This window comes from Salmo salar, chromosome 16 (genome assembly GCF_965601325.2).
Source record: "Salmo salar chromosome 16, fSalSal1, whole genome shotgun sequence".
Classification (NCBI taxonomy): Eukaryota; Metazoa; Chordata; class Actinopteri; order Salmoniformes; family Salmonidae; genus Salmo; species Salmo salar.
In genome coordinates, this window is record NC_138306.1 from 45,561,373 (window position 1) to 45,705,551 (window position 144,179).

Sequence of the window (144,179 nt, forward strand, 5' to 3'; positions counted from 1 at the left end):
GGAAGTGTCACGTTAGAGCAGAGATCCTTTGTAAAAGATAGAGATGGCAAAGAAGTTCAAGAAATGGTCAGACAGGCCACTTCCTGTAAAGGAATCTCTCAGGTTTTGACCTGCCATTTGAGTTCTGTTATACTCACAGACACCATTCAAACAGTTTTAGAAACTTTGGAGTGTTTCCTATCCAAAGCCAATAAGTATATGCATATTCTAGTTACTGGGCAGGAGTAGTAACCAGATTAAATCGGGTACGTTTTTTATCCAGCCGTGAAAATACTGCCCCCTAGCCATAACAGGTTAATCAGATGACACTCCTAGGACATTATGTTATACAATACATGCATGTTTTGTTCAATCAAGTTCATATTTATATTAAAAAAACAGCTTTTTACATTAGCATGTGATGTTCAGAACTTGTATACCCACCGAAAACTTCCGGTGAATTTATTAAATTACTCACGATAAACGTTTACAAAAAACATAACAATTATTTTAAGAATTATAGATACAGAACTCCTTTATGCAATCGCGGTGTCAGACTTTAAAATAGCTTTTTGGCGAAAGCACATTTTGCAATATTCTGAGTAGATAGCTCGGCCATCACAGGCTAGCTAATTTGACACCCACCAAGTTTGGTGCTCACCAAACTCAGATTTGCTATAAGAAAAATTGGATTACCTTTGCTGTTCTGCGTCAGAATGCACTCCCAGGACTTCTACTTCAACAACAAATGTTGTTTTGGTTCGAAATAATCCATAGTTATACCCAAATAGCTCCGTTTTGTTCGTGCCTTCATGTCAGTATCCAAAGGGTGACGCGCGGGCGCATTTCGTGACAAAAAAATTCAAAATATTCCATTACCGTACTTCGAAGCATGTCAAACGCTGTTTAAAATCAATTTTTATGCTATTTTTCTCATAAAATAGCGATAATATTCCAACCGGGTGACGTTATATTCATTCATAGACTGAAAGAAAAACATGGAGTCGTCTCGTGCATGCGCACTCTACTGTCATTGTTCCCTGCCTGACCACTCACAAAAACTCCTGCTTTTTTTCGCCCAGAGACTGCAGAGACGTCATTCCGCTTTCTGGCGCCTTCTGAGAGCCAATGGAAGCCTTAGAAAATGTCACGTTACAGTAGAGATGCTGTATTGTTGATAGAGATGCCCTAGAAGGACAACAAATTGTCAGACAGGGCACTTCCTGTATGGAATCTTCTCAGGTTTTGGCCTGCCATATGAGTTCTGTTATACTCACAGACACCATTCAAACAGTTTTAGAAACTTTAGAGTGTTTTTTCTCCAAATCCACTAAGTATATGCATATTATAGTTTCTGGGCAAGAGTAGTAACCAGATTAAATCGGGTACGTTTTTTATCCGGCCATGAAAATACTGCCCCCTATCCCTAACAGGTGTTAACCCATTGTTCCTAGGCCGTCATTGAAAATAAGAATTTGTTCTTAACTGACTTGCCTAGTTATATAAAGGTTAAAAATATATATATAATGCACTATAAAATCAAACTTTATTTTTAAGTACATTTCACACTATGAGACAAAGTAAAAAAATGAATAGCTCTCTCAATGATGGTACAATTCCTTACTTTGATGATAGGGCCTAGACAACTTTAAATGCTGTAGTGTAGACTAACAGGTGAGTAGTCTAGGATACAGTGCATTCAGAAGGTACTCAGACCCCTTCCCCTTTTCCACATTTAGTTAATTTTAAGTTACAGCTTTATTCTAAAATGGATTAAATAAAACATATTCCTCATCAATCTACACAACAATAACCCATAATGACAAAGCGAAAACAGGTTTAGAATTTTTAGCAAATGTATAAAAAATAAATAAATAAATATATATATATATATACCTTATTTACATAAGTATTCAGACCCTTTGCTATGATACTCGAAATTGAGCTCAGGTGCATCCTGTTTACATTGATCATCCTTGAGATGTTTCTACAACTTCATTGGTGTCCACCTGTGGTAAATTCAATTGATTGGACATGATTTGGAAAGACACACACCTGTCTATATAAGTTCCCACAGTTGACAGTGCATGTCAGAGCAAAAACCAAGCCATGAAGTTGAAGGAATTGTCCGTAGAGATCCAAGACAGGATTGTGTCGAGGCACAGATTTAGGGAAGGGTACCAAAAATATTCTGCAGCATTGAAGGTCCCCAAGAACACAGTGGCCTCCAACATTCTTAAATGGAAGAGGTTTGGAACCACCAAGTCTCTTCTTAGAGCTGGCCTTCCGGCCAAACTGAGCAATAGGGCGAGAAGGGCCTTGGTCAGGAAGGTGACCAAGAACCAGATGGTCACTCTGAAAGAGCTCCAGAGTTCCTCTGTAGAGTTGGGAGAACCTTCCAGTAGGACAACCATATCTGCAGCACTCCACCAATCAGGCCTTTATGGTAGAGTGGCAGACGGTAGCCACTCCTCAGTAAACGGAACATGACAGCCCGCTTTGAATTTGTCTTAAGGCACCTAAAGGAATCTCAGACCATGAGAAACAAGATTCTCTGGTCTGTTGAAACCAAGATTGAACTCTTTGGCCTGAATGCTAAGCATCACGTCTGGAGGAAACCTGGCACCATCCCTATGGTGAAGCATGGTGGTGGCATCATCATGCTGTGGGGATGTTTTTCAGTGGCAGGGACTGGGAGACTAGTCAAGATCGAGGAAAAGATGAACGGAGCAAAGTACAGAGAGATCCTTGATGAAAACCTGCTGCAGAGCGCTCAGGACCTCCGACTGGGGTGAAGGTTCGCCTTCCAACATCACAACAACCCTAAGCACACAGCCAAGACAACGCCCCCGGACTTGAACCCAATCGAACATCTCTGGAGAGACCTGAAAATACCTGTGCAGCGAAGCTCCCCATACAACCTGACAGAGCTTGAGAGGATCTACAGAGAAGAATGGGAGAAATTCCCCAAATACAGGTGTGTCAAGCTTGTAGCATCATACCCAAGAAGACTCTAGGCTGTAATCGCTGCCAAGAGTGCTTCAACAAAGTACTGAGTAAAGGGTCTAAATACTTATGTAGATGTGACATTTCTAAAAACCTGTTTTTGATTTGTCATTATGGGGTGTTGTAGATTGATGAGGGAAAAAACTATTTAATCAATTTTAGAATAAGGCCATACCGTAACAAAATGAGGAAAAAGTCAAGGGGTCTAAACATTTCCGAATGCGCTGTACATCATAGGTAGCCTATGTTTAACATTTTTCATGTTTAACAGTTTTCATCTCCTAAATAATAAATGAATTGATGTGCGAGAATTATAGTCGAGCTATATCGATTCTATGCCTACACAGTATTTTCTTATTTTCTATCCATGTGGGGGCGTATCTCCTCACCTCAGTCGAGTGCGCTGCGAACAAACGATTCAACATTGCGGCGTATGAGCTCAAATGCGGAACAAAAGACATCCTCATTAAACAGGGAATGGTGCGAGAAGCGTTGTGAATGTATAGAAGTTATTTTGAACGCATTAGCAAAGGCGAATAAATATTTGGGCCATTGGTTTAAAGGGTTGTGTCTTGTGTGTTGCCAAATCTGCGGGACGCGCGTTGCTCCCCATCAAAGCCAACTACAGGGGAGGGACATAGCCGATTTCTCGACTTCAACGCTCTGACTGAAGGGGAGGGGGTCCGTAGACCGAAATTGATGGTAGTGGGCTACTGAGAAAGACTAGCTACTCCTGTTGATAATAAAGGCAAAATACACCTTTCAGTCGAATACAGCTGAGTTGGTGAAACGGGCCGGTGGTGAAACATGGAGTAAGTAGCCTTTTGACTTTAACTGCATGCATTGCATAGGCTATTTTACGCACTCACGCACAGATAATTTCGGGCGTGCTCAATTTGAACGCTTTTCACCCTTTTTGCCGCACCTGCAAAAGGAGGACAACTATGTACTGTAGCTAATTGCACTGTCGTCCTTTTTGCGGAGTCCATTGTGGGATTTATTTTTTGGAAACAGTGAAGAAAGGATGGTATTGGTCTGTGTGAATAGTTTGATTATAAATTCGAACATCAATAGGTAGACAAAATATAATAGAATGGTATTCACAATGACTGTTTTTATTTGTCGGCTTTTTAAAATAGCCTCCCTGTGTGCCTGTGCTTTGAAAGACATTGGACCTGTATCTCGGCTAGGGCGAAGCCGCATGGTCAATCGGGTCTATGTAAGGTATATCATCTAGCAACAGCTGGGGAGTCAAGGGAAATACAACATTTGCCCTAAATAAACACTCTCGGTAATATGTCCCAATGTGTAACTACCGTGGATTTGAATGGGCAACCAACAATACTGTGGGTAATTGTCTATCGATTTAGGCTCTTAGTGATGTTTGTATTTTTCGGGGATCAATATCGGGAATGTGTAATGCATGTTCCTGAATAATAACGCGCTGTATATGGGGTTCCTGAATGTCATAGTGCTACGGTGTGCATGTCGCGCTTTATGGAAATAGCAGGGAGCGCTAGACTACGGTACCAGAGGGCCGTGCCTGCTCTAATTGTGTGAGCGGTGGGCGTGCATGTGTAGGAGCTAGGGCAAGCGTTCATTTTCTCCCGGGTGGGCGTGCATGTGTAGGAGCTAGGGCAAGCGTTAATTTTCTCCGGTGTTGACAGGAATGGGCTGTTCCAATATGGCTGAGTGACCTGATGCGTTTGCTTTAGTGTAGGCTACTTAGACAGATGTTCTAGGAAACATGACTGGTGTTTTATCCCTGTCATTATGGCTGACTACTTATCAGTGACATACAAAAGATAAAGGGATACATGAAAGTACAATAGGATCCCATGGCCATGAGAATGTTACATTGTTGCAGGCCTAGGAAGCCACAAATATTACAATGTTACAATTACTTTGTTTGAATGGTGCACATTTGCCATAGACTACATTGCTTCAATCTGACTCCAGCTAGGAAAAACCCTTCGTTTAACCTGACATACCGCAACATTCTCAAGAACACTAGTTTATATGCTACCAATTTTGAACATCAAATATGTGATGATTAAACACAATAGGTACATAGTCATATTGATAGATATTGTGTCTTCCTCCCAAGAGGTTTAGGTTCAGTGTTCAGAATAGTGACGGTGCCAGCAGTACACAGTAGGGTACAGGTGTGTTATTTGAAGTTGAAATAATGCAGTAGGCTCCGATGAGAGAGGTTTTGAGTAAAGCTGTGTTATAAGAGAATATAGTTCAACACACACATACCAGACAGAGGGCATGTTTGATATCCATAAGACTTTGATGGAGCCATTGACTTGACGAACAGCTGTGGAAAACACGTAGCAAGAAAATGTTGAATGCATTTGAGTATACTTTTTTTGTCTTTTAATTACTTATTTCCAATTATTCGACATCTGGTCAATATTTTGTTTACCAGACCATTGATAGACTCTCAAATCTGAACACCACAAATCCTTCTTAATTTCCCTCCCAAGTTGGCTGCTGACATAGACAGAGACATAGAGATACAGAGTGGTATTCTGGCCATTTCTCAGACAGTCTTCCCACTGCTAATGGCCATTCGACATGGGCTGGACCTATCACCATCGGGATTCCATGGAGCAACTGTTTGGAGAGCAGAGGCCGAGATAGTCCTCTCATTTCATCCAGCTTCTGCCTCAGCCTTCAGCCTCTCCCTCTCTCACATAACAGTCATTAAGTCTGATCTGCTCCCTGCCATCTCTCTTACTACTCCTTCTTCATCCTCCCCTTCCTCTATTCTCTGCATGGGTCCTCCTTCACATTTTCTCAACAACCATTGGGTTTATTTCAATCTTAATTACATATGATTAGATACAGTATTATACAAGAAATATTCCAGCAGTCTTGAAAGAAGGACAATAGAAGTTATCTCATCCCAGTCAGCCCACGAGGGTGATTCTCAAGCCAGCCAGTGGTGTCCCAGTCCCCCTCTGTCATCCGTCGTCACAGTGACACACATTCAACGTAGCCTTTGGGGCAGACCAGACCTCATGCAGTGGAGGGGAGTGTGGCACTTGTGGTGTGGGTCTTGTTGTTGAGGGTTAGCACACAGACACGTGCCACTGGTGGTGACCATGACACTTCAGGGCCATTTGAACTGACTTCAAAGAGTGGTATTTAGCCTTAATGTCTTCATAGATACAGTGGCAAGAAAAAGTATGTGAACCCTTTGGAATTACCTGGATTTCTGGATAAATTGATCATCGAATTTGATCTGATCTTCATCTAAGTCACAACAATAGACAAACACAGTGTGCTTAAACTAATAACACACAAATTATTATATTTGTCTTGTCTATATTGAATACATAATTTAAACATTCACAGTGTAGGTTGGGAACGGTATGTGAACCCCTAAGCTAATGACTTCTCCAAAAGCTAATTGGAGTCAGGAGTCAGCTAACCTGGAGTCCAATCAATGAGACGAGATTGGAGATGTTGGTTAGAGCTGCCCTGCCCTATAAAAAAACACTCACAAAATTTGAGTTTCCTATTCACAAGAAGCATTGCCTGATGTGAATCCTGCCTCAAACAAAAGAGATTTACATTTTAGTCATTTAGCAGACGCTCTTATCCAGAGCGACTTACAGTAGTGAATGCATACATTTCATACATTTTTTCCGTACTGGTCCCCCGTGGGAATCAAACCCACAACCCTGGTGTTGCAAACACCATGCTCTACCAACTGAGCCACACGGGACCTAAGATTAAGAATTTTTGACTTGCACAAAGCTGGTAAAGGGTTACAAAAGTATCTCTAAAAGCCTTGATGTTCATCAGTCCACGGTAAGAACGCAGAATGCTCAATGAGGTTAAGAAGAATCCTAGAGTGTCAGCTAAAGACTTACAGAAATCTCTGGAACATGCTAACATCTCTGTTGACGAGTCTACGTTACGTAAAACACTAATCAAGAATGGTGTTAATGGGAGGACACCACGGAAGAAGCCACCGCTGTCCAAAAAAACATTGCTGCACGTCTGAAGTTTGCAAAAGTGCACCTGGATGTTCCACAGCGCTACTGGCAAAATATTCTGTGGACAGATGAAACTACAGTTGAGTTGTTTGGAAGGAACACACAACACTATGTGTGGAGAAAAAAAGGCACAGCATACCATCATCAAAACCTCATCCCAACTGTAAAGTATGGTGGAGGGAGCATCATGGTTTGGGGCTGCTTTGCTGCCTCAGGGCATGGACAGCTTGCTATCATCGACGGAAAAATGAATTCCCAAGTTTAGCCTAACATTCTCCTACAAAATGTCTTTATCTGTCCGCCAATTGAAGCTCAACAGAAGTTGGGTGATGCAACAGGACAATGACCCAAAACACAGAAGGTAACAACAGAATGGCTTCAGAAGAAAATACGCCTTCTGGAGTGGCCCAGTCAGAGTCCTGACCTCAACCCGATTGAGATGCTTTGGCATGACCTCAAGAGAGCAGTTCACACCAGATATCCCAAGAATATTGCTGAACTGAAACAGTTTTGTAAAGAGGAATGGTCCAATATTCCTCCTGACCGTTGTGCAGGTCTGATCCGCAACTACAGAAAACGTTTGGTTGATGTTATTGCTGCCAAAGGAGGGTCAACCAGTTATTAAATCCAATGGTTCACATACTTTTTCCACCCTGCACTGTGAATGTTTACACGGTGTGTTCAATAAAGACATGAAAACATATAATTGTTTGTGTGTTATTAGTTTATGCAGACTGTGTTTGTCTATTGTTGTGACCTAGATGAAGGTCAGATGAAATTTTATGACCAATTTATGCAGAAATCGGGGTATTTCTAAAGGGTTCACATACTTTTTCTTGCCACTACATAGCTGATAGCATAGCTAATACATATATAGATGATAGATATATAGCTGTAATATATGCGTAGTAGCCTATACTAAAAAGCCTTTATTCTTTTCGTGTTGTGTTTTAACACATAGTGGTAAATATTTTTCAATGTACTGTGTAACTTGCCTGGCTACCCAAATTCCTTGCTCAAACCAAACGCTACGCCACGCCCACGGACGTCAGTTTCTTTTCCACAATGAGTCTGGATCTGAGTACCTTCCCAACGATTTCTAAAATGGTAACACATTCAAACAGTTCTGATTGGTCCTAGAAACTGATGGTTTGGGCCAGAGCCAGAACACACGTGGGCAAAGCAGTGTTTTAAATATTCATCATTGGCTTTGATACTCTGATTGGTTAGAGATGGTCCAATTGCTTATGAAAGTTTTGTACAACACCCCTTATTTTGATGTCACCACAAACGACTTCAACGATGGCAGTTTCAGACTGAAGTATGTAGTGAACAAAGAGCAGCGGAATAATTCAGTTTGAGTCATCAGGCAACTGTGCAACTGCCACTCTGTACTTCTGCTTTCACTGGTTTTACACGAGTAACAACTCCAAGGGTTCGGGAATCGGACAAGATCGAGGAGTATAGATTGATTTGGTGTTGCTGTTCCCAGCACAGCAACTAGTCATTTACATTTTTACATTTTAGCCATTTAGCAGACGCTCTTATCCAGAGCGACTTACAAATTGGTGCATTCACCTATAATATCCAGTGGAACAACCACTTTACAATAGTGCATCTAAATCTTTTAAGGGGGGGGGTTAGAAGGATTACCTTATCCTAACCCAGGTATTCCTTGAAGAGGTGGGGTTTCAGGTGTCTCCGGAAGGTGGTGATTGACTCCGCTGTCCTGGCGTCGTGAGGGAGCTTGTTCCACCATTGGGGTGCCAGAGCAGCGAACAGTTTTGACTGGGCTGAGCGGGAACTGTGCTTCCTCAGAGGTAGGGAGGCGAGCAGGCCAGAGGTGGATGAACGGAGTGCCCTTGTTTGGGTGTAGGGCCTGATCAGAGCCTGAAGGTACGGAGGTGCCGTTCCCCTAACAGCTCCGTAGGCAAGCACCATGGTCTTGTAGCGGATGCGAGCTTCGACTGGAAGCCAGTGGAGAGAGCGGAGGAGCGGGGTGGCGTGAGAGAACTTGGGAAGGTTGAACACCAGACGGGCTGCGGCGTTCTGGATGAGTTGTAGGGGTTTAATGGCACAGGCAGGGAGCCCAGCCAACAGCGAGTTGCAGTAATCCAGACGGGAGATGACAAGTGCCTGGATTAGGACCTGCGCCGCTTTCTGTGTGAGGCAGGGTCGTACTCTGCGAATGTTGTAGAGCATGAACCTACAGGATCGGGTCACCGCCTTGATGTTGGTGGAGAACGACAGGGTGTTGTCCAGGGTCACACCAAGGTTCTTAGCACTCTGGGAGGAGGACACAAGGGAGTTGTCAACCGTGATGGCGAGATCATGGAACGGGCAGTCCTTCCCCGGGAGGAAGAGCAGCTCCGTCTTGCCGAGGTTCAGCTTGAGGTGGTGATCCGTCATCCACACTGATATGTCTGCCAGACATGCAGAGATGCGATTCGCCACCTGGTTGTCAGAAGGGGGAAAGGAGAAGATTAATTGTGTGTCATCTGCATAGCAATGATATGAGAGACCATGTGAGGATATGACAGAGCCAAGTGACTTGGTGTATAGCGAGAATAGGAGTGGGCCAAGAACAGAGCCCTGGGGGACACCAGTGGTGAGAGCACGTGGTGCGGAGACAGATTCTCGCCACGCCACCTGGTAGGAGCGACCTGTCAGGTAGGACGCAATCCAAGCGTGCGCGGTGCCAGAGATGCCCAGCTCGGAGAGGGTGGAGAGGAGGATCTGATGGTTCACGGTATCAAAGGCAGCAGATAGGTCTAGAAGGATGAGAGCAGAGGAGAGAGAGTTAGCTTTAGCAGTGCGGAGAGCCTCCGTGACACAGAGAAGAGCAGTCTCAGTTGAATGCCCAGTCTTGAAACCTGACTGATTAGGATCAAGAAGGTCATTCTGAGAGTCCACCCGGATTCTTTTTTTCGCAGGGACGGTCTCCATAGAAACCATGGGCGGCATTCCTCTCTGAGCCGGACAGTTTTGTTAGAGTCCTTTTAATTAATAACAGCTTTACACAATTGCACAACAAAAATATATTAATCTCAGCGTGGTTCTTTATGTGGCTGACAGCTCTGGAGAAAGGTTTGGCCTCTAAAAACAGAGATGGGCTATGACTACAAACAAGGCTTTGATATATTTATATAATTTATATCTACACTCAATTATTCAACGAAAGTCCAGTTATTGGTCGTTTCTTGTTTGTCTCCACCATAAAGGCCATCATCCAGCTTTTAAAGGGGTGGCTCTGTTTTTCTCATGACTTAAAAAAGTTGAACCATCCCTTTAAGAGCTTTGATTTACTCTAGTTTACACGAACATTATACTCAATAACAGTATGACAATAACGGGATTTACTTTTACGTTTGGTGCATAAGCAAAAATATCTCCTAAGTTCAAGCCTTAGTCTGAAATATTTAATTGATCAATTTGACTTTGAGATCTTTGAGACCACACTTCATTCATGACTTCCAGCCCTGAGACAAGTGCTATGATCTTGAATTGTTTGAACAGTATTATATGAATAGTATCTTTCTCATTGTACTCTTGCACAGAGAACTGTGTTATCTGAGTGTTAAAGGACAAAAGAGGTGAATTAAGTGTCTTTTGCCTGGACACTAAAAACAGTTAGCCTAGTAGGACAGTCTGCCATGATCATTGACCTGTTATGAAGAAGCCCTTTTGTCACTCATACTTTCTGCTAATTCATGTCACAAGGTCATGCCATGTCCTACTTTGACCTTTGTTAGGATCAATCCTGAGTGTCCTCTGAGCGGTGCTTTGTGATTGGCTCATGATAGCCTTAGGGCCTCAATGGTTTTCCAATCAGCTGTTCGTTGATAACCAAACACAATTTATCCTCTCAAATCTGCTATTCTCCCACTCTCTCTCCCAGTCACAGCTACTTTGCCCCAGGGTATAGTGGACTTTCAGTGCACCACCACTGTGTGTCATAACTTAATTGGATAATATTTACAGCGCAGGACTTCTATTGGTACTTGTGCAGGCAAGGTCACATTGCTTCTTAGCGGCTCATACCCCCCTGAATGATGACTAGATAGTGGGCCATGCCCCCTGTAAGGCCTCAGCACTGGACTTAAGTGGTAGATATATAGTTTCTATTTGTTTTCTCATTGCACGGTCAACTGAGCAGACTGAAAATGGCCATGTAATGACCTTTGTGTAATGACCTTTGTGTAATGGTTTCTATTGAGAAGTAGAGGAGTCAGGCGCAGGACACAGGAATAAGTGTAAACAAAACGTGTTTACTCAAAATTATCAATAAACTTCTCACAGAAAATAACATGGTTTAAAAAAAACCCCACCAACAACCACAAAACAGGAAACAGTCACAGACAAGACAAACAAGAAAAGCAGAGGGTTAAAGAATGAACATAATTAGGGAAATCAAAAACAGGTGTACACAAAGACAAAACCAAATGAACAGTGAAACATCGATCGGTGGTAACTAGTAAGCCGGTGACGTCGACCGCCGAACGCCGCCCGAACAAGGAGAGGGGCCGACTTCGGCGGGAGTCGTGACACTTTGTCATCTCGTTTTAACCACCATTTAATTAAATCCTTACGAAATGTTGGGACAGACTCCTGAGTGGGTTTAGCATAAGATGAAGACAATGATACAGATACAATGGTAGAAGTGATTTAAAGGACAATTCACGTGTAGCCCTGGTTGTTTAGTAAAATATGGGAACTGAAGTCAGCTTGCATTCCTCCTAAATAAGACATTCTCTGAGGGGCAAGAAGCAGCAAAGCTGTCATATTACTGTTCCTCTGGGTTACTAAGGATGAGCAATATTAATGAAAAGAGATGTTTGTCTTAAGAAGTTGGCCGTTACTACCGTGGCCATGGGAATGGTTCCCACGGGGGACCAGTACGAAAAGGTATGCACTCACTACTGTATGTCGCTCTGGATAAGAGCGTCTGCTAAATGACAAAAATGTAATGTAATGTAATGGAATGTACAAAGCACAATGATGCACAATAGCCTTAGTTAGTTTAATCCATGTTTTAAGGAATGAAAAGGAAATACATGATTGTGTTATTTGTGCAAAATGTCCATGTAGATTCAGTCAATTTTGTATATCTACAGTATTACAGTATCTTACTGTGAAGTCATTGTTTGTTAAGAGTTTATTGCCTAATTAATATGTTTACTCAAAGACACTTTGTGTCAATTCCCAAATCATATGAATGTCATATAGTTATCTTTTCATTGTTTTGCCAAATTATTATAGACTACAATATACCTAGTTAATTTGCAAAATATATAATGTTTCTTCTAGATTTGTGCTCTTATTGTTGCTATATCTGTCAATTTAGTATCTACTGTATCATACATGTTAGAATATTACATTTTTGTTATATTTATACTGAAAAAATATAAACGCAGCATGCAACAATTTTAAAGATTTTACTGAGTTACAGTTCAGATGAGAAAATCGGTCAATTTTTGCATATGGAACATTTCTGGGATCTTTTATTTCAGACCATGAAACATGGGATGATGCGTTTATATTTTTGGTCAGTATAAATTTACATTTTAGTAATTTAGCAGACGCTCCTTTACAGAGCGACTTACAGGAGCAATATTCATTCACATGACATTCATATGCATTGTCATACTCAGAGGGCTCTTTCCGACAATACAGTGGTGGTTTTCTTTGTGTTTTTCACTCATGTATGTGACTTGTATTTTAGACTGTAATGGCTCACAGTGTGTCACCCCATCCTGTTGTCCAAACAGGATGAGACCAAGTAAACCAGCATGTTAACACAGATTCATCCATCGCCAAAGTTTGAGATTAGACAACAATCCAACACACACTGTTCCTGAACAATAAACAGTTGTAACTATTTCTAGACAAAAGTATTCGAGAGCATTTTTGAAATGGCTACAATTTCATTTTGAAGTACACAATAGTAAAAGGTCAAATATCGTGACAACCAGAACTGATTTGGGAGTGTAGCGCTTTCAACGCCTTCCTTTCATTTTACAAAATGAACCCTTTAATCTGCTCACAGCCAGGATGCAAATTCATCCATCAGCAAAAGCTTTGGGATATTTTCCTCTGTCTTCTTCCCACCTTGGTCTTCATGGCTAAATTGATAATCCCTGAGCCCTGAACTTGTCAGTGGTGACATTTCCTCATGGTTTTATTGGGCGGGGATTATTTATCTGTGTGGACTTTATCAGGGTACACCACATTAGCCTATTGAGGGTTTGAGTTGGAGCCTCTATTGTCCAGTGGAGATGGTGGTCGGGGCTAGGGAAAGAAGGCAGGCCACCCTGGGGTAGGATTGCAAAATTCAGGAAACTTTCCCCTAATTCCCTGTTTTTTTCAGAAAACCTTTCCCCATATTCCCAGTTTTTTTTTCTCCAGAAATCACAGCTGAATGATTCCTAGTTTAAGGATTCCTTCCCTGTTTATTCACTTCTGATTTTGGGAATCCTCCAATTGGGATTCATGAAAACCCTTGGAACTTTTTAAGGAATTTTGCAACCCTAGCCTAGGGTACAGAGTGTACTGACAGTAGCAGCCACAACACCGAGACACACCTTCCCCATGAGGCTTATTAGTTAATGGCGTTACATCACCGTCTGTCTCCATTTCTCTTCTTTCATTGTTGTTGTTCGTAGATGTTGATGTTGGCACCGTAACGGCTTACCTGAGGTGGGACCAAATCATTGTTATTCGAGTCACAAGCAAGTCTCAAGTCACAAGGTCTGAGTCTCAAGTCGAGACCCAAGTAGAAAAGGTCAAGTCCAAGTCGCACATTCTAAGAGCAAGTCATGTCGAGTCATGTTTTTTCAAGTCATGTCAAATAAAAAAATTATCTATACATGCAGAAACATGTTAAACTACAACAAATGTTGTCTATTTATTGAGGCTACCAGACAGCCATTTTCATGATTTTGTCAACAACACATTTTGAATATGTAATATTCTAACAACAAAATCCAAATTGGCATGGTCAAGGTAATGGTTAACCATATTACCAATAGATTAACTGTGATTTTGTAGAACCAGATAAGTTGCCGTAAAGTCAAAAGGACACTAAAAGTAGATATTTTACCAACCTAAATAAAGACTAGATTTATGAGTATTCAGTGCAAGTACCCGACCATATTCTCAGCAGGGCAATACCATTTGTTGAGATTAGTAGTGGTGTTTAACTCCGTGATCCTCCCTTCTGTTGCTGCTTGTAGAGGGTGTTGGAGGAAGTGCCACAGTGTTGTGTTTGGGGATAGAAAAAACCCTAAGTTCTTATTTTTTACTGGCTCAGTGTCGTTCTGCATGATGTGACCCCACCCAGCCTGTCACTGTGTCTATGTCCCGCATGTCTCCCTTCATGTGACGAGGGACAGGATATGCCCGTTGGCCTCGATCACATTACACTGCAGACTAGAGCGAATCAGGGCGAATCAGGCTATCTAGAGCTTCCCTTTGCCGACTCTGCAGAATATTTCCTGTCATTGCGAGGGACAGTGGTGTTGGTCATGAAGCCTTAAAGCTTCTCTTTGTCGCCCGCCCGCATGTTTTGTTTTGTTTTTTTGGGCGTGACAGCAAGACATACTCAGCCCTGCTTTCAAAACAGAATGCCTGACCAGTGAAGTGTATGGCCTTGAATTGAAGACCTTACAGTGGAAACAGAAGGAGAGTGAAATAGGCTGGTCCAGCTAGACATACTCTCTGCCTGGGAGGAAAAACATCTGTTTCAGCTCATTTGTGTGTTTGATTTCTTTGGAAATACAGAATAGATGCCATAGATTCCTTATTCTCAATGAGCTGTTTTTTATCAGGAAGGATACAGAGAAATGGCAAAGAAATCAGCGTAAAATGTGTATTATTACATTGCTAGTGATCGTAGGTGCCTCTGCACTAACACTGCATTTATTTAAAAAGTAAGCTCATCATCCTGTCATATTTGACCAAGTATCTTGCTGAAGAAACTGTTCGGTTTATGCTTTGGTTTCCGAATTGTTATTATGAACCACTCAGAATAGCACCAAGCCCTCTAGAAATCCCCAGAAATCCCCAGACATCAACAAAGCGGAACACATCTCTTAGTATTTGAAGTGACGCTGCACCTGTGCTCACTAATTTCCCCATTTCCCTTGAACTTTTTACCTGCCTAATCTAATCAAGCTGAGTGGACATATTTCACATTCTTTTTTTTGTTTCCCACACACAGAACTGTGTCATTGTCCTTGCTCTCACTGACACCAGAATACAGAGTACATATCCTTCTTAGTACGAAATCACTGATTCCGAGGGGAAACTTGAATTCTTGAAAAGCCTGCAGTGTTCCCAAGGAGTAGGATTCCGGTATGTGGAATGGATCCAGGGATGCCAAACTGGTCTAAGCATGAACAATAATGATACAACAATAATATACAGGCAGCACTACTGTTAGCACCTCCAACTGAAATATGACTAAGATCCAATACCACATAGAATTTCACAATTTACTGTAAGTGGAAACACAGTAGTTTAAAAACATCCATGGAATATACAGAGATATACGTATCTGAACAATATACTGCACTCTGAGAAAAACATTTTCTATGTAGAACCATACAGGGCTCTTTGGTTTGTCCTCATAGGGGAACCCTTTTTGGTGCTGTGTAAAACCCTTTGCGGAGGGTTCTATCTAGGACCATCTATGTAGGGTTTTTCAAATAATCCCCTGTATATGGTTCTGCCTAAAACCCTCTATGAAGGGTTCTACTGAGAACCCTTTTATCTTTAGAGGGTTCTTCCTGGTTCCACCAGCCTTTATTTATGACAATACATGACATATATCATAAGGCCTTTCTTTGAGGCTCTAGTTATACCCTAACACAGTGGTCAAATCAAGCTTAGTTTATACAGCACATTTCAGACATGGTTTATATGAAAAAATGAATAAAAAACAATGAAAATAAAAGCGGAAATATTTACTACACAACAAACATAAGATAAACAACTAAAGAAGGACACAAACTGAATGACTAAAAAGCACCCTAAGGAAAAGCAAAGCTAAAAGATGTGTTTTAAGATCTCTTACATATGTCCTACGTTTCAGGCCTCCTCAGGTTCTCTGGCAGGCTGTTCCAGAGGCTGGGGGCATAATAACTAAAGGCTGCCTCTCCATGCCTCTTGGTCCTAGACTTTGGGATAGTTAAAAGGCCAGTGCCAGAGGACCTGAATTACCTACTGGGTACATAACTTAAAAACACGTCTGACATGTATTGGGGTGCACAATCATGGACTGATTTAAAAACCAATAGAAGAATCTCAAAATGAATTCTAAAACTCACAGGCTGCCAGTGCAGAGACCTTAAAACAGGTGTAATGTGTGCTCTCAGTCTTGTCTTTAGTAAGTACCCGTGCTGCAACATTCTGTATGTTTTGCAGTTGACCAATGGCTTCCTTGAGTAGACCAGACAGGAGCGCTTTACAGTTGTCAAGCCTGCTTATAATAAAAGCATAGAGAAGTCTCTCTGCATAAGCAGAGAGAGAAACAGGCACACTTCAGTAATTTTTTTTTTTTTTACCTTTATTTAACTAGGCAAGTTAGTTAAGAACAAATTCTTATTTTCAATGGCAGCCTAAGAACAGTGGGTTAACTGCCTTGTTCAGGGGCAGAATTACAGGTTTTTACCTTGTCAGCTCAGGGATTTGATCTTGCAACCTTTTGGTTACTAATCCAACACTCTAACCACCTGCCACCCAATGCCAGCAATGTTCCTCAGGTGGTAAAAAGCTATTTTGGTCACATTCAACATTTTGTTCAGAATCTAAAATAACACTTAGGTTTTTTACCTGGTGTGTTATCTTTATTGCCTGTGAATTAAATTGTGCAGCTAGATTCTCTCTCTGTGCTTTGGCTCTAACAATAAGTACCTCAGTCTTTAGCTGGAGGAAGTTGTGACCCATCCACGATTTAAATCACTAATACAGTCGAATAATTTATCCATGGAGCTAAAAACCTCAGTGACACAGAAATATAAAGCTGTGTATCGGCTGCGTAGCAGTACAACTCAGTGCTGTGTTTTCTGATAATGCTGCAAGGGGTAACATACTGTATATAAACTGATCAGTACCGGACCCAAAATCGAACCTTGTGGAACGCCACGTGATATGTATTTTCTCTGAATTATGTTCACCAAGGGTGACAAAAAACCTGTGACTGCTTAAATAGGTCCTTAACCAATTTAGAACTGGACCAGAGAGGCCAACCCACCTCTCCAGTCTGTCCAGAAGGACATCATGGTCAAAGGTATCGAATGCAGCACTTCAATCTAAGAGTACAAGGACAGAGAGCTGTTTGGCATCTGTGTTGTCTCTAAGATCATTTACTACGTTAACTAAGGCTGTCTCTGTGCTGAGGTGGGCACGAACACGAGATTGGAATTGGCACTATTTAGATGTTTGAAAACCAATTTCTACACAATTTTGCTTAAGAATGGAAGGTTTGAGATTGGCTGAAAATTGCTAAGAGCTGAAGCATCTAGATTACTTTTCACCATAGCAGTTTAAATGCAGTAGGGGAAGTGCCTGTGAACAGGGAGTGATTAACAATAGCTTGCACTTCTTCATATATGCAATTAAAAACTGTTTTGAAGAAGGTGATGGGGATAGGATTGAGTAGGCAAGTAGAAGGCTTAAGTTGTGATATCACTTTCCTGAGCATGTCTGTGTCAACCAGTGAAAATAAATCCAAATTGCCTTTGCGTGGAAGGCTAGAGCACATATCATCAAACTTCCCTTCATATCATGCGCCGAATACAACCTTACAGTGAAATGCTTACTTTTGAGCCCCTAACCAACAATGCAGTTTTAAAAAATACAGATAAAAGTAACAAGTAATTAAAGAGCAGCAGTAAAATAACAATAGTGAGATTATATACAGGGGGGTACCGATACAGAGTCAATGTGCGGGGGCAACGGTTAGTTGAGGTAATATGTACATGTAGGTACAGTTATTAAAGTGACTATGCATAGATGATAACAACAGAGAATAGCAGTGGTGTAAAAGTGTGGGGGGGGGGAGCCGTGCGATAGCAGAGAGAACACTCTATGACTAGGGTGGCTGGAGTCTTGACAATTTTTAGGGTCCTCCTCTGACACTACTTGGAATAGAGGTCCTGGATGGCAGGAAGCTTGGCCCCTTGCGGTCGGAGGCCGAGCAGTTGCCATACCAGGCAGTGATGCAACCAGTCAAGATGCTCTCTGGTGCAGCTGTAGAACCTTTTGAGGATCTGAGGAACCTCCTGAGGGGGAATAGGTTTTGTCGTGCCCTCAACACGAATGTCTTGGTGTGTTTGAACCATGTTAGTTTCTTGGTGATGTGAACACCAAGGAACTTGAAGCTCTCAACCTGCTCCACTGCAGCCCCATCGATGAGAATGGGGGTGTGCTCAGTCTTCTTTTTCCTGTAGTCCACAGTCATCTCCTTTGTCTTGATCACGTTGAGGGAGAGGTTGTTGTCCTGGCACCACACGGCCAGGTCTCTGACCTCCTCCATAAAGGCTGTCTCGCCGTTGTCGGTGATCAGGCCTACCACTGTTGTGTCATCATCAAACTTAATGATGGTGTTGGAGTCGTACCTGGCCGTGCAGTCATGAATGAACAGGTAGTACAAGAGGGGACTCAGCACGCACCCCTGAGGGGCCCCTGTGTTGAGGATCAGTGTGGCGGATGTGTTGTTACCTACCCTTACCACCTGGGGACGGCCCGTCAGGAAGTCCAGGATCCAGTTGCAGAGGAAGGTGTTTAGTCCCAGGGTCCTTAGCTCATTGATGTGCTTTGAGGGCACTATGGTGTTGAACGCTGAGCTGTAATCAATGAATAGCATTCTCGCATTGTTGTTCCTTTTGTCCAAGTGGGAAAGGGCAGTGTGGAGTGCAATAGAGATTGCATCATCTGTTGATCTGTTGGGGCGGTATGCAAATTGGAGTGGGTCTAGGGTTTCTGGGATAATGATGTAGATGTGAGCCATGATCAGCCTTTGAAAGCACTTCATGGCTATAGACATGAGTGCTACGAGTCGGTAGTCATTTAGGCAGGTTAACTTAGTGTTCTTGGGCACAGGAACCATGGTGGTCTGCTTAAAACAGGTTGGTATTACAGACTCGGACAGGGAGAGGTTTAAAATGTCAGTAAAGACACTTGCCAGTTGTTCAGCGCATGCTCGGATTACACGTCCTGGTAATCCATCTGGCACTGGGGCCTTGTGAATGTTGACCTTTTTAAAGGTCTTACTCACATCGGCTGTGGAGAGCGTGATCACACAGTCTTCCGGAACAGCTGGTGCTGTCATACATGTTTCAGTGTTATTTGCCTCGAAGCGAGCATAGAAGTAGTTTAGCTCGTCTGGTAGGCTCGTGTCACTGGGCAGCTCTCAGCTGTGCTTCCCGTTGTAGTCTGTAATTGTTTGCAAGCCCTGCCACATCCAACGAGCGTCAGAGCCGGTGTAATATGATTAAATCTTAGTCCTGTGTTGGCACTTTGCCTGTTTCATGGTTCGTCAGAGGGCTTAGCGTGATTTCTTATAAGCTTCCGGGTTAGAGTCCCGTTCCTTGAAAGCGGCAGCTCTAGCCATTAGCTCAGAGCGGATGTTGCCTGTAATCCATGGCTTCTGGTTGGGGTATGTACGTACAGCCACTGTGGGGACGATGTTATCGATGCACTTATTGATGAAGCCAATGACTGATGTGGTGTACCTCAACTAACACATTGACTCTGTACCGGTACCCCCCTATATAGTCTCGCTATTGTTATTTTACTGCTGCTCTTTAATTACTTGTTACTTTTATTTCTTATTCTTAGCTGTATTTTTTTAACTGCATTGTTGGTTAGGGGCTCATAAGTAACATTTCACTTCAAGCTCTACACCTGTTGTATTCGGCCCATGTGACTAATAAAATTTGATTTGATTTGTACTCCTCAATGCATCGGAATCCCGGGAACATATTCCAGTCTGTGCTAGCAAAACAGTCCTGTAGCTTAGCATCTGCTTCATCTGACCACTTTTTTATTGATCTAGTCACTGGTGCTTCCTGCTTTAATTTTTGCTTGTAAGTAGGAATCAGGGGGATAGAATTATGGTCAGATTTGCCAAATGGAGGGCGAGGGAGAGCTTTGTATGTGTCTCCGTGTGTGGAGTAAAGGTGATCCAGAGTTTTTGTCCCTCTGGTGGCACATTTAACATGCTGATAGAAATTTGGCAAAACAGATTTAAGTTTCCCTGCATTAAATTCCCCGGCTACTAGGAGCGCCGCCTCTAGTTGAGCGTTTTCTTGTTTGCTTATGGCGGAATACAGATAATTCAATGCTGTCTTAGTTCCAGCCTCTCACTGTGGTGGTATGTAAATAGCTGCAAAAATACAGATGAAAACTCTCTAGGTAGATAGTGTGGTCTACAACTTATCATGAGATACTCTACCTCAGGCGAGCAATAGCTCAAAACTTCCTTAGATATTGTGCACCAGCTGTTATTTACAAAAATACATAGTCCCGGGTGGGTGACAGAGGACCTTGGTCAGTCAACAGATCGTAGGCAAGCCAAAATCTCACAGTATCGAGCTGCCCACAATGATGGTGGTCATGATGGAATCTGATGGGGAAGCGATCTGCTGAACTATGGCGGCCAGGATCCGTGCTGACTCCCGGGGCTGGTAGATCCGTCTCAAGCGGGGAAAAGCTGTTTGATAGCTGGATCAGATCTTCTTGGATAGATGAAGGGTGGCCAGACTGCCTCCCCGATCTCTTACGCCTTGCGAGTGTCCAGTCTCCCATGGGGCCGCGGAGTTGAGATTAATATCTGTCCGTTGGATTGGGACAGATCAACCCTGCCCAACTCACCGACAGCTTTGCTATCAGGCATTTAAAACTAAGATTCGGCAAAGTCGGTTACAGCAAAGTCGGTGTACTTATAAAAGCTGGTTGTTCTTTTCTCGCAGCCGAGCTAACAGCCGAAAGATCTCTTCCCTAAGCTGCTTGATGGTGTTAAATTTAGGGCAGACAAATCCCTGTCCATTTTCCAGTTCCACCTTATCTTCATCTTGTGTGGAAATCGTCTCACACCTGAAGTATTTGTGCCCAACCCGTGGATAAAAACACTGGTAGGTTAGCACTGCTAGCGTTAGCCTGCTCCATTTTCATGATGTCTAGCAGCTAGCTGCTACTTAACAGGAACACAAACTTGCTGTCCCAGACGTAAAGGCTGACCGCATTGCAGACTGCGCAGCAATACAAACTTTAGCTATGATTAAAAATGATTTCATGAAAACAATTTCATATAAACAACAAACTGAGTGTAGACTATCTCCTGGTGTTAGGAATCTCCTGGTTTACAGGCCACATCAGGCCTGCAAATCACATTATGCTGGCTGGCAAAGTGATGTGTAATTCCTATTGATCGGAATCCAAACAGCGTTAGGATATGCGTGGAATTGTTAATCCCCCGCATCCTGCATTCAGAATGACTGCCAGTGTAGGGAAGATTAAATAGTGACACTACCTCAACCATCTAAACTTGAACAACCATCTAAGTTACGGGTGCAATAAATCCAAAAGATTGGATTCATTTAGAAAACTGTATTATGTAATTTATTTTTGTGTAGCATAAAATCTATTAACCAATTACTGTAAATGCAAAAACACATATTACAGTAAACAAAACATTCTGAAATTATCACTCAAATAGAGCATGCTGGGAAATATTATATATGGTTCTATGTAGAACCCTTCTTGCCTTCCAAATAATTATTCTTGCCTCCCAAAGAATCATCAAAGAACCCTTTCTTCCAAAAATGGAACCAAAATAGAACCAAATGTGTTGATACTTGAAGTTTGAACATTCCCACAGCATTTTACCACAACCATTTTGCTTGGCCTCATATTGATACATTCATCATCCTATCTCTAATGACAAAAAGCTTCAAGGGCTAATATTGGGCAACATAATAATTCACACATTAATGAAACATTTCTATGGGATTTAAAAAAAAATGGAAACGAGGCAATGCCTGTGGAACAGGAACAAGCTTCTCTTTGAGGGCTGACCAAAACCCGAACCCCTCTGTCGTTGTTGGCACTTCATGAAAATGTGCATGTGACAGTGAGAAAATTAGCGTGTGATCTTTTTAGAGTTTTTAGAGAATTCAGAGCTGCAGCTGGGAAGGAACTAAAAAAGAATCCAGTCTAAATGGTTGATTTTTCACATTAATAATGCAAGGTTATGTAATCGATTCACCACTACACTTTGACCCACTCGCCCTCTGAAGGTTTCTACTCAGATGAATTAGTTCATCTCCTGATGTACTGTAGCCACTCCAACAGCCATCAAACCTAGCCTGTACAGATTGGTGGGTAGCCTCTACTTATTGGTAGATAGCCTTTACTTATTGGTGGGTAGCCTCTACTTATTGGTAGATAGCCTTTACTTATTGGTGGGTAGCCTCTACTTATTGGTAGATAGCCTTTACTTATTGGTGGGTAGGCTCTACTTATTGGTAGATAGCCTTTACTTATTGGTAGATAGCCTTTACTTATTGGTAGATAGCCTTTACTTATTGGTGGGTAGCCTTTACTTATTGGTGGGTAGTCTTTACTTATTGGTGGGTAGCCTTTACTTATTGGTGGGTAGCCTTTACTTATTGGTGGATAGCCTTTACTTATTGGTAGATAGCCTCTACTTATTGGTAGATAGTCTCTACTTATTGGTAGATAGTCTCTACTTATTGGTAGATAGCCTCTACTTATTGGTAGATAGCCTCTACTTATTGGTAGATAGCCTCTACTTATTGGTAGATAGCCTCTACTTATCGGCGGATAGCCCTTACATATCGGTAGATTGGCCATACATATTGGTAGATTGGCCATACATATTGGTAGATAGTCCATTTTCCTCAGACAATACAGCCATCTACATGATGCAGCTCTGCTGAACTCTGCATACTCAGGCCTAGCAGTCGAGACCACACAGAGCAATAGCATTAGTCTAGCGTAGCATCTAAGATGAGCCACATGTGATATGCTAATAGCATTTTGTCCCAGAGACATAGCATCGACGCGAACACCTATGTGTTTTGCATATATCACAGAATTTTCAAAGGGAGCATCCCATTTTCAACCTCTCCGTGTCCAAGTCTGTAATCCCCACGTTTCAAGCTGACTACCATCATTCCTGTTCCCAAAAACTGTAATGATGATTTGAAAAAAGTAACTTGAAAAACATGAGTTCTACTTAGTTTTTTTGCCTGGGCTGTACACAGTACATCAGTCACTCATTCACAATTTGACAAGCACTTGATAATGTCTAGAATTTTACGGCAGCATCCCTTTTATGTGGCCATAATACACCCTAAAAAAATCCATGCCTTTTGCCGCTAGTGGCTGTTGTGCCCTTGGCCCAGAGTGCTGCACGTTCCAAATCACCTCTCACTCACATGCCTCTCCATCACGTGATGGGGTCTTTCTCACAGGCTTCAAGTGAAGACAGGCACATCCGGGATGCAACTGCGCGTGTCCTTATCCAATTCCGATGTGCATATTGAAGATATTGGAAGAACTGTCCACATGTACTTTTTGTCACCCAACAAGATGAGTAGGCCTAACAAACAGTAAAAGCTCGAGCCTATGTCAATCTACTGTCCCCCATAGTGCAAAGGTTGACCTATTCTATTCCAAACATAGTCTGGGACAGTTGTGGGATGCGATAGATCCCAAATTAATACAACTACTAGCATCTAAAGAAAATACTTTTTACCCAATGTGGCTGACGCAACAGATCAAAAATGTTGGCTTAAAATATTGATAAACTATTAAGGCTATTTCTTCACGTTATAAGTGCAGCAATGCATACATGGTAGTAGGCTATAAGTGCAAATATTCCATTAGCGGGGAAAAACATGATCAAAAGTGACAGCAAATGCAATTATGCATGTAATGCTTTTATTATAAATGTGCATTTTTATGGTGAAAATGATCTTCCCCAAACTTGAAACTGTGCGACTATGATTTGAAAAGTTGAAAAAAAGGCATTATTTCTTATGCTGGGCATCATTCATAAGTGATAGGCTAATATTGTCACCCATCAGACTATTCTTGATTTAGTAAAATAATATATGAGTGAAATTTGTTTTGATTTAGAATGGACCTGCATCGAAACAGGGGCAGGGTGAAAAAATATTTTTCATGCCAGCCAGGCAGTGGTGGAAAAAGTAGTCAAAAGTCATACTTGAGTAGAAGTAAATATACCTTAATAGAAAATGACTCAAGTAAAAGTCTCACAGTAAAACACCCACTGAGTAAAAGTCTAAAAGTATTTGGTTTGAAATATACTTAAGTATCACAAGTAAATGGAATTGCTAAAATGTACTTAAGTATCAAAAGTAAAATTATTAATAATTTCAAATTCCTTATATTATGCAAACCAGACAGGACAATGTTCTTGTTTTTTTTTTACATTCATGGATTGCCAGGGGTACACTACAACACTCTGACATTATTTTACAAACAAAGCATGTGCTTAGTGAGTCTTCCAGATATTATTTATTTATTTATTTCACCTTTATTTAACCAAGTAGGCCAGTTGAGAACAAGTTCTCATTGACAACTGCGACCTGGCCAAGATAAAGCAAAGCAGTGTGACAAAAAAACAACAACACAGAGCTACACATAAACAAACGTACAGTCAATAATACAATATAATTTTTTTTATAAAAAAATAAGAGTTAGTAGGGATGACCAGGGATATTCTCTTGATAAGTTGTGTGAATTGGACCATTTTCCTGTCAAAAAAGTACTTTTGGGTGTCAGGGAAAATGTAAATTATTTTCTTTAGGAATGTAGTAAAGTAAAAGTTAAAATTGTAATAGTAAAGTAAAAGTTGTAATAGTAAAGTACAGATACCCCAAAAATCTACTTAAGTAAAACTACTTCAATGTAGTACTTAACTACTTTTCACCACTGCAGCCATGTAGGCTATACTCCCTTTGTAAATAAGCAATGTGCTTAATATTAGGAAAGTTGAGAAATAAATATAGTAGGCCTAGCCTAAGTAAAGCTGATGTGATCCTACTCTTTTTAGTAGAGGCCATCACTCTGTTTTCTTGCGCAATTGCATAGCCTATAGAAATGTTGATCCTCCTCTTTAGTAGAGGCCATCACTCTGTTTTGTTGCGCAATTGCATAGCCTATAGAAATGTTGATCCTCCTCTTTAGTAGAGGCCGTCACTCTGTTTTCTTGTGCAATTGCGTAGCCTATAGAAATGTTGCGCATGATTATTGATTATTGATTAGACTTATTACTACCACTACACTGCTGTTCATTGATTATTGATTGCCATTACCATTAGTATCTATCTATTCATCCTGCTACTGGTCACTATTACTCATGTTTACATGTATACAGTATATTACCATTAGTATCTATCTATTTATCCTGCTTCTGGTCATTATTACTCCTGTTTACATGTATACATTACCATTGGTACATTACCATTGGTATATTACCATAAGTATTTATATATTCCTGTTACCAGTCACTTTTCAGCCCTGTTTACATGTGTATATATTACCATCTAGTATTGTACCATAATTATTTCTATATTCCTGCTACCAGTCACTTTTTAGCATTTCAGCCCTGTTTACATGTATATCCATCCGCCTACACTGACACTCTTGCACTCACCCACACCTCACACTTACATAGACACTCTCACCACCACGCAGGCACCCACCCACCACTTATGCTGCTGCTATGCTGTTTACTATTGTTATTATTATTAATGCTGTTACCAGTCACTTTCTCCTAATGCCTGCCTACATATTTACATCTACCTCAATACTCCAGTATCCCTGCACATTGTAAATGTGTTACTGGCTCTGACCCTGTATATATCTTCCTCTCTTATTTCTCTGGGTTAAAAAAATAAATGAGTTAGAATATTTTGATATTGAATACTACACTGTTGGCTAGGGCTTGCATGTTAAGCATTCCACTGTACTTGTGCATGTGACAAATAAAACTTGAAACAATAAAACATTTTGTCCTCTTTTTTTGCCTGGTACACATGGTCCTTGGCTGAGTTCTGCTGGCTCGCCTTGTTAAAATAAAAGGCCCTCATTGTAAATTATAACCTCCCGCTCTACACTTTTTCCGCTTACCCCCTCAGCTTCTCATACCACTCTCCACTGTAAGCCAAGCAGCCAAGCATATTTCACTTAGGAGCCCCGAAAAACGCATGATATTTTTACAGTATATGGGGGGGCGACATGTTGGGGTAGCGGTGGTGTTGGGTCGGTGGAGAAGGACCATAGTGGAGGCCAGGCATTCCTGCGTTCCCTCATGGCATGTTGTACATCTCATCTTTCAAACAGGGCTATCAGAGGGGGGAAGGGCACTCCTGACCAACACACCCCCAGTCTGGGACTGGATGGAATGGTGCTGATGGGGATGCTGGTGGTGCTGGTGTCTGGGTGGGATGCACCCACCTTAACAAGTTATCATCCACTGGTTTGGTGTCATATTTTGGTATTGGAAGTCTGGCAGTTTTTCGGGGGGCTTTGGCAACCTCCCTGTGGAGAAAGTGAGGGGAAACATTGGCAGTCTAGCACCTTGAGTTCTCTCTCTCTCTCTCTCTTTCTTTCTCTCTCTCTCTCTTCTCTCTCTCTCTCCACTGATCCCCTGCAGTCTCCTCCAGGAATTCATTCCTCAATTTTCAACCTCCCCCCCCCCCCCCCAAAAAAAAAAATGTTGAAGAAATATTTTGTTGAGCCTCAACTTGTCTCTTTCCCTATTTCATGCTCAACTTGTCTAACTGTTATTTAGCTTATTATCAAATTACAGAGTCAGCCATCTTGGCTAGCACACTAGACCCAGAGTGGCGACGCATTACTGTGGTTGTCGATAGTGCTTTTGGATAAGGAGTATTGAGTATATTTTTGTAATTTGGCAGACACTCTTATCCAAAGCGACTTTGTTGCTCCCAGCCTATAGACAGAAGCTAAAACAGGAAGCTCCCGCCCTCAGGTCTGTTCAACGCTGGTCCGACCAATCGGATTCCACGCTTCAAGATTGCTTCGATCACGTGGACTGGGATATGTTCCGCATTGCTGCGAACAACAACATTGACGAATACGTTGACTCGGTGTGCGAGTTCATTAACAAGTGCATCAGTGATGTCTTACCAACAGCGTCTATTAAAACATTCCCCAACCAGAAACCGTGGATTGATGGCAGCATTCGCGCAAAACTGAACGCGCGAACCACTGCTTTTAATCAGGGCAAAGTGACCGGAAACATGACCGAATATAAACAGTGTAGCTATTCCCTCCGCAAGGCAATCAAACAAGCTAAGCGTCAGTACAGAGACAAAGTGGAGTCGCAATTCAATGGCTCAGACACGAGAGGTCTGTGGCAGGGTCGACAGTCAATCACGGACTACAAAAGAAAAATCAGCCCCGTCGCGGATAACGATGCCTTGCTCCCAGACAGACTAAACGTTTTTGCTCGCTTTGAGGACAATACAGTGCCACTAACACGGCCCGCTACCAAAAACTGCGGGCTCTCCTTCACTGCAGCCAACGTGAGTAAAACATTTAAACATGTTAACCCTCGCAAGGTTGCAGGCCCAGACGGCATCCCCGGCCGTGTCCTCAGAGCATGCGCAGACCAGCTGGCTGGTGTGTTTACAGACATATTCAATCAATCCTTATCCCAGTCTGCTGTCCCCACATGCTTCAAGAGGGCCACCATTGTTCCTGTTCCCAAGAAAGCTAAGGTAACTGAGCTAAATGACTACCGCCCTGTAGCACTCACTTCCGTCATCATGAAGTGCTTTGAGAGACTAGTCAAGGACCATATCACCTCCACCCTACCTGACACCCTAGACCCACTCCAATTTGCTTACCGACCCAATAGGTCCACAGACGACGCAATCGCCATCACACTGCACACTGCCCTAACCCATCTGGACAAGAGGAATACCTATGTAAGAATGCTGTTCATCGATTACAGCTCAGCATTTAACACCATAGTACCCTCCAAACTCGTCATTAAGCTCGAGACCCTGGGTCTTGACCCCGCCCTGTGCAACTGGGTGCTGGACTTCCTGACGGGCCGCCCCCAGGTGGTGAGGGTAGGTAACAACATCTCCACCCTGCTGATCCTCAACACTGGGTCCCCACAAGGGTGCATTCTCAGCCCTCTTCTATACTCCCTGTTCACCCACGACTGCGTGGCCATGCACGCATCCAACTCAATCATCAAGTTTGCAGACGACACTACAGTGGTAGGCTTGATTACCAACAACGACGAGACGGCCTACAGGGAAGAGGTGAGGGCACTCGGAGTGTGGTGTCCGGAAAATAACCTCGCACTCAATGTCAACAAAACAAAAGAGATGATCGTGGACTTCAGGAAACAGCAGGGGGAGCAGCCCCCTATCCACATCGACGGGACAGTAGTGGAGAGGGTGGAGACTTTTAAGTTTCTCGGCGTACACATCACGGACAAACTGAAATGGTCCACCGACACAGACAGCGTGGTGAAGAAGGCGCAGCAGTGCCTCTTCAACCTCAGAAGGCTGAAGAAATTCGGCTTGTCACCAAAAACACTCACAAACTTTTACAGATGCACAATCGAGAGCATCCTGTCGGGCTGTATCACCGCCTGGTACGGCAGCTGCTCCGCCCATAACCGGAAGGCTCTCCAGAGGGTGGTGAGGTCTGCACAACGCATCACCGGGTGCAAACTACCTGCCCTCCAGGACACCTACACCACCCGATGTCACAGGAAGGCCAAAAAGATCATCAAGGACAGCAACCACCCGAGCCACTGCCTGTTCACCCCGCTAACATCCAGAAGGCAAAGTCAGTACAGGTGCATCAAAGCTGGAACCGAGAGACTGAAAAACAGCTTCTATCTCAAGGCCATCAGACTGTTAAACAGCCATCACTAACATTGAGTGGATGCTGCCAACATACTGACTCAACTCAAGCCACTTTAATAATGGGAAAATTGATGTAATCAATTTATCACTTGCCACTTTATATTATTTATATTAGATAATGTTTACATAACCTACATTATTCATCTCATATGTATATACTGTACGCCATACCATCTACTGCATCTTGCCATCTTGATGTAATTAGATGTATCACTAGCCACTTTAAACAATGCCACTTCATATAATGTTTTCATAACCTACATTACTCATCTCATATGTGTATACTGTACTCTATACCATCTACTGCATCTTGCCATCCTGATGTAATGTATCACTAGCCACCAACCTGTTAGGGCTAGGGGGCAGTATTTGCACGGCTGGATAAAAAAAATGTACCCGATTTAATCTGGTTACTAATCCTACCCAGTAACTAGAATATGCATATACTTATTATATATGGATAGAAAACACTCTAAAGTTTCTAAAACTGTTTGAATGGTGTCTGTGAGTATAACAGAACTCATTTGGCAGGCAAAACCCTGAGACATTTTCTGACAGGAAGTGGATACCTGATGTGTTGTATTACCTTTAAACCTATCCCATTGAAAAACACAGGGGCTGAGGAATATTTTGGCACTTCCTATTGCTTCCACTAGATGTCACCAGCCTTTACAAAGTGTTTTGAGTCTTCTGGAGGGAGATCTGACCGAACAAGAGCCATGGAACGATGATGGCCCATTAGACACCTGGCGCGCGAGTTCATGTTGGGTACCCTCATTCCAATACGTTATAAAAGAGTATGCATTCGTCCACCTTGAATATTATTCATGTTCTGGTTAAAAAAGGCCCTAATGATTTATGCTATACAACGTTTGACATGTTTGAACGAACATAAATATATTTTTTCCCCTCGTTCATGACGAGAAGTCCGGCTGGCTTAGATCATGTGCTAACAAGACGGAGATTTTTGGACATAAATGATGAGCTTTTTTGAACAAAACTACATTCGTTATGGACCTGTGATACCTGGAAGTGACATCTGATGAAGAGAATCAAAGGTAATGGATTATTTACATAGTATTTTCGATTTTAGATCTCCCCAACATGACGTCTAGTCTGTATCGCAACGCGTATTTTTCTGGGCGCAGTGCTCAGATTATTGCAAAGTGTGATTTCCCAGTAAGGTTATTTTTAAATCTGGCAAGTTGATTGCGTTCAAGAGATGTAAATCTATAATTCTTTAAATGACAATATAATATTTTACCAATGTTTTCTAATTTTAATTATTTAATTTGTGGTGTTGACTTGACTGCCGGTTATTGGAGGGAAACGATTTCCTCAACATCAATGCCATAGTAAAACGCTGTTTTTGGATATAAATATGAACTTGATAGAACTAAAAATGCATGCATTGTCTAACATAATGTCCTAGGAGTGTCATCTGATGGAGATTGTAAAAGGTTAGTGCATCATTTTAGCTGGTTTTATGGTTTTGGTGACCCTGTCTTTGAATTGACAAAACATTACACACAACTCTTGTAAATGTACTGTCCTAACATACTCTAAATTTATGCTTTCGCCGTAAAACCTTTTTGAAATCGTAAAACGTGGTTAGATTAAGGAGATGTTTATCTTTCAAAGGGTGTAAAATAGTTGTATGTTTGGAAAATTTGAATTTTGACATTTATTTGGATTCAAATTTGCCGCTCTTGAAATGCACCTGCTGTTGATGGAGTGCACCACGGGGGGGACGCTAGCGTCCCACCTATCCCATAGAGGAATGCTGTTTTATATGTTTTCATACTCTACAATATTCATCTCATATGTATATACTGTACTCCATACCATCTATTACATCTTGCCTATGCCGTTCAGGCCATCACTCATTTATATATTTTTATGTACATATTCGTATTCATTCCTTTACACTTGTGTGTACAAGGTATTTGTGGAATTGGTAGATTACTTGTTAGATATTACTGCATAGTCAGAACAAGAAGCACAAGCATTTCGCTACACTTGCATTAACGCCTGCTAACCATGTGTATGTGAGAAATAAATTTGATTTGATTATAGGAACAATTAGGATTAAGTGCCTTGTTCAAGGGCACATCGACATATTTTCACCTCGTCAGCTCAGGGATTCAAACCAGCGACTTTTCAGTTACTTATCTAACTCTCTTAACCGCTAGGCTACCTGCCCTTCGGAGTAGTGCACTCACTTGACTAAGCTACTGGCCATTTGCTGCTTGAGGCCTGATTGTCCTTTTTATGTGCTTTTTCTGGGGTTGAAAGGTCAAGGAGAGGCTGTCCTTCTGGCATTCTTACTCTGACCTATCAGAGATGAGAACAGGAGCCTAGAGATGAGGGTCGCTGCACAATAGACATGGAAGATCAATAATCTTCTGCAACATGGAGGAGCAAAATTAATCCAGGGCCAAACTCTAACTTGTCAGAGAGAGGACCAATCCTGAATACTTCTGATAACATGGCCCTGCTGTGATTTCCACAATGTATGGTTCAGTTAAACAGTTCTGGACTAAGGATAGACTTAGCTACAACTCATTTGAGTTTGGTTACAAATATAATGCATATAAAGGTTAAAATGTGTGTAATAACATACACCGCAAACAGGACAACAGTTGTAAGTAATTTGTATCTACAGTACGAGGTAAATATGGTACATAGGTTTTATAGGGTACTTCATGTAAAGTGTGAACATATGGGATTCACTGTGTGTTAATGTGTATGAATGTGTGAAAATGTGGCATAACATTTTTGTGGATAGACCGCATCATGGCCAGATGCCTTGTGGGGACCAATTCTGGAATCAATTAGCCTGACATATGATGGAGAATTATTATCAATTATACAGCATATTGTTGCCCGACATCATTCTTTCTGTTTGGTAAAATAAATGGGATTTCCTCGTGTGGTGACTGATGACTGTTCAAGGGCATCCTTATTTCCCCACAAAGATCTCAACATGAGAAAGAATGAGGTGGCTGTCAGCATGGATAATTCTATCTATTTGATGAATCAATTTTTCCTTGAAGGTCCTGAGAGAGTGGTAGTAAGTTTGATGGTTTTCTTAAATCAAATAACTTGTGTGGGTAGTGATAAGTTGTGCTGTTGCCAAAGAATCAGCGTTTGTGTGGTTGTCATTTTTTGGCTTCATTCCACATATTGAGTTCTATATACAAGGTGTTACTTTCTTTACTATTGTATTTATTTCTTAATCAGGAGTCAGTGACGTGAACAAATTATAGGGTCCTAATGTAGCTCTAGTCCATACACCATACACACATGAATATTAACCATACACACATGAATATTAACCATTCACATATTACTATTAACCATACACATATGACTACATGAATATTAACCATACACATATGACTACATGAATATTAACTATACACATATGACTATTAACCATACACATATGACTACATGAATATTAACCATACACATATGAATATCAACCATACACATATGACTATTAACCATTCACATATGACTACATGAATATTAACCATACACATATGAATATTAACCATACACACATGACTACATGACTATTAACCATACACATATGACTATTAACCATTCACATATGAATATTAACCATACACATATGACTATTAACCATTCACATATGAATATTAACCATACACATGTCTATTAAACAAACAAAAATTACTATTAATCATACACTTAGGACTATAAACCATACACATATGACTGAGTGTATCTATGAAATGTGTGTAGGAAAGCTAAGCAGCCATGGGACTGATCTGCAAATGTTCTGAATTCCTCAGGTATGAAAGTTCTGAATTCCTCAGGTATGAATGTTATGAATTCCTCAGGTATGAATGTTCTGAATTCCCCATGTGTGAAAGTTATGAATTCCTCAGGTATAAATGTTCTGAATTCCTCAGGTATGAAAGCATAGATGCATACATGTGTTTGCTCTCTAGTAAAATGCTTGACCGGCGGGAATGGGATTTTACATCTATCAATGAGACTGGAGGATGAAATCCAGATCTCTCTCTCTCACTCACTCTCTCTCTCTTTGGTGTATGTGTCTCTGTGTGTGAAGGAGAGAATTTTCTAAAATCCTAAATACCTAGGCCCTATCATTTCTGTAGTGTGTGTATCATGATTTGCTTGTTCTTTTGATTTATGAAGTGTTACTGACTGGCATTAATTTGACTCAGTGCTTTGGCAACATGGGGCTACTCCTGTGCATTTGTAATCAAAGGAGAGGGCGTGAGATGCTTGTTAATGTCTGTTTGTGAAATTAATTTAATAGTTTGTAATTAAGGTAACCATGGGTGGAAGAAACTTAACTTGGCCTTACCCATACTTCTCAACATCAACATGTTTCAGATGCAAAGAGACCCATAGTATCTAAGAACACAAACCTATTAGACTGGTTGTGTCTTCAGAATGTTGTCTTCACGGCCAATTGTTTTGTGGGTTTCTCGTTAACCGTGTTAAACATCATCCCTCTCTCTCCATCTCTCTTTCCCCCTTCCTCTACCCACCATTTTCTTCTTTCTACCACCCTTCCATCACTCCCCTCTCTCCCCCTCTCCCTACCTCTGTTTCTCCCTCCCCTTCTCCCTCTCTCTCTTCCCTCTCTTTCTCTCTCCCTAACTGTCTTTCTCTCTCCCTACCCTTCTCCCTCTCTTTCTCTCTTTCTCTCTCTCTCAATTGTCTCTCTCTTTCTGGCAGGATGTCTGAGGGGCTGTCACAGCAGGAGAGAATCCAGGCTATAGCGGTAAGTGATGAGATCATCATCCCACATGTGTTACACTGTTACACTCTCACCCTCAAAACACTTTCTATACAGTACAATCTACACAGATTGACATACTCCTACATTACTGAGCAGGGAAACGATTGCAGCACCTAATATGCTTGTATACAGTAGTAGATGGACTGGTTTGGGTTTGATGGATTTTTATTGGAGATTTCCTCATCCACGTTTCATTTCCGAGGGTGTTCCATGAGCGCATTCATCTTTTGCGGCTTTAATCATTCATTCTTACCAACTGGGAAGGATAATTAAAACCTTTCATTCCTAAGCCCGTGTCTTTCAGCCCCAAACTCGCTCTCTCCTCTCCTCCATCTTGCTCTCCTTCTAACAATCTTTCGCTATGTCTTTATCTGCCCTACACACACACACACACACACACACACACACACACACACACACACACACTCAATTATCTTTAAAGATTCTGCCTTATTCTATCTCTGCCTGGATGAGGAGAGGGGTACTCACCTGTCTCTATCTCTACCTCCATCTCTACCTCCATCTCTACCTCCATCTCTCGCTCCCCCTTCCTCTACCCACCCTTTTCCCTCCCCCTCTCCCTACCTCTCTTTCTCCCTCCATCTCTCTCTTTCTGTCTACTTCTCTCATTCTTTCAATTTAATTCATACCCTTTTTAATAATGAGCAAAACCTACAGACAGACCCAGTGCTGCAGACTGCACAGTTTAAATAGGCACTGTAAATAAAAATGCTAACAAACACTCACTTCCAATACAGCCTCGTGCCAAAACTCTCAACTCCCCTCCCCTCTCTTTCTATCAGCCCTATGTCTTCCATAACGATAGTAAAATAATTTAGCTTATTCTGCCCACAGGGTAATTGAACCCACTACCATAGTGTTATAAACTCTGCACTCTAACCAACTGAGCCAGCCATCTTTAACCTTTTATTTAACTAGGCAAGTCAGTTAAGATCAAATTCTTATTTACAATGACAGCCTACCCTGGGCCAATTGTGCACCACCCCATGGGACTCCCAATCACAGTTGGATGTGATGCAGCCTGGATTTGAACCAGGGACTGCAGTAATGCCTCTAGCACTGAGATGCAGTGTCTTAGACCGCTGCACCACTCGGGAGCCACTCTTCACTGTAGTACTATGGCTGACCCTGTAAAACAACACATACATTTCACTGCACCTATCCAGTGTATGTGACAATAAAACATATACGGTGCATTCGGAAAGTATTCAGACCCCTAGACTTGTTCTACATTTTGTTACATTACAGCCTTACTCTAAAATTGATTAAATTGTTTATTTTTCCTCATCAATCTACACACAATACCCCATAATGACAAATCAAAAACTGATTTTTAGAAATGTATGCAAATGTATAAAATAAAAAAAACATAAGTATTCAGACCCTTTACTCAGTACTTTGTTGAAGCACCTTTGGCAGTGATTACAGCCTTGAGTCTTCTTTGGTATGACGCTACAAACTTGGCACACCTGTATTTGGGGAGTTTCTCCCATTCTTCTCTGCAGATCCTTTCAAGCTCTGTCAGGTTGGATGGGGAGCGTTGCTGCACAGTTATTTTCAGGTCTCCCCAGAGATTTTTGATCGGGTTCAAATCCGGGCTCTGGCTGGGCCACTCAAGGACATTCAGAGATTTGTCCCCAAGCTACTCCTGCGTTGTTCTTGGCTTTGTGCTTAGGGCCGTTGTCCTGTTGGCAGATGAATCTTTGCCCAAGTCTGAAGTGATGAGTGCTTTGGTGTAGGTTTTCATCAAGGATCTCTCTGTACTTTGCGTCGTTCATCTTTCCCTCGATCCTGACTAGTCTCCCAGTCTCTGCCGCTGAAAAATCATGGGCATTAATATGAAGTTGGTCCCCCCTTTACTGCTATTACAGCCTCCACTATTCTGGAATGGCTTTCCACTAGATGTTGGAACATTGCTACAGGGACTTGCTTCCATTCAGCCACAAGAGCATCGGTGAGGTTGGGCACTGATGTTGGGCGATTAGGCCTGGCTCGCAGTCGGCATTCCAATTCATCCCAAAGGTGTTCGATGGAGTTGAGGTCAGGGCTCTATGCAGGCCAGTCAAGTTCTTCTACACCGGTATCAACCAACCGTTTTTCTGTATGGACCTCGCTTTGTGCACGGGGCATGCTGAAACAGGAAAGGGCCTTCCCGAAACTGTTGCCACAAAGTTGGAAGCACAGAATCGTCTACGTTGTAGCGTTAAGATTCAGCACTCGGCGGTCCCATTCTGTGAGCTTGTGTGGCCTATCACTTCGTGGCTGAGCCGTTGTTGCTCCTAGACATTTCCACTTTACAGTAACGGCAGAAATTTGACCAACTGACTTGTTGGAAAGATGGCATCCATCATAAGATGGCTTCCTATGACGGTGCCACGTTGAAAGTCACTAAGCTCTTTAGTAAGGCCATTATACTGCAAATGTTTACTATGGAAATTGCATGGCTGTGTGCTCGAGTTTATACACTTGTTAGCAACGAGTGTGGCTGAAGTAGCCGAATCCCCCAGAGACATTCAAAACGGGCCAAAATAGATTTGAAAGGTACAGAGTAGCTTCAGGCTTAAACTTGAAAAATGTGGCATTTCAAGTTAATACACTGATTTACTCTATGGGTGATGAAGCCGAGGATATATTAAATCCTTCACCTTTGGCTGAGGAAGAGAAACATAACTACAGTGCCATTAAGACTGTTTTGAAATGCATTTCCTATGGCTAGGTTTAGAGAGCTAGGTTTAATGTGGGCAAACAGGAGCAGGGTGAAACCGCTTTATCACAGCTTTTCACAAGCTTGCGGAACATTATCATTTTGGCTCACTCAGGGAAGAACTGATCTGAGATCGGATTGTAGCGTGAATAAGAAATATCTCACTTTCTGAAAAGTTACAGTTGGATTCCTAGCTTACCTTGTCAAAAGCTATGCAGTGGCAGCTCTATGCAGAATGAAGAGAGGGAGGAAATACATGCATTTTCATACTGTGCTAAAAAAAACTGAGGGGAACAGAGACAGAGACAGATGTGGAGAAAACAATCACAGACAGGGCCAGTTTATCCAACACAGAGCAAAGATGGATAGAACGAGGTGTTGGCTATCACATTGGCATGTGAAAGGCTCAGCCAATAACTTATTACCTTACCCCCCAGTGTCCCCCCACCCCCAATGTTCCCCTACTCCCAATGCCCCCCACCTCCCCAGTGTTCCCCCACTCTCCAGTGTCCCCCCACCCCCAATAGGCTGATAGTTTCAACCATATTGCTCACACCTATCCAATTATTCTCTGATCAACAATTGCCTGGGTTTAGGGGCAAGTGGATTGTCTTTGATTGGGGTTTAGTTGGCAGGCTTGTGAATTGTATTTCTATGGCTTGGCACTGGCTTGGCGCTGGCTTGGAGCTGGCTTGGAGCTGGCTTGGAGCTGGCTTGGAGCTGGCTTGGAGCTGGCTTGGAGCTGGCTTGGAGCTGGCTTGGAGCTGGCTTGTCTGGAGACAGAGCAGAGAGGAAGTCATGGAGAGTATGGCCAGATCTTTTAAACATAATACCCTGCCACCAGTTGCGATTGGTGCTGTTTAAATTTAAGGAAGATACATTGTTTTATGAAAACGGCCTTATTTCTATTACAGCATGTTGAATGACTGTCATTCATATTCCATTCACTCAGTTCAATGTAACATCGATAGGTTTAGGCTACTACATGATACTCACATTTTCCCTGTACCCATCATGAGGTTGTTACAACCAAGCCTATGAATTAAAGTTCCTCTGTCCAGTGTCTGTGTTATTTTGCCCATCTTAATCTTTTCTTTTTATTGGCCAGTCTGACACATTGCTTTTTCTTTGCAACTCTGCCTAGAAGGCCAGCATCCCGGAGTCGCCTCTTCACTGTTGACGTTGAGACTGGTGTTTGTGGGTACTATTTAATGAAGCTGCAAGTTGAAGACTTGTGAGGCATCTGTTTCTCAAACTAGACACTCTAATGTACTTGTCCTCTTGCTCAGTTGTGCACCGGGGCCTCCCACTCCTCTTTCTATTCTGGTTAGGGCCAGTTTGCGCTGTTCTGTGAAGGGAGTAGTACACAGCGTTGTACTAGATCTTCAGTTTCTTGGCAATTTCTCGCATGGAATAGCCTTCATTTCTCAGAACAAGAATAGAGTGATGAGTTTCAGGAGAAAGTTCTTTGTTTCTGGCTATTTTGAGCCTGTAATCGAACCCATAAATGCTGATGCTCCAGATACTCAACTAGTCTAAAGAAAGCCAGTTTTATTGCTTCTTTAATCAGAACAACAGTTTTCAGCTGTGCTAACATAATTGCAAAATGGTTTTCTAATGATCAATTAGCCTTTTAAAATGATAAACTTGGATTAGCTAACACAACGTGCCATTGGAACACAGGAGTGATGGTTGCTGATAATGGGCCTCTGTACGCCTATGTAGATATTACATAAAAAATCTGCCGTTTCCAGCTACAATAGTCATTTACAACATTAACAATGTCTGCACTGTATTTCTGATCAATTTGATGTTATTTTAATGGACAAAAACAAGACAAGGACATTCCTAAGTGACCCCAAACTTTTGAACGGGAGTGAATTTAGTATAGTTTTATACAAAAAGCCTAACTTTTTAAAATGTTTCACTGTTTTTATTTTATTAAATTCACTGAGTAGGATGGTCCTCCCCTTCCTCCTCCTCGGAGCCTCCTTTGCCTGGCACAATGAGAAATGCACGGCTCATTGTGTGCATGTGTATGTGTGTGTTGTTGTGGGGGAAGAACATTTTGGAAGTGGGCTGCTCATTTGATTGTTACATGGATCCGGCCGCTGATCCAGCCCCTTGTACCGCGCTTGAACAGCCTGGGATATAAGTGCAAGTTGGCGAACTGATATTTGTCAGTCTCGGCCACGTACATAGGCTTACGGTATGTGGCCTTCAGATGGCACACCTGTCTCAGACTACGGCAAAGTAACTGGCAAGGTACTGCTCTGTTTCAGCCGTTAAGGGCAGCCTAGCTGTGTGGACAAGGTGCTTTTTGTATCCTTAAGTGTCCTTGTATCGCAGAACCTTTAAATGTTTGAATCCGTCTTGATGTTATATGATTGGTGGATTCAAATAAAGTATTTAAAATGTGTGTGTGTGTTTGCGTGCATCTGTTCATGTGTGTGTTTGGGAGGTTGAATATAAGGACTTGAAAAAGTCCAAGTCATCTTGGGGCATAAGAGAGTCACGCCATGTGTTCCTATAGCCTCAAGTAAAACATTTCTATCCAGCAAACCTTCTGTATACTCAACATAGAGCACATATTGATTTAGATTAGTCACCTTATCCAGCACTGTATGAAGTTCAGCCTAGAATGCCCTTTCAAACAACTATTTCATGTCAAAATACCAAGCCTGAAGGAGGGACACTGTGACACAACACATGCCAAAGTATGTAATTGTTGAACAGGACAGCTCTTTAGGAGGAGAGTGTCTATGGTTTCCTCTGTACTTGCTAGAGTGGAATGGCCTAGTAAATCATCTCTGTAGTTGGCCACTACAGCCACAGGGTCTGTGTCAGGACTGTAGCTCTTCTAACAGTGTGGACCTTTCATTTCTCTATTACTATGACCTGTGGTAGATTGTATTTACTGAGGAGATTGAATGGACAGTCTGGACAGTAGCCTCTCTGTAAATACACACGAGAATAAAAAGTATTCTTGTATATTTCTGTACATACTCGAATATGGTTAGTACTGGTGTTTAGTAGATGAAAGTTTGAGTTTTTAAGTTTTTATTCCAGCTGAGGAGTCCAAGACACAAACAAATGAGGCCAAATATCAGTTGCACTGGGCATTTAGTGCCATAATGGACCATTCACTGATTACTCACTGTTATGTCACTGTTTACTAGAAAACGGAGACGATCCTAGTGTTGCTGGCACTATGCCCCAATCCACTGAGCAACAGGAACCTACAGGGGTAGAACAGGTTGCCAATGTTTCTTAGGGTGATCATATCATCTCTACTCTGCCCATGCTTCCTCTTTACCTTGACTGTCTTTCCTCAAACTGACCGTCTTCTACCCTGATAATGACAGTGTTTTCCCTATGCAACAACAGGAGAAGAGGAAGAGGCAGACAGAGATCGAGAACAAGAAGAGGCAGCTGGAAGATGACAGGAGACAGCTTTCACATCTCAAGGTAAGAAGGGGGACCGGGGACATGATTGGACACTGGGGGAAGGGAGGCACTGAGGGGTGGGGGACACTGGGGGGTGGGGGGACACTGAGGGGGACTGGGGAGACACTGAGTGGTGGGGGGACAAGGGGGAACTGGGGGTTGGGGGAAAGCTGGTATGTCATTCTCTGGTACGCTACGCTCTGGTACGTCATGCTTTGGTACGCTACGCTCTGGTACGTCATGCTCTTGTATGCTACGCTCTTGTACGCTACGCTCTTGTACGTCATTCTCTGGTACGTCATGCTCTGGTACGCTACGCTCTGGTACGCTACGCTCTGGTACGTCATGCTCTGGTACATCATGCTCTGGTACGTCATGCTCTGGTACGTCATGCTCTGGTACGTCATGCTCTGGTACGTCATGCTCTGGTACGTCATGCTCTGGTACGTCATGCTCTGGTACGTCATGCTCTGGTACGTCAAGCTCTGGTACGTCAAGCTCTGGTACGTCATGCTCTGGTACGTCATGCTCTGGTACGCTACGCTCTGGTACGTCATGCTCTGGTACGTCATGCTCTGGTACGTCATGCTCTGGTACGTCATGCTCTGGTACGTCATGCTCTGGTACGCTACGCTCTGGTACGTCATGCTCTGGTACATCATGCTTTGGGACGTCATGCTCTGGTACGTTACGCTCTGGTATGTCATGCTCTGATACGTCATGCTCTGGTATGTCACGCTCTGGTACGTCATGCTTTGGGACGTCATGCTCTGGTACGTCATGCTCTGATACGTCATGCTCATGTACTTCATGCTCTGGTACGTCATGCTCTGCTACGTCACGCTCTGGTAAGGCTATTCAGACATTTTAATGAGGTCTGGGTTTTTAATGAACTTGAGGTCCAATAGCTGAAATTGCATTGAGTGTGATGGTTTCCTACGCCCTTTCTTTTTAATATGTTGTTTATTTATGAGTGCTGTGTTGATGCATCAGATTTTAGTGTGGTCGTTAACCGTGCCAGTAGGGCCTGGCAGGAACTGGGCATCAAGTCCTAAAAGTCTAGAGGGGTAGAGGGGAGTCCCTATAGAATAGGCATAGCAGGAGAGCACTCTGAGATCTTGAAGGACTTGGCTGGGGCTGCTAGAATTGAACTTGTGCGCTGGGCATCAGTAAAGGGTGTATGTGTGTGTGCACGCGTGTGTGTGTGTTTGCATAAGCGTACGTGTGCATGTGTGTGTGTGCGTGTGTGTGCGTGTGTGCATGCATATGTGCGCGTGTGTTTGTTTGTGTGTGTGTGTGTGTGTGTGTGTGTGTGTGTGTGTGTGTGTGTGTGAGAATGTGTGTATTCAAGGGTCCTGAAGGCACATGGCTGGACAGAGGAAGCTCTATGCTCAGACAGCGGAAGAAGAATAAAAATACCAAACAGTTTGGCTAAAAGGACATCCTGTTTTGGGGCAGGAAAAAGACACACTTCCCCTGCTAAATATGCACCGCATTGTCTTGTCCTGCTTTACTTTCAGCTACTTTAGCTGCATTGTTGTATATTGGAAATTTGGTTTGGTGTCGTCGCTTTTGCTTGCATTGCTTTTTGCTTTTATTCAGTTTCTTATACTGCAGTTTGTGGCCTCTGAAACATTTAAACATACACTTTCATCGCTTTACAATTACCATTCACTTCAGTTATAATTCACTTTTTGAAACAAGAGTAAACCCTTTTAGTAGATTGACTTGAACCAATCTCCATATTGGATTCTACTACTGTTCTATTTTCTTCTGTTTGTTTGTCCAATGGATGGATTGAGCATGAATGGATAGTAAGCAGGACTCCACATATGATGCATCCCTAATGGCAAGCAATTCCCTAAATAGTGCACTACTTTTAACCAGGGCCCATTTTGGGAATAGCGTGTCATTTGGGCCGCATACATAGTCATTAGTGAGGCAGCTAATACAGCTATCCCAACGCAAGCAGAGAGGAGCCAGCCGGCCAGCCAGAGAGAGATAAGATCCAAAAACTGGATTCAGTAGCCGTTTCCATGGAGATCAACTGCCCAGTCAGCAGGCACACAACAGAGAGAGAGAGAGAATATACATAGATAGAAACAGAGATAAATATACAAACTGTTTATTTATTTTACCTTTCATACTTCAACTATTTGCACATTGTTACAACACTGTACATAGCCAATAATATAAAATTTTAAATGTCTATATTCTTTTAACATTTTGTTAAAAGTGTAATGTTTACTGTGCAATGTAAATATGTTTCCCATGCTAATAAACCCTTTAAATTGAAATTGAATTGAGAGAAAGAGAGGGGATATAAAGAGAGAGAGAGAGAGAGAGAGATGCAGGAAGCTGAATGTTGAGTGAATACAGACCAGTATGGCTGACCAATAGCAGTGTGTTGCCTGTGCAGTTGGCTAGGTGACCTGTATCATTCTACACCCCTACCTTTGACAAACCCAGTCAAATAATTTGACAGCACACACTAACCCCGCCCATGATAACATCTTTGAATCCTCATTGGTCCTCTCGATCAATGTGAAATAAAATAATTATTATAATAACATATGCCATTTAGCAGATGCTTTTATCATGCTTTCACACATTTTACATGCTCTACCAACTGAGCTACAGAGGCCCATTGCCTAACAGTCAGTGTAGAAATAGAACCACTGATTACATTAATACAAGTATTGGAATATAAAAACTACACAAACATACAAATCGGACACATCCAAAGACAATTGCTAAATAGTGATGACTTGTGTGTATGGTGTAATGTTTGGTCCCCTCTCTTGAGAGCATGTTCCTGACCGTGTGTTAGAATGTTGTTGTAGCCAGGCTCTGCTGGTTCCCTTGTTAAGAAAGGTCAGTCGCTGATTAAAGGAAGGGACTGGTCCCCGGAAACCACTCAAGGACACTAATAGTCAGGGGAGTGGGCCACCAAATGGCAATGACACGTCAGGATAAACACACACACACACACACACACACACACACACACACACACACTCTCTGTCCAAATAGAGGGCTAAGAACTCCGTTCTTTATCAATCTGTACTCTGAAAAGACATGATTCATTTGTCATTCTGTGGTCAATGAAATGGATGAAGAAGCGATTGTTCAAATCCAAATCAAATGTTATTGGTCACATACACGTGTTTAGCAGATGTTATTGCGGGTGTAGCAAAATGCTTGTGCTTCTAGCTTCGACAGTGCAGTAATATCTAACAAGTAATATCTAACAGTTTCACAACATATACCCAAAATACACGTAAATCTAAGTAAGGAATGGATTAAGAATACAGTGGGGAAAAAAGTATATGATCCCCTGCTGATTTTGTACGTTTGCCCACTTACAAAGAAATGATCAGTCTATAATTTTAATAGTAGGTTTATTTGAACAGTGAGAGACAGAATAACAACAAAAAAATCCAGAAAAACACATGTCAAAAATGTTATAAATTGATTTGCATTTTAATGAGGGAAATAAGTATTTGACCCCTCTGCAAAACATGACTTAGTACTTGGTGGCAAAACCCTTGTTGGCAATCACAGAGGTCAGACGTTTTTTTGTAGTTGGCCACCAGGTTTGCACACATCTCAGGAGGGATTTTGTCCCACTCCTCTTTGCAGATCTTCTCCAAGTCATTAAGGTTTCGAGGCTGACGTTTGGCAACTCGAACCTTCAGCTCCCTCCACAGATTTCCTATGGGATTAAGGTCTGGAGACTGGCTAGGCCACTCCAGGACCTTAATGTGCTTCTTCTTGAGCTACTCCTTTGTTGCCTTGGCCGTGTGTTTTGGGTCATTGTCATGCTGGAATACCCATCCACGACCCATTTTCAATGCCCTGGCTGAGGGAAGGAGGTACTCACCCAAGATTTGACGGTACATGGCCCCGTCAAATGATGCGGTGAAGTTGTCCTGTCCCCTTTGCAGAAAAACACCCCCAAAGCATAATGTTTCCCCCTCCATGTTTGACGGTGGAGATGGTGTTCTTGGGGTCATAGGCAGCATTCCTCCTCCTCCAAACACGGCGAGTTGAGTTGTTGCCAAAGAGCTCCATTTTGGTCTCATCTGACCACAACACTTTCACCAGTTGTCCTCTGAATCGTTTAGATGTTCATTGGCAAACTTCAGACGGGCATGTATATGTATTCTTCAGCTGGGGGACCTTGCGGGCGCTGCAGGATTTCAGTCGTTCACGGCGTAGTGTGTTACCAATTGTTTTCTTGGTGACTATGGTCCCAGCTGCCTTGAGATCATTGACAAGATCCTCCCGTGCAGTTCTGGGCTGATTCCTCACTGTTGTCATGATCATTGCAACTCCACAAGGTGAGATCTTGCATGGAGCCCCAGGCCGAGGGAGATTGACAGTTCTTTTGTGTTTCTTCCATTTGCGAATAATCGCACCAAATGTTGTCACCTTCTCACCAAGCTGCTTGGCGATGGTCTTGTAGCCCATTCCAGCCTTGTGTAGGTCTACAATCTTGTCCCTGACATCCTTGGAGAGCTCTTTGGTCTTGGCCACGGTGGAGAGTTTGGAATCTGCTTGATTGATTGGTTCTGTGGACAGGTGTCTTTTATACAGGTAACAAACTGAGATTAGGAGCACTCCCTTTAAGTGTGCTCCTAATCTCAGCTCGTTACCTGTATAAAAGACACCTGGGAGCCAGAAATCTTTCTGAATGAGAGGGGGTCAAATACTTATTTCCATCATTAAAATGAAAATCAATTTATAACATTTTTGACATTCGTTTTTCCCGATATTTTTGTTGTTATTCTGTCTCTCACTGTTCAAATAAACCTAACATTAAAATTATAGACTGATCATTTCTTTGTCAGTGGGCAAACATACAAAATCAGCAGGGGATCAAATACTTTTTTCCCCCACTGTATATACATATATGTCAGAGCAGCATTGGACTAAGATACAGTGGCTTAGTATAGAATACAGTATATACATATGAGATGGGTGATGCACTATTTACACACAATTAAAGGGACTAAGATACCGTAGAATAGTATAGAGTACAGTTTCTACATATGAGATGAGTAATGCAAGATAGAGACATTATTAAAGTGGCTCGTGTTTCATTTCCTTAAAGGGGCCAGTGATTCCTAATCTATGTCTATAGTCAGCAGCCTCTGATGTGCTGGAGATGGCTGTTTAACAGTCAGTGGTGTAGTATAGAATACAATACAGTATATACTTATGAAATGGGGGATGCAATATTTTAACACAATTTAAAAGTGACTAAGATACTGTAGAATAGTGTGGAGTGCAGTTTATACATATGAGATGAGTAATGTTAGATACGGAACATTATTAAAGTGGCTCGTGATCCGTTTGTAAAATGGGCCAGTGATTCCTAATCTGTGTCTATAGGCAGCCGCTTCTGATGTCCTAGTGATGGCTGTTTAGCAGTCTGATGGCCTTGAGATAGAAGCTGTTTTTCAGTCTCTCGGTCCCAGCTTTGATGCACCTGTACTGACCTCGCCTTCTGGATGATGTGGGGTGAACAGGCAGTGGCAAACACAACAGGCATTAAGCATGTTAGAGTAAAACACATATTTATGTTAAGTGACCAGTGTGTTTGCATTCTGTTTTTTTCAGTCTCACAGTAGACATTGTTTTATTTCTGTTTATTTTTGATTAGTGCAGGGATGTGTACAGTATAGACTATTGGTCGTGAGGATGGACAACAGGGCTGCGAAAGGTCAATGCTCTCCCAACTCAATCAGTCCATGAAACGGACTGAAATTCAACTCAATTTGCATTGGCCCATTATTGTCGATAAAGATACTTTCGATTTCTTAATTGAATTTCAATCCATTTTCTCAGTTGAGTAATACAAATAGAAATGGCCCCTGTTGGACACAGGAAGTATGGTAGCAAAACAGGAAAGGATGTCCCTTTGGGACTCACAGTACCACAAAATGCAGCTTGTTTCTTATAGTTATAGTTTTCTGTCAATTTCAGTTCAGTTCAACTCCTGCTTATTTCCCAATAGTCCATTTGGAAATATGACAAGGATATTGAGAAGCTATTACAGTGTCTTGCACATAACTTTGATCTTCTGATCATGTTTGATTTGTAGAAAAAAGTATAATGTGAAGCTAACTGTGCCCCTGATCTGATCTTTTACAAATTAATGAAACAATATTTTCACTGACCATCCCAGTTGGAGTGTAAGTGTATGTGTACCGTATCTGTGCGTGTCAGTATGCACGTGTGTGTGTGTGTCTATGAGTATGCACACATCTACTGTATGTGTGTTGCTTGTTTAAGGGGCATCCTGCTCCGCTGGAACAATGGCTCAAACACAGGTCACACGTGCAGGATCGGCTGTGGCTGTCCTCTTGCATCCGCCAGGGCGATGGTGTGTGTGTGTGCGTGCGTGGAAGGGTGTGAACAAGCGATGATGTCACCCAATCATAGAGCTCACCAGGGGAGGGGCAGGGAGAGAGGGATGAGAGAGAGAAAGAAGAGGAAGGACAAGAAGAGAGCGTATAGACATTAGAGAGGTGGAGTAGAGAGGATTGTGACAGCAGATTTTCTCTCCTTGTGTCATCAAAGAGAGGTGGCAGGGATATAGAAACTAATGCTCAGACCAAGGTCTCTTTTACAGATGAGCCATGCTCTAGGGTTTATCGGTGACAAATGGCCTACACTCTTCAGGCCTTTTGGTTGAGGTAGCTATTATGATATTAGTTAAAGGCCCAATGCAGCCGGTTTTATCTCAATATCAAATCATTTCTGGGTAACAATTAAGAAATCTTACTGAGAGGTTTGGGACTCTCTTTCTTATTGGTCTAATTATGTCACTAGGCAGGCCTGGTAATGTCACCAGGCAGGACAAAACTCCATCCCATCAAAACAGGCAGAAATGTCAGGCGGTCTTTTCAAACAGCTCTTACACTAAAAGGGCATTATCATCATTTTCACAATTTCACAGTATTAGTCCAACCACATATTGTGGAAATATATATAAAACACAGGACAATCAAATGTTTTACTGCACTGGGCCTTTAATAAGAATATGCTAAATAAGCAATATAGAAAATATAATATATTATGTTATGTTATCTGTCTGTTATATTCACGTTAGCATTGTTTCAAAGGCCTTGGTATCCAGTATGCACACACCAACAGGGATATGCCACATGATTTTGAGGGCGGCTATGCCTCCATGTGAGCCTTGGGTGTAGTAGGCTACTGTACACTCTTAGAAAAAAGGGTTCAAAAAGAGTTCAAAAAGAGTTCTTCAGCTGTCCCCCATACAAAATGATTGTCACATACACCGGAGAGGTGCAGTAAAATGCGCTGTTATATAGGGTCAGTCATAGTAGTACGGTGCCCCTTGTACAAATTAGGGTTAAGTGCCTTGCATCAAATCAAATTGTATTTGTCACATGCACCGAATACAACAGGTGTAGACCTTACAGTGAAATGTTTACTTACAAGCCCTTAACCAACAATGCAGTTTTAAGAAAATACCTAAAAAATACCTAAAAAAGTAATAGATGAGAATAACAAATGATTAAAGAGCAGCAGTAAATAACAATAGCGGGGCTATATACAGGGGGTACCGGTACAGAGTCAATGTCAATGTGCGGGGCCCCGGTGTTGAGGTAATTGAGGTTATATGTACATGTAGGTAGAGTTATTAAAGTGACTATGCATAGATAATAACAGAGAGTAGCAGCAGCATTACGGCGGGGGGGGGGGGGGGGGGGGGCAATGCAAATAGTCTGGGTAACCATTTGATTAGCTGTTCAGGAGTCTTATGGCTTGGGGGTAGAAGCTGTTTAGAAGCCTCTTGGACCTCTGACACCGCCTGGTATAGAGGTCCTGGATGGCAGGAAGCTTGGTCCCGGTTATGTACTGGGCCATACGCGCTACACTCTGTAGTGCCTTGCGGTCAGAGGCCGAGCAGTTGCCATACCAGGCAGTGATGGAACCCGTCAGGATGCTCTCGATGGTGCAGCTGTAAACCCTTTTGAGGATCTGAGGACCCTTGCCAAATCTTATCAATTTCCTAAGGGGGAATAGGTTTTGTCCTGCCCTCAACACGACTGTCTTGGTGTGCTTGGACCATGTTAGTTCGTTGGTGATGTGGACGCCAAGGAACTTGAAGCTCTCAACCTGCTCCACTACAGCCCCGTCTATGAGATTGGGGGCATGCTCGGTCCTCCTTTTTCTGTAGTCCACAATCATCTCCTTTGACTTGATCACGTTGAGGGAGAGGTTGTTGTCCTGGCACCACACGGTCAGGTCTCTGACCTCCTCCCTATAGGCTGTCTTATCGTTGTCGGTGATCAGGCCTACCACTGTTGTGTCATCAGCAAACTTAATGATGGTGTTGGAGTTGTACCTGGCCGTGTGGTCATGAGTGAGGGGCCCCAGTGTTGAGGATCAGCGTAGCGGATGTGTTGTTAATTACCCTTACCACCTGGCCCATCAGGAAGCCCAGGATCCAGTTGCAGAGGGAGGTGTTCAGTCCCAGGGTCCTTAGCTTAGTGATGAGCTTCGTGGGCACTATGGTGTTGAACGCTGAGCTGTAGTCAATGAATAGCATTCTCACATAGGTGTTCCTTTTGTCCAGGTGTGAAAGGGCAGTGTGGAGTGCAATAGAAATTGCATCATCTGTGGATCTGTTGGTGCGGTATGCAAATTGGAGTGGGTCTAGGGTTTCTGGGATAATGGTGTTGATGTGAGCTATGACCAGCCTTTCAAAGAATTTCATAGCTACAGACGTGAGTGCTACGGGTCGGTAGTCATTTAGGCAGGTTACCTTAGTGTTCTTGGGCACAGGGACTATGGTGGTCTGCTTGAAACATGTTGGTATTACGGATTCAGACAGGGAGAGTTTGAAAATGTCAAGTAGACATTTGCCTTTTTAGGTTACCACCACAGTGACTAAGCCGTTTGTTTTAAAGTTGCAAAAATGAACCTTTTCTCTGTATCAAGACACTCGCGTGTACCCGCCTCTCTACCATCCCACTTCCGACCCCTGACCGGGTCTCAAACCTGGGTCCAGCGGCTGTCAAACCAACACCGTAACCATTTCACCATAGTCTGTTACTTAAGGTCGCTCACTGTTAGGTTAAGGTTGCCACAATATTAATTATAGCACATGCTCTTATTAATTATGTCAGATTGATGATCTAAGGAAAGAGAACACGGAGATGAAAGGTACTGTAGACTCTATTCATGGCAAGGTGGAGGTGGTGCAAAGGGAGAACAAACAACTTAAAGAAACCTTGCTTGATGTACAGTGTCGATCAATGCGGGACAATCTAATATTTTCAGGGATACCGGAGAATGACAATAGCAGAGGCTGAGGACACAGTCCGAGACTTTATGTCAACTCAACTAAAACTGCCCACTGATGTTGTGCATAATGTCACTTTCTCCAGAGTCCATAGAATAGGTAAGGCCTCTGGAAATAGGCCACAGGCTATTACTGCATGTTTTGACAATTTTAAGCAAAAGGAAATGGCGAAGAGCATGGGCAGAGAACTCAGAAACACTGATTTTGGAATGAATGATCACTTCCCCACCGAGATCAATGAAAGGAGGAAAAAACTATATCCCATCATGAAGGAAAAGCGTTGCCTGAATCAACGAGTCTCCATGGTGATGGATAAACTTTCTATCAGCGGGCAACTGTATCGAGACTCTAGAGTAACTCCCTGGCTATTTTAATCCAATGTTCAAATCTGAGTTTGTGTGTTGTAGTGTATCATGACAACTTCAACTATAACAAATACATGCTCTATTGATCTTCACTTGATAAGGAAAGGGTTGCATATAGCTCAGATTAATGTATGTAGCCTTCCTAACAAAATACATTAGGTTTTTAACTTGGTCAACATAAATAATATTCATATTTTGGCTTTGACCGAAACGCATTTAGATGAATCTGTAAATGATGGGCAAATGAACATTCATGGATATAGTCTACTTAGAAGGGACAGGAATAGGAATGGTGGGGGTGTAGCACTGTACATTCAGAATCATATACCTTTTAAGAGGAGGGGTGACCTTAATGTAAGTCAAGTAGAGGCACTATGGACTCAGGTACATCTGCCTCACCAGGCAGCCATATTGGTAGGATGTGTGTATAGACCTCCTAGCTCTAAGGTGTCCTATCTGGATGACTTATGTACTGGGTTTGACCAGGCTACAGATAGTAACAGAGATGTATTTATCTTGGGTGAGCTTAATATAAATTGGAAGGATCATAATAATTCAAATATAACTAAATTGATGAGATATGCTGAGAACTGTGGTTTGAAACAAATGGTTAATGATACTACTAGATCATCAACTAAGTTGGGTCACCGTTCAGACACGTGCATTGATCTGATCTTCTGTAATAAAAGCCAGATCAATGCCAGTGGGCTGGACAGACCATAATATTGTGACCATAACCATGAACACCAAGGTTCCATACAAACCCCCAAGGATTGTGGTCAAGAGACATTTTAAAAGATTTAATCATGAGCTATTTCAAAATGATTTGGCTGCTGTACCCTGGGAGCTGATTTATCTAGAGGATGATTTAAATCACGCTACAGAATGTTTTATTTATTTGCTCACTGAGGTAATGGACCATCATGCCCAAGTAAGAAAGAGTACAGTTGGGGCTCGTCCATCTCCATGGATTGATGATGAACTCGGTGAGGCTTTTTCTTAAAGAAATATGGCAAAAGTCTTAGCAGCCAAATCTAAACTAGAAATGTATTAACAGAATTATAGAACACTACGCAATTATGCAGTTAAAAATGCTTTTATTGATTGTAAAAATGATTGTAAAACGTTATGGAATACAGTTAAGGGCTTAATTGGTACATTTATCTCATCATACCCATCTAGTGTGGAGGTTGACAGGAGAACAATAACAAAACCAGCTGATATTGCCAATCATTTTGCAGATTTTTTTACAAAGAAAATACATTTACTGAGCGCTAATGTAAACACCCATTCTTCCAAACAAGCTATTGTCCAATGGATTGGCGATCATATTATGAGAAACAAAACCTGCTTTTTTGGTCTACAAATGGTGTCAGTGGAGGAGGTGTTAAACCTATTGAAGTCATTACCCGATGGTAAATCTACAGGTTATGATCTTATGGACAATTCTTTACTTCGCAGAATGCAGCACCACTGAAATACATGTATAATTGGTCACTGGAAAAGGGGATGTTTGTAAAAGTATGGAAGCATGCTAAACCGTGTCCTATTCCGAAAGACAGCAAAGAACCCATTACCCCTGACGATAATCGACCAATTAGTCTACTCCCTTCACTTAGTAAAATATCGGAGGGTATTGTGAGCAGACAAATATGGGAGTACATTTAAAAGAAGGATTTGATTACAGCCAATCAGCATGCTTATCACAAAAACCATTCCACTACCACTGCATTGGTTGACATGACAGACCAGTGGCTCAATGCTATGGATAATGGCAGGTTTGTGGGTGTACTATTTTTAGATTTTAGTGCAGCATTTGATTTAGTGGATCATGAAATAATTTTGACAAAATTATTGCATTATGGTTTTAAGGAGGTAGCATTGAATTGTGTACAGTCATATCTAACTGATAGGAAACAGTCCACCTATATCAATGGTTCATTTTCTTCCCCTCATGCTTTAAACTGTGGAATACTGCAGGGCAGCTGCCTTGGGCCACTTCTTTCCTTAATATATACCAACGACTTTCCTTATGCCTTATCCTTATCTGAAACTCAAGCTACTATGTTTGCAGATGATACTACAAGTTATACAGCAAGTCAATCGGTTCAACAGGTACAGCAAGCTCCACAAGTAGATTTGGAAAATATCAGGGAGTGGGTTTGCCGGAACAAACTTGTTTAAACACCAAGAAAACCAACAAAACCTGGCAGGTCTGTTCCACCAGGAAAAGGCCAAAATATAATGGGATACAATTAAGTATGGGAGGAGGAAGTGGCAGAAATCAAACTACTGGGAGTGCAGCTAGACAACTGCTTAACAGTTATCTCAAATAACTAATCTATGTAAAAATATATATATATTAAAATTATCAGAAGGATAGCAAAATATTTACCAGGAAAGATTCTTAAGCAAATAACACAAGTATTAATTGGGAGTCAGGTGAACTACTGTTCTGTGGTCTGGGGAAATGCATCAGCAAGTAAAGTTAGGAGGTTGCAGATTGCACAGAACAAAGCAGCAAGGATTGTTTTAAGGTGGAGATATGGTTCTTCTGTTGCAGTCATGCTCAGTGCTCTTGGTTGGTCATCAATCAACAAGATAATTGAAAAAAACATGCTTCTTTTATTTCATAATATTCACCATTTAAAACAGCCAAACTCTATTCACAACGGTATTCAGTTGGTAAGAGACAGACATTCAGTAAATACTAGGAATAGATTGTCCACCATCTATGTGTTATCCAGATAGAAAAGAGAAATAGGCAAGAGAACATTTTGATTTAGAGCAATAAAGAAATGAAATAATTGAACTGAGCAAACCAGAAACATTTCAATATATAGATTTAAACAATACTTTAAAACCATTTAAATATAATACATAGGAAAGTTGTGCTGGACTATGGTAGATTAAGAATCAATCTATCTTTTTAGACTGTTAGAGTATTTATTTATCTGGTCAATATGTTAGTGTATTATGTATGTTTGAAACAGTGTGTTATATATGAAAATGTGATCATATTATAAATGTATATGAATGTTTAAGGACTCTTGGAAGAATAGTCCAAATGAGGACTAAAAGAGATCCTAATCAAATCAAATGACTTATTAATTATTGTCACATGCTCTTATGTAATCCTTTATAAAGACTTCAGAACAGGCAGAGGACATGCTCAAAATGTAATTTACATAACCATAGACCACTTAAACTCGTACAACACTTCCACTCGCGGCTGGCCAAAAATAACTAACTGAAAGCCATGCCCCCACTAATCTACACCTCCACCCTGGGAAACAGAAATGTACCTTCACCATACCCCTTTTTTTGAGAGTGTGTGATGATTGTACCTTTATATTCAAAATATTGGTTACAAAAATGTTACGTTATATTCGGTTATGTACCCTAAAAGGTATCGACAGGTACATTGTGTGTTTTGATCTTTTTGTACCCGAGGGAAACAATACTGTACCCTAACCATACCCTTGTTTCTGTGAGTATATAGACTGATAAAGGGTCCGCTCTCCACAAAACAGTCCTAAAATGAAGCATTATAAGCTGAAAAATAAACAGTTGCTAATGTTATACCTAATGCACCTACACCTTATAGTTCATGAGCCAGAGATCAGGATATCTTTAAAAAACATCTGGGGGGACAATAGTGTCTCATTGTATTATTTTGCAAGGTCTCTGTCCTCTAGAAAAGGCACTCTTGTCAATGTAATTTTGCTTATGGGGCCAGAAATGTTTGACACTCCTGACTTACAGTTTCCAATGTGTTATCTCTTTCACACATTTTACCACGAAACACAACATTTCAACAAAAAGTAATTTGATATCAGACAGTCTGTGATTGATGTTCCTATGTTCTTCTGTCCTGTCCAGCAAAAGTCCCTGAGGGAAAAATGGTTGCTAGACGGAGCTGCTGGGTCGGAGCAGGACGAGGCCAAGAAACAGTTGGCGGAGGACGAGGCCAAGCTCAAGGGGATGGAGGAGAACATCATTAGGTACGTCTACAACCTAGGAACTACCTTTATATGTTTCTGGATTCACTCTATATCTTTAGTTCACCAGTCTTTAACCAGGCAAAAACTGCTCTTAACGTGGTCAAATCCTAATATCCTGTTCTCTCTATTTAATTTTTCCATGCCGGCTCTCTGGCAATGTGGCGCTGCACATTTGCTATGGTTGAGACCCTTTTGCAACATTTCTTTGAAACATTTTAATAAGACATAAGTTGTACTCTTAGCTGGAAAGGAGTATAGGCCTATCAGATGCTGCAAAGCACTCAATACCAGTTAGACAAAACTAGCCAGACTTAAGAGAGTGGGTGGGGGGGTAGGGGGAATGGTGGAGGCAGTAATGGGGGTGCTCACTGGTGGAGAGACGAACATAGACAACGTCTGGAACAGCACTCATCAATCTCTCCAGTACAAAAAGGAGACCCAGTAGCCAAGAGCCCCCCTCCCCCTTTCCACTCGCACCCCCTCCCTCCTCCATCCAACCATTTTCTTTCTCACTCATAGCAAAACAGTGTCATCAATCTTCTTCTCTGGCAGTCCATTTCGCTGATTAAATTCCTCCTGGCTGCTGCAGCCCAGTCCTGGCAGAACGCTGGCGCTGGCTGGCTGTATTGGGGCTCAGACTGGGGCAACACTGGCACTAAACTGTCACAACTCCCAATGAGCAACGGCAGCTAACAATGGCCGCTGTCAATGTCGGCGCTAGGGAGAATACAGAATGGGATAATGCTAAGGAGAAGCTATTGTCCCTATCTCAAATAAGCGCTTAATTCTGTTAGATAGGCCGTAGCCAGGAAGGCCCCAGTGAGGTTGTTTTGGTATTTAACAATATGAGGGCATTTAAAGGGATAGTTCATGGGTATTTCTCTTTGGCTCTGAGCAATTCATTTTAGATAAAAATATCAGTGTATCACCTTCCCAGGGGATGAGCTCTGTAGTTGGGTGTGATGGGTTGTATCTTCTGACTCTATAAAGCCCTCATTGTGTGCATCGTTACCCAAAATAACAAACATTTTAGATAGACTAGACATAAATCCAAAACTCCTTTGAAATACTACATCTGGCTTGGAACACATTGTCAAACTGTTCGTGTGCATCACTGACCATGTCTGTGTGTGAATGATCACGTTTATCCCTTTTCTGCAGACTGGAGCAGGAACTGGAGGAGCTGGAGACAGGCGTGTCGGTGACATCCACCAAAGAGAGTCTGACAGATGCAGCCAAGGTGGAGGAAGCCAAGACTGCCGACAACAAAGTGAGCCCCCCCACCCCCCACCCCTGAGGGCAGCTGGACATCGCAAGTCCACCGGACACTGACACACTATTAGAGACACGAGTATTTGCCTAGGGTGTGTGTGTGTGTGTGTGTGTGTGTGTGTGTGTGTGTGTGTGTGTGTGTGTGTGTGTGTGTGTGTGTGTGTGTGTGTGTGTGTGTGTGTGAGTGACTGAGTTGGGGGGCATGTTTGAAGTAGGGGGGTGGGAATCGAGGGAAGGGGGGGGGGGCCGGACTGCCAGAGCAAGCCTTGGGTCATAAATGAAAGCAAAAAGCTCTGTGTGTACAGTAACTGCCCTTGTGATGGACTGACAGTGACATGTCCACTTGAGCAAATGCCATCTCGATATTATGCCATCAGTAATATCATTAGTGACAGTCCGGATGGGCCCAGAGAGTCAGACACTGGGTCTGACAAGCAGTGTATGGGGAAGAGTTGTTGACGGGAGGGGGGCTCTTGCCCAAAGGGGAAGTTTATATTGACAGCACACAGTGGGCAGCTTTTAGCATGGGGGTTTCATAGCAACGGCTAGAAAAGATGCTCTGTCTCTTCTGTCTCCTTCTTGAACTCGTTGGCTCTTTCCTTCACGAATCAATATCCACTTCCTCAAACCATCCATGCTGGCACCGCTTTCCTCAAAGGGAAGGTTCTTATATAATGTGGCATCTCTTTCTACCTCAGTCGTTTTTCTTGCTTCCTTGTCGGACATTGTTTTTATGGCATACCTCAATGGAAAATACACTGCTCAAAAAAAGAAAGGGAACACTTAAACAACCCAATGTAACTCCAAGTCAATCACACTTCTGTGAAATCAAACTGTCCACTTAGGAAGCAACACTGATTGACAATAAATTTCACATGCTGTTGTGCAAATGGAATAGACAACAGGTGGAAATTATAGGCAATTAGCAAGACACCCCCAATAAAGGAGTGGTTCTGCAGGTGGGGACCACAGACCAGTTCTCAGTTCCTATGCTTCCTGGCTGATGTTTTGGTCACTTTTGAATGCTGGCGGTGCTTTCACTCTAGTGGTAGCATGAGACGGAGTCTACAACCCACACAAGTGGCTCAGGTAGTGCAGCTCATCCAGGATGGCACATCAATGCGAGCTGTGGCAAGAAGGTTTGCTGTGTCTGTCAGCGTAGGGTCCAGAGCATGGAGGCGCTACCAGGAGACAGGCCAGTACATGAGGAGACGTGGAGGAGGCCGTAGGAGGGCAACAACCCAGCAGCAGGACCGCTACCTCCGCCTTTGTCAAAGGAGGAGCTGGAGAAGCACTGCCAGAGCCCTGCAAAATGACCTCCAGCAGGCCACAAATGTGCATGTGTCTGCTCAAACGGTCAGAAACAAACTCCATGAGGGTGGTATGAGGGCCCTACGTCCACAGGTGGGGGTTGTGCTTACAGCCCAACACCGTGCAGGACGTTTGGCATTTGCCAGAGAACACCAAGATTGACAAATTCGCCACTGGCACCCTGTGCTCTTCACAGATGAAAGCAGGTTCACACTGAGCACGTGACAGACGTGACAGAGTCTGGAGATGCCGTGGAGAATGTTCTGCTGCCTGCAACATCCTCCAGCATGACCGGTTTGGCGGTGGGTCAGTCATGGTGTGGGGTGGCATTTCTTTGGGGGGCCGCACAGCCCTCCATGTGCTCGCCAGAGGTAGCCTGACTGCCATTAGGTACCGAGATGAGATCCTCAGACCCCTTGTGAGACCATATGCTGGTGCGGTTGGCCCTGGGTTCCTCCTAATGCAAGACAATGCTAGACCTCATGTGGCTGGAGTGTGTCAGCAGTTCCTGCAAGAGGAAGGCATTGATGCTATGGACTGGCCCGCCCGTTCCCCAGACCTGAATCCAATTGAGCACATCTGGGACATCATGTCTCGCTCCATCCACCAATGCCACGTTGCACCACAGACTGTCCAGGAGTTGGCGGATGCTTTAGTCCAGGTCTGGGAGGAGATCCCTCAGGAGACCATCCGCCACCTCATCAGGAGCATGCCCAGGTGTTGTAGGGAGGTCATACAGGCACGTGGAGGCCACACACACTACTGAGCCTCATTTTGACTTGTTTTAAGGACATTACATCAAAGTTGGATCAGCCTGTAGTGTGGTTTTCCGCTTTAATTTTGAGTGTGACTCCAAATCCAGACCTCCATGGGTTGATAAATTGGATTTCCATTGATTATTTTTGTGTGATTTTGTTGTCAGCACATTCAACTATGTAAAGAAAAAAGTATTTAATAAGATTTTTTATTTCATTCAGATCTAGGATGTGTTGTTTAAGTGTTCCCTTTATTTTTTTGAGCAGTATGTATTCCTTTCCTCAAACTAGGTTTTCAAAGAAATATGTTAAATATGTGACACAATGTTCATTCATTATGTAGCTATGGTTTTGAATAAGAGTGTCTCTTCAAGAAGCAAATCCAATACCTCAAAACTGTGGGGTGTCAGGAGAACTCAAGTGGCGCAGCGGTCACTGCATCCTAAGTGCTAGAGGTGTCACTACAGACCCTGGTTTGATTCCAGGCTGTATCACAACCAGCTGTGATTAGGAGTCCCATAGGGCGGTGCACAATTTGCCCAGTGTTTTCTGGGGTAGGCTGTCATTGTAAATAAGAATTTGTTCTTAACTTGCTCAAACATAATAACAAAATCTATATTGCTAAATTCATTGTTTTTGGAATTGCCAATTCTCCCTGACTGTCAAGCTTTTTTTTTTGTTAATAGTTCTCACAGATTATATGATAAAAAATATATTCTGTAGGTTCATTATCTTTTCACATACTGTATATCTGGTTTTAGTCATTTAAGTTTACACTGAAAGCTATCAGCTCAAAGTATCTAGACATTTCTAGACACATTATAGTTTTCTGGGTCAGGTGATGGTACCTTGCTAGAGCCGTCAGAGAAGCAAAGAGACATTTTTATACAAATTATTTCAGGGTTTTTTATGCCATTGAAATTCTTTCTGAAATTGAAATACATTTTCGGGATGGAAAAGCGCTAGTGAACTGAGCTCTAGAATTAAATGAATTGAGTCAAGTTTAGAGTAGAGGTGGAATCCCAAGCATATGTTTAGTGCAATTAAAACCTCTTCAGGATCGGTGTATCCCCTGCGGGACGGTTGAGCTTATGTAGGCTAATGCAATTAGCATGAGGTTGTAAGTAACAGGTAGCCTAGTGGACGGCAGGTAGCCTAGTGGACGGCAGGTAGCCTATAGCCTAGTGGACGGCAGGTAGCCTAGTGGACGGCAGGTAGCCTAGTGGACGGCAGGTAGCCTAGTGGACGGCAGGTAGCCTAGTGGACGGCAGGTAGCCTAGTGGTTGGAGTGTTGGACTAGTAACCAAAAGGTTGCAAGATGAAATCCCCAAGCTGACACAGATAAAAATCTGTCGTTCTACCCCTGAACAAGGCAGTTAACCCATTGTTCCTAGGCCATCATTGAAAATAAGAATTTGTTCTTAACTGACTTGCCTAGTTAAATAAATGTAAAATAAACAAGAACATTTCCCAGGACATAGACAGATCTGATATTGACTGAAATCTTAAATTCTTGTTAATCTAACTGCACTGTCCAATTTACAAAAACGATTACAGTGGAAGAATACCATGCTATTGTTTGAGGAGAGTGTATAGTTTTGAACATGAAAAGTTATTAATAAACAAATTAGGCACATCTGGGCGTTCTTGCTTAAAAATGTTGAACAGAAATGCAATGGTTCATTGGATCAGTCTAAAACTTTGCACATACACTGCTTCCATCTAGTGGCCAAAATCTAAATTGCATCTGGACTGGAATAATACATTATGGCCTTTCTCTTGCATTTCAAAGAGGATGGTACAAAAAAATACAAAATAATTGTTTTTTTTTTTCTTTGTATTTTCTTTTACCAGATCTAATGTGCTATATTCTCCTATATTCCTTTCACATTTCCACAAACTTCAATGTGTTTCCTTTCAAATGGTACCAAGAATATGCATATCCTTGCTTCAGGGCCTGAGCTACAGGCAGTTAGATTTGGGTATGTCATTTTAGGCGAAAATTGAAAAAAAGTGGCCGATCCTTAAGAGGTTTACCATTAGACCTTTACGTCAATCAAAGTATATTACCCTAAAATATGAATATTACTACAGTATGCATCCAATTTAAAAGTACTGCAATAAGAATACAATTATCAAAAGAGTGCATACCATAAGCCTTCAATGTAAGGTACATTTTCTTATCAAAGTCTGTAACATAGCATACACTGCAACTATGGCGATACAAGTATAGCCAGGAGATTGCAACGACAATGACTCAATAAACGGAGCAACTCAACTTCATGATATCCTATCTAGGGCGGAACCCGATTTCAATAACCCCCAGCGTTTAATTAGCGTCACCCTAGTGTCCAGAAACAATAGAAACGAAAGGCATACAGCTTCACACACATTACCTAATCTAATCAACACAACTCAATCGAAATAAATGTCCCGCTCCCGCTTTGAAATGAATACCGTCCAGCGAAACAGTTTAGTACCGCAACTCTGAAAAGAGAAATCCATAACGTATCCAATACAGTGTGTCATGTCAAAATGTACAGCTCTTTATGAGCTATTGAAATAATAAAAATGTGATAATTAAATTCATACAGTTACATTTATTTATGTCAACTCAAGTTGAATCAGCCTTCGCTCCTCTGAGGGCGCCAGTAACCCCGGGGCACCGGAGGAACGTCTCTGCCTGGATAAAGCTGCGGGCGTAGTTGTGCTTCACTCCTATGATGTGTAAACATATGGCCATCCATCCGGAGAATGCCATAAATTGTGATTGAATCATCATGCTGTGCCTTGGCACCAGAAAGTCACTGACACAAGGGTCACCCTCTCTCATTCTATACGCCCTACAACAGTTTACATGTTCACTAGCATATAAGCATGATTTGATACGGTATATTCTGTGTTTGATCATGTCTTTTCTTGGTTTGATCATGTCTTTTCTTGGTTTGATCATGTCTTTTCTGGGTTTGATCATTCGTTTTCTGGGTTTGATCATTCGTTTTCTGGGTTTGATCATTCGTTTTCGGGGGTTTGATCATTTGTTTTCTGGGTTTGATCATTCGTTTTCGGGGGTTTTATCATTTGTTTTCTGGGTTTGATCATGTCTTTTCTGGGTTTGATCATTTGTTTTCTGGGTTTGATGCTCTATGATGAATGGATTAAAATACTGTTTTCTCTCTCTCTCTCTCAGGCTCCTGCAGGCACTGTTCAAGGTAACACAACTCCATTCACATCTTATTCCTCACCTCTTTCTCCTCTTTTACAAGTCTGTTGTGTTTGTCTCTCTTTCTCCCTCCCTCTCTCGTTCTCACCCCACTTCCTTGTTCGGTGACCACTTATAGAGGCCAAGGAAGTGTGCAAAGGAAGCAACAGCCCTCGTCTGGACATGTCCGGAGGTGCATCAGATATAATGAGAACAGGTGAGTCTCGGTACCCTGTAGATCACATACTGAGACACACGTAGAGCGACATCTTAGCGAAATGCTTTGCCTCTAGATTCACTCTACATTATAATGTCATGCTAGCATATTAAGGTGATGTTATTCCTTTCAATGTAAAAAAATAAAATTGAGCAATATATTCCTGTTTCATTCAGGAATGTATTAACTGATTCGTAGTCAATTGAGACATTATTGACTGATTATATTAATCATATACTGTAAATTGCATCTGTGCAATCTTACATGCAATAGAGCCCATTTTTTCATAAATGGAAGACATCTCAATACGATTCCATTAGAGTCTTCTTTATCTGTCTTTGTCCCGAACCTGGGCACCTCTTCTGTGTTTGTCTCTTTCTCTCTCCCCCCTTTCCCTCTCTATCTCCATCTCTATTTCTCACCCCACTTCCTTGACTGCTTATAGAGGTCAAGGAAGTGCTCAAAGTGCACAACAGCCCTCATCTGGACATGTCCGGAGGTGCATCAGATATAATGAGAACAGGTGAGTCTCGGTATCCTGTAGATCACATACTGAGACACACTGTAGAGCGACATCTTAGAGAAATGCTGCTTTTTCACTCTCTTTTTCCTTTTTTTCCCAGTCTTGAACATACAGTACCAGTCAAAAGTTTGGACACACCTAGTCATGTAAGGGTGTTTCCTTATTTTTACTATTTTCTACATTGTAAAAAAAATTGTGAAGACATCAAAGCTATGAAATAACACATAGGGAATCATGTAGTAACCAAAAAAGTGTTAAAGAAATCTAAATATATTTTATATTTGAGATTCTTCAAAGTAGCCACCCTTTGCCTTGATCACAGCTTTGCACACTCTTGGCATTCTCTCAACCAGCTTCATGAGGAATGCTTTTCCAACAGTCTTGAAGGAGTTCCCACATATGCTGAGCACTTGTTGGCTGCTTTTCGGGTCCAACTCATCCCAAACCATCTCAATTGGGTTGAGGTCAAGTGATTGTGGAGGCCAAGTTATCTGATGCAGCACTCCATCACTCTCCTTCTTTTTCAAATAGCCCTTACACAGCCTGGAGGTGTGTTTTGGGTCATTGTCCCCCTAAACGCATTGCTGCAGAATGCTGTGGTACTGTAGCCATGCTGGTTAAGTGTGCTTTGAATTCTAAATAAATCACAGACAGTGGCACAAGAATAGCACCCCCACACCATCACACCTCCTCCTCCATGCTTCATGGTGTGAACCACACATGCGGAGATCATCCGTTCACCTACACTGCGTCTCACAAAGACAGCGGTTGGAACCAGAAATCTTAGATTTGGACTCATTGGTGTCCTTTAGTAGTGGTTTCTTTGCAGCAATACGACCATGAAGGCCTGAATCACGCTGTCTCCTCTGAACAGTTGATGTTGAGATGTGTCTGTTACTAGAACTCTGTGAAGCATTTATTTGGGCTGCAATCTGAGGTGCAGTTAACTCTAATGAACTTATCCTCTGCAGCAGAGGTAACTCTGGGTCTTCCTTCCCTGTGCCGGTCCTCGTGGGAGCCAGTTTCATCATAGCGCTTAATGGTTTTTGCGACTACGCTTGAAGAAACTTTTTTAAAGTTCTTGACATTTTCCTGATTGACTGACCTTTATGTCTTAAAGTAATGATGGACTGTCATTTCTCTTATTTGAGCTGTTCTTGCCATAATATGGACTTGGTCTTTTACCAAATAAGGCTATATTCTGTATACCACCCTACCTTGTCACAACACAACTGATTGGCTCAGACGCATTAAGAAGGAAAGAAATTCCACAAATTAACTTTTAACAAGGCACACCTATTAATTGAAATGCATTCCAGGTGACTAGCCTTCCCTGTAGCTCAGTTGGTAGAGCATGGTGTTTGCAACGCCAGGGTTGTGGGTTCAATTCCCACGGGGGGCCAGCACAGAAAACAATGTATGAAATTGTATGAAATGTATGCATTCACTACTGTAAATCGCTCTGGATAAGAACGTCTGCTAAATGACTAAAATGTAAATGTAAATGACTACTTCATGAAGCTGGTTGAGAGAATGCCAAGAGTGTGCAAAGCTGTCATCAAGGCAAAGGTTGGCTACTTTGAAGAATCTCAAATATACAAAAATGTTTGGTTACTACATGATTCTATATGTGTTATTTCATAGTTTTGATGTCTTCACTATTAATCTACAATGTAGAAAATAGTAAAAATAAAGAAAAACCCTTGACTGGTACCGTAGATGCCTCTTAACATAGATCTGAGTACAACATCTGATGTCAGCTTCATATAATTTAGTTTCATTCAGGATTTTTCTAATAAAAAACAGTGATTACCAAATAATCATTGACATTGATAGATATTACAGTGTTAGAGAATCTCACATTAACCCATAATCTAAATCTTAATTTTGCACAAAATGGCATTGGCACCCAACTGGATTGGGCACATAACAATTCAACAATCTATCATTTTTACATTTTTAGTAATTTAGCTGACGCTCTTATCCAGAGCGACTTAGATGAGCAATTAGTGTTAAGTGCCTTGCAAAAGGGGACATCAACAGATTGTTCACCTAGTCAGTTCGGGGATTCAAACCAGCACCCTTTTGATTATTGGCCCAATGCTCTTAACCACTAGGCTACCTGCTACATCAATATGTAACTCCTCAGTGGATCTCATTATCAACACAACCAGTTTGAATGGCCAGGCAATAGCTCCTTAATTGTGCTCTCAGTAGTATCGCATTTAATCTAACACGTCATCAAATCGTCATTTTGATGACAGTTTCATTGAATGACAGCAAAATAGCTGAATGCTTGGCAATTTACCCTACTGTCATACACAACACCTCAGTATAGCTCAGGATATTGTAATCACAGTTACAAATGGCTGGGGACAGCTTCATCTCCTCTCTAGGGGGCTTTTCAGCAGTATCACACTGGGGTCCTTGGCCCTCCTTCCTCCTCCTCCTTCTCCTTACATGTGGGCCTCTGTCCCCCTTAATCAAACATTGACTTTCATCAGCCTCACAGTAGCCCTGAAAGGAGAGAGAGGGTTTCCACTGAAGGGCTATACTCCACAGTGAGGGAGTGACTAATGAGTTATTTTACTTCTTGAGCCCAGGTCCCCATACATCTCCCACCTAGAGAACCCTTTCTGAGCAGGGGGGTGGAATGGGGCTACTTATTGTTTGGTTTCATCAACACCTGCTGGGATTAAATGCAAATTGCCGACGCTTTCCTGGATTGGTTTGGTAACATTTTGGTGTAATACGGCCATCATATAACAGCTAAATAACTATAAACTAAGAAAGGAACATAGTATGATCACCATACCCTATACATACCCCACTCCCTGCAGGGTCTCACGGGGAGTTGGGATATACCCCACTCCGTGCAGGGTCTCATGGGGAGTTGGGATATACCCCACTCCCTGCAGGGTCTCACTGCAGGGTCTCACGGGGAGTTGGGATATACCCCACTCCCTGCAGGGTCTCACGGGGAGTTGGGATATACCCCATTCCCTGCAGGGTCTCACTGCAGGGTCTCACGGGGAGTTGGGATATACCCCACCTGAATGTACTGTAGTACCTGAATGTGCTGTAGTGCCTGAATGTGCTGTAGTGCCTGAATGTACTGTAGTACCTGAATGTACTGTAGTATCTGTATGTGCTGTAGTGCCTGAATGTACTGTAGTACCTGAATGTGCTGTAGTACCTGAATGTGCTGTAGTGCCTGAATGTACTGTAGTATCTGTATGTGCTGTAGTGCCTGAATGTGCTGTAGTACCTGAATGTACTGTAGTACCTGAATGTACTGTAGTACCTGAATGTACTGTAGTGCCTGAATGTACTGTAGTGCCTGAATGTACTGTAGTACCTGAATGTGCTGTAGTGCCTGAATGTACTGTAGTACCTGAATGTACTGTAGTACCTGAATGTGCTGTAGTGCCTGAATGTACTGTAGTACCTGAATGTGCTGTAGTGCCTGCATGTGCTGTAGTGCCTGAATGTGCTGTATTGCCTGAATGTACTGTAGTACCTGAATGTACTCTAGTGCCTGAATTCACTATGTGAATTTGAATGTGTGGGTGGTAAGGTACATAGTCATGTGGGAGGAACTATTTTAATGACGGACCACTTGGGTATTTGATCACAGCTAAGTACTCATAGCTGAGTACTTAGGAAAAGACAAAATCAATGAGAATGCCATACAACATGTTGCATTCTCTGAAGTGATTTGGTATACTGTATTTCATGTCCTCTATTTGTTGTCACTCTCAGTCGTGTTTCTGTATTGTATTTTCCCCTAACATTTGTCTTCTGTCCTAATCTTCACAGTGATCAACTGTCTGTCTCTGTGTTTGTCTATCTGTTTGGGTGTGTGTATGAGTTTGTGTGAGTTTGTCTCTTTGCCTGCGTGTTGGTCTGTTCTTATTCATTCCTGTGGACATTCAATGTGATTTGTGACTAAAGGGGTTAAAACAAGTAGAGTAGTGCTTGTAAATAGATGGTATACTGAGTATTCAGTTCTCACAGTGGAGATACCCTATATGTAGTTATCATCAGACGATGCAATGTTGCCTAGGCAACGCAGCTCCGCCGTCGTCATGGCAGCGTTAGATTCACACACAGTGTGCACATCACATCAAATTATAGTGTTGCTTTCAAAAAAGCTAAAGTAGTTTCACAGTGTCAGCTGTGGCCTAATAGCATAACTATCCAAATGAATTTTGTACATGCTTTCTTTGAAGGAAAAAGGAAACCGCACACTGCTCTTGATAGTATCACTGATCTTTAATAAAGATACATACTATCAAGAGCAGTGTGCGGTTTCCTTTTTCCTTCATCTTGTTCAACTGTTACCATGCACCTGCAAAAAAGATTGCATGTTTTCTTTACAACCTGGTGTGCACGTAATTCAGCAAACATATGGCTCACCTTTTCCATCCAGTAGCTACCCCAGTCAAAGGAATATCATGAATTGTAGTTATGTTTACTTCATGTGTGTTGGTGTTACACGGGCATACTGATTGGTGGCTAGTGTTTATTTATTTATTTCATCTTTATTTAACCAGGTAGGCTAGTTGAGAACAAGTTCTCATTAGTGTAGACTGATTTAGTATGGCTTTTAGTGGAACATTGTAGCATTGTTGTGTAGAGTGGTTGTCTTTAAAAAAAAATAACAGTACAAACGATAGAGAGAAAGAGAGAGGCTATGTAGTGTGTAACATATAGATGTGTGTGTGTGTGTGTGTGTGTGTGTGTGTGTGTGTGTGTGTGTGTGTGTGTGTGTGTGTGTGTGTGTGTGTGTGTGTGTGTGTGTGTGTGTGTGTGTGTGTGTGTGTGTGTGTGTGTGTGTGTGTGTGTGTGGACAACTCTGCAGAGCCCTAACATCTCCTCTTGTTGACACCCAATGCACCCAGCGATGTACTCAGTAGAGATCACCGTTGAGAGGGACAATGTCACAGGCGAGACTAAGGTGTTGTCCACCAACACCCTACTGCCCATTAACCTCTCTGGGCAAGGGGTCAAGGTGTATGAGGATTACCAGAAAGGTGATTTCCCAACGTGATTTCAACAGCAAAAGGAGACACTCAGCTAAGACATGCACAGTGAATGCCTTTATGAGAAGTGTTAACAGCTATGACTCTATCACTAAATATTTTATGCGCAAGAACAAATTGATAACAGTAATATCACAACACGGTAAACGTTTTCTCTGAAGATTAAGATATTATCTTGGATAAGTCTACCTAAAATTATAGTTATTACAGACATTGCTTGTTTGATCGTAGCCAATTAAAGACATAGGCTACATCTTGTGGTTCAATAAACTTCATAATGTATTTTCACATTATATAAAAGCTTCTGTATACTCTGTCTCATATAATGATTGGCTTGAATCCACTCATTGACAGTAGATATTTTTTTACTTAATTTTACTTCTCGTGAAGAAAAAGAACTACATACAGATGTTGGATGTTAATTTGATCACCCTGTTGCAGGAGACCTTTCCAGCAATGCAGGAAATGTTTACATTTTTGTGTATTTCAGGCTTCTGAAGTTTGTCATTTCCACTTAGAAATTTAAGGCTTGATTTTCCCTTATGAAAATGTATTTACCCCTTCAAAAATGTATATTCATTACAATCCACATAATAATTTACATTTCCTGTTGATGCATTATTATTTTCCTGCTGTAGCAAACTGGCTCAAATTAAGATTCTACATCTGTAGTTAAGCATATTATGACAAAGTGTTGCAGGGTGACCAATAAATCCATCCCTACTTATAGATCTAGTTTTATGCCAATAACTCTGCTTCAATAGTTATATTTGTGAATGTGAACTTGGGCTATTATGTATTGGTTAAAAAAAAGTCTATACATTCAAAACCCGTTTCAAATGGTCCTGTTGGTCTCCCTGTAGCTGTTTTGGTTCAGCTGTTGGTATTGGGCATGACCCTTCGCTACTCCCCCCCCCCCAACACATCCCCACTGGTCGTCACACTTCTTTGGGAGTGCAGTGTCAGGTTTGGACCTCTAAAGCCAGTTTCCCAGACCCAGATTAAGCCTATTTGTGTACTAAAAAGCACTCTCAATGGAGATTCTCTATTGAGTATACTTGTAGTTCAGGAATAGGCTTCAATCTTGGTCTGGGAAACCAGCCCATAATGTTTTAGGTTGGTGATAGTGCCCTGAATGTCTGAAGAATGAACCCTCTGCTGCATAGCCACAAGTTAGTGTTGGTGTAAGGCGAGGCCAGACTGGCTCGTTGATTTTATCCATAGCTGTGATTTCCACTGCTTTCTCAATGGGAGTTGATGGTCAGCAGAGATGTCTATACAATTTCCATCCATTTTCACGGACCAAAAGTTCAGATGAGTTGAACATTTGATGGGCCGATGGATACATAACCATCCGTTTAGCCAATTAGAAAAGATGAGGCGTTTTAAGTCGAACACTCCACCCACGCACAGACCACAGACCAAAATGAATCTGTTTTAATTCGGTGTCCATTCTCCACGGATCAGTCTGGTCTCCTCCTGTATGCAGACTGCAGCTCTACTTTCTCTCCTAGTCATATCCATCCACCTCCTCCTGTATGGAGATTGTAGATCTACTCTCTCCTAGTCGTATCCAACCACCTCCTCCTGTATGGAGATTGTAGATCTACTCTCTCCCAGCCGTATCCATCCACCTCCTCCTGTATGGAGATTGTAGATCTACTCTCTCCTAGCCATATCCATCCACCTCCTCCTGTATGGAGATTGTAGATCTACTCTCTCCTAGTCGTATCCATCCACCTCCTCCTGTATGGAGATTGTAGATCTACTCTCTCCTAGCCATATCCATCCACCTCCTCCTGTATGGAGATTGTAGATCTACTCTCTCCTAGTCATATCCATCCACCTCCTCCTGTATGGAGATTGTAGATCTACTCTCTCCTAGTCGTATCCATCCACCTCCTCCTGTATGGAGATTGTAGATCTACTCTCTCCTAGTCGTATCCATCCACCTCCTCCTGTATGGAGATTGTAGATCTACTCTCTCCTAGTCGTATACATCCACCTCCTCCTGTATGGAGATTGTAGATCTACTCTCTCCTAGTCGTATCCATCCACCTCCCCCTGTATGGAGATTGTAGATCTACTCTCTCCTAGTCGTATCCATCCACTTCATATTATTGATTCTGCCTCCCAGACACAGACAACAAGCACTGGGCTCATGATGCAGCAGCTGTGGCATTGGCTTTGTTTCCCCCTGCACTCTTTCAGCTGCTCTCCTCCTCTCCTCTCCTCCTCGTCTGCTTTTCTCCCTCCCCTGTTTCTCTGTGATTTAACTGTTACTGCCATTACTGGTCAGCTTCAGTGCACTTCACTGTCCTGTGGTGGAGGTTTGTGGGGAAAAGGTATAGCCTTAAATAGTCTCCCTCTCTTTGTTTTGCAATGATCTAACATGACTGACATGGCTTTGGTCAGTCCAGTCATATCAGATCAGTGATGATTGCTTCACGGAAGGATGCATTTAAAAACAAATCGAACAGGGTCTAGTTCTCCAAGCTCTCATGAGTCTCTTCTGTTAGTGACACGTCTGTCGCTCTCCTTTCCCTCTCTCCATCTCTCTCTCTCTCTCGCAGTGGTACACGAGGTGAACGGGGAGAACGGGGTCCACCAGCTCAGCGCCAACGAGGTGGACGAGCTCATCCACAAAGCTGATGAGTCCATGATGAGTGACGCCATCACCGCCGGTGCCACCTTCACCGCCCCTGTCTTCCCCACCAATGCTGACTTGGCTGCCGAGCAGCAGACGACACCCAAGAAGGAGATCACAGGCATGGAGGCCAAGGCAGGTGGAGCTAGTCCCCAGCCAGGTGGAGGCGAGATGGAGGCCAGCGCCGAGAACCCCGTCACTATGGTGTTCATGGGCTACCAGAGTGTGGAGGACGAGACGGAGACCAACAAGGTGCTGGGCCTGGAGGGTACCGTCAAGGCCCAGCTGGTGGTCATCGAGGACGGTGAGGGCAAGAATGTGATGGTGGGGCACACCCCAGCCACCGTGACCGTCACCGAGGGAGGCGCCAAGGAAGAGCAGTCGCCCCCACCCAACGGCAGCGCCGCTGACCCCGCCAAGACCCCCCAGGAGACATCTTCCGCAAAGGAGAAAGGGGGTGAGCCAGAGGGGGGTGCCACTGAGCTCAACAACAAGGAGAAGCAGCCTTGCAAGTGCTGCACCATCATGTGAGCAACTGTTGTGTGGCTGAATTCTCCCCGGAACTTGACTTTTCAAGGAGAAATGACAAACCAACAACAACCATAACGTCATGAAAACCAACAAACCCCTCCCCCCGCCCTGAAAAAAAAGGCGTACATGTTCTTTATCTTCTGATAGCCGGCTGTTGTTTCCCGACTTCGTTTGAAGTATTTCATTATCATCTCATCATCTCCTTTCCTTCTTTTGACCTTTTTTATTATTTCAGGTTTGGTTGTGCCAAAGGGGAGCAATCCCTGCCTTCTCACACTTTGAGATTTCTGAGGGAGAGAGGAGATAGAAAAGGAAGGGTAGAAGAGAGAAAGAAAGAGGAAGGGGTTCGTTTACTCACCCAGCATTGTTTTAAATGACATCTCTTATTCACCACCATGAATTGTGTAATCTTAACTTTCTGTATGAAGGACAGATATATCTCTCTATATATCTATATATATACATTGTTTATTTTAAAGATATATTTATTTGACTTTTTATTTTTTGAAAATGGCCTCTGGAAAGTGTTTTTGACAGAAGCATGGTATTCATAGTTTTTTTTCTGTCCTGTGCTAGTGCATTTTAGATAAAAACGGGGACATGATTTTCTCAACACTTGGAATATTTATGTAAGTGAATTCTCTTGGATTTTGATTTCCAGAAAAAAAATGAAAAGTTACTTTGGAATGCTGAGACAGACACAATACTGATATATGGGTTGTCTGAGACAGACACAACACTGATATACGGGATGTCTGAGACAGACACAACACTGATATACGGGATGTCTGTGACAGACACAACACTGATATATGGGATGTCTGAGACAGACACAACACTGATATACGGGATGTCTGTGACAGACACAACACTGATATATGGGATGTCTGAGACAGACACAACACTGATATTTAGAAGTGACATGCAATGAGACATCAGTGATATTGATGACATCGAAGTACTGTGTGTGTGTGTGTGTATGAGCATGCATGAGTGTGTGTGTGTGTTGGATTAAAATGACCTCATTAGTCCTTATATCATCCTACACTACATTAGCCACAATCCCCATCACCTATTTTCTTTCTGGAAGAAAAAACTATCCCTGATTTCCCTGCAACCAAATCAACTACACTAGTTCGACAACACTAGTAATGAATTGAATAACATGTGTGAAGGTCATTCATACCGAAGCTTGAGACTGATGAAATGAATGCCCCTCTGTAAGGCTTGATGTTTGTGTGAGTCACCCCCACTTAACTACATTACCCAGAATACCACTGCCCCTTTAATATAAATAATGTTGCTTACAGCTGCCTTTGTGATAACACTAACTACTTTTCATTAACTCATTGACATAATCCTGGTTCCTGATGTTATGACCTAGCAACTAACAGCTGGGTTTTGAAATAATAGTCGGCGTGGACAGGCCCTTCCAATGTCCCGAAGATTTTCGGCTGGATATTAACTACTGTGGAATTGGTGCATAGAGCAAAATCTGTTGTTTTAAACGGCAGCGCATATCCTACCAAACTGTGTTGCAAATACTGCAAGAATTTGCTCCATTCAGACATTGAGGATGAGTGCCATGTGGATGGGGGTCGGGGGTCATATATTTCCCTCAGAGTCTGTGTGGGAGGAGATTCATTATAAGAGTACTTGGTTTCCTGTTTTCCTGTTTGAACTCTACTGTCAGGCCTTGGTTTTGTCATTTGTCAACGAAACCAAAGAAAACAGTTCAAGTAGGCCTACTTTTCATTGTGTATCTATCACAGGAGGTTGGTGGCACCTTAGTTGGAGAGGACGGGCTTGTGGTAATGCCTGGAGCGGAATCAGTGGAATGGTATCAAATACACCACACACGTGGTTTCCATGTGTTTGATATGATTCCATTTGCTCCGTTCCAGACATTATTATGAGCCGTCCTCCCCTCTGCAACCTCACTGGTATCTATCTATCAACATGTGAGGCAAAAAGCAGGGAATTTCAACGTCAACATTCCAAGAAGTTTTCAGAATCCTTTCCTACGCTCCTCTGAGTGGTCAATTTTGCTCCAAATTTGGTGTTGCAATTATTTGTCAATTTTTTTTTCTTTTCAGAGAACAATAGATGTTTTTGCAGTGTGGCTACATTTGAACAGCTGTGTTTTACTTTCCCTTGGCTTGTGTGTGTTTCTTAGCTGCAGCTATAGCATTCTTTACATCTTACTTATTTCTGCCATTTTGGAGCCAAATTTCCAGCTGAGCTGAGGGTCATGTTATCATTGTCCAGTGTATTTTTCCCAGTGGTGAGTTGAGTCGGTTGAGTTGGATTAGGTAAACTAGGAGAGATCTTTTCAACCAACTCACTGACACGCTCATATGTAACCCTGGTCCATGTATTATTATTTGCATCCGAAATAAAACAAACATTTTGTTTTCAAAGATGGTCTGCATTATCTTGAAGTGAGTCCAAGAAGTGAGCTCTCTTTAGCCAGAGGTTGGCCAGCTTTGCATAATGTTTGCCTATTCCTCTTTTAATATTGTTCCATGTGTATTTATACCTTCCCATTGATATTTATAGAGCTCTATATGTTATTTAAAGGGTTAATGTCTTTGTGAGGGTTCAAATGAAGAACATGATGGAGAATAGATAAAAAATAACCAGGTCTGATAAGCCTTGTCAACATGATGCTGGAGAATCCATTGCACTGCAGAAAGAAACCAAATGGAACATCTATGCATTTCAATTTGATCATGTAAAATATATCATGAAATAATATACTTTACCAATCCCCTTCAATCCCACTTCCTCATGCGCATTCAAAAGGGCAGGGCAATCATTGATAGGCCGACACATCCTCCAATATGCTGCTCAGCATCCAGCAAGGAGCATAAAAAGCTGACAGTGAAATGTGCGTTACTCTATAAGAGTGGTCCCAACCTTTCTCGGTTACTGTACCACCAACTAAATGTTGTTCTGCCCAGAGTACCCCTGAAGTACCCCCTCGTGTGCATTTTACCAGTAGGCCTATGGTCTCATGAGTCTTCTGAAGTATCCTCTGTGGATAGGCCAAGTACCTCCAGGGGTCCTAGTACCTCTGGTTGGGAATCACTGCTCTATAGGACAGTCACACTATCTGTAGTGTTGGTCTAGAATACGTTCGATAAAAAACACTGACTTCGAATTCGCTTAGGCATTGCTGAAGACCAGTCCTCGTCGAATAATATTCCCACACTGCTGGATCCAAATCTATGCAAGAACTCCCATTCATGAAAGCTGCCAACGTTAGCATCAGCAAAATCATCATATAGCTATAGCATTGAGGACTAGCAGCAGCACTGATAAGAGCCTTTTAGTTCATCAGTATATCACAAAGGCCAAGCATTAAACCATGGCCCATCCTTTCCTTTGCATAAGATTATGCCTTTTTATTTCCTAAATATCTGCTTGCTAACAGTTTACGACATATATATATATGTGTGTGTGGCTCAGCCTTAGTAGCTGTTAGCATAGATTTGGTTAGTACATTTCAATATGAAAGGTGGAAAGAAGATTTCATATGTTGTCACTGCCAACATGGCAGCAGATCACATGTTGGGATGGATATGTGGGTTGTGGGTTTTTGTGGTGCTAAATCATTGATACTGTTATATCTGACAGCCGAAGTTTAGATATTATTTCAGATAGAATTTTCTGCAGTTTGTGTTTCAAGAAAGTCACTGATATTTATATTTGCAATAGGAAATAGTGTAAGCAAGAGTCATTTTCTAGACCCACCTCAACAAGGAAGTGTTTAATCAGTTAAATTCCAAGCTTATTTGAAGCAACAACTAGGTGTTCTGTTTTTAAAGATTTTCTTTCAGGATAACACGCAACATTCATCTCAAAACTGATAAACATGAAGTCATACATCTCTTTGTTCTAACACAAACATACTGTACAAATGCACTTACTGTAGGGTGGTCAAACTGAAACCCATAGTGTTCCTTAAAAAAGGACTTGCATAACACCTTCATAACATTTCTTTAGAGGAAAGAATTACTTGGCACCTTGAGAGTGACTTGGAAAGCAACATGACACAGTGTTAATTTTGTCTGTTCTATTCACACCGTTCATTTTGCTGCCTTCAACAACTTTGAGCTTCAAGGTTAACGAACGTCAATGTCAATGAAGGATAATGAATGCCAATTATGTTCTTATGAAGGGTAATGATTGCATGGACATCTCCACTAAAGTGCTGATCCATCCTAACCTACTGAGCAGTGGGTGGAATTTACTCTTAATCACTGATGCAGGGTCAGATTTGATTTATCCCTAATGGCTAAGGTTAGGATTGGGGGATAGGTAATCCCCCAGATCCTAGATCTGTGGTGAAGGGTGACTCAAGCTCATTTTGAATACCCAATACTTCTCCTTCCTCGGTCCCTCCCTCTTGCTGAGCTTGGTGTAGCAGAAGTGAGGCTTGTCGCCCCTGGCAACCCCAGCCCCTCCCACTGTCTGCACTGCCAGCGCCATGGTTACCTCATGACTCTTGCTCTGCAACAGCGCCCCCTGTTGGTTCTTATCAATATTTACATTCCATTTCCGACTTCTCTCTCTCTACACACCCCCAATGCCTTGTAGCCTGGCCCCTGGTCAGGCATCTTTTTTGTAAATGTATATATAAATAGCAACATATAAATGTCTGTCGCTCTCTCGTCCTCTTGTGTAGACTCCTAGATCTCTGTGTTCATGGCAGTCAGTCAGTGAAGGGCCCAGGTAATAGAGTGGCTGTCAACACACTGCTGCTCTTCTTATGCTTTGTAGTTGCGAAGATCTGCTTTCTCACAAACTGCAACGTGCTATAGAGGAAACGACAAATAAAAATGTGACGTGCTTCAATGGTCTCTCTCGGTCTCTGTTTTGTTTCTGCGTTTTCTCCCTCCATCTTGAAATGTGTTGTCTCCTTAGTCAATACAGATGAAGGTGGGTGCTGGTGTGAGTGTGTGTTTGTTCATGTGTGTGTCTTTAGCCTCAGTTCTTAGTCTAAAGTTGTAAGGCTCTCGAAGGCCTGCATTGTGAAAACCTCACAGTTCTTTCCTATGAACAAAGGTCCTGTCCACCTATCCACCAAAATGAAATGTTTTACACTGCTAATCTAGGACCTGCTGCAACATTGTTACAGCCATTGTCATTGACACAGTAACCTGGCTACACAGTCACTGTTGGCAGAAGTAGGATTGTGTGTGTGTGTGTGTGTGTGTGTGTGTGTGTGTGTGTGTGTGTGTGTGTGTGTGTGTGTGTGTGTGTGTGTGTGTGTGTGTGTGGTGTGTGTGTGTGTGCGCGGAATGCTCCTCTTTTGTTTGGCGCTTTTTGATGGTCAGCAGCATTCCAACGCAATTATCAGCAACACACATGGCAGCTGCTGGAAAAAAGAATGGAGCAGTCACGCCACCCCTCCCCCACCACAACTGGTCAATTCTTCTGCACTAGCAGCTTTGATGGACAGGGGTTGAGGGGGGTTGATGGAGGGGGGCGAGTGACAGATACTGTGTGGGTGGGAGGACCTTAGGGGGTGAGGGGGGTTACAGGGAGGGGTTTGTTCAGGGCCAAACCCAGGACCAAAACACCAGTGGAGCCCGGAAGATCCAGCTCTTAGGCTTGACACACTGGAGGCTCCGAGGGAGACACAGATCCAGACGGTACTAGATTATCTGCCTGAGAGGAGCCGGGGGTGGAATGAAGAACACCTGTTGGAGAACCCAGAGGTCTAGGAGGGGAGGTCTAGAACCAGGAGGTGAGTTACAGAATGGGGGGGATTACTGAGGTATGGAATGGAACTATTCTCCTTACAATCATATAATGTAAGGAGAGAATTATTCTACATCTATGTAGAATTCTTTATTGAATTTTCATTTAGAAAATTGGGGACTTTTTGTATTTGTATTAATTAGGGATCCCCATTGGCTGCTACCAAAGCAGCAGCTACTCTTCCTGGGGTCCAAACACATTAAGGCACTTACATCATTATAAAACAAAAGATAAAACAGTATATCATATAAAATTATTACACCACTACATATCTACAATATAAAATGTACAATACCACCATACAACAATATTACAATGTACGTGTATGTAGAGTGTGTGTGCTTGCGCTTGTGTGCGTATGAGTGTGTCTGTACCTTTGTGTGTCTCTTCACTGTCCCTGCTGTTCCATAAGGTGTATTTTTACCTGTTTTTTAAATCTGATTCTACTGCTTGCATCAGTTACCTGATGTGAAATAAAGTTCCATGTAGTCATAGCTCTATGTAGTACTGGGCGCCTCCCATAGTCTGTTCTGATTGTGAAGAGACCTCTGGTGGCATGTCTTGTGGGGTATGCATGGGTGTCTGAGCTGTGTGCCAGTAGTTCAAGCAGACAGCTCGGTACATTCAGCTTGTCAACACTTTTGACAAAAACAAGTAGTGATGAAGTCAATCTCTCTTCCACTTTGAGCCATGAGATATTGACATGCATATCATTCATATTAGCTCCCCGTGTACTTTTAAGGGCCAGCCGTGCTGTCCTGTTCTGAGCCAATTGTAATTTTCCTAAGTCCCTCTTTGTGGCACCTGAGCACACGACCGGACAGTAGTCCAGGTGAAACAAAGCTAGGGCCTGTAGGACCTGCCTTGTTGATAATGTTGTTAAGAAGGCAGAGCAGTGCTTATTATGGACAGACTTCTCCCCCATCTTAGCTACTGTTGACAGTTTACAATCCAGGGTTACTCCAAGCAGTTAAGTCACCTCAACTTGCTCAATTTCCACATTATTCATTACGAGATGTAGTTGAGGTTTAGGGTTTAGTGAATGATTTTTCCCAAATACAATGCTCTTAGTTTTGGAAATATTAAGAACAAACCTATTCTTTGCCACCCCTTCTGACACTAACTGCAGCTCTTTGTTAAGTGTTGCAGTCATTTCAGTTGCTGTAGTAGCTGACATGTATTGTGTTGAGTCATCCACATACATAGACACACTGGCTTTACTCAAAGCCTGTGGCATGTCATTAGTAAAGATTGAAAAAAGTAAGGGGCCTAAACAGCTGCCCTGGGGTATTCCTTATTCTACCTGGATTATGTTGGACTCTTCCATTTAAGAACACCCTCTGTATTTTGTTAAACAAATAACTCTTTATCCACAATTGTCACGCCCTGACCTTAGAGACGTTTATTTTCCTCTAGTTTGGTTAGGTCAGGGTGTGATGTGGGGTGGACAATCTAGTTTTTCTATTTCTTTGTTTTGGCTGAGTGTGGTTTCCAATCAGAGGCAGCTGTCCATCGTTGTCTCTGATTGGGAACCATACTTAGGCAGCCCTTTTTCCCTCCTTGAGTTGTGGGATCTTGTTTATGTGTAGGTTATGCACTCCATGACTTCACGTTTCGTTTGTTCTGTATTGTTTTGGTGAGTTTCCTTTATTAAATATGTGGAACTCTACGCATGCTGCGCCTTGGCCTCCTCATTGTTACGACGAGCGTGACAGAAGATCCCACCACAAGAAGACCAAGCAGCGTGCGCCTACGGGGAAGACGAGGTGGACATGGGAGGAAATCCTGGATGGCAAAGGATCCTGGACGTGGGAGGAGATCCAGGAAGGGATCGCCTCCCATGGGAACAGGTGGAAGCAGCGAGGGAGGAACAGCGATGAGAGGGGGGGGCCCACGGGGAGATTGGCTAATCCAGGGTTCAGACCTGAGCCAACTCCCCGTGCTTAGCGTGGGGAAAGTAGGACTGGTCAGGCACCGTGTTATGCGGTGATTTGCACGGTGTCGCCAGTGCGCCTGCACAGCTCAGTTCGTCCTGTGCCCGCGCCCCGCACTTCCCGGGCTAAAGTAAGTGTCCAGCCAGGACAGGTTGTGCCAGCCATACGCTCCAGACCTCCAGTGCACCTCCAGGGCCCAGGATATCCTGCGCCAGTTCTACGCACTATGTCGCCAGTGCGCCTGCACAGCCAAGTTCGTCCTGTGCCAGCGCTCCGCCCTTGTCGGGCTAAAGTAAGCGTACAGCCAGGATGGGTTGTGCCAGCCCTAAGCTCCAGACCTCCAGTGCGCCTCCACAGCCCAGTATACCCTGTGCCTGCTCTGCGCACCCAGTCTCTAGTGCGTCTCCCCAGTCCAGTGAGACCTGTTCCGGCTCCACGTAAGAAGCCTCCAGTGATGATCCATGGTCCGAAGCCTCCAGTGATGATCCATGGCACGAAGCCTCCAGTGATGATCCATGGCCCGGAGCCTTTAGGGATGATCCATGGCACGAAGCCTCCAGTGATAATCCATGGCCCGGAGCCTGTAGGGATGATCCATGGCACAAAGCCTCCAGTGATAACCCATGGCGCGGAGCCTGTAGTGATGATCCATGGCATGGAGCCTGTAGCGACGGTCCCCAGTCCGGAACCTCATGAGACAGCCTACAGTCCGGAACCTCCTGAGACAGACTACAGTCCGGAACCTCCTGAGACGGCCTGCAGCCCAGAGTCTTCAGCGGCGGCCTGCAGTCCAGAGTCTTCAGCAGCGGTCGGCAGTTTAGAGTCGTTGTGTTGAACACTGTGCGATGTTTAACAGTGAGAATGGTAGAATGGTGAACTTACTAAATGACAGAGTTTGACTGTGTGATATTAGGTTGGGGATCAGCGGGCGGAGTTGGGGATCAGCGGGCGGAGTGGGGGCTACGCCCCGAACCAGAGCCACCGCCAAGAATAGATGCCCACCCGGACCCTCCCCTATAGGTTCAGGTTTGCGGCCGGGAGTCCGCACCTTTGGGAGGGGAGGGGGGTACTGTCACGCCCTGACCTTAGAGACGTTTATTTTCCTCTAGTTTGGTTAGGTCAGGGTGTGATGTGGGGTGGGCAATCTAGTTTTTCTATTTCTTTGTTTTGGCTGAGTGTGGTTTTCAATCAGAGGCAGCTGTCCATCGTTGTCTCTGATTGGGAACCATACTTAGGCAGCCCTTTTTCCCTCCTTGAGTTGTGGGATCTTGTTTATGTGTAGGTGCAGGTTATGAACGCCATGACTTCACGTTTCATTTGTTCTGTATTGTTTTGGTGAGTTTCCTTTATTAAACATGTGGAACTCTACGCACGCTGCACCTTGGTCTCCTCATTCTTACGATGAGCGTGACAACAATATAGCAGGGGCCGTAAAGCAAAAACACATACGTTATTTCAGCAGAAGACTATGATCGATAATGTCAAAAGCTGCGCTGAAGTATGACAAAACAGCCCCCACAATCTTTTTATCATCAATTTCTCTCAGCCAATCATCAGTCATATGCTTGGTAAATGTCCTTCCCTATAAGTGTTGTGAGGTGTGTTCAGTGAATGTTTGCAGTAATCGTGGCTGAAAAATATTAGCCTGCAATACAGGTTTGGGTGAAGAAACATACCAAGTGAACAAAGATATTGAAACCTTTCAATATGCTGATGTAAGAAGGGCTTTATAAATACATTTGATTTCAAGCGTGTCCATTTTTAATTGCCAAATGAAGAAATAATAAAATACCAAATAGGTAACCATCAGTTTCACCAAAATGTTTGTTTAATCAAGAATGTTTTATAGTAAAAACAAAAAAAGAAGGCCCTCAATCTCCTCAAATGTAATGTTCTGTCTCCTCTCTCTCTCTTCTCAGAGGGCCTGAGTTGAACTTGATTGCCCCCTGCACCTAGCCTTGGATCCTGTTACATAGAGAGCTGCCGAACACATTTATCAACACGCTGTAACATACACTCTGCAGGATGTTCAAGTACACCCCTCCTTGGCAGGTGCTGTGTAACAGCATGGAGCATGAGACCAAGGTAAGACAACCCTTACCACAAACACAAAAGACAAAATGACCGTTGTGGTTGAAACAAAAAAAAATCCTGATTGTAGGCTACCAATTTTGTTTTGCCTTGACATCATTCTAGATGTTGCCTCATTTACCAACAATCAACAGTTTTGGATCTTCATTGTCTGAGATTTGTACCACCGCCATTACAGCCTAGATTCTTCTCATGTTTTCCATGCTCTTGTGCAAAAACTACGCCGATCATCATTGATTTAAAAGCAATTTTGGACAAATACATCTCAATAGTGCCCACTTTAATATCTGTCACATGTTACATTTGTCACTCATTTGATTCCTAGAAGTCCAGCCATAGGGATATAAACATGTATTTTCATTAGTAAGCTAAAATGAGATCAATATTAAAGGTCTTCATTCAGAGTGATAAAGTTGATTGAAATACTGTAATGATTAGTGTACATGCACATGCTAGCCACTAGAGAGCAGTAAACCTATTCTGTGTGAACATCCCCATTTCTCCAGACTGCTCTGAATCTGATTCTAAATGGAAAGTCCTCTACTACCTACTTTGGCTTGGGCCCAAAAATGTTATCTTATTTTGGCTGTGTCTTAAAACTTTTAAGTAGTTTAATTTCCTCAATAAACACTGATTTATTACTGATTTATCTGAACTGGTCAGGTGAATGAATTATTTAGCGGATGTCTCTCACCTCTCTAGTTGTTCAGATCAATGGCTGAATGAAGGTGGTTATAAGAAACAGTTGATCAGTATCTATTGTACTAGCTGGGTTTAATCACATAAACCATTAAATACATTTTCTTTAACTGGCGAAAAAACTAGAGCAATCAGAAGTGGAATGGAGGTATAGAAAGGTACATTTGAAAAGGTGTACTTTTTTTGTCTTACAAGTCAATCACAAGTTTCTTTCCCTTAAGCTTTCTGAACTACTGCAGACCTGGCCCTGCCTGATGTCATGTCCAGCCCTTGTCGAAGTGTTAGTGTCTCTTGACAAGAGTTTCATCTTGATTGCTAAAATGTCTTGTAAAACATAAACGAAGCAGACTGGTGCGAGAGGTGCTCCACCTTAACCTAGGTAATGATTGAAAAAAGTAATGAACATTTAGAACACGTAGGCCACTATGACTCAAGCTCTTCACTGGACTGTAGCTAAGGCTGGGACATCCTCTTAGGTGAACTTCAACCCCAAAAGGAAGATGCCTCTGTAACAGTTCACAGGCAAGACTGATAATGATGATGCCTCAGTATTTGTAAACTGTGTTCTTTTCTGTTCTTGCTACCTTGTGAGACTGGTGATAGTTAAAGGGAATGGATACGTTTCATAACACCGCATATCAAGTCATGCCAGTGGTCATGAAGGGAAGGAGAAGCTTCTGTTGAAAGCACTTGAAAGCACTCAACAGGAAATGACCTTACTCATTCCCTCTGGTCAGGGTTCTCCAACTCCAGTCCTTGAGAGTTGCTGGGTGAGCAGGCTTTTGTTTCAGTCCAGCACTAATTCACCTATTTCAAATGATCAACTAATCATGGTCTTTAGTTTGAACCACAGGTCATTTATTCAGATGTGTTGGTGCTGGGATGGAACAAAAGCCTGCACACCCAGCAGCTCTCCAGGAGTTACGGAGACTACAGGAGGTTATAGTTGCTTCTCTTAAACCACTCTAGGGGCTCTATTCCATCCTTATGCGTTAGCGGAGACTGCAGTTATGGTAAATGCCCCAGATGCCTGATCAATAGGAAATGACCTTTACATATCTAACGCGCTATCTGTAACGCTTCAGCGATAGAGATTGAATGGAGCCCCTACGTTACTTTGTTTTAGTACACTTTGAAATAGTCTATGTTCTTTATGGCCCAATTGTTTATACTAAGAGGGATCTCGGTTATCTTGATTTATGATTGGCCTTGGAGAGGTTTAAAGGTTTCTCTCCTACCTCCAGTTGTTGATGTAGCGGTCTGTCAGTCTCATGTACTTTTCCCTGTTCTGTGAGAGGGTGGGACTCCAGTAGTTTACATGACATTGGCTGAACTTTGCCTGTGCTGTAAGGTGCTCAAGAGACCGTAATATATATATATATATATATATATATATAGAGAGAGAGAGAGAGAGAGAGAGAGAGAGAGAGAGAGAGAGAGAGAGAGAGAGATAGAAAGTGGGAGACGAGACATCAGACAGAGAAGAAAAACTGTTTGTCTTGTTCGCTGTATACCGCTTAAGGTAGGATTCATTACTTATTTTTCTAAAATTATGTACTGTACAGTTTTCAGGTCAAATTCTATGTATTTCAACAGCATTATCGCTACTTACATTACAGATGTAGGATGTTAATTTGATCACCCTGTTGCAGGAGAACTTGCCTTCAATACAGGACATTTTAAACTTAGTATATCTGAGGTTTTAAAAGGCTTCTGAAGTTTTCAGACTTGATTTTTCCTTATGAAAAATGTATCAACCCCTACCAAAAATGTCCATTAATTATAATCCACATGATTATTCACATTTCCTGTTGTTGCAGGTTTATTTTCCTGCTGTAGCAAACTGGCTCAAATTAAGATCCTATATTTGTATTTTTCTATACACTTTTATTGTGGTGGCACCTTGTATGCCCCTGTCTCTGTAGCGACACAACCTATATTGATAGGAGCACTCCAGTACATTGTTCCTTTCCAAAATGTTTTTTGAATACTAGAGCTTTAATGAGAAGTTAGCATGGATGTCCTTCCAAGACATATTAACTGGTTTGACATCTGCATGGTCAATAGACATAAGCTGCAGTAGCAGTGAGTGGGTAAAATGACCTATGTGTTGTGATAATTGTGTTGTTTGCTCTATAACCTGTTAATTCATATGCCTTCTGACCGTGATATATAGGCCTAAAGGCCGAGACAACAAGAAGACACAGTGGCAGAATAAATTCAACCACACCTTCGTTTTATCACAAAACCGGACAGTACCCTCTGTCCAGTGAAGTCCAGAAAGCATATTGTATGTACAGTAACAGACATGACCTACAGCATGGTCAAGCAAGTTAATGTTTCCGACATTTTCGGACCACTAAACAACTATTGATTTAGAACCACAGAGAGTTACCGTAAGTCGCAAAGAAAACAGGAGCTGCCTCCATTATTCCAGCACCATTTCAACTTCAACATTTTAACATTATCAAATCACCTCTGCTTAGTCTAATACAGTGACAACTAAAAGATACCCCAAAAAATGTAGTCCAATCAATGTAAGCTAATATGATGTGGCTGTCCATGGTTCTGATTTCTGTGTGCTTGTTGACGAAGCGGTCTATCACTCTGTCATACAGTAAGCGCTTTTATTTTTTGCTGTCCTAGGCTACCTGGCTAAAATGCTTGCTCGCTAGCCTAACTTCTATTCATTGGCAAAGTTAGCTAGTTAACATTAGCCTTCTACATCTAGCTACATATTTAACTTCCATCCTCTCAGGCCAGGTGCACAACAATGTATGAATTAATGGTTGGATCAGAGAATTAAGTAAAAGCACAAGTGCAAATCCGTATCTCCATCCATGGCTAATTTAGGAAAGGGCCTATTTTAGCTAACTGGCTAGCTAGCCAGCAGAGGACAACAACACAACGAGATACAACAATTCAAGTTTTTCTGTCAATGATGTATGCTCTCAATGGAATTTGATAGGAGTGATGCCAAATCCAAGCTGGCTTCCCTTCAGTGGTGTAAAGTAAAAGTACTTTCAACTTTTACTTTTACTTCACTACATTTCTAAAGAGAATAATGTACTTTTTACTCCATACAGTTTCCCAGTTTCGTTTCACGCACTTATCAAGAGAACATCCCTGTTCATCCCTACAGTACTACCTGATCTGGCGGATTCACTAAACACAAACGCTTAGTTCGTAATTATGTCTGAATGTTGGAGTGTGCCCCTGACTATCCGTACATTTAAAAAACAAGAAAATCGTGCCGTCTGGTTTGCTTAATATATGGTATGCGAAATGATTTACACTTTTACTTTTGATACTTAAGTATATTTAGAAATTACATTTACTTTTGATACTTAAGTATATTTAAAACCAAATACATTTAGACTTTTACTCAAATAACATTTTACTGGGTGACTTTCACTTTTACTTTAGTCATTTCCTATTGAGGTATCTTTTTTTTATTCAAGTATGACAATTGAGTACTTTTTCCATCACTGCGTTCCCTTGACATTTTTTTTTTTTTTTTGGTGAGCCAGGACCATTCACAGTTGAGCTTGCTCAGTTTAGCTCAACGCTGGTAGGCACATTTTTTATACTTTTTTTGTTTAAGGGAGACCAGATGCTTGCGGGCTTCCCTTGCCTGTCATACTCTTTTGGACCAGACAGCATCAGATAGATGGCCAACACGTAGAGATACAGAGGGGCGCTGTTTTGCTCGCTCGGATTCTTTCTCCTGTGAGATACATTCAGCCTCTTGCGAATTGAAGGAAAATTATAAAACACATATACATTTTTTTTCTTTCTGTTTTTTGGGGAAGCCTGACTTCCCTTGGCATCCATGAATACACACCACTGGTAAGCTGCAGGGTAGGACAACATGTATTTCTGTATTTCTTTTAGACAGTCAATGAGTAAATGTATTAGAATTGAATAAGTCTAAAGGTTATAATAGGGATGAATCTGTGGCGAAATCTTCATTGCCCTATTTTCTACTTGTATTATCTTGAGTCTTTACAACTTGACTTTGGCCTTAGCTAATCCATGTCACAATAGGGTAATTTGTTGACAGGGACTAATGTAAGTTTGTGCGCGCACACACACACACACACACACACACACACACACACACACACACACACACACACACACACACACACACACACACACACACACACACACACACACACACACACACACACACACACACACACACACACACACACACACACAGCTACAATGCCTTCAGAAAGTATTCATACCCCTTGAATTATTCCACATTTTGTTGTGTTACAGTCTGAATTCAAAATGTATTAAATAGATTCTCACCTATCTACAAACAATACCCCATAATGACAAAGTGAAAACATGTAAACAATTTATTGAAAATGAAATACAGAAATATCTAATATACATAAGTATTCACACCCCTGAATCAATACATTAGAATCACCTTTGGCAGCGATTACAGCGGTGAGTCTTTCTGTGTAAGTCTCTAAGAGTTTTGCACACCTGGATTGTACAATATTTGCACATTATTCTATTAAACATTCTTCAAGCTCTGTCAGATTGGTTAATGCAAAACAACAACTTGCAAGTCTTGCCATAGATTTTCAAGCCAATTTAAGACTAAACTGTAACTAGACCACTCAGGTGTCATTTTGGTAGCAACTCCAGTGTATATTTGGCCTTGTGTTTTAGGTTATTGTCCTGCTGAAAGGTGAATTAATCTCCCAGTGTCTGGTGGAAAGCAGACTGAACCAGGTCTTCATGTAGGGTTTTGCCTGTGCTTAGCTCCATTCTGTTTATTTTTTATCCCCAAAAACTCCTCAGTCCTTAACGATTACAAGAATACCCATAACCAACGTTCACTCTAAGCTGCGCACATGCACTGGCCGGCAGCTCCCTTCAGACTGTTGTGCAGAAGAAATATCAGCCCGCTCAGAGAAGCAAGAGATTGAACTTCACTCAACTTTCTAGAGTTTTCCCCTTTAATTAACACTATCAATGTTTCGCTCTACTGTGCTCAAATCAACGCAATATTAGCCAATGTAACATACCGAAACAAAATTAACTATGTAAGAGACTTAGTATGCAAAATTAATTGTGCAAGAGAGTAGGATTCTATTTGCATTGACAGGAATGACTCAACCCATACTCTACACAGACCGGTGCAAAATAACCAATCAGAGCTGCAGTAGACCTATATGCAAATAGCCATGGCCATATATAGATCTGTTCCATTCACTTTGAAATGTTCTGTGTTAATAGCATGAGTGGTCGCATGTAGATGTACTTGTTTTGGTGTCAAAACTAGAGCTGCATGTAGCCACCTTTGATCATATTCTTTGCTAGTTAGTGAGTTATTAGCCCCGTTTTAGCTCATTTCTAGTCAACAATGAGGGTGGTTGCTTTCTACAAGGGCACAAAATGTCTGCATTTCTAGCCATCTTTGAAAAGCAAGTCAGGTAAAGGGCTTTTTTACGTCTTAAAGTGTTGTATTTTGAGATGTATTGAATAAACTAAGTAGCCAATAGGCAGAGGGTAACATAATTAGTCTGTTTCTCTCGAATAATGGTATGGGAATAATAATACATTACATTTTTTTTTAAAGTGGCTTCTTACATCAAACAACATAAAAAATGTTGTCACCTCCTTGTCAGAAGGACAAGTGGATAAACAGGTTAATGTCAAGCCCTGAAAGTTTTTTTCAAAAGTCTTATGGAATGTAGGCCTACATTGAACACCATACATTTGCTGCTGCTGACAGAACAGCTATTTCTATGTTAAAATATATGGGATGCATTTTTCTCCATTGTCTTTTATGGTATGCCACTCTTGTAGGCCTACATAAGGACCAAATAGCCACAGCAGCCTACTTGGCCACTGTTAAAACTGTAACTTAAAGTGGGTACACGTGCCGGAAGTTGCACAGAATTGTCACAATGTTCAAATTTGCGCTTAGCAGACCAGAAATTTGCTCAGTGACCCCCAAAAATTTAAGGAACATTGCCCATAACATGATGCAGTCACCACTATGCTTGAAAATATGGAGAGTGGTACTCAGTAGTGTGTTGTATTAGATTTGCCCCAAACATAACACTTTGTATTCAGGACAAAAAATTAATTGCTTTGCAATTTTTTTGCAGTATTACTTTAGTGCCTTGTTGCAAACAGGATGCATGTTTTGGAATATTTTTATTTTGTGCAGGTTTCCTTATTTGCAGATTAAATCAAATTGTAGTGGATCTTACAGTGAATTGCTTACTTATAACCCCTTAACCAACAATGCAGTTATAAGAAAAATATGTTAAGTATTTACTTTTTTAAACTGAAGTAAAAAGTAAATAAAATAAAAAAAAATTGATAAATAACAAATAATTAATGAGCAACAATAAAATAACAGTAGCGAGGCTATATATAAGGGGTACCGGTACAGAGTCAATGTGCGGGGGCACAGGTTAGTCGAGGTAATTGAGGTAATATGAACATGTAGGTAGAGGTAAAGTGACAATGCATGGATAATAAACAGAGTAGCAGTAACTGTTTTAAAGTGACCATTGGCCTCATGGTGAAATCTCCAGCAACTGAATTAGGAAGGACGTCTGTATGTTTGTAGTGTGTTGGTGTATTTATACCCCATCCAAAGTGTAATTAATAGTCCATGCAACTTATTATATGACCTGAACTTATTTAGGCTTGTCGTAACAAAGCGGTTCAATTCTTACTGACTCAAGACATTTCAGCTTTTCATTTTTATTAATTTGTAAAAATTTCAAAAAACATAATTCCACTTTGACATTATGTGGTATGGTGTGTAGGCCATTGACAAAAAAAATATAAATTTAATCCATTTCATATTCAGGCTGTAACATGACAAAATGTGGAAAAAGTCAAGAGGTGTGAATACATTCTGAAGGCACTGTATGTCTAACTGTACTTCTGAGAACTTTTTGGGGACCAACAATTGATTCCCATTCAAAAACCTATTTTCCCTAACCCCTAGCCCTAAACCATAACCTTAACCCCAAACCTAACCTTAACTCCTAACCCTAACCTTAACGCCTAACCCTAACCCCTAAACCTAATTCTAACTCTAAAATAGCTTTTTTACAAATGACGACCGGCAAAATGTCCTCACTTCTCAGAATTTTTGTTGGTTTACTATTCTTGTGATGACTTCTGGTACTCACAAGTACAGTATAGTAAAACATACACACAGACGTACCCATGTGAGGTAATACATTAGTGGGGGGGCAAGGAGACTTGTGTATCTCGTCCCCCACAGATCGCTCCTCTCCTCTCTCAACCAATGAGCAAAGGACAGAGGAGCCGATTCCAGGAAGTATCACTAAAAAGAGCTTATCAGGGGTACACAGTCCACTGTTACACACAGGCACACACACACACACACACACACTTTAGGCTGCCTTAGAACTCTTGGGACAGTACATAACCTAAATATGAAACTGCTTGTCAGTGCGTTATCTTAGCAGTTACCATCTCTCACAAACGTATCTCTGTACTTTTTAGACGGTCTGATGTACCCATAAAGTTATTTTAAAATTCAAAATGGCCGTATATTTGCTGAAGAACGTATTCTGGATTGAGCCAAAAGTCTTGGAATCTCAGTGAAGGTTTGGACTTGGTTTACTCCTGAAAGGCCAATTTATTATTAGCCAGATAATTATCATTTTGCAAAGAAAAAAAACAAGACAGATGGGCTGGTCCAATTGTAACTTAGTGGCCTATCGGGCATTTTCACATAAGTCATAATAATTTTCACATAAGTCTTTGCTAGGTAAAGCTCCACCTTCTCAGCTCACTGGTCACCTTAGCAACACCCAACCGTAACACACGCTCCAGCAGGTATATTTCACTGGTCATCCCCAATGCCAACACCTCCTTGGACCGCCTTTCCTTCTAGTTCTCTGCTGACTATGACTGAAACGAATTGCAAAAATCACTGAAGTTGGAAACGTATATCTCCCTCACTAACTTTAAGTGTCAGCTGTCAGAGCAGCTTACTGATCACAGCCCATCTGTAAATAGCCCATCCAACCAACTACCTACCTCATCCCCATATTTGTTTTTCTGCTCTTTTGCACACCAGTATTTCTACTTGCACATCCTCATCTGCACATATCACTCCAGTGTAAATTGCAATTACTTTGCCACTATTGGCCTATTTATTGCCTTACCTGCAGATTTGTCTATTGTGTTATTGACTGTACGTTTGTTTACCCCATGTGTAACTCTGTTGTTTTTGTCGCACTGCTTTGCTTTATCTTGGCCAGGTTGCAGTTGTAAATGAGAACTTGTTCTCAACTGGCCTCCCTGGTTAAATAAAGGTGAAATATATATTTTTTTAATAAATAAAATAATGCCAGATGACCAGTCTGCCCCTGATGAGAATAGTGAAATGCAGGATATTTCTGTCTATGTCTATTAATGACAGAATTTTGAACGGAGTGGAAGTTTCCAGGGGTTATAGATTTTACTCATTAGCCAACATGCTTGAATATCAGTCAGCATGGTATGCTATGCCATAGTGCCAAAAGTGTGTGACATTAAATTGACAATTCAACCGACCATTGCATCCAGCATCCAGTGTAGTGAGTATTTTTCTACAGCTGTTAAAGGAAGAAGGTATCCGTTTTCATTCCCCGAGAGTCTCTAATATCCTGCTCTTGTACCAGTACTCCCACCTCCAGATGAGTTGTGTGAGAAAGGGGTGAACACATCCCGCTCTCATTCCCTCATCAGGCGTCTTCATATCCTCTGACTAACTAGGCAATTTGAAAGAGAATTGGAGCCTAACACTCTAGGTACACCATATAGATGGCTGCAAATTCAGATTAAACCATTGCTTGAAGAAATTAAAAATTGCTTTTTGAGACAGCCTTTTTTAGTTTAAGTTTAATCATAATTTGCATTTGTGTTGCATTCACCATTGAGTGCATATATGACCTGACTGTGGTTTCCTGAAACCAAGTAAAAAGTAATATAAAATTTCGACTAACATCAAAAGTATAAATATCTGATTAAGTTTAGGCAAAGACTGTAGCAGAATGGTTTTATAGATCTTCACATCACAGCAATAGATCTGCTAATCTTCCATACAGAAACTCCAAAGTTCACAAAAATAGATAAGAGGTTTGACTGAGATGATTGAACCTCATATGAAATTCCCATGCATTCTTTGAGGGTTGCCATGCTAGGAAAAAAATTGGTATTGGATGATGTCACATGTTTTGCAGGTGTGCTGTAAAATGCATGGGAAATTTCAACATTGACTTCTCGATTCACGCTGAAAACCCCTGAGGTTAATACAGATTCATTACCTGACTCTGGTTTCATTGATCAATTTAAATTCACTTAAGACTGCAGTCAGGTCAGATTTTTGTTACCAACTTAATATTTCTTACCTTCTTGACAAACACAAAAATCTGTATATTTGAGACCATCTCACACATTGGATTGCTCTAAATTGTACCAGTTTGAACATAATAAGGAGTTCTCATTTCATGACCTCTCTCCTTATCAGCTAGGTTTACTGTAAAGGTGGTGTCTCACTCTCATGAGGTAGTAGGCATTGCATTTAAGCTATAAATGTTGACAATGATAGTGGCATTCCACAGCAAATCTCACGCCATCCTCTCTTACACAAGTTTTTATTGCCCCTTTAAACAGATTCCTGTGAACTATAAAACCCTGAAAAATGCTATGCAAGTCATTTCATTTTGGTGTCACAATCTGTATTCTGTAGATATCTGGGAAGTGGGAATGACAGCCATTGTCGCTGTATGCAAAAACGTAGCTATTCAAAAAAAAATCTTTAAGATGTCTTTATGTTTAATTGTTAGAACTATCAGGACAGAGGTAGCCCTGTTTAATTGGTTGATACTGACAGGATACAGTTTCTTGTTGACTATTCAACTGTTTTGATCCATTTCCTTATTTCTTCTATTGGTTTCAGAGACTCTCAGTTGCTGCATCTGATGATTACCAGGATGTGTTGACCCAGAAAGAGGGAGACCTGATAGGGTGCCACGCTCTCCTGCTTACTGCCTCAGAAATCTCACTGTCTACACAGGAAGACACCACAACCCAAGGAACCACGGACAGCATACCCAGAAAGTGGCTGCTGCAGCCCATGTCACCCAAATTGGAGCAGGCAACAGATCTTCGCACCATGCTCAGCCCCACCACGGACGAGCCCTTCAGCCTGGACCGGAGCTGGACCTACAACAGGAATGGAAACTCTTCTGCTTTCAGTTTCGACAGCATCTCAGTAAACCACACCCGGTCTACGGTCGTCGTATCTTCCCAGCAAAAAGAGGTGTCGTCCCGGGACGTGGTGGTGCAGGCCAGGCAGGTGGCGGTGTCGGAGGAAAACTGCGGCATCACCAGCGAAGACTGGCAAGCCAGCAGCTCCAGCAGCCCTAGGAGTCCCAGCAGCACGGGCTCCTACTGCGGCTTCTACTCATTCGTGGACAATCCTGCAAGCCCCGAGGCAGAGCTGAATGAAGCCTGGATGGTGTCCCCGGAAAGGCAAGCCACCCTGAAAGAGGAGCGCAGCTTCAAACTGCAGACGTATGTTGGTGGGAAGAAGCCAGGGAGTCTGTTCAAGGAGGACAAGGACTCCCGCTACCAGGTGGACACAGACAATGGTGCCCAATTGAAGGCAGAGGAAGAGGAGAAGAAACTTAGGAAGGAGATCATGCATGGTCATGCCCCCCCAAAAACTGCCACCTACAGGGAGCAGTGGAGTGCGCTGAGCTTGTCACCCAACAAGCTTCTGGAAGGGTTCAGCTTGTGCTATGGTCCAACCAGTAGTAAATCTGAGCCCACACCAGCAGCCGAGGCTGGTACCATTGACAATGAGCAGATCAACTTCAGCGCAGCGCGAGAGCAGTTCCTAAAGATGGAACAGTCCAGGCTCAACCCCTTTCTGAAGAGTCCCAGCTCTCTAAAACCACAAGGAAGACGGTGGCAGTCAGAAGACAGTTTGCTATCCCCAAAGAGTGCGAAAAAAGACCACTCTACAGTACGGTTGAACCAAAGTCCGACCCCAGTGAAACAGCAGGATGAAGGGGAAGTCACTGGCGGAAAAGTGACAGTGTACCGCACAGAGGAGAAGGTAACCAAGAGCCAGGGTAGTCTGCTTTATGACCTTGACTCTGGACAGGAGGATCTATGGGGGGACCCCAGTATTGGCTACATAAGTCATGTAAGCATATCCAATGACAACTCTCAACCAGAAAGCAAGGCCACCCAATCGGTAAATGGTCACAGAGAGACGCCCATTGAGAGGGAGATTCGTATCACTCAGGAGAGAGAGGAGAGCCTTCGGAAATTGCGGGGCATTAAGCACACCGATGTCCAGGAGATGGTGGAGATCAAGACCAAGTCTCTGCTCTCCCAGCCTGCACCACCACTGACACCTGTCAAGGCCAAAGAGAAGAATCGGGTGAGCTTCTTCATCCAGCGCGAGATCGAAAAGGACAGCCAGAGGGAAGTGGACCTGATGCACCAGGGGAGAGTCCCAAGTCTGTACGACAGGGGAACTCCGCAGGAACTGGAGGATAGGAAGAAGATCTTTGAGCTGCCAGACCAACCTGGAGCCAAAGAGAAGAGGAAAAGGGCTTGGTCTTCACCCGGGGTCATTGTGAGGAGTAGCAGCTCAGATAGGGAAGGCTTCCCTTCCACTTGCTTCCCTCACCGGCACTCAGAAGAGACGGAGTTGTACATCAGCCGCATGAACACCACTCCAAGCATCAATACCACCAGCAAAGGCTGGGGTTCAGATTCCCAAGACCTCACCGGAGTACTGCCAAGTAGCCTCCCAGAGGAGAGTGTTACATTGAAAGGCCATGAGACCACAAAGGCGGCAAGCTCTAAAGTCACAATAGTGGTGAAGACGACAAGTACTAGCGAAATAGTAAATGACCCATCGTGGTTAGTGCGAAGAAAGGAGCCAGTTCCAGCCAAAAGCTCCTCAGCTAAAGAAGCCTCCTTTTCGTACTCTCCGTCCTCCCCTACACCCACTGCTTCTGCAGTTCAGGGGTCTGAGCCGAATGATAAGCTTTTTCAAACCTGGAGGGCGCACCTGAATTCTGGTGGCCTGCGACCTCAAAGAGCAAACACTCCAGATGTTATCCAGAAGGAGATTGAGCAGGATCTAAAACGCGAGCAGGAGCACCGGGAACTCCGGGAATCCTGTGGCCTGTCCGCCTCTATGGAAGGAAACCTGGACTGTGTAGGACGAGACGCTAAAGACACATATCAATCGCAAAGCCTGCAAAGGGTCATTGTGGAACAGGAAGACTCTGTCTTCCATGAGAGCCCTTCACTTCTTGTAGAGCAGACAAGTTTGACCAGACGGCCCTATTCCTTTATCACTCCAGTATCAATGCTAGGTAGGATGGTACATTAATCCATAGACAAATCTATACAATTACATAAAGTTACAAGACAATGTAACACAGGAATAATTCATGATGGCAATATCTTACACATGTTTTTGGCTTGATTTAAGTGACGTTGATGCATGCAGAGTGGATGTTGCATTACAAAGTCTTGTTTACTGATGGCTTTCTTAGACTGGAGGAAATGACAAGCTTAATTAGAACCTGAACTTTGGTCATATATGGGGAGAGGAACCAAAGCTGTGTTACCAGCCATGATTAACCATTAACACGGAGCAAAACAGATCGCCGTGAGGTTGTTGAATAGTTTCTCCAGTTGGGATTTTGGTGCTTTTCTTTAGAGTTAATGCACTGACATTTAGTGGTTAAGATCACTGTACAGTCACTCACATTATGGCAAGATAATCTAAAATGTTTAGCCTACCAGTGTCTATTTTCATAGGGAGTCAGACAGGTGTACAATGGTAAAAATACAATTATCATTATGTAGTTTCATCAGGGGAGCAACTTTCTCTGGGGACCAAAGTTGCGCCCCTGAGTTTCATGTTGCATTCAATTTACATTTCAAATGTACTCTATCATTAATAACATAATTACAAACGTGTTAACTCTGTTTCTTTCATTATCCCCTCCCCTCCAGATAAAACTGACAGCGCAGCTCCCTTTTCCCCTTCCATTCGTCCCACTCCCCGACTTCCCTCCTTTTCCATAGTGACCGCCCAGCCATGGGGCTGTCCAAGGCCCACCTCCCCCGTGGTTAGCAGGGTTTTCCCCATGTTGCCTGCCAGCCCATGGGCAGAGACAGGTGGCTCCCCTGGGACACCCACGCAAAAGGGCCTGACCGAGACACTGCTAGAGGATTTTGAGGAGAGGAGAGTCAAACTGAAGCTGGAAGAGAACGCTGTAAGTGAGAAAAGACTGTAGTTGGACAAGGGGGGGGGGGGGGTTGTTGCTATCTTTAGACACATTGAACATTCATTATAGACACACATAAGACAAAAACATTTAGGCACACAGTTTAGAAAAAAATACAGCAATGCAATACGCCCACAAAAAAAAGCATACAGATAGTGATGGAGAAACCGAGTACATCTTGTGAGATTTCTCAACTCATAGGTTTTATATACAACAATGATAGCTGGTTGCTAATTTGGAAAATGTATTTTGTGTTTCCTGCAGTATGCAGGAATTCAGTGCATTGATGATGTGAATAATGAGGTAAGTGGTTGCTCCTCTCTGTTGATGTGCGTTTAATCATTGGTCATTTGTCTCAGAGAAGGACCTTTAGCACAGATCCAATATGACATTTCTGCTATTTCTTCCATTTCAGGTCTTGGAGGCCACCCGCATCACCAGGCACAAAAACAAGCGGGCACTGCGCTGGGAGGCTGGTGACTACACCAACGAGGACTGCCAATGAGTCCACCAGTCCTCTCCCCTGGAGGGCATGGTGAGAGAGAGCAGAAAGGAGAAGAGATGAAAAACACAGTCATCTTAGGGAAGTTGTTGTCCCATCTCAGCACATATGAATATACTCTGACTACACACTACCAAACCTGCTGGACATATTGATTGGTCCACTTTGTGATAAACTCCTCGTCCATCAACATCAGCCACCTACTAGAGCAGGTGACCTTCCACGATTTAAAAGAAAAAAGACAAGTGAACTGAAAAAAATATACAATAAGGACAGGACAAGTTTTAAATGTCATCGGAGGTGGATTGCAAACAGAAGGGAATTTAAGAGGAGTTGTGTGCCTGCTATGAATGCACTGCCTTGTTTTGGGATGAAACGGCTACGGTCAGGTTGCAGACCCGAATCATTAGCGTATGAGTTATTTTTAAGTCTGGCAGTCACTGGCTGCTAGGCAACTTTGATTAGGCCTATCCGCCTTCAAATGACTGCATAGAAAATAAATGACGGAGCTATTTTTGTCTTGTCGGTTGTGCTTTGCAAATCAAAAACAAGCAAGAAACCATTAGATATCCATGATGTATTTAGAATGGTTCAAATTTCCAAACCAATATTCAATCCACTGAAGCACTTGCAGTACCGTCTTCTAGAAATGTTGACATTTGTCTGATAATTAATATAATAAAGAGCTACAGCAGATGTTTGTGTTCTTAATTTGACTTGAATGTGCTTTGACAGCAGAAATGAGTGTAAAACTTCTTACCTAAACCGGTCAGGTCCTTATTGCCTTTCTTAGGGCTCGACTCAATCCGTATCACGGAAATTCTGCAGTATAGCGTGATTGAAATTGAAAAGGCAACGTTAGCGCAGTCAATTGCATTCACAGTAAATGCTGCATATGTCGGCTCAATCGGAAATGACGGTACCTTTACATTTTAATTGTGCCATCTTCCGTGACATGGATTGAATCGAGCCCTTGTGAGATATGTACAGTTAGAAAGATTCCTTGCTTACCAGTCGGCTACCGTAAATGACAAACAAGTTTAATCACACTAAACCTGACTGTTTGCAACATGACAAGATATGCTTTTTATATAGACTATTGTAAGAGATACTGCTGAAAATAGCCCAGGTAATGTAGATCTCATAAGAGATTCAACTGCTACATTTGGTGGCAATGGTGGGATCCACTACTTATACAAGCGGTGATGTCAAATCGGATGCAATGTAGAAGTTGGTCAAACGATAGTGAATCTCAAACTATCAAATGGAGTAAAACATCGCCATCAGCTGGGTAGACAATTGAACTGCTTATAGGGGATTTGGGAGTGTAGCTGTAAAGTTAAAACATATTTTATCCCCATATAAACTTTGCAATAACATGATAGTCCAATTGTAGGAATACATCTCGTCTGAAAAAAGTAGAGATGAGTTGTATTTCATGGGTTTGAAGGACAATGATGTATCCCAATTTCACCTGCATTCATGCATCAGTGTGCCTGTACCCTAAAGCTGTTGCAGTATAGGGAACTGCTAGGCCCCACACAAACCACAATGGATGAAAAGATCCAAACCCCCTCCCCATGACCTTCCCCTCTAATTTGTTTGAGAAAGAGGACACAAGGAATTGAGGAAAGAATGCAGTCGATTTTAAAAGCGAGTCAAGTCTAACGGATCTACAAATCACCTTGCATCATAAATAACTACTCAACATTTTTTTTTTTATTATCAGTCAGTCATAATTTAGCTATGATAAATCACGGTTTTGATGCTCTTGAACACGGCCAATAATTGAGTTTCTCATTCCAGCCGGGATTCAATCCTACCATATATGGTCGATCGACAATGCAGCTTTTAAAAGGTAGATGCCGATTGAGTCATTGCAGCTTTGCCTGTGAATATTATCTCCACGAACGCAGGAACATTGCCTTTAAAAGCTGCAATGCCTAGAACCCACGATTGGATAGAATCCCGACCTCAAATGTTTGAGGGCAGCCCTGCCTCCAGGGCACTGGCAGAACGAATGTGATTGGTTGGATGAAAGCTCAGTGCGCAGAGCTAAGAGTGACAGGTCAGTAGATGGAGTTTACAGGTAAGAGTCAAATAAAGAAAAGGCTCTCAGGGAGGGCGGTTAGAGGGCACAAGGTCGCCAGTTTGAATACCATTGTATACTTAACTAACCCAACCTTAAACATACTTAACTAATCACATTTCTAATCTACTGACATTCTAAATGACTTGACAGCTTCATATGTGAAAAGAAAGAGTGGCGCCCATCCCCATGCTGGCGCAGTGGACTAGGCACTGGGAAAGGGACCAGAAGGTCACAGGTCCTAATCTTGCCTCGCTTTTATAAATAAAATGCAAGAGTTGTTTACTCAGTTGAAAGCAGTGGCGGAGGATAATTATTATTTAAAAAAATTGTGAGCATGGCCTTATTTCTATTACAGCGTTTTGTAATGACTGTCATTCCTATTCCATTCACACAGTTCAATGTAACAGCGATAGGTTTAGGCTACTACATGATACTCTAATGTTCCCTATACACATAAGGTTGCTACAACCTAGCCTATGAATTAAAGTTTACAACGTAGTTGCATACAGGTCGAGAGAAAAAAAAAATTGAGGTGACGGACCGACACATGGACAGCCTTACACTCTCTTGCCTGCATCTAGCTGAACTAGGGTGTAATCGTTAGCCCAACAGTTGCAAACTAGAATTTCTATTGGAGAAATTCAGGTATATTTTTTCCAGTTTTGTTCCATTTAAGGAACTTTATTCTTTATTTTTTTTCAACAGAATCGGTGGAACGATAACATGTAAACAGTTAACTTTCATTACAGCTACGTTGTATTCCTCCTCCCATCATGTCCCTTCACTTCTGGACTTCAATGCACAACACATCAGCTGTAAGTGACCAGGCCAAAAATCCTTTCCAAGCCAAACCACATCATAACCGCTACACACAGCCTACATTATTGTCACAATATTAGCTAAAGTAACATTGTCAACATAGCTAATTGAACTAATGTATTAGTAAACCAGCTACAATCATGCAGTAACGTTACAGTGAACAGAAGTTTTGCACTTACACTGGTGGGCCCCGGTGGCAATAAATTTGTAAAACCAAAATAAATACCTGGACTTGGAAGAGATCCAGTGTTGTGTTGGATAGTCATAGCCAGCTAGCTAACATAACATCCCTCTGTTTGAGCAGGGCACTTGAGTAGGCTAGCTGCATTTGCTAGCTAAGTAAGTTAAACTGAAAGTGAAAAAGAATGAAATCTCTCTCGCTTCTCCTTCATATTGGAATAAATTAATTTGTTCTAAACTATTTAACTATTGTGTCTCTCTTTGAGTCAACAACTTGCCACATTTCATCCACTGCAGTGCTAGCTAGCTGTAGCTTATGCTTTCAGTCCTAGATTCACTCTCGGATACTTTGATTGGGTGGACACCATGTCAGTTCATGCTGCCAGAGCCCTGATAGGTTGGAAGACGTCCGCCGGAAGTTGTCATAATTACTGTGTAAGTCTATGGAAGGGGGTGAGAACCATGAGCCTCCTAGGTTAGGTATTGAAATCAATTTACCCAGAGGACGACAGAAGCTAGCTATCCTCCGGCTACACCATGGTACTACCCTAGTGAGTGCTGTTGAGGCTACTGTAGACCTTCATTGTAAATGTGTTTTAATCAATAATTTGGTGACAAGATTAGATTTAGTACAGTTTTATCTAAAAAGGTGAACTTTTTACATGTTTTACAATTTTTATTAAATTCACTGAGGATGGTCCTCCCCTTCCTCCTCTGAGGAGCCCCCACTGGTTGAAAGTCAGGGAAATAACACCAATTACAAAGCGCACAGATTTATAAAAAGGGGTATATTTATTGAAAAAGCGAAAAACTAAAATTAGTGTTTCTATACTGAATTATCTATCCACTGTCATTATCCAACTAACCACCCCACCCACTTGACACTGCGGAAACCAGCAGTCTTTGGAAAATTTGACCAACATTCATAGCATTTACTGGGTGAAGTCCAGAAACTTGCAAGTGTGATGTGTGAACCACCAACAGGGTATGGACATAGACAAGCATACATACATTTATAAGTGCAGGGGAAAAGAGTTGTATATAACTACGAAAAATATAGCACCAAAAAACATAGCATTAAAGAAATTATGTACTAACTCACAAAATGTCCAAAGAGCAAGAGCGTATTAACTTAAAATGGGTTTATTTATTTTGGGGTCTGATTTACAGATTGGAACATTCGTTTTGTGCTACGGTCACTTGTATTATGACAGAGGTATCTCATTCGAATACTTTTATTATAATGGAGCAGGGATGGAAACAGAGGCACAGAAATACAGGGCCAATGTTTAGAACTATTCCAATGAGCCAAATATACCACTGAACATTGCTTTCAAAATACACACATCTACAGAGATGGAGGACTCATCTTTGTATCTGTGCCATTATAGAGTCTTTGACAATTTTCTTCTTCTTCACAATTGGCAGATCCCTCCTGATGACCTGGTTGGACATGACTTCAACAGGGTCACCAGGAAGAATCAGCCAATGAAGTTGGAAATCCCATCCAGTTGACTACATTAAAATGGTGGAATCCCTCAATGGCCTTGCCCATGCTATCCTTTTGGCCACAAGAGAACTGTAATTATCTATGAATACAGCTTTAAGAATAGCTAGCCAAGAAATGCTATGGACAGCAGAGGGCGTAAGAGCCACACAATATCCAAAAAAATGCATTCAGAGTCCAAAATCTGTGACATTAATGGCACACGTTAAATGGACATATCTTTACATGGACATGATGGGACTGATTTGTTATAGTCAAAGTTGAGTTAACGATGAGATAATTCTTAACTCCATTAGTGTGAAATATTTATCCAAATAAGTGACCAATGAAATGCAATCTATTTTCAATCATTTTTGCTCAGACTTATTATGGCTAGTACCAAAAAAAACATGCCGTTCTTTCAGAAGAACAATGTGAGATCGGTTCTGCTTGCTCTGTCCTGCCATTGGCTTATGATATCATGTGAGCAGCCGGTTGCTAACCAAAAGGATTGCAAATGATGAAGTAGCCACACCACATTATTGAGATATATATGTATATATAAAAAGATAACTCAATAATTTAGGAAAAATGAATAAATAGAATTGTTAATGAATTGATAAGAAACAGGATTTTACATCTTTCTGTATGAAATAATTGGAATTCTATGATCTGCCTAAATGTGGCTGGCTGCGCACACCCTTTTCACATGATGACGTCTTCAAATGTACAGTGTGCTCTGGATGAGCCATGGCAATAGTTTGCTTTAATACCAGATATGATATTACATTAAACTGATATTCAATTAGAACTTACAAACTAACAAAAGAAAACGTGGGATCTGCATGCAACAAAAACAATCACTTCAACTGTAGTAAAAAACAAAAAAAAAGTTGTTCTAAGAATAAGAGTTATTTAACTCAAGTAATTAGAAATGTTAAAATCCTTTCATATTCCTTCTTCTTGAATAAAATGAAAATATCCTTCGCAATAAAGAGCATTATAACACAGTGAGTGCTTGGTCCACAAGTAATGTTGTGGGCATGGTAGTGCAAGCATTGGTGGCATGCATTTGGACCCAATCTGTTTTGAGAGGCTAAAAGCGTCCACATTCACAGATAAAGCCATCTACTGTACATTCTACTGCTATTAACCGAATACACAAACGATTGCTGATATAACAGATTTTTCTTTCTTGTTAAACATCTGTTTTAGCACTTATTCACTTCTGCACAATAATAAACCACTGAGATAAATGTAATGTACTGTCTTGCAAAGTATTTCTGATGACTTCCCTATTAGCATATCTAAGTATCCCTCTTCAGTGAAGCTTACCCTCTATGGAGCATGTGACATAGAATGGTCCCATTGATATGATATATTACAATTAGAAGAAAATCTGGTCTTGGAGAGGGACTCAAATAGGGGTTTGGATACAGTTGATATCCTGGGCACCAATGCAAAATATTATTGAATACAAACAAGATTGAGGGTTAGGGTCTTCTTGACCTGACTTTTGTCATAATCAGAAATACTACACCTGCCGGCAGTAGACATAGTGTTTCACAAAAAAAAGATTTATTAGTGTGGAAATATACTGTAGGGTTTACACTTCATTCAGTGTCCTTTCTAATGAAATAACTACTAAGTAGTAAAACTGTAATTCAGTCATGAGTTTGTACATAAAATACTGCATTTTTTATTGCCTTCCATCAACCAATACGTATTAGTATTTCATTTTAGTACAAATCATTACCTAGAATTTACCTAGTTATTTCATTTAAAAAGACAATGTCAAAAGTGTATCCCCATACAGTATGTACTCTACATGAAGGGTTAAAGTGACTGATATAAATGTTACACAAAAAAACGATTTCTTGAAACTTGGACATTCTTTTGTCAATGTCGGGGTAATTCTTCTGTTCACATGCATATCATTACCTGCAAAGACATTGGCCATCTCCTCAATGTTCATAGACCGTCTATGAAACTAAAATGGGATGCAGAAACATGTTGTCCTTCAGTAAGTGCTGAGGTCTCCATGTTTTACCAGTGCACCAGGAGACATCTGTCCCATATTCACCTCCTCACACACACCCTCTGCCTTTTAACATCATATTCTATTGTAACACTCCTTCACTCACTGTGGTTCCCTTGTCTTTGGAAATTGATAACTGTGCAAATGGGTGTAGGCCTAAATATACCTATGAAATGTTATACGGATGAAATAATCGTGAAGGAAGAACTCATGAGTTCAGTCCCATTGAGGCAGAGGGTTTCGTACAGCTGTCGACTAGTCTCCTTTGAGCTGTCGCGGATTTGGATCACAACTACCTGGCTAATGGTAAGAAATGTGAGGAACTTCGATTACTATAGACTGTCTTCAAGCTCCACCTTACCTAGCATTCATAATGAACAACCTTTCTTCATGTTGGTAGACCAAAGACTCTTGGACATATTCATGTTCTGCCTTCATTTCCATGGCATAGACGTACCCAAGACAAAGATGGGTCAGAGTGTTTGCTTTTTTATATTGATAAGATTGAAAGGATGAGCAAGGCCTGTTAATCCACCAGGCTATACTTGAAGCATGCTGGGGTGGGAAATCATCAGTTGTAGATGGGGGAAATTAGTCCATCACAATTTAAGAGAAGGTGAAGGAGGTGAGATACTTTGGTGGGTAAGAGGGCAGGGATTTGTAACTTCATCTCGTTTCACCCCTCTCAGAACTCCACTTTGCAGGCAGGGAAGGTCTCCTCCTGCATGGCCACAGTGCTGTTGCTGCCCAACACGGTGATACCCAGCTCTCTCTGCCTCTCATGGGTTTCCTGGTACCACTCGTGCATCGTCAGCGAGTCAAAGGTGGGGATCAGGGTTACCTGAGAGTGGAAAGGTAGAAGGGCAAATTCAAATGAGAACATAGTAGACAGACTTAAAGGTAGACTCCGCGATATGACGTAGATGCAATAAGTAAACAGCATAGTAGGTCAATTTCCGCAACAACTATGAGCATTGAAGTGTGAGGCTCAACTTCTCCACTGTTTTGGTACCCTGGCTAACACACTAAACAGCATGAAGCGAACCTGTACACATGCGCAAATAATGCATCTCTCTCATCTCAATATCTCTGGAGCTGCTCGTGGCAACGTCATTTAGCGGAGTCTACGTTTGTTGACATTCTACAAATGTACATAGAAAAAGAGAAATGAGAAGATTGGGGGCTGACCTGTACATCGGGCCAGGCAGTCTTTCCCTCCAGTAGAGCGTCGAGAATGGGTCTCATGACTGACTCCTTCAGGGGCTCGTCGCCACTGACGATGTAGCAGGAGGAGCGCAGGCGTCGGAAGAACTCCACGTCAATGGTGGCAGAGGCACAACCAGAGGGGAGATAAGCCATGTCCAAATAAACTGGTGCACTTCCAGCTGCACTGACCTTACTGCCCAGAGAACCTGCAGGACAGATAGTTGAGTTAGACATAAGAAGACTAAATGTATTACAATAACTTGCAAGTACAAACAATTATTTTAGAAAGCAAGTAATAAAGATGTTAATATGCCATCATTCAAAGTGTAAAACCCTGTCTGTGCCTACCTGAAGAAACTGACTTTGAAGTTCCAGGTCTGGAGCCACTAGTGGTATTGCGGGATGAAGGCCTTGTGTCAAGGCTCGAGGTGGTCTTCAATGTACCAGTTGTGCTGCCAGCCTTGGTCTTGCTGTTCAGAGCTGTACTGGAGGCTGACGCTGACCTCTGTGTGACCCCGGCTGGTTTCTTGGTTTTTGTGGCGGCACTCTTTGAGGTCTTGCTTGGCGCATCAGCCTCAGGGTCAGTCATGCAGGTACCGGGCTGGGGTGGCAAGGGGGGCAGATCCTTCATTGGGGCTGGGGGAGGGTCCTGAGAGGAATATTGTGCTCCCCTGTTGGAGTAGTAAGAGCTGGGATGGTCATGTGGATGGTGGGGCAGGAAACTCCCAGAGTCCTCGTCAGAGTCCATGTCTGCAGTGATGGAAGGGCAGTCTTCAGTCCCTGGGGGTATGTCTGAATCTGTGGCTGTGTTGAGGGATTCACTAGCAGACATGGGAGGGGTCTCCTGGCCTTGAGGTGAATGTCGATCACTATTAATTCCGCTTTGTGGCTTAGCTAGCTCCTGGGAGTGGTTGCTGTCTTCAGAGAGTTCTCGCGGGCTACCCGTGGCTAGCCCTAGAGACAGATGCTGCTGTTGGTTCTCTGGGGACTTTGAGTGCTTGAATTCACAGGGTGAGACCAGGCAGAGGTCGACATCATGGGGAACGTCAGGGAGAAGACCATGTAGTCCAGGAAGGCGTTCCTCTGAGCCATCCCCTGGTGGACGCATGTTATGAGATGTACTCAAGGGTAAGGACATCCCCATTTTGGGGTCAGAATCGGCAAAATGCCCATTTGAGTAGGACCTGTCCATATGGTCTCCCTTGGGTGACTCATCAATAGATGGGAGCACCTGTTCAAAAGACACGGAAAGAGACTCGTCAACTTCTGTCGAGTGTGGGGAACCGATTTCAGCAGGCATGGAGGTAATATTGGGTGAGACAGAGTCAGGCAGCATGAAGGGACTTAGTGTCAAAAGACTTGATTGTTTGTCCTGGGATGAAGTGGAGTTTTCTAGGTTCCCCCTCAAGGAGCCTACCTCGGAGTTCCTGCAAGAACCCATGACGTTGCAGTCTTCAAACCCAAGGCTAGGCACCCTTCCCCCGAGACTACTGTCCTCACCAGAGCCCTGAGCATCCTCTTCAGGTGATTGGTGGAAAGGGGTATGCCCAGCGCTATTAGGGGCTGAGTCGGCAGGGGAGACCAACTCTAAAGTCTTCTCATCTGAGCTAGTGCATGCATCTTCTTGCCCATTTCTCAGGGCCCCATCAAGTAGCCTGTATTCAGTTGGTGTGAGATCAAAGTTCACGCTGTGATCACTTTTAGGAGTTTTGGCAAGAGGCGAAGTGGTTCCCAGGGTTTTCTCTGGATTTGGCAGAGTCACCATGCAGCTGAACTTTTGTGGACTTTCCAAAATTTCCCCCCTCTCTGCATTTGCTCTTGATCCATTCTCTGTCGCTATAGTGTTTACTACAACAGCAGTCCTTTTCTCTGACTTTGCATTTTCTGCTCTGAGGTTCTCGAATTCCGCTGTCATGTCTTCAGGCGTTGACATTTTGGAACGATCAGCATCCCCCACCGAGGCAGAAGCTTTTTGATTCTCCGGCTCCTTTTTATCCGTCTTTAGCTTTGCCACCTTGTTCAATGAGTCTTTCTTAGGGATTGCATCCTTCTTCAATGTTCCATTCTTGACTAAGGACTTTTTTGCCTCTGCGTTTCCTAATGAAGGTCCAGTTGTCGCTTTTTTGACATCCTTGTTGAGAGGTTTTGTTGGTTTCCTCTCCTCTGGCTTTACCTCCTTCTTGAGATCTTTCTTTTGATCATGTTTGATGTCTTTCTTTTGTCTTGGACCAAGAGTTTCTTTCTTAACTGGTTCTTTCTTTTTCTCAAAATTCTCTTCCTTTTTAACAACACCTGCGGAGGCTTTCTCATCCTTTCTTACTTCTTTTTTCTCATCCTTTAAAGGTTCTTTCTTTGGCAAAAGCTTTTCAGCCTTTGGAGGCCTTTGTTTAGCATCCCCATCCTTCAATTTGGACTTATCTTCCCCTTCCTTCCATTCTTTATTAGCAATGTCACTTGGAGCCTTGGGTTTGGACTTCATGTCTTGCTTTTTAACATCCCCACGTCCAACTTTGTCTTTCAGCAAGGCACTGCTAGGTCTTGAATCCTTGGACAGGGACTTAAGACTCTCCCGACTCTCTGCACGTTTTGGTTGTTTATCTGATTTGGATGCTTCAAGGTCCCTGAGGCTCACGGCTGGATGTTTCAGGAATTCTAGATGCTTTACTTTCTCAAGTCCTTCAAGAATCTTGGCCTGCGGAGTACACCCAGGGAAGAGAACTCGAATGATCTTCTCTTGAGGACTGGCAGGATGCCACACCAGTAGAGCAGAGATGGAGACAAGGCAAGACAGGGGCATCTCTGAGCCTTTTATGTTAGATCCATTGCCGGGCCAGGTCTTCATGAAAGCCTCAAGATCTTTACTGCCTTTGACTGGGTTAAGAATGTACATCTCTAGTCTACCGACTCCCATCTTTTGGAAAAGAATAAGAGGATCAATGCTGGGTCCATTTGAGCGACTAAGAGGTTCTGGATTGATTGTTAGCCTTTCAAGGTGTTGCAAAGTGAGTGCCACTTGGTCGCAGCTCCGCAGTTCTTTGGGATCACTCCGGAATAACTTCAATCTCTCTGGAGCATTAAGGAAAACGACCCCAATCTCAGGGGAAATTAGATTTTTCATCCAGTCCTCATTGATCTGAGAGTCAGTAGAATGTTCCTCCTCCAGTTCTACTGCTTTCCTTTGGAGAAGACTGTTCACCCCTGGCAGATTGTCCGTACCAATGTGGGTGAGGAGCAGGGAGTCAACTCTGTCCAAATGTCTAACCAGTTTCCAGAAACAGGAGCGAGGATCTGACCCACCATTGACCAGAACGTTGAAACCGTTAACAGCAAAGAAGGCAGAGTCTCCTCTCCCACCTGGAAATAGGTAGCAGCAGGGGCGGGAGAGTTTGAGGAAGCCCACAGTACTGGGGGGCTCTAGCAGATCAAAAGGAGACTGTGGCTCCAGGGACTCTGAGAGGTATTCTGTGAACTCTTGCAGACCTTCCATTTCAGGTAGCACTGATGGTGGGTTTGTTTTGATGTTGATGAAGTCTTGTAGGTTGTGTTTCTCCAACACAGAGTTCTTCCACACCCCAGAGTTGGGACAACTCAGCGTGAGGTTAGCTTTTTGTGTGGGGTCTGCAGAGCTCAACAACTCTCCAATCTGTTCAAAGAGATAGAATGGTTTGATGTAAATCCCTTCACCAGTTTATGAATAATGATTTTGAATTTAGATTTACTGTAATATTCATTCAAAGTTGCAGATCAAATATGAATTCACCTCCTCATCAGCAAATATCTGAATGAAGTCACTCAGAGAGAAACATCCTGTTTGTAAGACCAGATCTCCTGCCTCTTCAACACATTGTCCAGCAAGAACCAACAACTTGTGGCGAGACACATCAGATATAAGCCGGCGCACCTAGTGAAATGGAAAGAAAAAGTCATGAAAATTAAGCTCCATTTAGTAGCCTTTACTACTCCAAATAGGGCAATAGTATAGACTGTGTTCGTGTTACAGGGCACACAGAGAAACAAGGCCTCTCATTCAAGTTTTTTTGTGTCAACATCAGCCTGTTTACAGTCTATAACATGATAAAAAGGCAAAATGGCATTATGTTATGGCCAGATAAGACCATTTTGATCCAAATTAAATGCATACCAAAGGCCACAAACAACCCAGATTTAAAGGTATACAATGTAATCAAGTGATCAAAACAAAAGGATACACTCCTAGATGTTTCCACTTCACAATAACAGCACTTACAGTTGATCGGGGTAGCTCTACCACCGCAGAAATTTTACAAACTGACTTGTTGGAAAGGTGGCATACTATGACGGTGCCACGTTGAAAGTTACTGAGCTCTTTAGTAAGGCCATTCTACTGCCAATGTTTGTCTATGGAGATTGCATGGTTGTGTGCTCGATTTTATTCACCTGTCAGCAACGGGTGTAGCTGAAATAACCGAATCCACTAATTTGAAGGGGTGTCCACATACTTTTTATATATAGCTTAAATATTAACATTTTCATGATAAAAAGGCAATCCATCAATAAAAAAACTCTATGGCAATATTCTACTGTTAATGGTATAAAAATAATCTCAAACTCACACTGATGAAAAGCAGCACTTCAATGTGGAAAAATCCTCATCCCCCATCCTTTCCCCGAGAAAATATTTCAAGAATTACTGTTCACATGTCCAGTACTAAGCGTACTGCAAACTTTGTTCAGGCATAACATTGAAAAAAAAATACCTGAAATTACCAGCAGATACGCTTGCAGAGAACACATAAAGCAAGAGATCGACTTTATATTTCGCCATTTAATGCATTCTAAAATATCGCAAGTGCATTAAGCATCAGGCACAGGCTAAAGTAGATTATGTAGGTTCGAATGAGGAGGGTTTTGTGAATCATTACAGCAGCAACACAATTTGATTTCCAGTATGAAATGAGAGCCAGATGGCAGGGAAAAGAAGCGTGTTATGCGATGGCAGTGCGTAGTGCAGATGTCATATGAGAAATTGGATCGTTTCCATCTCAGAACAAAGCAATAGCTATGCAAAGCAGAGCAAACCTTAGCAAAATGTCTACAAATAGCAATTTTACTGAGTCATCACTTGCCATTGACTACAATGAAAATGTCAACCAATTTTCTTATTAACAAAACAAAATATAAATACACGTTTTTTTTTGGGGGGGGGGGGGATCAACTACACAGAAGGAGTGTAAATAAGGCCATGTGTAAAAATGGTTGAAATTCCCCTTTAATACTATGTAATACTGACTTTCATAAAGATGTGATTTTATCATTCGGAACATAGTTTATTTCCCAGTATTTTAAAATGAATATAGACTACCCACAACATACCTTGAAACTAAATAAAGACTTCAACAACAAGGTCTGATGCTAACAGTGAGAGATTTAGCCTAAATAGGTCTCACCTCTGAGCAGACCAACTCATGGGATGGGTTCACCATCACCTGGGTATCCAGAACATCTCCACCGTGCTGCAGTGTCCTCTGACCTAGAAGAAAGGAGAGAAATGGTGGTCAGAAACCTGAGAGTAAGGAGAAGCGAAAAGGCGTCCTCCAGGAGATGAGGGGTTAAAAAAGGAACATAGCCTGTTCCTTTAGACCGGCAAACAATGGGTACTAGGCAATTAGTCTGTTTCATTTACAGACTACACTAAGAGAGACAGATGGTCTGAATGAAACTGCCCACGCAGGCTAATGGCAGTAGGCTATATGTGGAGAGTTTGGGAATAACAAACCATGCATCCACTAAAATGGTTCAACAGGTTGTGCAAATCAGAAGTCAAAATCTAATCCGAAAGATCTTACAGTAAATCGTTTAGCAGATGTAGAGGCATTCAGCGTACAGTTAAGTCTTGAGCATAGCCAGAGAAAGAGCTCTGCCAGCATCAGAAACAACCAGTCTATAGACACGTCCCTGGGTGGAATGCCTCTAAAGAGAAGGCAACAACGCCGATTACATTAAGGCACAGAGTTTTGCATAGCCTAAAGATAAACCCTGGGCCAGCAGTGTGACTGTAGCTTTTAGTGCAGGTCTGAAGAGAGAACAGGACAAACACCAGGCAAGGAACTGAAACAAGTCTGAGGCAAAAACAAAATACCCCAAATGACGGTCTCAACAAAACATGACTTACCAGTAGTTCGAATGGTATTGATTCAACGGTCTTGAATAAGACAAAAACAAACAAACTGGTTACCAAAAAAAGCCAACATCTACACAATAATGGTATACAACTCAAAAGAAACAAAAAGGCAAAGCTTTTGAAATATCGTATGTTTTTGTTTTAGGCTATATTTGTTAATAATTCTAGTTATTCCCATGCTCCAAAAGCTGCAATGACATACTGAGGCTATTCAGGCTGAATAAACAACCTGTGATCCACACTCCTCCGACTGCATCACATGCCAGAATAAAGAGACATTCACTCATGCGCTGCACCAAACATCTCCATTTAGCCAACAATTTGCCACAACGACTCACAAGACGAAATGGGAGGGGTGGTGAAACTGTTTCACGACTGGGGCTACATGCTCTAAAAGGTAAAATAATCATGGAAGTCCCGGCAGAAAGCAAGGACAATGTTTTTTATGGGTTATATTGATAGCCTAACACACTATAAGGCTGTGGGAGAGGAAGAAAAGGACTTCCAGCAAGATAAAGAGGAATAACTTAAAAGTAACAGCACAAGCAAATTTATGACTAGCCAAGCCTATAGTTGAAGATAAGAGAAGCCGACAAAAGACCAAAGTCTCTGGAGTGTATCCAGTATCACTATTGAAGCAGCAAAAGTTGTCACTTAACGCACCATGTCTTACTATATGAACAACAGCTCAAATGCACATTAACCAAAAGCTCAGTAGACCCAAAACCGAGTGGACAGTTACCCAAAGGCCCAGTCCAAGTCAGGTTGTTGGTGTAGATGGTCCAGCCAGTCAAGAAGGGAGATTGAGAATGTGATTGTTGCTTGCTGTAGTCATATGTGCTAGCAGGTATTGAGCCTTTAATTGGATTACCACCCCATTAGGAAAGTAACTAAGGCGTTGCCACCCCCATTAGGGAAGTAGCTTTTGCGTTACCACCCCCATTAGGGAAAACATCGTTGGATGTGGCAGGGCTTGAAAACTATTACGGACTACAAAGGGAAACCTAGACGCGAGCTGCCCAGTGATGCGAGCTTACCAGACAAGCTTTTATGCTCGATTCGAGGCAAGCAACATAGAAGCATGCAGGAGAGCACCAGCTGTTCTGGATGACTGTGATAACGCTCTTGGTAGCCCATGTGAGCAAGACCTTTAAACAGGTCAACATTCAAAGCCACTGGGCCAGACGGATTACCATGACGTGTATTGCGAGCATGCGCTGACGAAATGTGTCTTCACTGACATTTTCAATCTCTCCCTGACCGAGTCTAATACCAACATGTTTCAAGCAGACCACCCTAGTCCCTGTGCCCAAGGAAGCGAAGGTAACCTGCCTAAATGATTACCGCCCCATAGCACTCACGTCCATAGCCATGAAGTGCTTTGAAAGGCTGGTAACACCATTATCCCAGAAACCCTTTCCCACCTGGACAAAGGGAACACCTATGTGAGAATGCTATTCATTGACTACAACCCAGCCTTCAACACCATAATGCCCTCAAAGCTCATCACACGACTCCAACACCATCAATAAGTTTGCAGACGACACAACAATGGTAGGCCTGACCACCGACAACGATGAGAAAGCCTATAGGGAGGTCAGAGAACTGGCAGTGTGGTGCAAGGACCACAACCTCTCCCTCAACGTGATCAAGACAAAGGAGGTGATCGTGGACAACAGGAAAAGGCGAACAGGCACCTATTAACGTCGGCGGGGCTGTAGTGGAGAATGTTGAGAGCTTCAAATTCATTGGTGTCCACATCACCAACAAACTAGAATTGTCCAAACACACCAAGACAGTCGTGAAGAAGGCACGAGAAAACCTTTTCCCCCTCAGGAGACTGCAAAGATTTGTCATGGGTCCACAGATGCACAAAAAGTTCTACAGCTGCACCATCGAGAACATTCTGACAGGTTGCATCACCGCCTGGTACGGCAACTGCTCGGCAAGCGTCCCACCTAGCCCATAGAGGTTAACAGCTTTTACCCCCCAAACCATAAGACTGCTGAACAATTAATGAAATGGCCACCGGACTACTTACATTTGACCCCCCCCCCCCCCATGTCATTAGCGTACCAACCTCCCACCCCTCCTCTCATTACCACAGTTCACTCTATTTCCTGTGCTGCAAGAAGAGGAACCATTTTTTTTTTTTTTTTTTTAACAGTCGCCAGCATGTGTAAAAGAGACATGATCAAAGAGAGGGCCCCAGCTCCAACCTTGACCCTTGCGTAGAGACGAAACCCAAAACATGAGGAAGCACTTTCTTCCTTCCTGTCGAGCTAGTTGTGCTAGCATGGTGCCATTGTAACAGCTGCAGGGCCTAGGCTTTTCCCCAGAGAACAGAATAGCACAAGGAAGCAAAGAATTATCTTAATTCTATTTTGAACAATTCATCAGGGCCCATGACCAGATAGTGTATATAATGGTCCGTTAGTGTGAATCTAACTCAGAACAGATATTAGCTGCAACCATAAATAACTTGAATTATTTACCACAAGGGTCAAGACTACCTGGCTACCAAGGCTCTCAAGACCACCTCCGCCTTTTCCACATGCTTTGTGTCTGGTTGAGCCCTGTCCTATCAGAGATCTGTGCCAGCTGCAGGGGGAAACTTGAGGGGCACCTAGGGCAACATCCGACTCCCCACCACGTTGGACGGAGGCAAATTAAAACCACCACAGCATGACTTTTAAGCAAAGGATTAGCCTACAACAAAATTCACGCTTTCTTCCCCTCATCTCCCTGCCTTCTTGATATGGGCAATTCCACGATAATGGAGTGATGCACAAGGAAAATGTGAAAATTATGCACAAGGATGACTTAATTTTCTACAGATTGTTTTACAAAAACACATTTCCTTGAAGAACAGTGCAGATGCAAAGTTTGGTAACAGAATGACAGCTTGTGCTGTTGGTGCCATCATTCTGTTACCAAACTTTGCATCTGCATTGCTCTTCAAGTAAATGTGTTTTTATAAAACCTTGTGGAAATTGTTAAAAGTAGTTCTTGCGCATGGAGCTGTACGGTTTATTTAACTTTGGTTTTTGTTTGACATACATTTTGAAGTGAAAAATCTGAATCTCACTGTGGAATTGCCCATCTCTCATCTTTGATGGCTCTCTGGGCTTTGGCACCATTTTCCCCTTGGAGCAGATCCTTTCTTCCACTGTCAGGTACTTATTGTCCATATACACACTGCAGTGTATAATTCTACGCTGCTGGAAAACAAGGCTGAAAGTGGCCTGCAATATTCACAGCAATTCAGCTGAAAGGAAACAGCTGCACGGCTCCATTTTCTGCCTTTACTCTTCAACTCTGGATGAGTCACAATATGTAGCAATTGTGTAAAATAATTTAATTAGGGTTTTGGTAGAGGAATATGCTTAAGATGCTGCCATATTTCAGATGTGATGAGTCTCCTCTGTAACCATTACTTTTGAGGTGAATCGTAATTCTTTAAAGGTTTGTCATTTGCAGGTGTATCCAAACATTCTTCTACCCCCTCCCCAGCCACCGAATCCAACCCTGTAAAAGCACTGTTTCAATATTTCACAGCAATGCAAACTTACACACAGGGACACTGACACACACCCCCCACCATCCCATGTGTCTGCAGTGCACTCTGCCAGGTTAGAGGCAGGTTTTTTTTTATCTAAGCTGTAAATCACAGGAGGAGCTACATGACATGTTGCTGGGAGTGGACCAGCTGCTCGAGTAACCAGGGCAGCCAGTAAACCGCCCCAGTCCCCCCACTATAAAAGGAAACAGTCAGCCTCACAGGGGCCAAAGTCCCCTTACTCAAAACAGATACCATCTGTCAGCATCAAATCAAAGTATATTTGTTACGTGCACCAAATACAACAGGTGTAAACCTTACAGTGAAATGCTTATTTACAGGCTCTAACCAACAGTGCAAAAAAGGTATTCAGTGAACAATAAGTAAGTAAAGAAATAAAAACAACCGTTAAAAAGACAGTGAAAAATAACAGTAGCGAGGCTATATACAGTAGCGAGGCTATAACAGTAGCGAGGCTATATACAGGCAGGGCTGATTGAGGTAGCATGTACATGTAGATGTAGATATGGTTAAAGTGACTATGCATATATGATTAACAGAGTAACAGTAGTGTAAAAAGAGGGGTTGGCAGGTGGTGGGACACAATGCAGAGCCCGGTTAGCCAATGTGCGGGGGCACTGGTTGGTCGGGCCAATTGAGGTAGTATGTACATGAATGTACAGTTAAAGTGACTATGCATATATGATAAACAGAGTAGCAGCAGCGTAAAAGAGGGGTTTGGGGGGGGCACACAATGCAAATAGTCTAGGTAGCCAATTGATTAACTGTTCAGGAATATTACGGCTTGGGGGTAAAAACTGTTGAGAAGCCTTATCGTCCTAGACTTGGCACTCCGGTACCGCTTGCCATGCGGTAGTAGAGAGAACAGTCTATGACTGGGTGGCTGGGGTCTTTGGGCCTTCCTTTGGGCCTTCCTCTGATGCAACCAGTCAGGATGCTCTCGATGTTGCAGCTGTAGAACCTTTTGAGGATCTGAGGACCCTTGCCAAATTGTTTTAGTTTCCTGAGGGGGAATAGGCTATGTCGTGTCCTCTTCACGACTGTCTTGGTGTGTTTGGACCATTCTAGTTTGTTGGTGATGTGGACACCAAGGAACTTGAAGCTCTCAACCTGCTCCACTACAGCCGCGTCGATAAGAATGGGGTCGTGCTTGGTCCTTCTTTTCCTGTAGTCCAAAATCATCTCCTAGCCTTGGTTACGTTGAGGGATAGGTTGTTATTCTGGCACCACCCAGCCAGGTCTCTGACCTCCTCCCTATATGCTGTCTCGTCATTGATCAGGCCTACCACTGTTGTGTCGTCTGCAAACTTAATGATGGTGTTGGAGTCGTGCCTGGCCATGCAGTTGTGGGTGAACAGGAAGTACAGGAGGGGACTGAGCACGCAGCCCTGAGGGGCTCCAGTGTTGAGGATCAGTGTGGCAGATGTGTCGCTACCTTCCCTCACCACCTGCGGGCAGCCCGTCAGGAAGTCCAGGATCCAGTTGCAGAGGGAGGTATTTAGTCCCAGGATCCTTAGCTTAGTAATGAGCTTTGAGGGTACTATGGTGGTGAACACTGAGCTGTAGTCATTGAATACTCACATAGGTGTTCCTTTTGTCCAGGTGGGAAAGGGCAGTGTGGAGTGCAATAGAGATTGCATCATCTGTGGATCTGTTTGGCGGTATGCAAATTGGAGTGGATCTAGGGTTTCTGGGATAATGGTATTGATGTGAACCATTACCAGCCTTTCAAAGCACTTCATGGCTACGGACGTGAGTGCTACGGGTCTGTAGTCATTTAGGCAGGTTGCCTTCGTGTTCTTGGGCAGAGGGACCATGGTGGTCTGTTTGAAACATGTTGGTATTACAGACACAGACAGGGACATGTTGAAAATGTCAGTGAAGACACCTGCCAGTTGGTCAGCACATGCAAGGAGCACACATCCTGGTAATCCGTCTGGCCCCGCAGCCTTGTGAATGTTGACCTGTTTAAAGGTCTTACTCACGTCGGCTACGGAGAGCGTGATCAAACAGTCGTCCGGAACAGCTGATGCTTTCATGCATGCCTCAGTGTTGCTTGCCTCGAAGCCAGCAGAGAAGTGATTTAGCTCGTCTGGTAGGCTCGTGTCACCGTGCAGCTCGCAGCTGTGCTTCCCTCTGTAGTCTAATAGTTTTCAAGCCCTGCCACATAAGACAAGAGCCGGTGTAGTACGATTCAATCTTAGCCCTGCATTGACGCTTTGCCTGTTTGATGGTTCATTGGAGGGCACAGCAGGATTTCTTAGAAGCTTCCGGGTTAGAGTCCCGCACCTTGAAAGCGGTTGCTCTACCCTTTAGCTCAGTGTGAATGTTGCCTGTAATCCATGGCTTCTGGTTGGGGTATGTACGTACAGTCACTGTGGGCACGGCATCCTCGATGCACTTATTGATAAAGCCAATGACTGATGTGGTGTACTCCTCAATGCCATCGGAAGAATCCCGGAACATGTTCCAGTCTGTGACATTAAAACAGTCCTGTAGTTTAGCATCTGCTTCACCTGACCACTTTTTTATAGACAGAGTCACTGGAGCTTGCTGCTTTAAATTTTTGCTTGTAAGAAGGAATTAGGAAGATAGAATTGTGGTCGGATTTACCAAATGGAGGGCGAGGGAGAGCTTTGTACACGTCTCTGTGTGTGGAGTACAGGTGATCTAGAATGTTTTTTTTCCCCCTCTGGTTGCACATTTAACATGTTGATAGAAATTAGGTAGAACTGATTTAAGTTTCCCTGCATTAAAGTCTCTGGCCACTAGAAGTGCCACCTCTGGGTGAGCGGTTTCCTGTTTGCTTATTTCCTTATACAGCTGACTCAGTGCAGTCTTAGTGCCAGCATCCGTCTGTGGTGGTAAATAAACAGCCACGAAAAGTATAGCTTAAAACTCTCTAGGCAAATAGTGTGGTCTGCATTTTATCACAAGATACTCTACTTCAGACGAGCAAAATCTAGAGACTTCCTTAGATTTCGTGCACCAGCTGTTGTTTACAAATATGCACAGACCGCCGCCCCCCCCCCCCCCCCCCCCATTTCCAGGCTTCAGCATACAGATCAAATGTCCCCCAGGGCTCAGTTCTAGGCCCTCTCCTATTCTCACTATACACCAAGTCACTTGGCTCTGTCATATCCTCACATGGTCTCTATCATTGCTACGCAGACGACACACAATTCATCTTCTCCTTTCCCCCTTCTGATAACCAGGTGGCGAATCGCATCTCTGCATGTCTGGCAGACATATCAGTGTGGATGACGGATCACCACCTCAAGCTGAACCTCGGCAAGACGGAGCTGCTCTTCCTCCCGGGGAAGGACTGCCCGTTCCATGATCTCGCCATCACGGTTGACAACTCCATTGTGTCCTCCTCCCAGAGTGCTAAGAACCTTGGCGTGACCCTGGACAACACCCTGTCGTTCTCCGCTAACATCAAGGCGGTGACCCGATCCTGTAGGTTCATGCTTTACAACATTCGCAGAGGAAGCGGCGCAGGTCCTAATCCAGGCACTTGTCATCTCCCGTATGGATTACTGCAACTCGCTATTGGCGGGGCTCCCTGCCTGTGCCATTAAACCCCTACAACTCATCCAGAAAGCCGCAGCCCGTCTGGTGTTCAACCTTCCCAAGTTCTCTCACGTCACCCCGCTCCTCCACACACTCCACTGGCTTCCAGTTGAAGCTTGCATCTGTTACAAGACCATGGTGCTTGCCTACGGAGCTGTGAGGGGAACAGCACCTCCGTACCTTCAGGCTCTGATCAGTCCCTACACCCAAAGAAGGGCACTGCGTTCATCCACCTCTGGCCTGCTGGCCTCCCTACCTCTGCGGAAGCCCAGTTCCCGCTCAGCCCAGTCAAAACTGTTCGCTGCTCTGGCACCCCAATGGTGGAACAAGCTCCCTCACGACGCCAGGACAGCGGAGTCAATCACCACCTTCCGGAGACACCTGAAACCCCACCTCTTTAAGGAATACCTGGGATAGGTTTAAGTAATCATTCTACCCCCCCCCCCCAAAAAAAGATATAGATGTACTAATGTAAAGTGGTTGTTCCACTGGATATCATAAGGTGAATGCACCAATTTGTAAGTCGCTCTGGATAAGAGCGTCTGCTAAATGACGTAAATGTAAAATGTAATGTCGTATTCTTATATTTACATCTGGCTATGAAGGACAACTCCTGCTATAAATTAGGCGGGACACTGGGCTTTGGAAAACATTACTAGTTGAAACCATTAACTGACCTCACATGCATAAACAGCCTGCTGGCCAGTGGTAATGGATGGCACCAGTACCACCCATGGCATTGCGTACACAGTCCCAGGCAGTCAAATTAAAACATTGACTCATGTCTATCATTAGTGTCCTATGGAGAGTCCAAGAGGGGGCATGTAGGACAAAGTGCCTTTTGTCTTTGTCAACGAACATCCATCCCTGTTTGCTTCCAGTCAACATAAAAGGCCTATGGCCTCCTGATGCTTTCCAGAGGGCTAAAACACACTGTTGTCATCAACAAACCCCATGGACAGTTTTGTTTGCTTCAATCATAAGGAGTGAAAAGCAGAAAGGATGCTGTCAAAATGCAGCGTCAAAGTCCTTTTAGTGCTGCTGAGAATGGTAACTGAACGAAAGGCAGCGCAAACAAGATTGAAGATGGGGAGAATGCCACGTGTGTGTACACACACACACACACACACACACACACACACACACACACACACACACACACACACACACACACACACACCACCTCTCCAGAAGTGATGAAGAGTAAAATGGGCCCAAGGGGTAGAGTATTTGTTTGGTTGTGTTCTGCTTTGCATTAACAGATGAATACACAAGCAGTATTTCAGTCAGCTGAGTTAAGTTTCTCAGTGTTACGAGAACAACAGCCTGTGGCGAAAACGTTGATGAATGGTAATGCAGTGTCCACAACATAATAAGAGGGCACACACTTTCTGCTGTAACCTCCAACCAAGGCTGGCGACTAAGGAGAAGGCAATCGAGTCTTTTTCTCAACATCAATTGTATAATTTTCCCAGATTGTATTGTAGATTACCTGGATGATAGATAAATATACATGCAACATGTAAAGTGTTGGTCCCATGTTTCATGAACTGGAATAAAATAACACAGAAATCTTCCATATGCACAGAAAACTTATTTCTCAAAACTGTTGTGCACAAATGTGTTTACATTCCTGTTAGTAAGCATTTCTCCTTTGTCAATATAATCTATCCATCTGGCAGGTGTGGCATATCAAGAAGCTAATTTAACAGGTGCACCTTGTGCTGGGGACAATAAAAGGCCACTAAAATGTGCCTTTTTGTCACACAACACAATGCCACAGATGTCTCAAGTTGAGGGAGGGAGCATGCAATTGGTATGCTGACTGCATTAATGTCTACCAGAGATGTTGCTGGAGAATTAAAAATGTTAATTTCTCTACCATAAGCCTCTTCCAATGTTATTTAAGAGAATTTGGCAGTACGTCCAACTGGCCTCACAACCGCAGACCATGTGTGACAACGCCAGCCCAAGGCCTACAGAGTCGGCTTATTCAACTGCGGGATTGTCTGAGACCAGTCACCCGGACAGCTGATGAAACTGCGCAAAACCAAATAATGTCTGCACAAACTGTCAGAAAACATCTCAGGGAAGCTCGTCATCCTCGCCAGGGTCTTGATTTGACTGCAGTTCTGCGTCGTAACGGACTTCAGTGGGCAGAGTCTCACCTTCAATGGCCACTGGCATGCTGGAGAAGTGTGCTCTTCATGGATGAATCCCAGTTGCAACTGTACCGGGCAGATGGCAGACAGCGTGTATGGCATTGTGTGGGCGAGCGGTTTGCTGATGTCAATGTTGAACAGAGTGCCCCATGGTGGCGATGGGGTTATGGTATGGGCAGGCATAAGCTATGGACAACAAACACAATTGCATTTTATCGATGGCAATTTGAATGCACAGAGATACCGTAACAAGATCCGTGCCATTCATCTGCCGTCATCACCTCATGTTTCAGAATGATAATCCACGGCCCCATGTCGCAAGGATCTGTACAATTCCTGGAGGCTGAAAATGTCCCAGTTCATCCATGGACTGCACTCACCAGGCGTCACCCATAGAGCAAGTTTGGTATGCTCCAGATCAACGTGTACGACAGCGTGTTCCAGTTCCCCCAATATCCAGCAACTTCGCACAGCCATTGAAGAGGATTGGTGCAACGTTCCACAGGCCACAATCAACAGCCTGACCAACTTGCAGTAAATAGTGTTCACACCAGATACTGACTGTTTTCTGATCCACGCCCCTACCTTTTTGTTAAGGGTATCTGTATTCCTAGTCATGTTAAATCCATAGATTAGGTCCTAATTTATTTATTTTAATTGACTGACTTCCTTATATGAACTATAACTCACTAAAATCTTTGACATTATTGCATGTTGCGTTTATATTTTTGTTCAGTGTAGATATCAGATGAATGTGCTAAGTTCAATGAGTCTTTACAGCAATCAGATTGAGTTATCATGGGATAGACAATCTCTGGTGGGGAAGGAAGCAAGCTCCATCTCCACTGGAGTGTGAAGACGCTGAGCGAATGTAATATCACTGGTGTTTGCCAGGCCGAGCAAGACAGACTTTCTAATCCGCCGACGGTCAGTCCATCTAAGTGCTGCTCTGCTAGATATAGCCTCTCCACACGCAAACCTCTAGTCCCAGGGCACCGCCGTGTTGCTAACCACTGTGGCCCAGCATGCCAACAGCAGGGAGGAAGCCCAGGGACAGACACACACCTAACAGTGAATAACATGACAACGGGAACTGGAAGCTATAGACTACTGTAAGGTGGTTCCAATGGCTCAGTTGGTTGGAGCATGGTATGTGTGTGTGTGGGTTTGATTCCCACACGAGTTCTCTAAGTGGCTTTGGATGAATGACCATATAATTATAATCAATGAATTGCAAAGCATAGAATTTTTGGGAATGGATATTCTGATTTAAAGCAACTTTCTCCTACCATTTAGAATGTTTGACTAATTTATGCTTATGATGTCTTCTCTGAGAATTGTGATCGTCATGGGATGTAACAGTGTGTTACACAGAAAATGTGTAATGTTTTTTTTTTCTTCATCTTGTGTTCTCAATTTCACAGCTGTCAAGTTTGAAAAGTGGGTCATGAACAGCATTCACACAGATATTCAATGGGACTTATTTAAACGACTGATGGAAGAAACCGTCAAAAAGGAGTCGGAGAACATAACTAAAAGAACAGCAGGCGTTCACGTGTGAGTCATAAGTTTGAAAGAAACAGAATGGCATGGGGTGGTGGTTTAGGGGTGATGAGGATTTCAGCTGTTCACTCAGCTGCCTAACACACCCAATTCCATCTTGGAAATGTACCCCATAAAGAAGAGTTCCTGGTACCAGTCTGTTCAGCCAAGGCAGACTGACTTGAGACTACGGATCCAAGCAATAGTGCAAGAGCAGTTGACAATAAAACGAACAGTGTATGAAGCATCTAATCTTCAATAGGCTTGAATTTTTATTTAACAAGGCAAGTCAGTTAAGAACAAATTCTTATTTACAATGACTGCCAACCAAAAGGCAAACGACCTCCTGCAGGGACAGGGGCTGGGATAAAATTAAAAAAAAAACATCACGACAAGCGACAAAACTACATAAAGAGAGACAAATTACCATTAACATCATGCCTTCAACCACTTTTACATGCCTTGTTAACATACAGTGCATTCAGAAAGTATTCACACACTGACTTTTTCCACATTTTGTTGTGTTACAAAGTGAGATTACATTGATTTAAGTGTCATTTCTGTCATCGATCTACACAAAATACTCTGTCAAAGTGTAAAAACATTTGTAAAAAAAGTAAATTAAATAAATATTGATTAGATAAGTAGTCTACACATGTAACACCTGGATTCTGCAACATTTGCCCATTATTATTTTCAAAATTCTTCAAGCTCTGGTTGTTGATCATTGCTAGACAAATTTCAGGTCTTGCCATAGATTTTCAGGTAGACTGAAGTCGAAACTAAGTCAGCCACTCAGGAACATTCACTGTCTTCTTGGTAAGGAGTATAGATTTGGCCTTGTGTTTTAAATTGTCCTGCTGAAATGTGAATTCACCTCCCAGTGTCTGGTGGAAAGCAGACAACCAGGTTTTCCCTCTAGGATTTTTACTGTGCTTAGCTCCATTCCGGGTTTTTTTTATACTGAAAAACAGTCCTTAACAATTACAAGCATACCCATAACATGATGCAGCCACCCCTACGTTGTATGGGATTTGTCCCAAACATAACTTTTATTTAACTAGGCAAGTCAGTTAAGAACAAATTGTTATTTACAATGACGGCCTACGGGGGAATAGTGGGTTAAATGCCTTGTTCAGGGGGAAAAGGACAGATTTTTACCTTGTCAGCTCGGGGATTCGATCTAGCAACCTTTCGGTTTCTAGCTCAAGTGGTTATGTTTATAACACTTTCTATTATTAAGGACAAAATGTTAAGTGCTTTGCCACATTTGCAGTATTACTTTAGTGCCTTGGTGCAAACAGGATGAATGTTTTGGAATATTTTTATTCTGTACATGCTTCTTTGTTCCTACGTTGCCTCCTATGAAAGCCATTATCTAACTCTTTTAAAGTCACCATTGGCTTCATGGTATAATCCCTGAGCGGTTTCTTTCCTCTCCGGCAATAATTAGGAAGGACACCTGTATGTTTGTAGTGACTGGGTGTATTGATACACCATCTAAATTGTAATTAATAACTTCACCAAGCTCAAAGGGATATTCAATGTCTGTTTTTTATTGTTTTATAAACATATTTTTATATATTTTTTTCCACATCTACCAAGATGGGCCCTTCTTTGCGAACCATTGGAAAACATCCCTGGTCTTTGTGGTTGAATCTGTGTTTGAAATTCACTGCTCGACTTCGGGACCTTACAGATAATTGTATTTGTGGGGTACAGAGATGAGGTAGTCATTAAAAAAAAAATCATACTAAACACTATCATTGCACACAGAGTGAGTCCATGCAAATTGTTCTAAAAACATAATTACACTTTGACATTATGGGGTATTGTGTGTAGGCCGGTGACAAAACATCTCAATTTAACAATTTTAAATTCAGGCTGTAACAACAAAATGTGAATCAGTCAAGGGGTGTGAATACTTTCTGAAGGCTCTGTACATGGGCCAAAGCAATGTGGTCTTAACCTGCAGAGACTACAGGCACTTTTAATACATCAAACAGAAAATTGGTCAAATATGGCCACACAAAGAGAGGTTAAATAAAAGGTTAAAAAAATATGACAGATGAATGTACATGTTTTCTTTCAGAAGTCAGTGGTGGGGAAAGTCCCCAAATTCTCCTTACCTTTTATTTCCTCTGAGAAGAAGGCAGAGTGTCTCGACACAAATAGCTTGAGCTGCTCATCCAGGTTACAGGCTGTCAGGTCCACGTCCCATGAGCGGATGCCTGTTGCCCCACACACACACACACACACACACACACACACACACACACACACACTTAGGAGCACACTCAATACTCAGGTCAACAGCATTTTCAATTATTCAAAGCAAATATTCACTTCTTAATTACTTCATATGGATCAGTGTCCCGTCAACGGGACAGTTGTTGCTCAATATGCATAATGTGATGTCGTTTTATACAAACAAAAACAACAAAAATGGATCAGTGTAGATAGCACATTCATCTGATAAGTTCAATGAGTCTTTACAGCAACCAGATGTCCGTGATTGGGTGTCCCATAGGTCAGCGCACAATTGGCCCAGCGTTGTCCGGCTTTGGCGTCAATGTAAATAAGAATTTGTACTGAGTTACATAAAAAAATTAGTTGAGTTCTTACTGATTTTTTTTTATTTGTATCTTTAATAGTGGTAAACTGACTTCAAAGAGACCACATTCAAGTCCTCCAACCCCTACTTAGTCTGAATGCTGCTCTCTGGCTCCACAACAAACCCCCTCCCAGTCATGTAGAGGTGTGAATACCCAGCCAGCCTACAAGTAGAGGATGCTAAGTGCTTTGCAGCAAAAAGACTTGGGACCAGCAGCACAATCTTGTGTAGAGGGTGTTCTAAATACTGTAATTGTAAATAGTGTGTACATTTTTTTTTTAACTTTGTGTGTGGTTTGTTCACTTATGACATTAGATCAGTGTTGGCTGCTAACTTGGCCCTTAAATATTTCACTTTGTGTTTGGAGACATTGGATCAGCATTCTTGTCGCGTCTCCTGTTAGTGCATTTTATGTATGGAAGCTAATAATGACATTCCTGGGAGTGTGTAAACTTGTATTTTTTATTAGCATAGCATTTTTGTATGTGTTCTAGAAAATCTACCAATTCGGCCACATTTGGGAAAATCGTGAAGGACACCTGGGTGACTTCACACTAAACGTCATGTAGCTTGCTCATTCTTGAAGTTATAAGTCTGAAATTTTGCACACACTGTTGCCTTATTGTGGACACCATCTAAATTACAGCTTCCTAGCTGAATGTGTGGCTTGTCTCTTGCATTTCAAAGATGGTACCAAAAAAAAGAACGTTTTTTTCTTCTTTGTATTTTCTTTAACCAGATCTAATGTGTTATATTCTCCTACATTAATTTCACATTTCCACAAACTTCAAAGTGTTTCCTTTCAAATGGTGTCAAGAATATGCATATCCTTGCTTCATTGCCTGAGCTACAGGCAGTTAGATTTGGGTATGTCAATTTAGGCAAAAAAAAATAAAAATAAAAAATAAAGAAAGAGGGGCTGATCCTTAAGAGGTTCACGAGACAGGCACTTTTACTAAGGCCACAAAGTGAGATCCCAAAGGACTTATGAGGAATGTCAAGTATGAATTTAACATATAAATATAATATCCAATCCTCATAATGAAAGGCAATGCTAGCTACATTATAACAACGCAATGAAAACAATGGATGCAACAAGAGGAGCTTAGCTGCACCCTGACTAGGGTTGCAAAGGGTAAGAAACTTACCGGTAAATTTCCAGAATTTTTCCATGGGAAGTTAAGCCCTGGAATTTGGGGAATTTTGCTGAAATTCATCAAAAAAGTTAGCTTATAATAGTGCACCTTTTTTGTGGCATATTTTGGTTAAACTATCCCCAATTCAATGGAATTGCAACCCTCTGCATGCACAGTGCATTCTTACATCACATGTACAGCTGATTCTCATGATCTTGCACACTAATGAGATGCTATTGAGCCCACACTAATACACTGTCTGAGCCAAGGACTACATGTTTTCTGGTCAATTTTGATTACAATACTGGGTGGAGTTTATATATATGACATACATTATTTTTGTTAACTAGTAAATAGTAGCCTACAGCAAAGTGTATTTAAATCATTTCTAACTTGCTAACAATCTCTGCTAGTTCGTTTTTGCTACCATGTGGGTTTTAGCTTGCTTGAGCCTGCTAACTGAGTGTTAACTCACTTGTTTCCATACATGTTTAATTTTAAAACATTTATTACAAAAGGAGTAGTTTAATCTAACTGCATAACTATTTATCTGTACATGAAATTGTATTTATTTTATTTCCCCCCCCTCACTAATTTTTTTCTAATGTTTACAGGAAAATGCTACGGGCACTATCTGATGTGTGGAGACATTTCACTGCAGCTAATGTAGAAGGAAAAGCTGTGTACATTTGCAAATACTGTGCCAAACAACTTCTGACAAAAGTCCCTCTACTTCCATTTGAGGTGAAAATGATGAATCAGACACCTTATCGATAGCAACAGCTCATGGTCCTCCTGGAATCAGAAGTTTTTTTGGCTCAATGGAGGAACGTAGTCAGAGAAATGCTGATGAGGCTGTGTATGCAACTGGTTCACCTCATGCTCACAGGCAATATGTATTGGAAGAGATTTCTGAATGTTCTTCGCCCTGCATACACCCCTCCAACCAGACATGCTTCATCTACTCATTTGCTGGATGCAGAGTTCAGGTGAAGGTCAAGCAAATCATAGAGAAAGCAGACTACTGCAATCATCTCTGATGGGTGGTCGAATGTTCGTGGGCAAGGAATAATTAACTACATAATCTCCACCCCCCTCAACCAGTATTCTACAAGAGCACAGACAAGGGACAACAGACACACTGGTCTCTACATTGCAGATGAGCTGAAGGCAGTCAATGACCTTGGACCACAGAAGGTATTTGCACTGGTGACAGACAATGCTGCGAACATGAAGGCTGCTTAGTCTAAAGTAGAGGAGTCCTACCCTCACATCACACCCATTGGCTGTGCTAATCATGCATTGAATCTGCTCCTCAAGGACATCATGGCACTGAAAACAATGAATACACTCTACAAGAGAGCCAAGGAAATGTTTAGGTATGTGAAGGGTCATCAAGTTAAAGCAGCAATCTATCTCACCAAGCAAAGTGAGAGGAATAAGAGCAGTGCGTACACGTTGGACCCCAAGTATGCTGGTAGACCATCCTGTCTGGTGTAGAGATCAACAAGGCCTATGGTGTCATCACTACCGTGTCTCACCACCTTGGCCTGGGTGAGGGCAAGGTTCTTGGCAGTCTGGCGAAGTGCACTTCCAAGCAAGGGCTTTGGGATGGAGATGCAATATGGCAGTCATGCCAAACATATCTCATCAGCCACCTGGTGGAAGGGACTTTGTGGAGCTGAGGCTCTTTCCCTTGTTTCCTCCATCATCCTCTAAATCCATCAGCCACCTCAAAGCGCAACTGGTCCTTGTTTGGGAACACACACCAAAGCACGCAACAGGCTGACCAATACAAGGGTTGAAAAATTGGTGGCCATCCGTTAGAGGTCGACCGATTAATCGGAATGGCCGATTAATTAGGGACGATTTCAAGTTTTCATAACAAATCGGTATTTTTGGCAACCGATTTGCTGATTTTTTTATATATTTTATATTTTTTATATTATTATTATTATTTAATTTTTTTACACCTTTATTTAACTAGGCAAGTCAGATTAAGAACACATTCTTATTTTCAATGACGGCCTAGGAACGGGGGTTAACTGCCTTGTTCAGGGGCAGAACAACAGATTTTTACCTTGTCACCTCGGGGATTCGTTTTTGCAACCTTCCGGTTACTAGTCCAACGCTCGACCACCTGCCTTACATTGCACTCCACGAGGAGCCTGCATGGCAGGCTGACTACCTGTTATGCAAGGGCAGCAAGAAGCCAAGGTAAGTTGCTAGCTAGCATTAAACTGATCTTATAAAAAACTATCAATCTTAACCTGTTGGGGCTAGGGGGCAGTATTTGCACGGCCGGATAAAAAAAACGTACACGATTTTAAACTGGTTACTACTCTTGCCCAGAAACGAGAATATGCATATAATTAGCAGATTTGGATAGAAAACACTCTAAAGTTTCTAAAACTGTTTGAATGGTGTCTGAGTATAACAGAACTCATATGGCAGGCCAAAACCTGAGAAGATTCCATACAGGAAGTGCCCTGTCTGACAATTTGTTGTCCTTAAGTTGCATCTCTATCGAAAATACAGCATCTCTGCTGTAACGTGACATTTTCTAAGGCTTCCATTGGCTCTCAGAAGGCGCCAGAAAGTGTAATGGGGTGTCTGCAGTCTCTGGGCGAAGTACAGCAGCTCTGTTTGTGAGTGGTCAGCCTGGGAACAGTGAGACTGAGAAGCGCGTTCATGAGAATTCAATTTTTTTTTATTTCAGCCTTTGAATGAATACAACGTCGCCCGGTTGGAATATTATCACTATTTTACGAGAAAAATAGCATCAAAATTGATTTTAAATAGCATTTGACATGCTTCGAAGTACGGTAATGGAATAATTTTGAAATATTTTGTCACAAAATGCGCTTGCGCATCACCCTTCGGATAGTGTCCTGAACGCACGAACAAAACGGAGGTATTTGAATATAACTATGGATTATTTGGAACCAAAACAACATTTGTTGTTGAAGTAGAAGTCCTGGGAGTGCATTCTGACGAAGAACAGCAAAGGTAATCCAATTTTTCTTATAGTAAATCTGAGTTTGGTGAGGGCCAAACTTGGTGGGTGTCAAATTAGCTAGCGGTGATGGCCAGGCTATGTACTCAGAATATTGCAAAATGTGCTTTCGCCGAAAAGCTATTTTTAAATCTGACACCGCGATTGCATAAAGGAGTTCTGTATCTATAATTCTTAAAATAATTATGTATTTTGTGAATGTTAATCATGAGTAATTTAGTAAATTCACCGGAGGTTTGCGGTGGGTATGCTAGTTCTGAACGTCACATGCTAATGTGAAAAGCTGTTTTTTTATATAAATATGAACAAAAACATGCATGTATTGTATAACATAATGTCCTAGGAGTGTCATATGAAGAAGATCATCAAAAGGTTAGTGCGGCATTTAGCTGTGGTTTTGGTTTTTGTGACATATATGCTTGCTTTGAAAATGGCTGTGTGATTATTTTTGGCAGGGTACTCTCCTGACATAATCTAATGTTTTGCTTTCGCTGTAAAGCCTTTTTGAAATTGGACAATGTGGTTAGATTAACGAGAGTCTTGTCTTTAAAATGGTGTAAAATAGTCATATGTTTGAGAAATTGAAGTTATAGCATTTTTGAGGTGTATGTATTTCGCGCCACGCGATTCCACTGGCTGTTGACTAGGTACCTAGCCCAGGGAAGTTAACATAATCACTAGTTAACTACACATGGTTGATGATATTACTAGTTTATCTAACGTGTCCTGCGTTGCAGATAATTGATGCGGTGCCTGTTAATTTCTCATCGAATCACACCCTACTTCGACAAACGGGTGATGATTTAACAAGCACATTTGTGAAAAAAGCACTGTCGTTGCACCAATGTACCTAACCATAAACATCAATGCCTTTCTTTAAAATCAATACACAAGTATATATTTTTGAACCTGCATATTTAGTTAATATTGCCTGCTAACATGAATTTCTTATAACTAGGGGAGTTGTGTCACTTCTCTTGCGTTCTGTGCAAGCAGTGAGGGTATATACAGCAGTTTGGGCCGCCTGGCTCATTGCGAACTGTGAAGTCCATGTATTCCTAACAAAGGCTGTCATTAATTTGCCAGAATTGTACATAATTATAACATTGAAGGTTGTGTAATGTAACAGGAATATTTAGACTTAGGGATGCCACCCGTTAAGATAAAATACGCAACGGTTCCGTATTTCACTGAAATAATAAACGTTTAATTTTCCAAATGATAGTTTCCGGATTTGACCATATTAATGACCAAAGGCTCGTATTTCTGTGTGTTTTATATTATAATTAAGTCTATGATTTGATAGAGCAGTCTGACTGAGCGATGGTTGGCACCAGCAGGCTCGTAAGCATTCATTCAAACAGCACCTTCGTGCGTTTGCCAGCAGCTCTTCGCAATTCTTCAAGCATTGCGCTGTTTGTGACTTCAAGCCTATCAACTCCCAAGATTAGGCTGGTGTAACTGATGTGAAATGGCTAGCTAGTTAGCCGGGTGCGCGCTAAAAGCGTTTCAAACGTCACTCGCTCTGAGACTTGGGAGTGGTTGTTCCCCTTGCTCTACATGGGTAACGCTGCTTCGAGGGTGGCTGTTGTCGATGTGTTCCTGGTTCGAGCCCAGGTAGGAGCGAGGAGAGGGACGAAAGCTATACTGTTACACTGGCAATACTAAAGTGCCTATGAGAACATCCAATAGTCAAAGGTATATGAAATACAAATCGTATAGAGAGAAATAGTCCTATAATTCCTATAATAACTACAACCTAAAACTTCTTACCTGGGAATATTGAAGACTCATGTTAAAAGGAACCACCAGCTTTCATATGTTCTCATGTTCTGAGCAAATGTTAGCTTTTTTACATGGCACATATTGCACTTTTACTTTCTTCTCCAACACTTTGTTTTTGCATTATTTAAACCAAATTGAACATGTTTCATTATTTATTTGAGGCTAAATTGATAGTATTTATCTACTATATTAAGTTAAAATAAGTGTTCATTCAGTATTGTTGTAATTTTCATTATTACAAATAAATAAATAAAACCGGCCGATTAATCGGTATCGGCGGTTTTTTGGTTCTCCAATAATCGGTATCGGCGTTGAAAAATCATAATCAGTCGACCTCTACCATCCGTACAAATTGGAGGCTTTTTGAGCCTGACAACGAGCCATTGTCAACAAGGTTGAAAAGTGACAGTGAAGATGAGGCCTCAGAGTCTGATGTTCAAGAGGTGGACATTGAGGAGGTCCAGGGAGAAGACATGGAAGCCTGAGAGGAAGACAACCAAAGCTTTAGTTTCTAGACAATCAATTTACAGATGTTTGTTAAAAATGTTTTTGGGAGATGCCATTTGATCTTCGGTGATCATTCAATATTCCCTTTCTTTTGTTGTTCAGTGAAATCATCCCATGTGAAGAGTCAACTCATTTAATTAAAGTTAAATTCGTAACTAAATTGTTTTTTTATTTATATTGGAAGGATTTAATCATTTGCAATTATGTCTACTTATGATAAGGTATAATGTTTATGTTTCGGTCTCTATATGATAAGGTAAATATATCCAATGCAAAAAAAAACAGCTACATTTAAATGGTATTAATAATAATTTGCATATATTCCCACTGAAAGTTTCCACCTCTGAATATTCCCAAAATGTGCAACCTAGCCTGACAGAAGCCAGGAAGATTTAGGCTTATATGTAATTAGTCAGTGCTGAAAGAGGAACCTACCCAGGCTCAGCAACCTTGACTACCTTGGGTAGATGTAACATAGTAAATCTTTCCTTTCCATTTAGTATGATACAAACATTAATACATATTACATTTCATAATGTGTGTCCATCATCCATTTCGTATGATATGTTACAAATAGCAATTTGTACAATGTGTTATGAATTTGCAATACGTATAAAATGTTACAAATTCCGACTTGTTGCCGCTAACGTTAGCTAGGCTAATAACAACGCAAGCCTTTAGATACACTTTCCTACTCATTCATTACTGCTGCACTGCTTGTTGTAGCCCTGAGAGGAAATAGGAAGAAGACACATTTTATGGCTTATAAAAGTGTTGAATACAAAGTGTTGACAGTGCTGAGTAAGAAATTAAACTTGAATTCACTCAAAAAAAAACAGCAGCTCTTTGCTGTATTCGTTGACGTTCTCTCTAGTCATGGTTTTGAAATCTCACAGTATCAATTTTGCCATTGCTTTTTTCATTTTTTATTGCCTGCTACGTTACTGCAGACTCGGTCATCTGATTGACCAGCGGTAGCATAGTGCACTTGATTTCCTCACCAGGCCCACCGGGAAGGCAGAGTTGGTACCTTCAGACACATGAAATGGCAACAGGTTGCCTACCCGGCACGCAGGGCAGCGGAATTGGCTGCACCTACCACCAACAGCCCGAGACTAACAAAACAAAATAGGAACACAAGGCTTTATCGTTAGGTTTTTTACAGAAATGCTTGGCATTCGAAAATAAATGCCTTGGAGATCGACAAGTTGATCGATCGCGATCGACCGGTTGGTGACCACTGGGTTAGGAAAAGCGTTAGCTAACAAGCTGCATAGTTGCAATGTAGCTTAAAAGTAGTAGTTAAATGCAAATGTTAAAGTTGTCCGTGATCAGATTCGAACATGCAACCTTTGAGTCGCTAGACGTTCGCATTATAAGCCCACACATCGACCTCTCCTTTCCGTTAAGTAACCATACCAAACGTAACATACAGTATCATACTCATTTGAGTGTCCCTGATTTAACTTTACTATGTTACGTCTAGTTTATGAGACCAGGCTGGGCTCAGTGGTTTAATAATAACATACAGACACTCCCATTCTACAACCCGAGTATCGGGCGACTAAGACTAGTTTAATTACATGGCTAAGGCTGTGTTAATGCTGGTCAGGCTAAGAGGTTGTTTTAAGAGAAGGATTCAAAGTGAAACTAACAGGAAAGCATAGACTTAAGGGATGGGCTGAAAAATTCACTCATTCCCACAACTAGACAATGCTACTTGTGTACTCGTAATGAAATAAATCTATTTTCAGTTAATAAGTAACTCACAGTAAATAATTGAAAGGTTCCATTATGGAACTGTCACTGTTGGAGGTACTTTCTGTAACATCAACATGCTATGCAGCTGATATGTGAACAGAAGCCTCATATTACTAGCATCAGTGACATAAGCAAGAGTTACAATAAAATGCCATAATATACAAAAATAAAAAAAACCTGTGAACTAAGAGTATGACAATTTGATAAAATAGAATTGATACGTTTAATCTCCAATTAGCCGAAGCTACAGGCTATATACAGTTGAAGTCGGAAGTTTACATACACTTAGGTTGGAGTCTTAAAAACTCATTTTTCAACCACTCCACAAATTTCTTGATAACAAACTATAGTTTTGGCAAGTCGGTTAGGACATCTACTTTGTGCATGACACGTAATTTTTCAAACAATTGTTTACAGAGATTATTTCACATATAATTCACTGTATCACAATTCCCGTGGGTCAGAAGTTTACATACACTAAGTTGACTGTGCCTTTAAACAGCTTGGAAAAACCCTGAAAATGAGGCCATGGATTTAGAAGCTTCTGATAGGCTAATTGACATAATTTGAGTCAATTGGAGGTGTACCTGTATTTCAAGGCCTACCTTCAAATTCACTGCCTCTTTGCTTGACATCATGGGAAAATCAAAAGAAATCAGCCAAGACATCAGGAAAATAATTACACACCTCCACAAGTCTGGTTCATCCTGGGAGCAATTTCCAAATGGTTGAAGGTGCCACGTTCATCTGTACAAACAATAGTACGCAACTATAAACACCATGGGACCACGCAGCCGTCATACCGCTCAAGAAGGAGACGCGTTCTGTCTCCTAGAGATGAACGTACTTTGGTGCGAAAAGTGCAAATCAATCCCAGTACAACAGCAAAGGACCATGTGAAGATGCTGGAGGAAACAGGTACAAAAGTATCTATATCCACAGTAAAACGAGTCCTATATTGACATAACCTGAAAGGCCACTCAGCAAGAAAGAAGCCACTGCTCCAAAACCACCATAAAAAAGCCAGACTAAGGTTTGCAACTGCACATGGGGACAAAGATCGTACTTTTTGGAGAAATGTCCTCTGGTCTGATGAAACAAAAATAGAACTGTTGGCCATAATGACCATTGTTATGTTTGGAGTAAAAAGGGGGATGATTGCAAGCAGAAGAACACCATCCGAACCGTGAAGCACGGGGGTGGCAGCATCATGTTGTGGGGGTGCTTTGCTGCAGGAGGGACTGGTGTGCTTCACAAAATAGATAGCATCATGAGGACGGAAAATTATGTGGATATATTGAAGCAACATCTCAAGACAACAGTCAGGAAGTTAAAGCTTGGTTGAAAATGGGTCTTCCAAATAGACAATGAACAAGCATACTTGCAAAGATGTGGAACAAATGGCTTAACGACAACAAAGTCAAGGTATTGGAGTGGCCATCACAAAGCCCTGACCTCAATCCCATTGAAAATTTGTGGGCAGAACAGAAAAAGGGTAGTGAGCAAGGAGTCCTACAAACCTGACTCAGTTACACCAGCTCTGTCAGGAGGAATGGGCCAAAATTCACCCAACTTATTGTGGGAAGCTTGTGGAAGGCTACCCGAAATGTTTGACCCAAGTTATTAAACAATTTAAAGGCAATGCTACCGAATACTAATTGAGTGTATGTAAACTTCTGACCCACTGGGAACGTGATGAAAGAAATAAAAGCTGAAATAAAGCGTCTCTACTATTATTCTGACATTTCACATTCTTAAAATAAAGCTGTGATCCTAACTGACCTAAGACAGGGAATTTTTACTAGGATTAAATGTCAGGAATTGTGAAAAACTGCATTTCAATGTATTTGGCTAAGGTGTATGTAAGCTTCAGACTTCAACTGTAGGTTAGTGTAAATGTGGACCTCTACAGCTTGACAAATGTAAGCGTGACTGTCATCATGGTAAATGTGGTACACTAGTGCAGTGTAAAACTCAAATGTGAGGGCATAGCATTCATACAATACAGTCCATATGACGAGCCCTACATGACAAGAGGGCTACTGCCAAGAAAGGGCACTGCAGTAAAGGGATTGGCAGTTTGAGGGCTTAAGCATTACATGTGTTAATGATATAATTAACTTTGACAGTGGGAGGGCGGTATCAGATTCAACTATGCTAAACCGCAAAGTAGACCCTGGAATAGGTTGACCGATAAATTAGGGCCGATTTCATAACAATCAGTAATTGCCATTTTTGGACGCCGATTACATTGCAATCCACGAGGAACTGCGTGGTAGGCTGACCACCTGTTACGCGAGTGCAGCATCAAAAGGACCTGTGGCTGCAAGGAGCCAAGGTAAGTTGCTAATGTAACCGATGTGAAATGGCTAGTTAGTTAGCGGTGGTGCGCGCTAATAGCGTTTCGATCAGTGACGTCACTCGCTCTGAGACTTGAAGTAGGGTTTCCCCTTGCGTTGCAAAGGCCGCGGCTTTTGTGGCGCGATGGGTAACGATGCTTCGTGGGGTGTCAGTTGTTGATGTGTACAAGGGTCCCTGGTTCGAGCCCGGGTTGGGGCGAAGAGAGGGACGGAACCTACACTGTTACACTAACTCGCATTAAACTTATAAAAAAAAAAACTATCAAACATAACATAATCACTAGTTAACCTAGTAATATCACCAACCATGTGTAGTTAACTAGCTTGTCCTTCGTTGCATATAATCAATGCGGTGCCTGTTAATTTATCATCCAATCACAGCCTACTTGAATTTTGTCAAACGGGTGATGATTTAACAAAAGCGCATTCGCGGAAAAAAGCACAATCGTTGCACAAATGTACCCAACCATAAACATCAATGCCTTTCTTAAAATCAATACACAGAAGTATACATTTTTTTAAACCTGCATATTTAGCAAAAAGAAATATAGCATGATAGCATGCAATATTAACTTCTCTTGCGTTCAGTGCAAGCAGAGTCAGGGTATATGCAGCAGTTTGGGCCGCCTGGCTCGTTGCGAACTGTGTGAAGACCATTTCTTCCTAACAAAGAACGTAATTAATTTGCCAGAACTTTACATAATTACGACATAACGTTGAAGGTTGTGCAATGTAACAGCAATATTTAGACTTAGGGTTGCCACCCGTTCGATAAAATACGGAACGGTTCCGCATTTCACTGAAAGAATGAACGTTTTGTTTTCGAAAATATATTTTCCCGGATTTGACCATATTAAGGACCAAAGGCTCGTATTTCTGTGTGTTTATTATATAATAATTAAGTCTATGATTTGATATTTGATAGAGTAGTCTGACTGAGCGGTGGCAGGCAGCAGCAGGCTCGTAAGCATTCATTCAAACAGCAATTTACTGCATTTGCCAGCAGCTCTTAGCAATGCCTGAAGCACAGCACTGTTTATGACTTCCAGCCTATCGACTCCCAAGATTAGGCTGGCAATTCAAAGTGCCTTTATGAACATCCAATAGTCAAAGGTATATGAAATACAAATGGTATAGAGAGAAATAGTTGACGCGTCATAATGCCTATAACTACAACCTAAAACTTCTTAACTGGGAATATTGAACCACCAGCTTTCATATGTTCTCATGTTCTGAGCAAGGAACTTATTGGTCAATCAGTATTGTTGTAATTGTCATTACTACAAATATATAGAAATACATTTTTAAAAAATTGGTCGATTAATCGGTATCAACCTTTTTTTGGTCCTCCAATAATCGGTATCGGTGTTGAAAAATCATGATCGGTCGACCTCTACCCTCGAGAGCAAATTAATTGAGATTAATAATTTTATAGCCTAAATATCTTAAGACCTATTTGAACACAAAAGGCTAAATACAAAAACCTCACTCCCTGCCTATACTGTGTGTATGATTAATTTTTGTTTTCATAAAGAAGATCTGCTTTTTGCTGCCGAGAGATCAAGAGGGACGTTGACAAACCAGGAGGAAGCAGCCTCCCCCCTTCTGTCTGTCTGGGACAAATGTAGCCCTGACCTCATCATCATATGTTGTTTTTTTACTGAGACTTCTCCAAAAACAGAGAGAAAAAAAAAAGCTCAAATAGCAGAAGCAAAAAGTGCTTGGTGCGAGGCAGGCGACTCGTCTCCCAGTCTTCAGAGAGTATCTCCTGTCACAGCCAATCGTATTCGTCGCTCAGATCGTGACACAGGCCTATAGGCTATGGTGGATAACTCACTTCCTGTTTTATGTAACATAAAAGGCGAGAGAACACTGTCCTGGGGTCATTTCATCTCGTTCTGGAACTACTAAAGTAAGTTGGGATGATTTCTAATAATTAACATACTCTGTGGCACTCTAGTTAGGCTACTGTGTGTTACCAGTGTTAAAACATTTTCACAATATAAAGAACGGAGCTATGAGGTACTTTTTTATTATTTGAAATATGAGATATAAAATAAACATCTGAATTCATCTGTGTGTTCCGATCTCCAGTCGACATTCCATTCTGAAGGGTTTGGAATTACGATCAGCCATTCTATTCTGAGTTTCTAGACTGAACTGCCACTACAGACATTGTGATGATATGATTTGTCATTCATGTTAAATTCAGTTGAAATATTGCTGATGCAATGCTACAGTAGCCTACTGTTATCTTCGTTGAGGATTTTGGCATGCTCATTCAAATCCCCCAGAGAGCACAAGGATTACTGTAATTGCCACAATGATTTAGCCAAGCTGAGAGCACTGTTTTAGTATGCATCCCATCTAAAAATAAAAGTTTTCTAACACTGAATGATTTGGGCAGCACAAAATATGTTATTGCCCTTTGGCAGGAAAGGGCGATCCAATCATTGAATACAAAGCCCATATATGTAACTACTATGACAGAGTATCTCTAGACTGAGAAGACTGAGGCAAATGTCTCAGACTGGCACCCGGGCTAGAGAAAAACAAGGGTCTGGGGCCTGGGCATTAAGTTACTTCCTCATAACCTCAACACGCAAATGTCTTTGTGTGGCAGTGGTTTAGAACTTCCATTGAAAAGATGTAGCCATTTGTACTGATTCGCATGAACACATTGAGTGGAATGACTCAATTCAAAAGGAGTAATTAAAAGTAACTTATTTCTGTCTCTCAGTACATTGTCAAAAACACAAAACCAACGATTAACAACAGGGATTGGCCTAATAGGCCTAATCTTTGAGTTAGACAGTACAGCACACGAAGAGTAGAGTAACAATCATACTATGAAATGCAACCTTCAAGACATAATACATCTTGCATCCCAGATGAAACATGCTAACTACAAAAGGTCATAATTTTTTCCTTAATTTCATTACTAAAATATAACTTCTCGTAGGCAGTGGAAATTAACAGACTCCTTTATGCGATATTGGCTATACCACGTGGGCCGGTCCAACCTGCTTTAAACCAGTGCCACGCACAACACCCCCCCTCAACACAAAATTTCCCATAATGACAAAGCAAAAACAGGTTTAGAAATTTGTGCAAATATTATAAAGGGGAAAAAAACTGAAATATCACATTTACATAACTATTCAGACCCTTTACTCAGTACTTTGTTGAAGCACCCTTGGCAGCGATTACAGCCTAGAATAGTCATGGGTATGATGCTGCAAGCTTGGCACATCCGTCTTTGGGGAGTTTCTCCCATTCTTCTCTGCAGAAGCTCTGTCAGGTTGGCTGGGGAGCGTCGCAGCACAGATGTTTTCAGGTCTCTCCAGATATGTTAGATCGGGTTCAAGTCCAGGCTCTGGCTGGGCCACTCAAGGACATTTAGAGACTTGTCCCGTAGCCACTCCTGCGTTGTCTTGGATGTGTACTTAGGGTCGTTGTCCTGTTGGAAGGTGAACCTTCACACCAGTCTGAGGTCCTAAGCGCTCTGCAGCAGGTTTTCATCAAAGATCTCTGTACTTTGCTCTGTTCATCTTTCATCTTTCCCCACAGCATGATACTGCCACCACCATGCTTCACCGTAGGGATGGTGCCAGGTTTCCTCCAGACGTGACGCTTGGCATTCAGGCCATAGTGTTCAATCTTGGTTTCATCAGAACAGAGAATGGTCTGAGAGTCTTTAGTTGCCTTTAGGCAAGCTCCAAGCAGGCTGTCATGTGCCTTTTACTGAGGAGTGGCTTCCGTCTGGCCACTCTACCATAAAAAGGCCTGATTGGTGGAGTGCTAACAAAATGGTTGTCCTTCTGGAAGGTTCTCCCGTCTTCACAGAGGAACTTTAGAGCTCTGTCAGAGTGACCATTGGGTTCTTGGTCACCTCTCTGACCAAGGCCCTACTCCCCTGATTGCTCAGTTTGGCTGGGCGGCCAGCTCTAGAAAAAGTCTTGGTGGTTCCAAACTTCTTCCATTTAAGAATGATGGTTGCCAATGTGTTCTTGGGGACCTTCAATGCTGCAGAAATATTTTGGTACTTTTCTTCAGATCTGTGCCTTGACATAATCCTGTCTCGGAGCTCAATGGACAATTCCTTTGACCTCATGGCATGGTTTTAGGCGCTGAAATGCACTGTAAACTGTGGGACCTTACATAGACAGGTGTGTGCGCCTTTCCAAATCATGTCCAATCAATTTAATTTACCACAGATGGACTCCAATCAAGTTGTAGAAACATCTCAATGATGATCAATGAAAAGAGGATGTACCTGAGCTCCATTTAAAGTCTCATTGCAAAGGGTCTGAATACTTATTTACATAAGGTTGTTTTTTTATTATTATCTTTTTATTCCTAAAAACCTGTTTTTGCTTTTTCATTATGGGGTATTGTGTGTAGATTGAGGAGGAAAAATTGTTATTTCATCCATTTTAGAATAAGGCTGTAACTTAACAAAATGTGGAAAAGGTCAAGGTGTCTGAATACTTCCCGAATGCACTGTACATGTCTGGGGGCTGGACTAGGGCTGGCTTGGAGCAAAGAAACACCAGCAGGTCAAAATGTCTTATTTTTCCAGGCTGTCCATCAGCACAAATTAACCTCACATAAGAACCAGCAAAGCTGAACCATCTAACCGACAGACCAGCTCATCTGCACAGCGTTGTTCCCTCAATTTGCCCCTCCCCCCTCTTCTAGTTTCACTTTGGCAGCAATCATAAGCATGCTGACCATGTACCCCACAAGACATGTCACCAGAGGTTTCTTCATAGTCCCCAAGTCCAGAACAGACTATAAGAGGTGCACAGTACTACATAGAGCCGTGACTACATGGAACTCTATTCCACATCAGGTAACAGATGCAAGCACTAGATTCAGAATTTAAAAAAAAAGACAGAAATACACCTTTTGGAACAGCAGGGATTGTGAACCAACACACATGGGCACAGGCACGATAACATACGCACTACACACACAGATTTTGTGTTGTAGATTCACTACCGGTCAAAAGTCTTAGAAGACCTACTCATTCAAGGGTTTTTCTTTGTTTTTAATATTTTCTACGTTGTAGAATAATAGTGAAGACATCAAAAACTACAAAATAACATATAGAATCATGTAGTAACCAAAAAAGTATTCTTAAAATAGCCACCCTTTGCCTTGACGGCATTGCACAGTTTTGGCATTCTCTCAACCAGCTTCACCTGGAATGCTTTTCCAACAGTCTTGAAGGAGTTGGCTGCTTTTCCTTCACTCTGCGGTCCGACTCATCCCAAACCATCTCAATTTGGTTGAGGTCGGGGATTGTGGAGGCCAGGTCATCTGATGCAGCACTCCATCACTCTCCTTATTGGTAAAATAGCCCTTACACAGCCTGGAGGTGTGTTGGGTCATTGTCCTGTTGAAAAACCAAATGATGGTCCCACTAAGCGCAAATCAGATGGGATGGCGTATCGCTGCAGAATGCGGTAGTAGCCATGCAGGTTAACCTCTCGTCCCGTATGCGGGATCAAAATCCAGCGAAAACTCCTAGCGACATTAGCATAACGAAATTTAATATTGATTTTTTTTCAAATATAGGACTGTCTCATATCGTTTTATAGATTTATTTATTTCACCTTTATTTAACCAGGTAGGCAAGTTGAGAACAAGTTCTCATTTACAATTGCGACCTGGCCAAGATAAAGCAAAGCAGTTCGACAACATACAAAAACACAGAGTTACACATGGAGTAAAACAACATACAATCAATGATGCAGTAGAAAAAAAATAAAAAAAAATAAAAGATTATATACAATGTGAGCAAATGATGTGAGATAAGGGAGGTAAAGGCAAAAAAATGCCATGGTGGCAAAGTAAATAAAGTATAGCAAGAAAAACACTGGAATGGTAGATTTGTAGTTTGAAGAAAGTTCAGAGATAAAATATAAATAATATGGTGCAAAGGAGCAAAATAAATAAAATAAATAAATACAGTAGGGGAAGAGGTAGTAGTTTGGGCTAAATTATAGATGGGCTATGTAGAGATGCAGTGATCTGTGAGCTGCTCTGACAGCTGGTGCTTAAAGCTAGTGAGGGAGATAAGTGTTTCCAGTTTCAGAGATTTTTGTAGTTCGTTCCAGTCATTGGCAGCAGAGAACTGGAAGGAAAGACGACCAAAGGAGGAGTTGGCTTTAGGGGTGACCAGAGAGATATACCTGCTGGAGCGCGTGCTACAGGTGGGTGCTGCTATGGTGACCAGTGAGCGGAGATAAGGGGGGACTTTACCTAGCAGGGTCTTGTAGATGACCAGGAGCCAATGTGTTTGGCGACGATTATGAAGCGAAGGCCAGCCAACGAGAGCGTACAGGTCGCAGTGGTGGGTAGTATATGGGGCTTTGGTGACAAAACGGATGGCACTGTGATAGACTGCATCCAGCTTGTTGAGTAGGGTATTGGAAGCTATTTTGTAAATGACATCGCCGAAGTCGAGGATTGGTAGGATGGTCAGTTTTACGAGGGTATGTTTGGCAGCATGAGTGAAGGATGCTTTGTTGTGAAATAGGAAGCCGATTCGAGATTTCACTTTGGATTGGAGATGATTGATGTGAGTCTGGAAGGAGAGTTTACAGTCTAACCAGACACCTAGGTATTTGTAGTTGTCTACAAATTCTAAGTTAGAACCGTCCAGAGAAGTGATGCTGGACAGGCGGGCAGGTGCAGGCAGCGATCGGTTGAAGAGCATGCATTTAGTTTTACTTGTATTTAGGAGCAGTTGGAGACCACGGAAGGAGAGTTGAATGGCATTGAAGCTCGTCTGGAGGGTTGTTAACACAGTGTCCAAAGAAGGGCCAGAAGTGTACAGAATGGTGTCGTCTGCGTAGAGGTGGATCAGAGATTCACCAGCAGCAAGAGCGACATCATTTATGTATACAGAGAAAAGAGTTGGCCCAAGAATTGAACCCTGTGGTACCCCCATAGAGACTGCCAGAGGTCCAGACAGTAGGCCCTCCGATTTGACACACTGAACTCTGTCAGAGAAGTAGTTGGTGAACCAGGTGACGCAATCGTTTGAGAAACCAAGGCTACTGAGTCTGCCGATGAGGATGTGGTGATTAACAGAGTCAAAAGCTTTGGCCAGGTCAATGAATACGGCAGCACAGTATTGTTTCTTATCGATGGCGGTTACGATGTCGTTTAGGACCTTGAGCGTGGCTGAGGTGCACCCATGACCAGCTCTGAAACCAGATTGCATAGCGGAGAGGGTGCGGTGGGATTCGAAATGGTCGGTGATCTGTTTGTTAACTTGGCTTTCGAAGACCTTAGAAAGGCAGGGTAGGATGGATATAGGTCTGTAGCAATTTGGGTCAAGAGTGTCACCTCCTTTGAAGAGGGGGATGACAGCAGCTGCTTTCCAATCTATGGGAATCTCAGACGACACGAAAGAGAGGTTGAACAGGCTAGTAATAGGGGTTGCAATAATTTCGGCAGATAATTTTAGAAAGAAAGGGTCCAGATTGTCAAGTCCAGCTGATTTGTAGGGGTCCAGATTTTGCAGCTCTTTCAGAACATCAGCTGAATGGATTTGGGAGAAGGAGAAATGGGGGAGGCTTGGGCGAGTAGCTGTGGGGGGTGCAGTGCTGTTGAATGCAGTAGGGGTAGTTAGGTGGAAAGCATGGCCAGCCGTAGAAAAATGCTTGTTGAAATTCTCAATTATAGTGGGCTTATCGGTGGTGACAGAGTTTCCTATCCTCAGTGCAGTGGGCAGTTGGGAGGAGGTGTTCTTATTCTCCATGGACTTTACAATGTCCCAGAACTTTTTAGAGTTGGAGTTGCACGAAGCGAATTTCTGTTTGAAAAAGCTAGCCTTGGCGTTTCTAACTGCCTGTGTGTATTGGTTTCTAACTTCCCTAAAAAGTTGCATATCGCGGGGGCAGTTCGATGCTAATGCAGAACGCCACAGGATATTTTTGTGTTGGTTAAGGGCAGTCAGGTCTGGGGAGAACCAAGGGCTATATCTGTTCCTGGTTCTAAATTTCTTGAAAGGGGCATGCTTATTTAAGATGGAGAGGAAGGCATTTAAAAAAAATAACCAGGCATCCTCTACTGACGGGATGAGGTCAATATCCTTCCAGGATACCAGGGCCAGGTCGATTAGAAAGGCTTGCTCGTTGAAATGTTTCAGGGAGCGTTTGACAGTGATGAGTGGAGGTCGTTTGACCGCTGACCCATTACGGGTGCAGGCAATGAGGCAGTGATCGCTGAGATCTTGGTTGAAAACAGCAGAGGTGTATTTAGAGGGCACGTTGGTTAGGATGATATCTATGAGGGTGCCAGTGTTTGCGGCTTTGGGGTTGTACCTGGTGGGTTCATTAATAATTTGTGTGAGATTGAGGGCATCAAGCTTGGATTGTAGGATGGCTGGGGTGTTAAGCATGTCCCAGTTTAGGTCACCTAGTAGCACGAGCTCTGAAGATAGATGGGGGGCAATCAGTTCACATATGGTGTCCAGAGCACAACTAGGGGCCGAGGGGGGTCTATAGCAGGCGGCAACGGTGAGAGACTTGTTTTTGGAGAGGTGGATTTTTAAAAGTAGAAGTTCAAATTGTTTGGGTACAGACCTGGATAGTAGGACAGAACTCTGCAGGCTATCTCTGCAGTAGATTGCAACACCGCCCCCTTTGGTCGTTCTATCTTGTCTGAAAACGTTGTAGTTAGGGATGAAGATTTCAGAGTTTTTGGTGGACTTCCTAAGCCAAGATTCAGACACAGCTAGGACATCCGGGTTGGCAGAGTGTGCTAAAGCAGTGAATAAAACAAACTTAGGGAGGAGGCTTCTAATGTTAACATGCATGAAACCAAGGTTATTACAGTTACAGAAGTCATCAAAAGAGAGCGCCTGGGGAGTAGGAGTGAAGCCAGGCACTGCAGGGCCTGGATTCACCTCTACATCCCCAGAGGAGCAGAGAAGAATAAGTATGAGGGTACGGCTAAAAGCTATAAGAATTGGTCGTCTGTGACGTCCAGAATAGAGAGAAAAAGGAGCAGGTTTCTGGGGGCGATAAAATAGCTTCAAGGTATAATGTACAGACAAAGGTATGGTGGGATGTGAGTACAGAGGAGGTAAACCTAGGCATTTAGTGATTATGAGAGAGATATTGTCTCTAGAAACATAATTGAAACCAGAAGATGTCATAGCATGTGTGGGTGGAGGAACTGAGAGGTTGGATAAGGTATAATGAGCAGGGCTAGAGGCTCTACAGTGAAATAAGCCAATAAACACTAACCAGAACAGCAATGGAGAAGGCATATTGACATTAAGGAGAGGCATGCTTAGCCGAGTGATCAAAGGGTCCAGTGAGATTCAGACAGCTAGCCGGGCCATAGGTAGCAAGCTGGTGGAAGATGGGAGGGAGGTCTGTTTTTAGCCACCTCGTGCGTTTCCGTCTGTGGGTTAGTGGGGTTCCGTGTGGAAGGGGGGACCAGTCCAAGTTGGCAAAATAGTTAGTTATAGTGGCCCAAGAAAAGTGTCCGATAGACCTATTCAGATCGCAGCCGAAAAGACAGCTAACGATTAGCGGGCCGCAGATGGGCGATCAGGTTACGTCGCGACGGAGGGGCCAGTTGGATAACTCCCTCGGGCAGATAACGTCGGTGGTCCAGTCGTGAAGACCCGATGGGGCTCCGCATCGGCAGTAAAACAGGTCAGGATAGGTGAGTTGTAGCCCAGGAGACACTTCAGGTGGCTAGCTCAGGAATAGCCCAGGAGTGGCTGACGGAACTCTTCAGCTGGCTAGCTGGCTAGCTCCGTAATAATGTGTGTTAATTCCGTGACCGACGTTGCCAATAGTCACTCAGGTAGCAGCTAGTTAGCTGCAAGATCCAGGTGTAAATGTCCAGAGCCTGCGGTAGAAATCGGGGAAAGGAGAGAGAATAGGTCCGGTATGCTCTGGTCTGAGTCGCGCTGTACAAAAACTGGCGATAGCTTTTCGAGCTAATGGATAGCTGAGGACAGCTAACCGTGGCTAGCTGAACTTCAACGTTAGCCAGTGAAAATGGCTAACCTCTTGCTAGCTTCTGTTGTGGAATTCAGATGAGGTAAATAATACTTTCTTTTTTAAATTGGTGAGGCGGGTTGCAGGAGAGTGCTTTGAGTTTGAGTTTAGAATAAAAAAATAAAAATAAAAAAATATATATTATATATATATATATATATATATATATATATATATATATATATATAAGATAAGTGAAGAAAAAAATATGTAAATATATATATATATATATACACGGGACACGACAAGAGGAGGGTAGAGGACGTCTGAACTGCTACGCCATCTTGGATGTAGATACACCTCTCCTGAATCGACCCACGTCGTGCGATTTCATAAAGGTTTTACAGGAAAAGCAAATCATTAGATTATGTTAGAGGAGTCCATCGTAAAAGCAACAACATAGCCATTTTCCGACCAACCACATGCATCACAAATAACCAAAAAACAGCACTAACCTTTTACAAACTTCATCAGATGACACACCTAGGACATCATGTTACACAATGCATGCATTCTTTTGTTAAATAAAGTTCATATTTATATATGAAAACAGCATTTTACATCGGCGTCTGACGTTGACTAACTATTTTCCCGTCAAATGCATCCCGGGAAACAGTGCTACAATTTACTGAATTACTATTCGAAAACATTTTTAAAATGTAATATTGTCATTCTAAGATTTATAGATGAATATCTCTTGAAAGCACCTGTCATACCAGATTTAAAAATAACTTTACTGGGTAATCACACTTAGCGATAAAATGGGATGCGATACTCAGAAAATGAGCTAGTAAACCTAGCTCGGCGCCATCTTGGAACAATCGCATATCACATCTAATCTTGTATAATATTGTCAATAATCGCTTACCTTTAGTTGTCTTCATCAGAAAGCACTTCCAGGAATCCCAGGTCCACAACAGATGTATTTTCGGTCGAAAAAGTCCATCCTTTATGTTCCATTAGCTTGCTGTTGTTAGCGCGTCTGAATGCTGTATCCAAATGCTCTGCCGGGCGCGGGACAGCCGTTTCGAAATAAAACTTTTTTTCCCATTTAGGTTCGTTCAAACATGTCAAACGTTGTATAACATAAATCTTCAGGGCCTGTTTCAACAAGAGAGCCAATGAGATTTGAGGGGGACGATTGTATTGTGTTTCAAAACGTTTCGAAAGGTGGGGGTAGACAGGGCCGCCGGCGTCATAATGGTGATGGCCCTCCCCCTGTGACCAATTTCCAACACGTCTCATTCACTGAGTTTCGACAGTAGAAGGCTCAAAACACTTTGTAAAGACTGGGGACATCTTGTGGAAGCAATAGGAAGTGCTCAATGAACGATAGCTCACAGTGTGAATAATAGGCAACGACGTGAAGTTGAGTCCACAATTCAGAATTCCACTTCCTGTTTCAATCGGTCTCGGGGTTTTGACCTCCATATGAGTTCTGTTATACACAGACACCATTCAAACAGTTTTAGAAACTTTAGGGTGTTTTCTATCCACAAGTATTAATTATATGCATATCCTAGCTTCTGAGTTTGATTAGTAGGCCGTTGAAAATGGGCACGAATTTTTTCCAAAATGCGCTGTGGCGCCCCCTATCCTAGGGTAACGTCAATTATGTATGCCTTGAATTCTAAATAAATCACAGACAGCGTCACCAGCAAAGCACCCCCACGCTTTACAGTGGAAAATACACATGCGGAGATAATCCGTTCACCCACACCGCGGTTGGAACCAAATATCTCCAATTTGGACTCCTAACCAAAAGGACACATTTCCACCGGTTTAATGTCCATTGTTTGTGTTTCTTGGCCCAAGCAAGTCTCTTCTTATTGGTATCCTTTAGTAGTGGTTTCTTTGCAGCAATTTGACCACAAAGGCCTGATTCACGCAGTCTCCTCTGAACAGGTGATGTTGAGATGTCTGTTACTTGAACTCTGAATCATTTATTTGGGCTGCAATTTCTGATGCTGGTAAAGCTAATGAACTTACCCTTTGCAGCAGAGGTAACTTGGTCTTCCATTCCTGTGGCTGTCCTCATGAGAGCCAGTTTCATCATAGCGCTTGATGGTTTTTGCGACTGCACTTGAAGAAACTTTCAAAGTTCTTGAAATTTCCGCGTTGACTGACCTTCATGTCTTAAAGTAATGATGGACTGTCGTTTCTCTTTGTTTATTTGAGCTGTTCTTGCCATTATATGGACTTGGTCTTTTACCAAATAGGCCTATCTTATACCCCCCTACCTTGTCACAACACAACTGACTGGCTCAGGAGGAAATAAATTCCACAAATTAACTTTTAAGAAGGCACACCTGTTCATTGAAATGCATTCCAGGTGACTCCTTCATGAAGCTGGTTGAGAGAATGCCAAGAGTGTGCAAAGATATCCTCAAGGTTAAGGGTGGCTATTTGAAGAATCTTAAAATATTTGTATTGGTTACTACATGATTCCATATGTGTTATTTCATAGTTGATGTCTACACTATTATTCTACAATGTAGAAAATAGTAAAAATAAAGAAAACCCTTGAATGAGTAGGTGTTCTCAAACTTTTGACCGGTAGTGTATGTGGTAGTGGAGTAGGGGCCTGAGTGCACACACTTGTGTGTTGTGAAATGTGTTCTGAATGT

The 144,179-nt window shown here is 42.3% G+C and overlaps 3 protein-coding genes across 4 annotated transcripts in view; 2 read left to right on the forward strand and 1 right to left on the reverse strand.

The window, feature by feature from the left end:
• Positions 1 to 3,368: 3,368 nt before the first annotated feature.
• LOC106573924 (paralemmin-1) lies at positions 3,369 to 71,586 on the forward strand. Its single transcript, XM_014149387.3, has 8 exons — positions 3,369 to 3,797; positions 33,713 to 33,758; positions 39,889 to 39,969; positions 53,542 to 53,663; positions 54,825 to 54,933; positions 60,192 to 60,213; positions 60,343 to 60,420; positions 68,562 to 71,586. Exons 1-8 carry the CDS (start codon positions 3,793 to 3,795, stop codon positions 69,164 to 69,166), a joined length of 1,068 nt encoding a protein of 355 aa, XP_014004862.1. The 5' UTR covers positions 3,369 to 3,792; the 3' UTR covers positions 69,167 to 71,586.
• Positions 71,587 to 74,780: 3,194 nt separating this feature from the next.
• Positions 74,781 to 94,194, forward strand: LOC106573926 (uncharacterized). Its single transcript, XM_014149388.3, has 6 exons — positions 74,781 to 74,921; positions 78,789 to 78,954; positions 89,630 to 92,072; positions 92,722 to 92,984; positions 93,261 to 93,299; positions 93,412 to 94,194. Exons 2-6 carry the CDS (start codon positions 78,895 to 78,897, stop codon positions 93,499 to 93,501), a joined length of 2,895 nt encoding a protein of 964 aa, XP_014004863.1. The 5' UTR covers positions 74,781 to 74,921; positions 78,789 to 78,894; the 3' UTR covers positions 93,502 to 94,194.
• A 3,164-nt stretch (positions 94,195 to 97,358) lies between these two features.
• Positions 97,359 to 144,179, reverse strand: part of LOC106573927 (microtubule-associated protein 1S) — a 57,537-nt gene continuing 10,716 nt past the window's right edge. Inside the window, exons 2-7 of one of the 2 annotated variants that reach the window (XM_014149389.3) lie at positions 120,466 to 120,567; positions 106,746 to 106,828; positions 105,080 to 105,220; positions 101,668 to 104,962; positions 101,302 to 101,525; positions 97,359 to 100,954 (exon numbers count right to left, since the gene is read on the reverse strand). In XM_014149389.3, coding sequence (XP_014004864.2) covers positions 100,799 to 100,954; positions 101,302 to 101,525; positions 101,668 to 104,962; positions 105,080 to 105,220; positions 106,746 to 106,828; positions 120,466 to 120,567 — 4,001 coding nt within the window. In that variant the 3' untranslated portion in view covers positions 97,359 to 100,798. Of the gene's footprint in view, positions 100,955 to 101,301; positions 101,526 to 101,667; positions 104,963 to 105,079; positions 105,221 to 106,745; positions 106,829 to 107,470; positions 107,770 to 120,465; positions 120,568 to 144,179 lie in introns of those variants that run through there. The other variant, XM_045697305.2, reaches the window with a different exon arrangement.

Coding starts and splice junctions, on each gene's coding strand:
- LOC106573924 (XM_014149387.3), top strand. Junction 33,759..39,888: donor AGAGAATCCAGGCTATAGCG/GTAAGTGATGAG, acceptor ATGCAACAACAG/GAGAAGAGGAAGAGGCAGAC. Junction 54,934..60,191: donor CCAAGACTGCCGACAACAAA/GTGAGCCCCCCC, acceptor TCTCTCTCTCAG/GCTCCTGCAGGCACTGTTCA.
- LOC106573926 (XM_014149388.3), top strand. CDS start 78,895: ATGTTCAAGTACACCCCTCCTTGGCAGGTGCTGTGTAACAGCATGGAG. Junction 78,955..89,629: donor GCATGGAGCATGAGACCAAG/GTAAGACAACCC, acceptor TATTGGTTTCAG/AGACTCTCAGTTGCTGCATC. Junction 92,073..92,721: donor CACTCCAGTATCAATGCTAG/GTAGGATGGTAC, acceptor CCTCCCCTCCAG/ATAAAACTGACAGCGCAGCT.